This window comes from Lepidochelys olivacea (assembly GCF_965140295.1).
Source record: "Lepidochelys olivacea isolate rLepOli2 genome assembly, chromosome: 4".
Lineage (NCBI taxonomy): Eukaryota > Metazoa > Chordata > Testudines > Cheloniidae > Lepidochelys > Lepidochelys olivacea.
In genome coordinates this window covers 43,184,297-43,328,475 of record NC_140414.1, presented here as the reverse complement: position 1 = coordinate 43,328,475, position 144,179 = coordinate 43,184,297, and the positions used below count along the sequence as shown (strand labels likewise).

General features: G+C 39.9%; 2 long non-coding RNA genes across 2 annotated transcripts; both read left to right on the top strand.

Moving 5' to 3' along the window:
* Window positions 1-27,141: 27,141 nt before the first annotated feature.
* Window positions 27,142-45,772, top strand: LOC311519196. The gene is made up of 4 exons (XR_014711218.1): window positions 27,142-27,185; window positions 28,702-28,857; window positions 33,986-34,104; window positions 44,841-45,772. It is a non-coding gene; the product is annotated as an uncharacterized lncRNA (long non-coding RNA).
* A 5,411-nt stretch (window positions 45,773-51,183) lies between these two features.
* On the top strand, window positions 51,184-71,516 carry LOC311519197. Its single transcript, XR_014711219.1, has 4 exons — window positions 51,184-51,250; window positions 52,396-52,555; window positions 58,989-59,104; window positions 71,069-71,516. It is a non-coding gene; the product is annotated as an uncharacterized lncRNA (long non-coding RNA).
* Window positions 71,517-144,179: the final 72,663 nt, after the last annotated feature.

Sequence of the window (144,179 nt, the reverse complement as noted above, 5' to 3'; positions counted from 1 at the left end):
ACTTGGCTCTCCATAACGTTTAAGAGCAGCTACATGGCTTCTTTCTGGCGTGCCACGTTCTCCTTTCAGTCCCTCTTCTCACTGTCTCACCACTCCTTCAATTCCTATTTCTCAGCGGCAGAGTGCGTCATAACCTCACAAAGTCCTCCTTAGTTCTTTGTGGCCACTTTCTAATTTTGCACAGCCTTTCCGCCTCTGATAACAAAAGGGGAGGCTGGGCTCCCAAGGTCATCTCTGTGAAGTTTAAATGCAACATTTTACAGAACCAGTATTGTTTGCAACACAGACAACACTGTTTCAGTGCTTTAAAACATAGCCAGTAATCTCACACCTGTCACTAACTGGCTGCCCCCAGGTAAGCACACATGAGCCACAACACCCCCAAAATGGTGAGTAGCCGCAGGGACAGGGTGAATCACTCTTCCTGGACCCTGCTGTACACTGGGCACACGGTTCTTGGGGAGAGCCAGCACTGTAGGGGGGGGCTGATAATTATTCCTGTCCCCCAACTTTCCACAGGAGGTGATCATTATGGAAAATATCTCACTGCTGAGGGTGAGCAGGGAATCAAGGGAGGGTCTTCTCCAAGCCTGCGGCTTCTGCCTCAGCCCCTATGCAGTTCACCTGTGTGCAGCAATGGTCCACCCCAACCCCCCGTGATGGCACAGCGGTGCAGGAAAGTTACCGTTAATTGGGCAAGAAACAAAGCAGCTCTGCTGAGGACCCTGCAGCAGTGGATTGCCCAGTATCTCTATGAGAGTTTCCTGGAGATCTGAGGGAGATTCCCGTGAAGTGAGGGAGTCTATCAAGAGCCTGTTCCGCTGCTCAGATTAGGCATGTGGTGGGAGATAAGCTGGTTTTCTGCAACCCTCCTGCCCCCAACAATCGCTTCAGCAATTCCCCAAATCAGATTCACTACCAAGGGCCTCCTTTTCCTGTTTATGCTTCACCAAGATCCAACGGCTGTGACTGACTAGGCTCCTCTGTGGTAAAAAAGAGCTCTTGATTGTATGCATCTCTGGCCTCCAAGTTATCCTCTCCCTCTTAGTCCAAGATTTCCTCCTCCTGGCTTGGTGCACTCTCGACTGGCACACGAACCAATGAAGTATCCACAGGGGCCTTTGCAGTGGAGGTGGGGTTGCCACTGAGTATTGCAGCCAGCTCCTTGTAGAACCAGCAGTTCATGGGCACAGCACCGGAGCGGTTGTTTGCCTCCCACACCTTGTGGTAGGCATTCCACAGCTCCTTCACTTTTACCCTAAATTGCAATGTGTCCCGGTCATTGGCCCCTTTCTATCATGCATCATGAAAACTGTCTGTAGGTAATAAGTCCTATGGCGTGACGCAGCGGGGACTGGACAGCCTCCTTTCCCCAAATACTGATGAGCTCCAGCAGCTAGGCATTGCTCCAATCAGGGGATCGCCTGGTGCGTGGAGCAGGCATGGACACTTGGAAAGGATGTGCTGAAACCACTGCACGCATCACTGAGCAAACAGGAAGGAGACTTTCAAATTTGAAAAGGAATGTATGGGGTGAGGATTACAGTTGGTCACCTGAGGGCAGGGCAGTAGATTTCAAACCGGTGACCAGAGATGTGAGAACAGGCATTGTGGGACACCTCCTGGAGGCCAATCGCAGCACTGTAATCGCCACGTTGTCTACTCTGGCACCGCAGCGCTGTAGCCTAGGTGCAGAAAGCTCTAGGCTACACCTCTCATCGGGGTGGTTTTTTTACAGCGCTACAACTGTGCAGTTTCTGCGCACTAAGTGGCTTGGCAGTGTGTACATCTCAGAAGTTACAGCACAGAAAACTGCTTTACTGTGCAGAAACTTGCCAGTGTAGACAGGGCCTGAGAGGCAGGGCCAGCTCTAGGCATCAGCAAAACAAGCAGGTGCTTGGGGCAGCACATTTCTAGGGGTGGTATTCTGGTGCCGGCCATGCTGCCCCTAGAAATGTGCCCCCAGCTCGCCTCCGCTCCGCCTGCTCCCCTGAACACACTCCCCCCTCCCTCGCTTGAGAGGGACGGGGGAGAAGCAGAGCGGCGGCGTGTTCAGTGGCTCAGGCGAAGCAAAGGTAAGCTAGGGCGGGAGGTTGCGGGGGGGGGGGGGGATGTGGCATGCCTGGGGGAGGAGGCAGGGCCAGGGTTTTGGGGAAGGGGTGGAGCTGGGGGGGCACAAAAAATGTGAGCGACCAAAAATTGTTTTGCTTGGGGCAGCAAAAGTCCTACAGCTGGCCCTGCTGAGAGGAAAATAATTGAACAATGAAGGGTGTGTCCTTGTACCTCTACTGATCTCTGTACTTAGGTCAAAAACAACTGTAGTCTACAATCAACAAGGCGTGATGAAGGGCCCACCCATGCTGCCATTCTATGGTTGTAGAATTTACTAAGTATCTAACTTTTTCCAGAACAGTGTTCTAGAATCCAAGTTTATGAATAAACTGAGTATAAACCAGTGCAATGATGTCTGTCTTAAAACCTTATATTCTATAATATTATCCTTATATTATATAATACTATCCTTATATTATTCATAGTCCTCTTTAATTTAATGGAAATGTTTAAAAAAATCTGAAACTACTGCAGAAAGTTTAGTCTTGGTGCAAAACTTAGGTCCAGCTTGATGCAGAGTCCATGGGATCCTGATTCTGGTCCAGGGGCAGGAGGAGATCATTGATGAGTGAAACCAGAGCATTCTCAGTGATATTCCCAGGTCTAAAGTTGCTTTGAAGAAATATAATATATATAATCTAGGAGCTACCCCAGTTGTTGCTCTGCCTTCTTTCCTATCTCATTACTTGTCCGGTGTCACCCTCAAGTCTGTATCAGCATTACTGCATTCTGTTATCCTCTCTCCCATTGTATATCTGTGTTTTGGATTGATCCCTTGCCCCTGTAATAGATAAATTTGCGTCTTTCATAAGGTTAATGAATCACACAGTGTTCCCACTAATTTTTTGATATAATACAATGAGCACTTTTCCAGCGTCTAGAGTTTCCTGTGTACCGTCATGCTTGTGGCTAAGGTACTTTTGTTGCCAACTCTTTCTATCATCATCATACTCTCAAGAGCACTCTGCCCCTGTAACAACCACGCAGTATTTACATTTTCGTGAGTAGCACAGAAACTAAGAAAAAGCCTTCATTGTTTGGAAAAGCATTAGATTAATTGCAGGCCCTATCTCATTTAGTTACACATCAATCTTGAATCACTACTTACTCTTTCAGATTGAAGGCTCTCCATTATTCTGGGGACATCTTTAGCTGTCTGTCTTGGTAGCAGCAAGTGACATTTATTGGTCTCTGCTAAGAAGCTGTGTAAATCTGAAAGCAAATGGTGCAACAGCACCACGACAGACCCAGAAGATCTTTGGGAAGTACCTAATCAATCACATGGGTGTGAGAAGAATGCATGATCTCTGAATTTCCTTCCAACAAAACATATTCATATGTAACATGCTCATAGGCCAAATTTTGCTGTCCCTTGCACCACAGATATAACTCAATTCAATTTGATGAAGTTAGTCCAGATTTACACTGGTATAAATGGTATCAGACTATGGCCAGTGTCTCCACATGGTAGTCTCTATTCTGTCATTCCCAGGGCTCAAATAAATAACAAGGAACTACCCTTCTAGTCTGATGGATCTCTCTGTCTAAAGGCTGTGAATAATTATGTATATGTGGGTACATGTGCTAACGTGTACTCTTCATTTTCTTTTAAAAAGGTTGGTCCCGCTGCCTTTTCAGTTGGTGCTTTTCAGCACTTTCAAAAGTTACATGAAATGTGTCTGCCTAAAACAGACATGCTGAGAGAACAGTCTGAAGGAGGGGGAGGGCACTGTATCGAGCAGCTGCTGTAGGGTTTGAGAGCAGAGAAATAGTTTTTTCTCCCCGTCAGTGTGTCCTGGTGTAATTGTTGGGTCAGGGTGAGATGCGTTGCAAATCATATTGAGTAGAAAACTGTGAATGATTCAAGCTGGCTGACTCTAAGTGGGCTCCATGAAGAAAGATTTTTATGCTAGGAAGGGTGAAGTTACCATAGCTGCTGCATGCAAAAGTCTCTCTTGCTCTCTTTTTTTTTTTTTTTTTTTTCCTGGTACAAAAATTAGGGAGACTGCAGAGGGGAGCAGTTCCTGTCCAGCTGGTGACATGAAGCCTTGCCTAGAGTTTTTTGCTTTCTGTCGAAGGATTATTATTTTCTTTTCGTTTCACTGTCTAAGAAATAGTTTGCCTCGGAGATTCATACTCCACTCTAGCACTTTTGGGGGCCCACGTTACTTTTCTGAAGTGTAAGATTGGCGGTGAATGGGGAGATGAAGTCGAGGACATGATGCTGCAGTGTAGGACTAATGCTGCGGAGGAGGGCGAGATGCCTGTGGTATACCGTGGTGTGAACTGAGGGATGCGAGGGCTGCTACGTTTCACAGTGGCAGGGAAGCAGCAGTAAAATCTGCAGATCATGGAAACTTTTGAAAAGCAACTAGACTCTCGAACAGTAAGAGTTGTTGTAAATTTTCCACGGGGTCTCTCCCCACCATGCCCAGGGTTTTTGAGCTCTGTACCTGCTGGAGGAGGAAGAGGCTAAGCAGAGTTAAGGGTAACATTGGAGTAGTGTTTAAATTGCATCTGTGTGCTATCCCTTTTCATGCAGGTCCCATCACTCCCAGGCCGAAGGCTGAAGGAGGGTTGGGGGCTTGGGTTCAGTCACGCCTGCATCTCGCTTTCTGAACTCCTCGGTGTTGGGAAGTTTGCTATTGTAACACGGGTGCCTGTGGCTGTTGGACTGTGCAGAGAGCAATGACCAGGCGCTTGTACAACTGATTATATCCAGATGCACCTGGAGGGGCATGGGCATGAGCATGAAGGGTGATGGACTGTGTGAAGACCCACAAACTCTAAGGCTTTAGCTTAATTCAGAAAACTTTAGGGAATCTTCACGCAGACGAAAATAGATTTGAGAAGAAAAGTCCTAGCATCGTCCCTGCTTGTTCCAGCCAACAGATTGCTTCTTTTGAAGGAGTTTAAGGATGTGCATGTGTTAACTTTGAGCTTCATTAGATGCATTCAATATCCTTATTCATTTACAAAGCAGTCCCAAAGATACACCTTGTATATTTTAGTGGGATTGTATTAACAAATTATTATTAACTACTTTATTATTTTTACTGGGGTAGCCCCTGTATAAGAAAGGAAAAGAGGATCCCAGCTCCAAACAGAAGTCCTTGGATCTTTGAGCTGATTAGCGTAGAGCTGGTCAACATGGTTTGAATTTTTCAAATGTTAACCATTTTTTTGATGGTTTTGGGGTAGGGAGTAGTTAAAATTTCTTCCATTTTTTGACCTGCGTACAGAGCTGGCCACTTTTATTTTAAATTCAAATGTTTCATAATTTTTTCACCATTTTTAAACCTGCTGTAGGTTAGTGTAAATGTGTATGCACCACTCCTTTCTACTGGATGGATTCAAAACTACTAAACTTTTAGTCATAGGTTTCTAATGCCAACAGCTTATGGAGATTTCCCCTGTATCACAAGTTCTATGTTTCTGGAGCAGAGGAACTAGGGTTTTATCACTGCTACTGCCATGAAAGTTCCAAATGCCGTAGGGCCTGATTGAAGTCAATAGAAAGGGTCATATTGACGTCAGTAGATTTTTGGATCAGGGCTTTAGTGTGCTGAATGGTGACATCCATTAAGAATTAGGTGGCCGCAGATTTGCTACAGTGTCTTTTGTATATTCCTATTCAGTAACAAAACTTCAAACTGCTTGTAATTTGTTTTGTCTCATTATAGCTGACTATTTTGTACCTTAGCAATTACTCTTAATTTTCAGTATGTGAGCAGACTTTACATTTTTATTGGTTATTTTAATCTGTTTGCAATATGAATACAGTTTGTGCTTTTCTTTTCAGATATTGCCATTGGAAATCTGGATTCTTCTTCTAAGTTACCTGTTTAATTTCTACCTGATAGGTAATGGAGAGACTGATCACAATATCATATAGCAAGTTTAGAGATTGTACTATGCCATGCATAGTTAGCATATAGGTAACTGAAAATGGGGACTTATATATTATGGATAATATATCAAATTCACTTGAACAAAAATCAGTTACTTACTGTAATAGTTACATGAGCTGTTAAGGATTGGTTTCAAAACATGTCCTTCCTCCCTCAAAACACAGTTAATTATCAAGACGGGCAGGGTGAAAGTCCTAAACCATGAACTCTGTGGTCAGATTTCCTAAACCAGTGGTTTTCAAACTTTTTTCATTTACGGACCCCTAAAAAATTTTTGAATGGAGGTGCGGACCCCTTTGGCAATATTAGGCATAGTCTGCAGACTGTAGGGGTCCACGTACTGCAGGTTGGAAATCACTGTTCTAGACATGTTTGAAGACTGAATGGTCTTTTGACCTTATTTTGTAGGGCAAGCATTGTTGTTTCTGTTTAGTATTTGTGCAATGGATACAAGCAAGAAATAGAAGTTTCTAAGACTGTCCCAAAAACGGAATGTGGAAACATCAAGACTTTTATTGTACCATCGACCTGAAATGAAAAGAGATCAACCCATTGGTGGATCTAGAACTGATCCTGTGGTCCTGGTGTTGGACAACCAGTATTCACAGCTAGGACAGGACATTATTGCAATCCTAGAATCCAGTAGATTTCAGTATAACATGGTGTCATAAATATAAAGGGAAGGGTAAACCCCTTTGAAATCCCTCCTGGCCAGGGAAAAGCTCCTCTCACCTGTAAAGGGTTAAGAAGCTAAAGGTAACCTCGCTGGCACCTGACCAAAATGACCAATGAGGAGACAAGATACTTTCAAAAGCTGGGAGGAGGGAGAGAAACAAAGGGTCTGTGTCTGTCTGTAGTCGTCTTGGCCAGGGACAGAACAGGAATGGAGTCTTAGAACTTTTAGTAAGTAATCTAGCTAGGTATGTGTTAGATTATGATTTCTTTAAATGGCTGAGAAAAGAATTGTGCTGAATAGAATAACTATTTGTCTGTGTATCTTTTGTGTAACTTAAGGTTTTGCCTAGAGGGGTTCTCTATGACTTTGAATCTAATTACCCTGTAAGATATCTACCATCCTGATTTTACAGGGGGGATTTCTTTATTTCTATTTACTTCTATTTTTTTTAATTAAAAATCTTCTTGTAAAAAACTGAATGCTTTTTCATTGTTCTCAGATCCAAGGGTTTGGGTCTGTGGTCACCTATGCAAATTGGTGAGGCTTTTTATCCAACACTTCCCAGGAAAGGGGGGGTGCAAGTGTTGGGAGGATTGTTCATTGTTCTTAAGATCCAAGGGTCTGGGTCTGTAGTCACCTAGGCAAATTGGTGAGGCTTTTTACCAAACCTTGTCCAGGAAGTGGGGTGCAAGGTTTTGGGAAGTATTTTGGGGGGAAGGACGCGTCCAAACAGCTCTTCCCCAGTAACCAGTATTAGTTTGGTGGTGGTAGCGGCCAGTCCAAGGACAACGGGTGGAATATTTTTTACCTTGGGGAATTTTTGACCTAAGCTGGTAAAGATAAGCTTAGGAGGTTTTTCATGCAGGTCCCCACATCTGTACCCTAGAGTTCAGAGTGGGGGAGGAACCTTGACACATGGAGACTGCAACTGGCAAAGGTGACGTTCCAAGCCTTATCAGTAAAGGAAGGGGGAAATATGCACTATTTATGGAAAATATTTTAAAATATGTAAATATGGATCTATGGCACTGAGACATTTTGGACAGATAGTGTGTGGATTACTGTGTTGGCGTGCCTGGTTTTTATAAAGCCAATGAGGACAGTTTGCTTAGTGCCCAAGTAAAAGGCTTTCCATTGCACCTGTATAACAGCTTAAGCCTTAAGGACTATTGTGTAAACCACCATTCCCCTTTACTTCACATTACCAAAGCTTCAGAAATTGTAATGGGTCCACTGGCTGGAAAAGACTGGACAATTTTCCAGATTGATTAATGTGAAATGGTTAATCTTATTAGCTCAAAAAAAAAATCACTGGGACAAGTCCCACAAGGCATTTCTGGAGTTATTTTACATGCTACTGTTTGAGATTTGGGACTTCATGATGGGATTCAGTGAATTGTATTTGGCAACAACTTGAACTCTTGCCTGCACAAACTGATCTTTATAGATGCCATATCTTTCCTGTCATGGAAAAAGCTCACATTGTCCTTGGATAGGTGCATTCTTGTGAACATAGATAACATTGTTTTTGGGAAGGAGAATGTATGTCAATGATGTGATGGTAGGAGAGAACTTATTAAAGAGTTATAACCTTAATTGCCATGGCTTAAAGCGTCATTCCATTTTACTGCAAAAATTATAGTGCCAAGCAAAAATATAAATTGTGTTAATGATTGTGAACTATGAACTATACACACAATGCCTACCTGTATCAGTAATGCTGAAGGCACAGATCCTCGGCTGCATGTTTGTCTATTAAGGTCAGCTGAGGATCTGGCCCTTGCTTACCTAGCTGTACCTAGAATTTAAGTAGCCATACATCTTTGCTTACTTTCTCTTTATGTACATACAGTTAAGTTGCTGATAAATTGTAATGTTCAATATTCTGCATACTTACTATCATCAGAATAAATTAATCTATGCAATTTAAGTCCCATTGGAATAAATGGTTATTTTTTTCCTCTGACTTCAATAAAAGCAAGATTGGAACCATCCATATTAATGTGACATACATTTAACAAATTACATAAACTAAAAATGTTGAGCATAAATAGATAAACATTGTACTCAGGTTGATATTCATTCAAGATAAAGATTGCATAGAGCCTAGAGGTAATATAATTGAAGCATGGCTATTAGGTTTAAAAAAAATTGCAGTGAAAATATAAGAACATTTGTTGTGCCGAGTTCTCATAAGCTAATGACAGCTTCACTTATGTAAAAAGATGTTCACATTTTACAGTAGTTTGAAAATGTTACCTCAGTTATTTTTAACAATTTTATTCAGATTAAGTTCATATATATATATATATGCATGCACCCTCAAATTTTCACATTAATGTTAACCTTGTTAAAATTAACTACTCAGGAACCAGCCCTTCAGCCTTTGCCCATGTAAGTAATCCTTACTCACACAATAAACCCCATAGATTTAATGGGACTTTTCAAGGACTAATCATGTGACAATGAGACTTCTTACATGGGTAAGAATTACTTGTGAAAAATATCAACTTCATTCTTCTTTCTTAATTTGTTTTCTGACAACCATTCCATTAACACAGCTAGTTTGTGCAGTGCTCAACAGTGGGGGATTCCTTCCTAGGCGATCAGTTTATTCCCTGAAACTGAATATGAATCAAACCATGTGACTAGGGACAGGAAGACATGAGCTGGAAAAGAGCAGAGTGGCAGTTATTTTTCCACCTTGGGAAGTAGACTCAGTCCTTGTGTTAGCATGTGTCAGGCACATTTTTCAAACCCTGGCTATTAGGACAGGCCTTTCTGAAGAGATTTTCTTATCTGTCTTTCCTCTTTTTGGTCCTTTGGAGATAACGATCAATGTTTTTGGCAGTTATTTTTAAGATTATAAAGCAGCTCAAACACTGACTATTTCAACAGAACCAATTCCTGGGAGTAGAAGTATTTTCAGCAAATGAGTTTTCTCTCTGCCAGGCAAAAATAAGAAGCCTGCTGATATTGAGTACCTCATTGCTGCATGTGGGTTTGGGGACCAAGGACCTTATCTTGAATGGGTAGGACCCTGCACCATTTCAGAGCCTCTTTGACTCTATTAAGGCTGCATGTACGGGTAAGGTCTGACTTGCAGTCTTGGGGCCTTAGAACGTGAGAACTCCAGCTGGAGTGCAGGATGTCAACTTTCATATTCAGTAAAGATATTCTTTGCATTGGATGTCTCCTCAAACAGTATTATTTTAAAGTAGTGGTGTTGCTATACCACATAGAGATATGTACAGCAATCTAATCAATCTAATATTGGAGCTATGGAAATGAATTTAATGATGAGAACAAAACCATTCTTAAGGCTGTCTGTATCAATACTTTTATTATCTGTTTTGTGAGCACAAGTTCCTCTAATTAGCCTTCCATGTTCGGCCTTGTCTGCATTGTGCAATTTTAGAAAAACATTCTCCCCAGCAATAGCACCGGTTACGCTATAGCACTGATGGCTAGGTTGTCTAAATGCTGAACTTGCTAGGGCTTCCAAACTGATGATCTTGTCCTTAAAAACTCAATGTATACATAAGCTCTGCATTCATATGAGCTGCAAACATTACAGATAACAGACAAAATGTTTAAGAATAGGAGCCTAAAATTAGGGGCCTAAGTCCATATTCAGGCATCTAAAGACTGGATTGTCCAAAATGCTTAAGTGATTTACAAGCACACATTGACTTCAGTAGGACTTGTTCTACTAAATAATATAGGCACCTTTAAAATGTAATTTTTAGCTGCTTAAATATGGATTAAGGTGCCTAGCTTAAGGCTCCGGCTTTTGAAAAGTGAGACCCTTTTCTTCAAACTTGTGAGTCATGCCCTAATATCTTGACTGTACTGTAGTTTCTCATTACTAGTTACTAGATGCATATGTTTGTCAGAGAGAGCCACTCAAGAATGGAAAAATCATTTTGGGTTTCCATAGATCTCTTGTTAAAAATCTGCCACCATGCTGAAGAGAAGTTTGGGATGTTTTTCTTGTCTGTGATGGAGTTGACCCTATTCTGTGAACTGTTAAATTATCCTGGAAATTATAAATATACAGAGAGAAAAATATCTCCTCCCCCCCCCCCAAAAAAGGGGGGGGGCAGTTTTGTTGCCTTTATAGTGGACCAGATTGTGCCAGATGGTAGAAAGTTTAAAAAACATTGCTGGAGGAGAAAAGCCCCAGATCACCCTAAAAAGTCTTTTCCTTCTCTTTAAGTTACATATGTTGAACACTCTGTCATATTGTCAGTGTTTTCAGCATGTTTTTCAGCAAAAAACTCTCAGTAAAAAGAGCAGCTTCATATGTTTGCCCAGTAATATTGCCTTCTTCCTTGGTTATGAGAAAAAAATCTGATTCCCTACACTGTCTCCTCTTCTCTACAAGTACGTGCATCAGATTACATTGGTTTGTAACAAGCTAAGGAGGAAAAAAATTGTTAAAATACTCGCAGCATATATTTATGATCTTTCCCTACTCCCACTTGTGGAGCTAGAAGTTTAGTTCCAGAGCCTTCTGTGGTGAATATTTTCCAAGATGGTTTGCTAGCTTTCCTGGTGTATTCAGGTGCCAAAACACCATGTTAGTTTTCCAAAATGAAAATAACCAGTAGTTGGTTGAAGTTCCTGCTTCTTGTTCAAGAGCAATAAGATTGCTTGATCAGAGATTTATTTATTACAGTGTTGATGTTGAATTCTATAAGGTTCTCTGCACCTGTTCAGCAGCTAGCTAAGCAGCCTCCTGTGGGAGGAGTTCCATAGGATGTCCTTTAAAACTTCATCCTTTGGAGCCAGGTAGTGAGAAATAGATGGTCTTATAATAAAGAAGTTGGTACTATTGGTCTACGTAAAGAAATAGAGAAGTCATAACAGACAGCCTTATAAAGAGGCTAACACATTTTATTAACATGTAGAAATTAAAAAAAAAACAGGATGGAATCTGACAAGATATGTGAAATTACTTTTTGTCATCTTAATTAATTTGCACCCATGTCTGGTAGATAACTTCATGCCACAAATAATTGATCAGGGACTGAAATAGAAATGAACAATTCAGGCTGTGGTTTAAAGGGAATTAATTCTTAATTAAGTTGGCTTACTTTGGATTTTCATCTTTAGGGGAAATCGGCTGCTAAGCATTGGAGATATCTTCACTTAATTTAATATTAGGAAAAGCTTTCATGAGAGATTTAAGGCACTTTGCACATTAAGTAGATCAGGATGAAGTACCTGAATCAAAGGTCAGGAACAGAATTCATGTTGACATTTAGGGGTGTAGTATATTACATTTTTCAATATTACAGAATCACCACTGGATTGGGTTGATCTCAATTTCTGCCAAGAAGTGAGGTAAAGCTGTGAAGTCCAGAAGTCTGTGTTTGTAAAGGAAGATGTGAATTAGTCCAAAAGAGATTCTTGTGTGTGAAGAACTGCTCTTTGGTGTTTTCCTTATATATTTCTATTAAGAATTTCCAGAAAGTGTAAATAAATTTTCATCTTTAAAATACAACATGCAATGTCTATTTTTTTTTTTTTTGTACTGGCACTTTAGACATTGCTTCTGTCTGATGTGCCCTTACTTCCTTAAATTCTGTAGTCAGACTTATACTTATTCACTGTCACTTGTTGACAAATGGATTTTTGTGCTAATTTTCAGAGCTACTTTACAACACCAGTGACATTCCTTTGGCCAGATTGGAGTCTTGCAGGTTGTTTCTGTTAGGGAAGTTGATGATGGAGTTGGGTATCTCTGATGCAATCCTGTTTATTTACAAAAAACGTACAAGATGCTGTTTCCCTGAACACAAGAGGAATCAAACAGCAGTTTATTTCCTCACAGCCCCAAGCCCTTTTTAAGCAGCACTTAGGCTTCTCTAGGCTTTTCTCAGGGCCATGCTCCCGCACATAGGCGCTGACTCTGAGAAAAATTAGCAAGTGGCTAGCACCCACTGGCAGCCAAGCTCCCCTCTCTCCCGCACTCCTGCCCGCCGGCAGCCTCTGCTGATCAACTCCTCCCTCACCCTCCCAGTGCATCCTGAATGCTGCAGAACAGCTGTTCAGCAAGGTGCAGGAGGTGCTGGGAGGGAAGGGGAGAGCAGGGATGGGGCACGCTCAGGGGAGGAGGCAAAAAGAGGTGGGTCGAGGGTGGAGTGGGACCAGGAAGAGGCAGGGCAGAGGTGAGGCCTTGGGGGAAGGGGTAGAGTGGGGACGGGGCCTGGGGCTGAGTGGGGGTTGAGTACCCCTGGGGAAATTTAGAAGCCAGCGCCTGTGTTCCAGCACTTATTCAGGCTGTGTCTGGTGCTTCCATGCTGCCTTCTGTCTCAGCTTCTCTGGTCTTCCTGACACTTCTCTCAGACACACAAACCTTCACGGGACAATAACCAGCAAAACCCCTTCACCCACATGTGTCTTGCATGGGTCATTGTTTTGGGAGGTGAGGTGCCCATGTTTTGGGGTGCAGGTTCCTATTGTTTCAGCTATCTAGTTATGTATAGGAGCTTAATGGCTTCTCACAACTATTTTAAATGAAAGGCGGTGGCTCTATCCCTGTTTCAAAGAGGTTTAACCCAACCATAAACATGGAAAAAGACTATCTAAAAATGAATATGAAGGGAGATTTAGATATGTATTTCAAGTGATTTGCAGCATTTTATAATGATACATTTCTGATTTATTTTTTTTAAGCCATAAATTTACATAGAACTCTAAAAATCTAGTAGCATCAGCCAAGGTGAAAAAGAGAAGTACATTGACTGATTTACACAGGTTTTAATGTGTTACGGGCCAAAATTTTAAATAGACTCGCTAAATCGACCCCCACTGCATCAATCACAGCAGCGTTGATCCCCGGCAAGCGTAGACATGGGGCCAAGTTTCCATGGTGCTTACCTTCCACCACTACAAACAACTTTGAGTCCAGGTCCCCCTGAGGAATCCCCCTGCAGGAGTCCCATCTATTCAGCTGAAATGGCATAGGTATATTAACATTGTTGCATGCACGGAGGTTGGTATTGTCCCTTGTTGTTTTTGCTGTCCTGACAGCCTGATTCTGATACTCTCTCCAGCACAAGGAGAGTCATGATGTCATTACTTGTGTCTGATGTGTCCTCCCCCTCTTGTACAAGTCTGATTGAATCTTTCTGGGACCTTCCTCTGCTCTCGTACAAACTGCTAAAATGGTTCACCTTGCTACATTCCTTGCTGTGCCATCCTAATGTGCACCTGTTCATTGCTGTCTCCTACAGTTAGTGCATCTCACTAAAAGAATGGATCTATATCCCCTGCCCCACAGGGATGTTTGGGATCTTACATTTATTACTTGTAAAATAGTTTCCATTCACCTTTAAAATAAACCTGTCTGAAGGGGGATAAAAATTCAAGAGGAGCAGTTGGATACAACACAGTCGTGTAGCAGTCGCTGTGCATAAGGCAGTAACATACAAATCCATTTCCTCCCCTTCAGATTGGGCTAGAGTGAAAAACCAGTGTTGCTCCACAGTTTGATTCTGCTTTGAGAAACAATAGGACCCCACAGCTCCTAGGAATATTGTGAGGCTTCAAGCAGTAGTGAGTGTCAGTGTGGTGCAGATCTGTCTGTCTTGTTCCACAATAAGGTAAAATAATAGTTTTACCTTCCTGCTGTGCTCATCTTCCTGCATGGCCAGGCCTGTGCATAGCTGGAATTCCTCCTTCCATTGGCTCCATGGTCTGTAGAGTTCAGGGCTCCAGGTGGCTTAGAGTTCTGTGGCTCACTGAGCCAGCTGCTGCACTGCAGAGAACTCACCTGCTCAGATGCTGTCACCATGTTTCATTTCAGAAGAGTGAAGCTGAATGCAGATTAAGGTGCACAAATGGATTAAAAATTAGGTCCCCAAATGTAATTGTAAATGGGAATCATAATCAGTTAGGGGTGGTTCTACTGGGGTCCTGCAGGGATCAGTTCTTGGCTCTATGCTATTTAACATAAAATCATCACTGATCTTGGTTTTTAGATGACACAAACTGTGGAAGTGGTAAATAATGAAGAGGACAGCTCACTAATACAGAGAAATCTGGATTACTTGTTAAACAGGGCTCAGCAAACAATGTATTTTAATATGGCTAACGTGTAAATGTGTACAACTAGAATCATAAAAGGTTAGGGTTGGAAGGGATCTGAGAAGGTCATCTAGTCCAACCCCCTGCTTGAAGCAGGACCAATCCCCAATTTTTTGCCCCAGATCCCTAAATGGCCTCCTCATGGATTGAACTCACAACCCTGGGTTTAGCAGGCCAATGCTCAAACCACTGAGCTATCCCTCCCCCAAAGTGTGTAGGAGATGCTTACATGGTGGGAGACTATTCTAGGAAGCAGTGACTCTGAAAAAGATTTGGGGGCTGGGGTGAATAATCAGTTGACGATGAGCTCCCAGTGGAACACTGTGGACAGGAAGGCTACTGCAATCCTGGGATGCATAAATAGGTAATATTGACTAGGAGTAGAGAGAATATCTTTACCTCTGTTTTTTGGCCTTGGTGTAACAGTTGTTGGAAAATGGTGTCCAGTTCTGGTGTCCACAATTCAAGAAGATTCAGAGAAGACCCACAAGAATGATTAAAGGATTAGAACATTAACCTTATGGTTAAACTCAATCTATTTAGATTAACAAAGAGAAGGAGAAGGTGACTTGATTAAAATCTACATGTACCTATATGGGAAACAAATATTTAATAATGGACTCTTCAGGATAACAGAAAGATATAACATGATCTGATGGCTGGAAGTTGAAGTTAGACAAATTCAGACAGGAAGTAAGTGCACATTTTGAATTGTGATGGTGATTTAATCATTGGAACAATTTATCAAGGGTCATGGTGGATTCTCAATCACTGGCAATTTTTAAAATCAAGATTGGATTTTTTTTTCTAAAAGATCTGCTCTAGGACTTGTTTTGGAGCACGTTTTATGGTCTGTGTGATACAGGAGGTCAGATTAAATGATCATAATGATTCCTTCTGGCCTTGGAGTCTATGAAACTATAAAAATGGAACTTCATTAAACCCTGTGGACTTCTCTGTCCATGTGGTTGTATTACTTCCAGCCTAAATTCCTGTTCCACTAACATTCCCTCAGTAACAGTCCCTCCAGGGAACTTGGGCCATCTGATTCCAGTTCCACTGATCATGATACATCCTCATCAATCATTAGGCAAAAGAAATGGGCCATGGAGAGTGTCCTGAAAGTAAAAGACGTGGGTCATTTTGGAAAAAGGTAAGCAAAATCTAGGAAGACTTACAAAAGAGCATCCTACCACCATCTTCTTTTCTTTTAAACTATGTGGGGGAGGAGTCTCGCTTGGGTGCTGTGCTGATCACAGCTGCTACAGCATAGAAAGAGGGAGAAAGAGAGCTGATCTCTCAAAAGGACAGGTCCCAAATCATGTTAGTAGGGGCTGAAGCAAAGTAAGTGCTACACGGTGTGGCAATGTACATTGTGGGGGTGCAACTTCTAAAGTGCAAAGTAGTGTGTGTTAATAGGTCAGTTTAGACTCTGCTGGTGTGCACTAAAGGTTCCCTCGTGTTTTAATGTACTGTAAACTACATTAAAGAGCAGTAGGGATCCTGTAGCATGCAACAGCAAGATCTACATGGACCAGTTAGTGTATAACACATCAGTGTGCTAGAAATCACATGCCTGTAGACTGCATTAGTGGGGTTACTATGTAGACAAGCCCTAAACAAACAGATTCTTTCACTTATGAAAAGCACATTTGGTATTTAAATAATATTTATTGTTATGTTTTGTTTGATTGTTTAAATGCATTATTTATTTTGGCTTCATGGTCAGTTTATCACTTCCTATTATGAGACTTAGTTTTAAAGTCAGTCAACCAAAGTAATCATTTTTTTCCCCCACAGGAAAACAATGCAAAAAATTATTCTTTATCTTTTTCATGTAAAACTAAGGTGGAAGTCTTTTTCTTCTTGAGGTATGTTTTTGCAAAACAGCTTGCTCTCTCATCTCTCTTTAGATCACAAATTTATAAAATTAAGTGTGTAACATGATTAATTTCTTAAAGAGTTTGCGGAGATCAGGAACTGGGGCAGTCCTGCCAACTTACAATTTTATTGCATGTGTCTTGAAGTGATGTATTAAAAAAAAAAAAAACAACCAAAAACCTGTGAATCATCTAAAGGATGCTTCTAGCCCTCTTGGTTGTGAAGAAAGGCTGGGAAATGTGAATTGTAAAAACACAAATAAAAAGACCCAAACTCTATTATTTTTAGAAATCTTATGATTTTAAGCTAATCTGATGATTTTTTGCGGGCATCACCCAATTTCTTAACTCTTGGGGTTGTCAGCACTGCTGAGGACACAAAGAGAAGTTTAAGGAGTCTGAAGTTGGAGATGTTTCTTTGGCACTTCCTGGATAAAAGGACATTTTCTCATTGCCACCAAATTTGTTCTTCTCAGCGGAAGACATTGAATGAAATTATTTCAATAGGTACAAAAACAATTTTAAAAACTTCTTAGAAAAAACACTCTTTTCATGGTTGTTCCTTTCCAGGCAATTACAAAATAAATTTAAGAAGGAAAAGCAAACGAGAATAATATGCCATCCTTTCTTTTACCATATGAGAGTGGGCCATTTTAGTTTTCATGTTTTCCCCTTGACTGACAAAAGTTCTTGTATTTTCCTTGGAGCTTATCAGCCTATTTAATGACTCCATCTAGAGGTAGTTTAGCCTTTAATTAAAATACAATTTTCAGTTATTTTACCGTGTTAATGAGACAGCAAAAAATGAATTAATTGAGAGAGGAATGGATATCTAGACCTTACAGCAGTGAAAGTTAGAGCCTCATTAGCAGCTAATTATGCAAATCACAGTAGATAAATAAAGCTGTTATGGTGTAAAAAAGCTTCATTGCATTACCTAATGACATAAAATGTTTACAGTCTGTATTGGGTAAGATATAATGTCTTACTGAAATTATTAATGACATATTTAACAGTAACACAGCTTGAATCACAATTGCTTTACAGGTACAAGCTTGAAAGCAAGGAAACATAAATACAAACTATAGTTAATGATTCTGTGGTCAATATGACAATCTCAGAAATCTTAGGAGGAACATGTATGTTCTATGGATACCTGCAAAAGATGAAATACAGTCAATTTCTGAATAGGGCAGAGTTTAACTTTTGGTGTTATTGCCAAGATTTTCAAAAGCAACTAGTGATTTGGGGGCTAGATCTACAGAGGGAATTAGGTGCGTTTTGCCACTTTAGGCATATAAATTTAAATCTTCAAAAGCCCCACTCGTGAATTGCCTAACCTTCCACAGCCTCCTAAGGATTTCATCAGTGGAAACTTAGTTACCTAAAAATCTACCACTGGACATGCGCATGGTTCTCACAGCTAGGCCTAAAACTAAGGCCAGGCAGCATCCTTAAACTAGGTGTCGCCTTGCCCATTTTGCCTGTAGGGGCCAATCCAGTAGCCAATCTACTGAGGACACCTAACAGATTGGGCCCCATACAAAATGCCACCAGTGCTGGAGGAGGAAGTGGTGGTGGTACCCATTCCACCTTATAACTTTTAGCCCCATGGTTAGAGCACTCACTCAGGATGTGGGAGACTCAGTGTCTGTTCCCCCCCCTCTGGCTGATGGGAAGCAGGGATTTGAACTCCTCTCCCACCGGACTAAAGAATCATTCTCACTCTGTCTCTGCTTTAATGCATATTTAATTATTTATTTAATCAAAGTGGAAGGGCCTCAACAGAACAGATTGAGAGAGCCCCACATTAAAACATCCCGTAGCCCATTGGTTAGGGCACTCACCTGGGAGGTGGGGAAACCCCAGTTCAAATCTTTTTCTCCTTAATAGGCAGAGGAGGATTTTACACCAGGGTCTCCTATAACCTGAGCGAATGTTCTAACCACTGGGCTAAAGGTTGTAAAAGAGGAGTTGTCATTGTCATCGTCCTCAGCCATTTTGTGTAGAATTAGGCAGGTGCTTGCATTGTTCTTCAAAGCAACAGTAAGGTATCTCCATACCCGGAGAGGACACCTAATTCTCCCCATGCATTGTATCATGAGCCTAGTGACCTAACTCAGGGCTGTGGATTCCACAAGGTGGTACAGTGCCTAGAAATTAGGTGTTGCAATGCTGGGTGGATCTAACCCACAATGCTATTTTGGGGTCTAAGTTGATATATCTTAAAAGGTCCTGATTGTCTGAAAGTGCTGAGCATCCACCTCCTGAAAACCAAGCCCAGATGTCTCCAGTTTGGCATCCAAAATCACCAGTCACTTTTGAAAATCTTGCCCGCATGTGACTTTAGGAAAAAAAAAAAAGTGGTTCAGTAGATATAAATGCCCATAGGAGTATACACAACCAAGCCTGAAATGTACACAAAGTTGTTAAAGGTAATTGTTAAATTACAAAGGCACACAGATGCTTGAGGAAGATATAGTTGAAACAATGGTTTCATAGCAGGTTCAACAACATCCATGGTACAACAAAAACTAAACATTTTTTGTTTTCACTGCCAAGCAGATGAGTACTGCATATGCAGTAGGAGACCAAATAATAATAATAATTATGAGGAAACAAGATTATGGAAGTCCCACTAAGATTAAGGATATAAACTAAAATATTAAAATATGAGGACCTAGATGTAGTACAATGAAAAACAGTCTCAGTAGTAGTGGAGGTATGGCTGAAGGAAGATTATTAGTGAAACAAATAATATACTGAATGTGGAGTTTGTCTAGCACATCACAGTTACTTTGGATATAAGTAGGGAAAATATTGGGGGGGGGGAGAATGAGAAGGGAGATGAGAGGTTTATGCAAATAGGAAAGGCCTGTAAAATGACCTGACCATTAGTCATGATGATTCCAATTACCGCTATATTGACTAGGAACCACAGAATCAATTAGATGGTTAAAAATACAAAAAAAGCTATTTCCTTACTTAATTTGTTCAGAGTCAACAAGCTCAGAGCCTGTTTCAGAAAATTGTTTCTGATGTGAGTACCAAGAGTGACAGGGTTGGGCCAGATGGCTACAGGAGAGTGATAGAAGGCAGATATATTAGCCCCAGGTTAAGCAAGTCCCTTTTCTCTGGGTAAGGTAACAGGGGCAGTTCCACAACAATCGGGAACTTGCTGGAAACAATTAAGGCAGACAGGCTAATTAGGACACCTGGAGCCCATTAAGAATCTGCTAGAATCAATTAAGGCAGGCTAATCCAGGCATCTGGCATAAAAAGCACCTCCCTTCAGTCAATGAGGGGTGTTCAAGGAGCTGAGAGTGAGATGGCGTGCTGCTGGAGGATTGGGGAGTACAAACACTATCTGGCATCAGGAGGAGGTCCTATGGTGAGGATACAGAAGGTGTTGGAAGGAGGCCATGGGGAAGTAGCCCAGGGAGTTGTAGCTGTCACACAGGTGTTACGCAAAACACTGTAGACAGCCATGATCCACAGGGTCCTGGGCTGGAACCCAGAGTAGAGGGTGGGCCTGGGTTCTCCCCATTCCCTCCAACTCCCCATTGGATACAGGAGGAGTTGACCTGCACTGTGGGTCCCACCAGAGGGGAAGGTCCCTGGCCTGTCCCCTGACCCACTAGGTGGACCAGCAGAGACTGTGGGGATTGTTCTCCTTCCTTTTCCCCATGCTGGCCAGTGATGAGGTTAGCTGAGTGAACGGCAGGTTTGAGCTACTAGCAAAAGTGGTCAAACTGAGGGCTGCCGTGAATCTCTGAGGCAAGCAAATCCACCAATAAGGGCAGGACCCACCAAGGCAGAGGAGGAACTTTGTCACACAGGATAGAAGCGAATGAGTGTCTTGTTATGGGTACATAAATGAACTGCTTTTTAGCTGTTCTGTTTTATTTTTCACCTGTAACATTTGGTTGTCTTGGCTACAGACATTTTTTTGTGCCACAGCGTAAGTCCACCATTCTTTATTGAGTGCATTTATTTTTCTCAGAAGCACTGCATGCTGGATAAATTTTAAAAAAGGAGACCAGGACAGACTCAGTTGCAGGCTACAGCTAGGGAATAGTAGAAGTTTTGTTACCTTGTTTCTGTACATAAGATAAATGCTTTATTAGGAACTTAAGATCACTCTTGCTGATCAGTAACATATCATATTTTTATGCTATATCCTATAGCATCCTCCAGCAGAATTGATATTAAATTCTGTGGGATGGTGTGAAGGGACATACCCTCACTCTGGTGGAGAAGAGACTAACAAGCTCTTCTGGGCCTGTTAACAAGGTACACCTGCAAGGCTTGTTCTGGCTAGAGGTGGAGGAGCTTAAAAAGGGAAAATCTGCCATGTGCAGGGAAGTGGTAAGTAAGCAAGTTAAAAAAAAAAAAAAAAAAAAAGGGCTGCTCCACCTCAGAGTCTGCTGACAACAGAGATAGGTCAGCTGAGAAGAAGACAGTATGTCCCCAGAGGGGGGACTGGAAGTAGAACCCACTAAGGGGCAATAGACCCTAATAGAACAAGCTCACACAGCTGAATCCAGAAAGACTGCCTGGGAGACAGGCCACCTTTTCCTTTCTTTGTTGCCTTCAGATTCCCCTCTCTCATAAGGGAAAGAGAGGGGAGAGGATCTTTTTTGTGTCTGTTTATTTGACTCAAGGAACCCCCCTGTGCTATGAACTAGCACATAAATATACTGACAGTGGGGTTAGCAGAGGGTGTGAGGGATCCCCAACCCCACACAAATGGTCCAAAATATTATCTATAGGCTATTTCTAGAAGGGATTTTTTGTGATATGAACACTGTTAGATATGTGCTCTGCACAATATTGTAATCTACCCCCAAAGGGCTATGTCTGAGTCTGTTGCAGATGAGTTAGTTTAAACATCATTTGTGCTTTGTATTCCTGTTGTCTAAAATGGACAAAATATGTACATTTTTGCCCATAATATTCTTCTCTGCCTCTGTCAAAATCTGGAGATGTTGCTGAACAAAGAGCTTGTTAGACTGCTGCTTTCTATCTCTTAAAATCCTCAGTTTCTGTGCTTGTTTTTTTGTTTTGTTTTTAATAAAAGTTACGGAATTTCTAAGGAATTCAAGGTTAGTGCTTTGTGATTCTTCAGTACACAACAGCCAATTTAGGGCTGACCTACCCAAGGAATTTAGTGCGAGTTTGCTAGAGTGTAGATTTAAAGCATGCTCGCTACTTTGCACTAACACCCTGTGTGGACGCTCTGACTGTGTACTAAGAATGCCATCAGGCTGTTTAGCTTAATACACTTGAAAAGTATATTAAGCTAATATGCATAGAGGCGTCACCTGTCTCATTAACCATATCTTGAGCTTACCACTTCCCTTAGTTTTCAAATATTTTGTTTTAAAATGTTTTATTTGTAAATGTTAAGTTTACACACTTGTCTAGTTAATGTGTTGGGATCTTACACTTACTTCTTGTAAAGCAGAATTTCTATTCACCTTCAAAATAAATCTGTCCCAAGGGGTATAAAAATACCAGAGGAGCAGTTGGATGCAACATAGTCCTATACATTTCTAGCGTTCAGAAAGCAACAGAGTCCAATGTTGTTCAAATAAGTTATAATGAACAGTTTTAAAAACCTAAATCTCATAGCATTCCTTGATTATGAGTACCTGCATTACTAATTACTGTAGTTTGTTTCTATTTTAGTAGCACCTATGTACAGAGGTCTGAAAGTGGGGATCCTCATCTAGTGCCTGGGATTCTCACTCTAAGACACCCCTTTCCTGGATGCAACCAGACATTAGCCAGCAGCTCTTTGTCCATAACCAGCAGTGTTGTTCAGGCCCACCAATACAGCCCCCACTATTACGGGACACTGCAGGCTGTCCACCAGTTGTAGCTACCACTGGCCCCCTTTGCCAGCAACCAGCTGCTCCCCAGCCTGGCTATCAGCCCTTCAGTCCTACTTCCAAGCTGCTTGGGCTTCTCTCCACAGCCAGATTCCAGGCTTCTGCCTCCACATCCTACTCAACTGCAGTATTTGTCTCCCTCCTGAACCAGATCCCCTGACCTTCGCTGGAGGGATTATGGTCTTCAGCCCTCTGGTAGCTGGATGTTGCAGTGGGAGTTAACACAATGCCCACTAACGCGACAACAGGTTCATTAATGTATTGATGCTAACTATGTAAAAGTAAAAGGCATAAAGTGAGAATCAGGAAGAGGTAGAGAACAAAAGGCAACCAGATAACTAGAAAACTTTCTAAATGGGAAAAATACACTGACTATGGTATTATAAGGATTAATGTTAGAATACTAATTTTTTTATGGTTTATGGCTGACACAAAAGATGATGCTAGAAGGCAAGATATTTCAGTTTGAAGACAACAGTAAATGAGGAATAGCAAACCAGAAGAAGGCGGCATACAGAAAGATTTAGATTATTTAAGTATTTGGATTAATAGAGTGAAAATGGCTAACTATTGGATAAACAAAGATAAATGTTGAATAATGAGGCCTCTTGGATAAAGGAATTAAAGAAATGCTGTCTGCTAAAGAGAAATGTGCTGTAGTATCCTGGCCAGGAAGAAGATTTAGCAATTATAAAGTCCCTCAAATCTAAGGAAGTATAAGCATCAAACCAGACTGACATATACCAGAATGTACAGTTTATTTTTTTAAATTCAGTCCAGTGACATTAGAATATTTACACTCATTTGTAATGTGCAAGCCACAGATACAACTGATTGATAAATTTCTGCCAGGCTTTTCAGAGTTGTCGCTACTAATTGGCTGCCTCGTAAAATAGAGGGAGGGGGAACAATCCCAACCTTCTTAGTTTGTGGAGAAAACAGATTAAGATATAAACCATTTAAAGTTCTTAAAACATTCAATATGGAAGGAAAATGTGGAGAATCTTGCAATAAAGCAAAAACAATGCTGTGTGGCTAAGTCAAATAGAAATCAGGAAACTAAGAAGAGTGGGTACAATCTTCACATTAGATCTCAGAGAGACATGTACAAACAGATGTTCTTTAGTTAAATTAATCCACTAGCATTCTAATTAGCTCATAGTTCTTTTAAGAAGTATTTTATCTTGTTTCTTTTATGTTGAAAGTTTTTCCCTGAATGAATCCACTGTGTTTTCCTTCTACATTTTTGCTTTGCATCCACTAATTACTGTCAGTCATCATCTAGCCCCCGCTCCCTGGGGCAGACTGCAGTATACTTGCCACTCATCATCAGCAAGGAGGGTTTGGACCTGCTGCTTCTGCCTACCCTTGGGCTGCCTTCTGCAACCCCAGTACCCTTTTCCCAGGCCTTCATCAAGGCCTGCAGCCTGGGGGTTTCCCAGGCCGGAGCTCCGCAGCTCCTCTGGCCTTTCCCCAGCCCCGCTGCACTGATAAGTACCCTGCTCAGCTCCCAGCAGTCAGCCCCTCCCTCTCAAAATTGAGAGAGAGAGAGAGACTGTGTCTTTTTGGCCTACTGCCCTCTTATAAAGGCCAGCTGGGCCCTGACTGGGGTGTGGCCGCAGCTGCCGCTGTTTCCCCAATAGCTGAGGCTTGCTGCTTTCCCTAGCAGCCACTGTCTCACAGCCTTAGCCCCGGGCAGAAGCGGGTGACTACCCTGCTGCAGGGAGTATCGCTATTGGTTTAAATATTCCTGCTTAGGAAAGGGCTTCAAGATCATATATTAAGGGCTAGATTGACTTTGGTCCGTGGGTGAGTGAGCAGAGGGAAGAAGCAAGGAATTATTTCCCCACATATTCTTTCCATCCTCTGTATAAGGAACATGAACTATTTCAGTGTCTGTGGGACTGACCCTCCAAACTCCCTTAGGGCTGGAAAACATTCAGAAGGGATTTGGGAAGAAAGAGAGAGCCAATGTTGCTGCATCTATCTCCATATCTTCTCCTGGTGGTGATGCATTATACACATTCTCCCTGTGTGCTGGGGAGAGAGCATGTTCCATTACTAAGGGCTGGTGCCTCTCTGCCCTGCCGCAGACCTGGGTCAGAGTGTAAACTCGGTCCAGCCCTTAATCTATGACATGATCTTCTGGTAATTGTGATGTTTTGATTGTATCCAATTTTTTAGTTCAACAGTTTAAGTCACTGAAATATTGTCTGTGCAGTTCACGTCAGAACAAGCATTAGGGGCTGAATTTAGGTGTTATCTATATAGTAGAAACTCATATTTTGGACACTTATGTTAATACCAAATAAAGATTGCATATTCAGCTTCTAACAATACTGAACAAATTGCATTGTATGCTCCATCTGTTTTTTCTGGATTTAAAGGAGAGTTAAGGTACAAGTAGGATGGGGAATGATTGGAAGTATTATGGAATATTTTGTTTTATTCAAGGACTGTGGGTCTATAAAGACATGTGATTTTTGATGATATGAGAGACTTTCTATTTGAAATGTTGTAATGTTGATCAGACTTTTGTCTTCAGATAAAGCCTTCCTGGAAGATACACTTTTTAGTTAAACACAGAATTTTTGAATCCAATAATTTATGTCCAGTGCTATACAGGTCAGCCTAGATGATCTAATGCAATGGTTCACAACCTCTCCGGACTACTGTACTCCTTTCAAGAGTCTGATTTGTCTTGCGTACCCCAAGTTTCACCTCACTTAAAAACTCAGTCTTTGGCTTCAGCCCTGCACAGTGGGGCTTGGGCTTTGGCTTTCTGCCCTCGGGCCCAACGACTCTAACTCTGGCCCTTGTGACCCCATTAAAATGAACTAGCCCACAATTTGAGAACTGCTGATATATTATATAGAACAGTATAAACCAGTCATTGTCTGCATGAAATTTTAGTTTGTACTGACTTTGCTAGTGTTTTTTATGTGGACTGTTGTAAAACTGGACAAATATCTCGATGATCCATCGATATCCACCTGGAAGACCTCTGCATACCCCCAGGGGTACACGTACCCCTCATTGAGAACCACTGATCTAATGGTCCCTTTTGGCCTTCAATTTTTTTCATCGAATCTACATAAGAGTGTATTCTTTTGGAATCCCTGTTCTAGATTACTGTATCGATGCTGAGCACTAACTTGTGGCAGTGTGAAAGGGAAGCACAACCATAACTTCTGGGGAATACAAGGAGGGGCAGTCTGAGGGTCTCCTACCATGCTTTGGTCCTTATGTGCTCTCCATTCCCACTCCTTCATTGGGGCCACAAACAATCTGGTTCCAAGGCAGTGCCTCAAGATACAAATGATGTAGCAGCCAAAATTGCAAAGTGATTAAATATACCCTTAGTTGTCTTGTACCACAAATTCAAAGAATTCTCCATACAATTCCCAGTTGTGTGGCTTGGGGAATGATTTTTTATTATTATTATTTTTGCAATCCCCTTAGCTTTGTTGTAGAATACCATGGAACCAATCAAATCAGTAAGGTAGCTTGCACATTTCGAAACCTTTGCAGTTAAGTTATTTTTACAGCTTTTTAAATTGGATGTCTTGGAAACAGTTTGATCATTTCTGCTGAAGTTTTGAACAGAAAGTCAACACTTGATATTTTCCTGCTTTCATTGCTGAGTAGAAAGTCTGTTTAATTGTCTGGTTGTGGTTTATTAATGTAAATTACTTTGCATATTCTATTTTGAGACCAGTGATGGAACTGGCTGGTGAAAAAGCTCTGTAGATTAATCTTGATGAAAACAGTTATGGATAAAAATGCTCTAGGTGATTGTAATATGATGGTGCAAATCTTATCATCATAGAAAATCTTAGTCAGGATGAAGCTCAAAGTCTTTTCTTTGTGATTTCTTCATTGTTATTTATTAAGAAAATATGCTTCCGTTTTATTGTCATGAAATGGAATGAGTAGAATAAGGTCTCTCTCAGCAGTGTAAGACCCATAGCGGCTGCAGCTGCACACAAGTTATACATAGGGTAAAGCCAGGCAGGCACTGGGGTGGTGGTATAGTCCCTTGTCCAAGATGATAACAGTGACTTGGAAAACTGGAACTCTTGACTTCTGCCCACTCAGAGCAGTTCATTTAAATTGGAAGTTTGGTCATATGACCTCAGAACATTCCAGTTATTCTCTGTGAAGCAAATACAGGTACTGGTAGATTTTCAGCAGTGAATATTAAGTATCTCTTATCTGTTTCTTTAATTTTCTGTTTTCAGTGTTGATGTAATGAAAAGCTAAAATAAAACTATATTGATCAAGATTTTTTTTTATGCTTTGAAATTTGTCAAAGTATGCTACTAATCTGGGCCTTATGCAACCTTTATTCACTGTGCAGCTTATTTGTAGTTAATAGAACAATTCACATGAGAAGGGGCTCAGATGGATAAAATTTACACTATATCGCCTCTCTTTTTTTTAATAAATAAAGTTATGAATGTAGCTACCTTAAGAATTAAATTTAAAATATTATTACAGGGAGATTTTTACATGAACAGTATAAAATTTTGACTTGGATTCTGTTGTAAACTTTATTTCTTATGTTATAGGCATTGCTTGAAACTCAACTTCACTTTCAATCTGGGATTTTAAGGTAAATTCTATCACACAGGTAAAATATCATTAAATTATGTATACCCTTATTTACCTTTCAGCCAAGATTTTACATCCACCATATTTGCTTTCTATATTTAGCATATGAATACTATGACAAAAAGCAAGAGTGATCACACAGTTTTATATGGTCTTCAAGTAATGCTTTCTTTTTCTGAGGAGTTAATACTTTTTCATTGATTGCTTCATCTAAGAATTTTCTCTTAAAGTTAGGATACAATAATCAGTTGTGAAACTGAATTCCAGCACATTAACAGACAAACAAAAGCACCCCTCCCCCAAACCAACCAACCAAAACTAAACAAATAAAAACCACACACAACAGCCAACGACTCCTGAAAGTTGTGCGACATTTTAGGAGGACATTCTCAATTGTTCACATCACCCATGCCAAGGGAATCCACAAGGAGCTGGTTAAAATGACTTTACATCTGCTTTGTATTTCAAGAGTGTCACAAAGCAGCCAGGGTTTAGCCTATATATGGTAGTTGGCTAATAATGATAAAGCATCATAACAAATATTACACAAGAAAAATACATTTAAAAACACTTACCAAAGCAATGAAATGTACAGATGTCACTCTGTAAATTATGGAAACTATTTTAATGGAACTACAGTTTTTTGGGTTTTTTTTTGCCATGTACTAAATGTTTGACCCTTAGCTCAAGTAATGCCTCCTGATGCCCTTAATTCTATGTTCATCTACTCTGACATTAAGGCCAGATTCTGACTGGAAATTGCGTGACTGTGCCAGTCAAGGAGTGGGGAAGGATTCCCCAATGAAAAAATGCCAATCATAACTACAGTCACTTTATTCAGAAGAGTGGTATAATTCCTAGTAAATAGTTATTGTAAGCCCCATTTTACAGATGGAGAAGACTAAAGATTATGGAGGATAAGTACTTTTCAGTGCTTCATTCTTCTAGTTGATTAGGCATAGGTCTGGGAGTCAGGAGACCCAGATTCTGATCCTAGGTCTTTTACTGACTTGCTCTGGAATTCTAACCATGACACTTATCCCTTCTCATACTTGATTGCCTTATCTGTAAAATGGGGGTAAATATCATAATATTAAATCTAATAGACTTTGTAAGATCAGGCAAATGGGGGAGGTTTGCCTGATCTTGCAAAGTCTATTAGATTTAATATTATGATATTTGCCCCCATTTTACAGATAAGGCAAATGGTTTGAGCATTGGCCTGCTAAACCCAGAGTTGAGTTCAGTCCTTGACGGGGCCATTTAGGGATCTGGGGCAAAAATTGGGGATTGGTCCTGCTTTGAGCAGGGGGTTGGACTAGATGACCTCCTGAGGTCCCTTCCAACCCTGATATTCTATGAAATGGGTTCTAGAGGGGACCTGAGGCTGGTGTGTGGTTTTGGTCCAACTATAGCTGGAGAAGACACCATCAAATTATAGCAGCTTGATAGAGCTGGATGAATTTGTTTGTATCATTTTTTTCAACCAACTCTGTTTGCAAACTCCTTTCACACAGCTTTCCTCACTTGGTCTGGGAGACCTTGTACCACTACGCCCGGCTCATGAGACCGCTCATGATGTCTGACACCATCAGGTGGTCCAGAGACATCTACACAGAACACATCACAGGACACTGCCAGTACCAGGTTGAGTAACCAAGAACGCTGACCAGGTAAATAATCCACTTCCTTCCCTGACGAACCGAGGGACGCACCCCACCCATGTACTTATTCTCTACACCAATACTGACTTGGACTCTTAATATATTCCATGGGGTGGCGTACTCGAGCCCATCTATCCACTGAGCCTTTAAAAACTCCCATACCCCAGTCTGTATCTATGCTGGTTATGTGAGGTGTATATATGTACCTCGTGAACCTTGTAACCAATACTTGCAATCCCCCATAACCCAAGCCCGACTCCAGATGTACAGTACCTTCCCTCTTAACTTGTGTAAATTTGTTTTTAAACATTAACTTAAAAAATATTCTATCGGTCTCATTTCTTCCAAATCTATAACAAAATATTCAAATCAGCTTCACTTGTGAGTTATATAGAATGTCGAGCTGCAAAATTAAAAAATAAATTCACTGGAGTCTCGGCCTCTACTTTTCTGAACTGGAGAAAAGATTTCAAAATACAAAAGGCGAATGGGGAGTTTTAGGTCTGAAAATAGTCATGCCGTAACTGATACTTTGAGAGGGAGACATGTCACTTATCTTTAGATAAACAACTTTCTGACTTGCCCAGTGAAGCAACAATTGTAGGTTCTTATAAATGTCTCATCCTTTTAAAAGTGGTGTTCAAGTATTTGCCTAAATAATTTCCCAAGTAAATGAATTCCACAGGTTGATTGGACACTGTGTAAAATACATATTCCATTATAATCATATTATTTTCCCCATTTGTTCTTGCTTTGGGACAGGGTGAGTATGGGACTCAGTTGCCTTTCCCTATGCCATTTATCATTTTGTATATCCTTTTCATGTTCCTTCTTTCTCTTTGCAGCAGGGTAACTCATGGGAGCATTTTTCATCTCTCCTTATATATGTCTCCACTAACCCATGCCTCTATTCATTTTATTTTTCCATCTCTGGAACTTTTCTATTTCAGCTACTGTTTGCCCATATCCCATTATAGACATATAAATAGAAAAAGCTAAGAGATGGAAAAATAAAATGATCTTTCAGGTGTGATGACCAAAATTGAATGCTGTTTCAAAGGTGAGCAGGCACCATTGATTTATACTATCTCACCCTTTATTGACCCATAGAAACACACTATTAGCCTGCTTCCCTAAGATGAAGCAGGTGACTTCACTGAATTTTCAGCAGTGACTCCTAGATCTGTTACCTAGAAGTTTCACCTAATATGTGTGAAATGTTCATTGTTTTTCCAATATGAATTAATTTGCTCTTATTGTCACTGGGCAAAATTACAGCAGATTTAATACAGACCACCCTTTTTATGAAATCCTTTTAAGAGTCCTCATAATCCTGAAATTTTCACTAACCCGAATAAAGTATTGTCACCAGCACATTTAAGCACCTAACTACCAAGTTTATCCTTCAGGTTATTAATAAATATATTGAATAACATTGACCTCAGTGCTAATCTCTGAAGTAAGCCACATGTGATGTTGTTATTAAAGATGTAAAGACATTTATTTCTACTCTTGGATTCCTGTCTCCCCACTGATTTATCTGTGACTATAACATTAGAAAAAGATTAATGAAATATATGAAATTATTTTAAGGGAAGACTCTGACTAGCTAACTACCTGGTTGAAGACCTTTTTTGTGTGGTGAAACGGAATTTAAAAAGAAGAGATAAAGGGGACAGAGCAGTTTCATGAACTGAAATATTTTCTTTACCTGGATGTAATAATATGATGGCAATATCCACATTTTATTGTGAACACTAATATATCCATGTTAGTATTAAATATATCAAAGAATAAAGAATCCATAGTCTATATGTTCAGCTTCACAGTGATCATTCCCGTTGTCAGAAGCTCCCTAACTGGACAAGACTGGATTGATTTGTTGGGATATATAAGGGTTAAGTAGAGACCTGAAAAACCGCTGGTGTGCTGACATGATATTAGGGAGTAGAAACACGGGCAGGCACTGTTTCTGCTCTTGATAGATAAAGTGCTATGCCTCTCCCTTCCCTTCTGCTTGTTAAGGATTGATAAGTGTTGCCGCTGCATAAGGAATGTGGGTGTCTAAAGGATACCCTTTGTGTAAAGAAGTGTTATCTCCTCCCTCACTTCCTTTCCCAGCTACATAAACGATCTCCGGGTCATAGCCCCTTCCTCCCTTTGCTGAGAACTGCTGATCAAGGGAATTTGTGGCTGCAATTACTGCAAAGAAATGTATCTTCAAGGTAAAAATGTCTGTAGAATATGCTTAATGCTGTAAATGGGGCGGGGATAATTTTAGTAAAATATTTCTAGGTTTTGAAGATGAATCAGAGCAAAAATCAATTAGAACTGTGTAACTGTTCTTCCACAAAAGTGACAAACTAGGTAGTTTTCTAGGTAGCTTCAGAAACTGAAGTTTTCGTAAAAAGAAAAGGAGTACTTGTGGCACCTTAGAGACTAACCAATTTATTTGAGCATGAGCTTTCGTGAGCTACAGCTCACTTCATCGGATGCATACCGTGGAAAATGCAGCAGACTTTATATACACACAGAGAATATGAAACAATACCTCCTCCCACCCCACTGTCCTGCTGGTAATAGCTTATCTAAAGTGATCATCAGGTTGGGCCATTTCCAGCACAAATCCAGGTTTTCTCACCCTCCACCCCCCGACACAAATTCACTCTCCTGCTGGTGATAGCCCATCCAAAGTGACAACTCTTTACACAATGTGCATGATAATCAAGTTGGGCCATTTCCTACACAAATCCAGGTTCTCTCACCCCCCTCCCAAAAACCACACACACAAACTCACTATCCTGCTGGTAATAGCTCATCCAAAGTGACCATTCTCCCTACAATATGCATGATAATCAAGGTGGGCCATTTCCAGCACAAATCCAGGTTTTCTCACCCCCCCCACCCCCATACACACACAAACTCACTCTCCTGCTGGTAATAGCTCATCCAAACTGACCACTCTCCAAGTTTAAATCCAAGTTAAACCAGAACATCTGGGGGGGGGTAGGAAAAAACAAGAGGAAATAGGCTACCTTGCATAATGACTTAGCCACTCCCAGTCTCTATTTAAGCCTAAATTAATAGTATCCAATTTGCAAATGAATTCCAATTCAGCAGTTTCTCGCTACAGTCTGGATTTGAAGTTTTTTTGTTTTAAGATAGCGACCTTCATGTCTGTGATTGCGTGACCAGAGAGATTGAAGTGTTCTCCGACTGGTTTATGAATGTTATAATTCTTGACATCTGATTTGTGTCCATTTATTCTTTTACGTAGAGACTGTCCAGTTTGCCCAATGTACATGGCAGAGGGGCATTGCTGGCACATGATGGCATATATCACATTGGTGGATGTGCAGGTGAATGAGCCTCTGATAGCGTGGCTGATGTTATTAGGCCCTGTGATGGTGTCCCCTGAATAGATATGTGGGCACAATTGGCAACGGGCTTTGTTGCAAGGATAAGTTCCTGGGTTAGTGGTTCTGTTGTGTGGTCTGTGGTGGTTGGTGAGTATTTGCTTCAGGTTGCGGGGCTGTCTGTAGGCAAGGACTGGCCTGTCTCCCAAGATTTGTGAGTGTGTTGGGTCATCCTATAGGATAGGTTGTAGATCCTTAATAATGCGTTGGAGGGGTTTTAGTTGGGGGCTGAAGGTGACGGCTAGTGGCGTTCTGTTATTTTCTTTGTTAGGCCTGTCCTGTAGTAGGTAACTTCTGGGAACTCTTCTGGCTCTATCAATCTGTTTCTTTACTTCTGCAGGTGGGTATTGTAGTTGTAAGAAAGCTTGACAGAGATCTTGTAGGTGTTTGTCTCTGTCTGAGGGGTTGGAGCAAATGCGGTTGTATCGCAGAGCTTGGCTGTAGACGATGGATCGTGTGGTGTGGTCAGGGTGAAAGCTGGAGGCATGTAGGTAGGAATAGCGGTCAGTAGGTTTCCGGTATAGGGTGGTGTTTGTGACCATTGTTTATTAGCACTGTAGTGTCCAGGAAGTGGATCTTTTGTGTGGACTGGACCAGGCTGAGGTTGGTGGTGGGATGGAAATTGTTGAAATCATGGTGGAATTCCTCAACGGCTTCTTTTCCATGGGTCCAGATGATGAAGATGTCCTCAATATAGCGCAAGTAGAGTAGGGGCTTTAGGGGACAAGAGCTGAGGAAGCGTTGTTCTAAATCAGCCATAACAATGTTGGCATACTGTGGGGCCATGCAGGTACCCATAGCAGTGCCGCTGATTTTCGTGGTATTATTCAGTAGTTCACAAGTAGTCATTAAATAAGTTTTATTTAAAAAGAAATTTGAGTTTTACTTGTGTTATCCTTTCTAGCACAGATGTGCCATACACACCTAAGCTGCTCTATACGTAATCATGATACCATGATTGTAGGTGTTCCTTCATAGAACTGCCTTGGAGGTAAAAGAATTGCCTTTAACTAATTATTGGGTGTATGTGTCCACCAACTGCAGATTGGAGTCCCACTACATCCAGTCCCTCTCTTTCAATCTGTGCAGTGGGGACATGGAGCTATTCTCACCACTCTTCAGCATTTTCCTGAATCATTAATATTATGGGATGGTTGTGCAGTTCTTCTCCCTTTGCTCTATCTTTGCCATGAATTCTGTTCACATACATTATGGGAAATAGCCATTTTTAAAAATAAGTTTGGTATATACAAATGGACATGACTCATTCCACTGAAGGAAACTAAGTCTGTCTTCCATTGACCGTTCGTACAAGCTACCTGGCAAGGTATGTAGATGGGTATGCACTTGTGACAATGATTTAGTACACACTCTAGGTAGCCTCATGTGGTGGCTGATCTAAATTAAAAATGCTGCATCCCAGTTGGACCCCCATGAAGTTGGCAGTACTGTAACCTGTTCTCCACATTCAGGAGTCCCCACAGGTGCAGCTGCCCTTGTGGGTTCAGGAAGTTGCAGTTTATCCCCCTTTTGTACCTCAAAAGGTGAATCCAGTCCAAATGTGCTTAACTATTGAACTACCCATAATGGCTTTTAAATCCCGATTATCCATTTTGTTAACACTCCAGGGAAGACTCCTGCGGAAATTAGGGGTACTGTTTGTAGACTGATTCTATCCTAAATGTACATGCATTTATAGATTTTCATTGTTATCTCCTCAGGTACTTCCCTAACAAACTTGTGGTCTGTTCACACATACAAAGAATTCCTTGGTGGTTCAGAAGAACTAGACAGAAGCATTCAGGGAGGGGAACTCTTCTTTCCAATTGTTCTTAACCCAGTAAGTATTTCAAATTTATTTATCTCCGTAATAAATATTAATGGCAGTTAAAAATACAACATATGGTGTAGCATACCAGTGAATGATATCAAAGTTAAGTCATCTGTGCACCTGTCCCAGGCATCTCTCAGAATGTGAGAATGGTACAATGGCAAGCAAATCGCTTTTCAAGGGCAGTGAATCAAGAATATTTAGGGGTGTTGTTTAAACTGGGAGCTGAGGGAAACCCAATATTTACTTAGGAACACTCAGGTGAGATGATGAAATCTGCTAGCCACTGCAGAAATATAAGTGGAACTGTGTACATTCAGTAATAAGGGATAAACCAGCAATTAAGGTTGCACAGGGGAAAGAAGAGGAGGAATTCAATAGTTTCAGCAAAGAGTACAAACTTTACAAATATTAGTTTGTATTTATATTCACCTTAGAGGTTCCTAAAGTGCTTTATAAACTTCCATAACACACCCATTTCCTGCCAGAGAAGGGACTTAAAGACAAAATGCAAGATCTCCTGAATGACAATACTGCTAAGCCATTATGACAGCCAGGCTTGTGTTAACAAGGAATGAAGGAAACGGAGTTGCAACAGTTTTCATTTTTTCCGAAGGTGATTAATCATGCCACCTGAAATATCAGAGATTAAAGCAGTAACTTAAAGGATTTATACAGTGCTCGTCAAGTGTAATAATCTAAACCAAATGAGCTAATCCATTATGGCAATATGCTGGCCTTCCTACTAGAAGCTGCATACAGGGAAAAAGCCTGCCACACAGTGAGTTTTGTAGTCATTTTGCCAGTTCAGGGCACAATAGTTTAAGAAGGCCATGGGGGACTGGGAGGAGGAAAGGGGAGTCTCATTCTGGAGCACACTTTACTAATGATCCAAACCAGAGTTTCCATCTATTGTATGGGCACCATAGCGTATACACAGAAAGGACATCTCCCCTTAAATGTGCTGCACAGATGTTTTATTAGGTATGGGGTCTACTAGAGAGGACCATTATCAAGATTCCAATTTAGGAATAATGGGATTAAGCACAAAGAAAAGGAGTACTTGTGGCACCTTAGAGACTAACCAATTTATTAGAGCAATTTATTAGAGCATAGGATTAAGCACAAGGCCACATGATAGTGTATTAAATCAGAATTCAAAGTAACAGGCAGTGAGTCGCTGTGCTGCCCGAGGAGCAGCCTAGAAAACAAATTGTGACTCAGAGTCCCAGTTCCTCCCTGGTTTCTTATTGTCCTGCAAGAACAGTAAATTCCATCAGCCCTTTTAGTTGCTTAGTTTATTCCTCTGCTTCCTCTTTGCAGCTGTCCACTTCTCTGTGCACCCAGCCAGGGCAGTTCTCCTTCTACACCCCTGTTCCCCTCTCTCCCTGCCCACTTGCTCACATTTGGGGAATATCGGATGAGTGGTAACTGCTCTCCTCTCCAAAGCCAGCTACAATTTGGACAGGACTAAGCAGAGGAGAAAAGGGATACATTTCGCTCTCTTACTTTCCTGTGCAGCTGAGTAAGGGTTGTGAACGCACCTTCAGCTTTGTTCATGTACGCACATGCATTCAATAATGTATTGTTTAAAGGTTAGATAGATCATGTTTTAATCCACTGGCAGTCTGAAAGTGTTAAAGTATGAATTACATTTTTTCAAAGGTTTATTAAATTGGTCAGTTCTAGTTCAGTTGGTTCAAGCATTTACAAATAACTCCAGACTGCCTTGCTTTCTGCTGAAGTAATTTAGTTTGCATATGTGACATTGAAAAGGGGATAATTTCAGACATTTTAGGTCAGATTCCCCACTTTCTTAAGCAGATACAGTAACAACAAAACCCCAAATAAAACCAGCATGTGAAACGTACAAAGCTTGGGGGCAGAAGACAACCCCCATGTGCTGCTATACTTGTATCATATCATATCATAGCACCTAGGACCTGCAGTCATGGACCACTGTGCTAGGAGCTACACAAACACAGAACAACAACAAAAAATTCACCTGGACATTTTTATGTGAGGTGACCTAGCAATACCATACAGGAGACACTGATGTATAGAAGGGTAAGAGAGACATATTACATATAGTCTGATTTCTGTTTTCATTTACACCAGCACCGATCAGGGGAGACTTGACTGAAGTCACAGGGGACTCAGGCCCAGAGAGTTTAAGAACAAAATCTAGATCCTATAGATTAAAGAGGTTCTTCTGACATAGTAGGACAGGCATGTAAAGGTCACTGCACCAGTCGGAAAAGAATTGCATTTTGCAGGAGGTACAGTACCATTATAATGAATGTTCCCTGTTGGAGTACTAAGCAGCTGTGGACTTTTCTCAGTATATTTCTGGAATGAAATGCATTATGATATAAACTAGTATCCTATTTCCTGCAGTGCAGTTTGCCATGGTGCAATGACTAATGGTCTTCAGTGTAAATGCATTTTATATCCTTGTTTTAGATTAGGAAATCTCTCATATCCCCACCCTTCCTTTTTTGTTTGTCTTGGAAATGATAAATTTTCAGATTAAATTATTAGCTAATGCCATTACTAACTACCTTTTATTTCTTGGGGTAATGAAAGTCAATGTTGTTGGTTTGACCAAAATAGCAAGATATACCCAAATTTCTCTATGTTTAGTATAAGCAAGCAACTAAAAATGCACAGATATTTAGCCTATACCCTTTATCCATAAGAAAAATTAATATGTGACAGTTTGGGGTAAGAGAAATATTGAAACTCAACAATATTACCCCACCTCTTTAGGCTTTTTATCATGTCAGTCTCATTTGAGTGGTTTAAGTTAATTTAAAACTCTGCATAATAGTCTCCTCCCTCCAGTGTTTGTGTTTACATTAAATACATTGCTTCTTGCAACTTTTACTTACTGTCATATTATATTTTAAGTGTCAATAAAACAGAGTGTGAATTATAATGTAGTCTCTCCTTTTTATATTGTAGCACATTAAATTCTTTGAGATATGTATGAAATATGTCAATGCAATACATTGGCATTGATCTAATTTTGCACAATATTAATACACTTTCATTGGAAGAGTATGGGTCAAGATGTCCTTAATCTTCATTATGGCTTGGATATTTGTGTGTGTGTGTGTGTAGGGTAGACATGACTAATTTATGTCACTAAACCATACACACGCAAATCCACATTGACAGAAAATGTTCAAGTCCTCTAGTTCAGTGAAGCAGCAATCAGTGAAGTGCTATATCAGATATTTAGGCCAGGACCAGGCAAAGCCAGTTCCTTGACTTCAGGCTCCCTGTGGGCAAATGGGAGAGTAGTATATAACTGGTCTTTCCCTGACAGTGACTTAAACTGGTGACAGAATTATTTGTCGTGATCGTGCCAACATCTACCTAATGCTGCTGTTACAGAGGCACTATGCTCGCTCCTCTGGTGGCAGGCCCACTGTGAGAGGGAAAGAGATCCCAATGGCCTGTTTTAGGAGAAAAAACAATGGAGAGGTCTGTAAGAGAGGCCCCCAATAGCTCTCTTATCAATGGTGACTAGGACTCATTCTAGCCTCTCTCTACTCATGGTGGTAATACAATTGCTGCAGGCAAAATCATGCCCCCAGTTACACACTACACACAGGTTTCAGAGTAGCAGCCATGTTAGTCTGTATACACACACACACACACACACACACACACCATTTTCAAATTCTGCTCTCAGTTTCACGTGTGCTGCCCAATGGGTTTGAAGAACTTGAAGGCAATGAGATTACATTGTAGTAACTGAGACACGCATACAAAAACTTCAAGTAACTCAATTCCTATGCTGAACAATGAATAAGGAGGAAAATATTTTTCTGGCTTGTTAGCAGAATGAGAATTGACCCCCATGTAATGCATATACTTGGCCATATTAATCTTTAAGGGAAAGTTGTACCTATGTACATAAGAGCAGAATTTGTCTTATTGTCTTAATGTATGGAACAAGATGTGCGTTTAGGGTAGGTATCTAAAATGGGGATATTTGTCTGCATCATACCAGGAAAAAGTTCATACAAAGCAAATTGTTTGTGCATAGAGAAGTTGTTATATTGGCGGGTAGTACTGTATGCAAGGAAAAATGTAAATGTTGATCTTCTATTCAGAGCAATGTGTTAAATTGGTTACATTGTTTTCAGCCATAAATCACATGTGCTGCAATATTCAAGAAGTGGTTAAGGAGGGAGGGGAAAGAATAATTCTTTGTCAGTGAAGTACTGCTATTAGAAGAGGTTGCTAAAGCATATAACAATATAACCATAGGGATCCATTTTTAGCATGTGCAGAATACCCAAGATATTCAATAAGTCATTAGAAAGATTGATTAATTTAATAAAAATGCAAGCTCCTGTGCCATATTTTATTCAACTCATTGTAGCTTAAAATTGCATTATGATTTTTATTAGCTATATTAATTATCCTCAAAATTGCTCATTTTGTTTAAATTAAAAATTTTTTCCAGAGAAATATAATAGGAGTGTCTTTTTTTAAAAGCAACACCCACTTATAAAGGCATTTTGAAGTTTGCTATCTTACCATGTACAGGTGCCAAATCAATGGGCCTGATTCTGCTCTGTTACACTGGTTTACATCTTTGCCACCAGCTCTGAGCAAGGCACAGTGGGAAGCTACGCTGCCCCAGAAACAAGTGGAGAACCAGATGCTAACTCACAGGGGTTCCAGCCCTTGCTCTTGGGTTTGGGGAAGAGGGAAGGTGGTCTTCCCTAACCTATAGTACCAATACAAATTATTTCTCCTGGGTTCCAGCTCCTCGGTGGCTGATATATTGGAGCTGGGAGGAGTGAAATCAAGGTTCTTCCATTTCTCCACCTACCCACCCATGCAGGAGGTGGAGTAGCATACCTGAGGAAGCTACTTTCCTCTGCCATGATGCAGAGGAGCAAGAGAATGCCGAATGTCTGCTTACTCCCTTGGGTGAGCATGCAGGATGTGTCATACCTGGCCCTAAATCAGGAGTAATCTAATGAAGTCAGTTAAGTTACCCCAGTGTAAAATTTTTATAAGTGAACACAGAACCATGCTCACTGTTTTTTGTACTTCCTCCTAGTATTTTTGTATATACTCATTGCAGCATATGAACATAAAAAGATTTTCAGAAATAAAGTGAAGTAAAATCACGCATGAAGAGCCCCAGATCCTCCGTGGTATAAACCGGCATATCTTTATTACTTCACTACAGCAGCTGAGGTTCTCACCCATATCCCTAATGCTGTGGGGAAAAATATCTGCAATTGATATAATCAGTGATTTTTGAATTTAAGGCAAAATAACTTTAAAAATCAAGCCAGTATATAGGAGAGATTAGGGCTAGAAGACACTTCATAGATGATTAAAACAATCCCTCTACATCTCACTTAAATTTTTCCTTGCCTTATTACTTTGCACGTGTTTATCCAATCCTTTATTAACGCTTCAGTTGGTGTAAACAGGAGATTCTCTATACACCAACTGAGGATCTTGCCCTTCTTTTATTCTTGATGCCTTTCCACTCAATGCTCTTCTACTGTGAAATACCTGTTATGGATTATTACAATTATAAAGCTTCATATCCTTATGATGTTGTGACTGGGGTCCCAGGAGCCACACTAAGGTTACTCAATTAGGGTGAAAGGATGGAGTAGGCAATCTCCATAGCTGGTAGATATTCCAATACTTAGATTTACCAAGACAGCACAAAACAGCTTCTATAATACCTTATTGGTTACCCAGAAACCAACAACACAATTCCCTTAAAGTTACCCAGTCGTAGGCCTCCACTCAGACACCCAAGGCAAACATGATGAGGATTACTGAAAATCTTATTCGTCATATAAGAAAGTTCTACCAATCCCAAAGGATCGGAGACATTATCTCCCAGGTTAATGAATATTCCAGATCTTACCCGAATACACACTTACAGCCAATTCTTATTAATTAAACTAAACTTTATTAAGAAAAGAGAGTATTGGCTAAAAGATCAATATACATACAGACATGAATACAGTTCTGAGATTAGATTCACAGTAGAGATGGTGAGCTTTGTAGTTGCAAAGAGTTGTTTCAGAATTAGTACACAAGTTATAGTCCAATGTCCATATTCACGGTGTTCCGGGTGGGACTGGAGATCTCAGTCTTCAGACTTAAGCTTCCTCTACATAAAGCATCAAGAAGATCTGAGATAAAAAATCAGGACCCAGGTGTTTTTTGTACAGTTCCAGGCCTTCTCTTGGCAGCTTGGAGTCCTTAGGTGATTGTGGAGACTTTGAAGTAGACCTATTTCCTTAGTATCACCAGTAATTAGCTACAGAGATTAACATAAGGCAATTGCCTGTTTTTTCCATCATTCACAGGTGATTTGCTATACATTTCAATGAGAGATGAATACAGTAATATTACTATGTTTACAGTTCATTTAATAAGATTTCCTTTTGATCTCTGAATTAACAAAATACAGCATAGACAGGGACTGTTTGATTACACTGTTAACCTCTAACAACATATATGTAAACAGAAAAAAAAATACAAATGTTATCTACCTAAAGATTGAACCTGGGTCAATTATCCTGCAGGATGCTTAACCCTTTCTGTCCATGTGGCACATACTTCATACAGTAACTGGTGCCTCTTTTTAAAATGTATGCCAGGATAAGGGTCATTGTACACAGTAGCCACTTCTTTCAATCTCAGATTACAATTTTTGGTTAATCACTACTTTAGAAATTTGTAACTGACTTTTGGTTGATGTGTTTTTTGAAGTTCTGCTGTGATTGTTTGTAGCAAATTTACCCCAGGGAGAGTGACTGATGTCAAACACATTCAGTTACCACTAGGTCCTTTGGTGACAGTTTTACATAATCAATGAATTGCTTTAATCTTTTTTATAAAGTCTTTGATTTTGTTTGTTTTCCAGAGACTGGTTGTTATGGCATAGAGTATTTTCATGACTTGATGGTTCATTTAAGAGCCAGAAAGGGTAGGACTGGGTACAAAAACCAGGGATACTTTTGATTCACATGTGCCTTTGTTCATAGATTAGTTAATAAAACTTCTTAATCATGTAAAGTGAATGTATTTTTATTTCTGCAGGCTGAGTAGGATGGAGAGTAAGAGGCTTCAGACTCAGTTACTTGAGAGCCACAATTTAGCTAATCAGTTTAGGCAGTATTTATCATACAATTGTTATACACCTACAAGTTTTTTTTTTTTTTTTTTAAAAAGGTGCTCTATTGTACCTACAGAAGTGCATATATAGAGGAGGGAGATTGAGTTTCTCAAATAAGCTGTTGTGTGGGGAAGACAAGCATTCATGAAAAATCAAAATGGCAAACAATTATGTACAGCCACCGCCACTGTTTTTGCCTGCAAATTTTGTGGGCCTAAGGCCCTAATTCAGGTAAGCATCCCCATTGAGGAAAGATGTTTAAGTGAATGCTTCAATGATTTTCTAAATTATGACCTAGCTTTAGGGGTTTATTTCTCCATAATAAACTGTTATCCAAAACGTTATTTTACTTACACACACACACAATCTTCCCCAATGCCATTCTAAGTTACTTCGCTCTACCTAGGATAGGGAGATAACTGATATTTCAAATAATTCTTTGGTGGCCTTGGGCAATTGTTGACTTTCATTAAACGCTGATTACTATATTCTTCATTTAGTAACCGTCCCCTCCCAGTACACTGTTTTCTGAGAAGGGTTTGGGGAGATTAGAGAAGCAAGGGAAGACTTTCTCAAAAAAAATCACCTCCCCCCCAAAGAAAAACACACCTAAAGGGTCTCATTCACTTCTAGTAGGATTCTGAAAAAGTTTTGGGGGTTGTTGTGGATAACCACCTGAACATGAGCTCCTAGTGTGATGCATTGGGCAAAATAGCTAATGCAATCCTGGAATGCATAAACAGGGGGATCTCATATAGGGGTAGAGAGGCTATTTTACTTCCATATTTGGCACTGCTGCAACCAATGCTAGAATATTGTGTCCAGTTCTGATGCCCTCAATTCAAGAAGGACGTTGATAAACTGGAGAGGTTTCAGATAAGAGCCTTAAGAATGATTAAAGGATTAGAAAACATGCCTTATAGTGATAAACATGAAAAGCTCAATCTATTTATCTTAACAAAAAGAAGGATAAGGGGTGATGTGATTAGAGTCTCTAAGTACTTACATGGGGAACAAATATTTGATAATGGGCTCTTCAATCTAGGTGAAAAAGGTATAGCATGATCCAGGGACTGAAGCTAGACAAATTCAGACTGGAAATAAGGTGTACTGGATACTCCTATTTAGCTGAGTATCCCCGATGAGCTTCAAATGTTTTTCAGAGTCACTGCTACCCAGGACAGTCCCCCATCCTGAGAGTAGCACGATATGCTTTGTTTCTAGATACATACATTTACCCATATTAAACCCATGTGTTTTTTGTGCTCAAGCAATTGAGATCTTACTGTATTAGTGATCTGTCCTCATCATTATTTACCACTCTACCAATTTTTGTGCCATCTGCATACTTTATCAGTGATTGTTTTCTTCCAGGTTATTGATAAGCACGTTAAGTAGCATAGAGCCAAGAACTTATCCCTGCCGGATCTCACTAGAACCATGATTCCCTGTTTACAGTTATATTTTAAGAGCTATTAGTTAGCCAGCTTTTAATCCATTTAATGTGTGCCATGTTAATTTTATATTTTTCTAGTCAGAGGCAGATTAAGCTTCTGTGGGGCCCTGGACCACATCAAATGGGAGTCCCGCCCCACACCTTCCATCTTCAGTCCCTCTGCCCCCACTGTGCTCCTGCCAAGGAAATGAGCGTTGGGTAGGTGGAGCAGGGGCAAGCCACCGCACCCTGATCCCGCTCCCTGGCCTGAGCTCCAGGCAGGTGAAGCTGGTTGGTGTGTGGCGGCACCCATTTTTTCAGAGCCCCCCCAATTGGCCAGGGCCCCTGGGCATGGGCACCGTTGGCACAGTGGCTAATCCACTTGTTCTAGATTTTATCTAAATTTGTTTAATACCAAATGAAATTTACAGCAGTCTAAGTATATTAAATCAACAATATTACCTTTATCAACCAAATTTTACCTTACATCAAAAAAAATATCAAGTCAGTTTCATAGGCTCTATTTTCCATAACTTGTGTTGCTTGTCATTAATTATCCTCCTTTAATTCTATATTAGGATGAATCTCTTCCCATATCAACTGTTCCATTCTCATGCTTGGAATAAATGTCAGACTGACAGTCCTGAAAGAAAAAGGTGCCACAAGTACTCCTTAGAGACTAACCAATTTATTTGAGCATAAGCTTTCGTGAGCTACAGCTCACTTCATCGGATGCATACTGTGGAAAGTACAGAAGATCTTTTTATACACACACACACCGTGAAAAAATGGGTGTTTACCACTACAAAAGGTTTTCTCTCCCCCCACCCCACTCTCCTGCTGGTAATAGCTTATCTAAAGTGATCACTGTCCTTACAATGTGTATGATGATCAAGTTGGGCCATTTCCAGCACAAATCCAGGAAATGATTATCATATGCATTGCAAGGAGAGTGCACTTTAGATAAGTTATTACCGGCAGGAGAGTGGGGTAGGGGGAGAGAAAACCTTTTGTAGTGGTAAACACCCATTTTTCCACAGTTTGTGTGTATAAAAAGATCTTCTGTACTTTCCACAGTATGAATCCGGTGAAGTGAGCTGCAGCTCCTGAAAGCTTATGCTCAAATAAATTGGTTAGTCTCTAAGGTGCCACAAGTACTCCTTTTCTTTTTGCGAATACAGACTAACACGGCTGTTACTCTGAAACCTGACAGGCCTGAGTCATTCCTTTTACACTTTTTTAAATATTGGCACAAAACTAGCTTTTTTCCAGTCTTCTAGAAGTTCCCTCATGTTCCAAGACTTACTGAAAAATCAACATTAATGGTCCGGAGAGCTCAACAGCCAGCTCTTTTAAAATTCTTGGATGCAAGTTATCTGGACTTACCGATTTAAAAATGTCCAGTGACTTCCATTTAACTTGAGATACTAGTTGAATCAAAAGACTGTTATATGATGAGACTACATCATCTGTTCTCCCATGACCCAATATAGAACATATATGGAAATATATATTGAATACTTCTGCCTTTCCTGCATCTTGATTTATAATACTACCATTTCCATCTAGTAATGGGCCAATATTATTGTCAGGATTCTTTTTGTTCCTAACGTACTTAAAAATGGCTGCCTTACTGTCCTTAATTTTGCTGATCACAGATTTCTCCTTGTGTCCCTTAGCTCCCTTATAAGTTTACTACAATTCTTAGATTCTGATTATATTCATTACTATCAACTTCCCCTTTCTTTCATTTGGTTATATATTATTTTTATAGCTGCCTTCACTTCCACTCTAAACCAGGTTGGTTTTTAATATGGCTTTTTCTCTCAATTGTTTCAGAGTAGCAGATGAAGTGAGCTGTAGCTCACGAAAGCTTATGCTCAAATAAATTTGTAAGTCTCTAAAGTGCCACAAGTACTCCTTTTCTTTTTATCTAGACAAGTGTTCTTAAGCAATTCCCAATTATGATTAATATTTTTTGTTTAATCAGCCCAATTTGGCTCATAATTGTTTTCAGCATTATGAAGTTGGTCCCTTTTAAAGCACCAAGTATATGTATGACTGGACTGGACTGTATTCTGCTTGCACATTATAAATGTGATCAAATCATGTACCTACTTACCATTATAGACACTGTATCAAGAAACCAGAGAGAGCCACAGGAGAATTCAGAGAGAAGAACTTCTATTGCAATGGCTGGGAGGAAAAAAGACAGAAAAAAGATGATCATTCTTCATGTTGAGGAAAAGCCGCTTGAGATCTGGTGCTTTGGGGAACACTTTTTAGGAATAGTTCATCTCTATGAAAATATGACTGGTAATGCTGCCGAAAAAAAATCGGTGAGAAGTAGAGTTCTCTCCTGTAAATGGTAAATGCTGATGGAAACCAATACAGTCAATTTCCTACCTGACCTCTGACCCCAAGATTACAAACGTTTTTTGAGAAGAAATCTGTGTGGAGTTAAGGCATTTTCCTGTCTCTCTCTTCCCTCTCCCCATTTTGTACATTCTCAATAACTCCACTTTTGCAAGTTTTTTTTTTTTAAATGGTCAGTAGGAGGAAGATTAGCTTTACTTAAAAGGGGGTTGAATAATGTTGCCTTTTCATTTACATGGTGCACACAGAAAAAATACACCGGGGCCGAGAGCAATGACTGGAAAAATGCCTCAGGAGACTGGATTTTTGGCAAGAGGTTTGTTTGTAATGTATTCATCATAAAAGGTCAACTGAGACAGCAACTTTTTTTCCACTGTGATCCTGATTTTGCAAGTAATTTTGCATACTGCTCAAGTCTTCAGTGGAAGACAAAATTATCTGTGTCAGAGGGCTTAGAAAAAAATACGAATACTGTTACAATTATGAAATCATATTGAAAATATGTGGGGTGAGATTCAGCTTGGTTTTGCACAGGCAGAAACACAAAGAAATATCTTGTGATAGAAGAGTTGATGTTGGAGCTGGGGTCGTGGTTATGCTGTTAAAGAGGGGAAAGCACATATCAAAGGGAAAAGTGGGACTATCCGATTCTATATCATCCAATAGGATGGAGTCTTTTTTTATTAAATGCGTTAAGCCTGTAAATGGATATATAAATGCTATGTATCTTAGTATGTGTTAGTAAGCTTTAATAAAATGAAAAATTACACATACACAAAATAAGTCTACTTTGAGATAGATGGAGGAAGGTTGTTTTTACTTTTCCATTTGACATATAAAATATTACATTAGGTACTCTGACATAAATAAAACTTGTATTTCCTTCAGTTCTAACTCACTAAATGCAGCTGTTCTCAGTTATTAATGCTAAGGCCTCAGTGCTGCAAATATCTTTGCAGAATCAGGGCCTAATGAGGGTCAGAAGAGTAAGGACTTTAATAGATATATTGGTGGTGGGGGAAGAGAGGAAGGAAAAAACACCAAAGCAAGCAGTCTCATTAATAAATAAGGAGGAAGACATAAAGTAAGTATTTTAAAAGAACATAAGTGACTAAGCAGCCAGAATTCCATTTTCAGAAGAGATTTCGGCAATCTGAAGCATGCATCCCAGTGAAATTCAATGGCTCCTAAGTGTGTAAATCACTTTCAAATATGAGTTGACTTCTAAGTCACTCAGGCATTTTTGAAAACGTTACTGCAAATCAACAAATATCCTAAAAGCTACAAGCTCCTAAATTGTTCCTTTATATGTCATTAAGTGGAAAAAGAAAGAAAAGGAGAATAGAAAATGAATAAGTAGAGCTGGTCATAAAATTGGGGGTTGTTTCCACAGAACATTTTGACAAAAAATTTTTTGGTTGTTTCATTGAATTTTTCCATGGAAAGTTCTGACTTAATTAAAAACTGAAATACTGTGGCCGGCCGAAAAACTTCAGAATTTGTCCAGGAGTATGTGTGTAAATACAGTAAGTTTCACTTAAAATATACCCAGACTCTGCATCACTGATTTCTCTTTTGCTGGGAAGCTGACCTCTCTCAACATTTGCTACCAAGTGACAAAGGGGTGGTTTGTATTAATTTGGACTATATGGACTTAGAGTCAAAAGTATTAATATGACCCTGCAACTGTCCGACCTTAAATAAGGTTCAGGGCTTGGTATACAGAGCCCGCAGCCTGCTTAGTATCATAGCAAACATATAATTAAAAATCCTTTTAAGATACCAGGGGAAAAAAGGAAAAACAGTTAACTCCTTGTAAAAAGAGAAGAAGTTAGTTGCAATGGAGTGGTTGTTGTCAAAGTTCAATCCCATTTCCTTAAAGACAAGACAAAACAAACCCCCCAAAAGGGGAAAGAAAAGAACAGCAAAGATAGAAAATGCAGCTTCTGTCTCTGGCATTGACTTTCACTTGCAATCTTGCTACTAGAAAAAAAACCAGTCACAATATGTGGTCTTACCACCTCTCCAAGACTTGGCAAACCTTTACCACCATTGGATTGTTTAGGGCATTGTTTTCAGTTGCCTCTCTGGTCACAGGCTTAAAGGAGTGTTGCAAAATATGCAGTGGTGGCCAGCTAAGCCAGACTCTTATTAGACAGAGAGAAAAAAAGAGAAGAATAGGAAACAGAAGAAATAAGGTGGGGAAGGAAAAGGACACATGGGCAAGGGGAGACAAAATGTCATGTCCCAGGTGGTTGTCAGGATTTTATCAGAGCCAGTGGAGGAAGTAGTGTCATCTAACTCCCTCTCTCTGGCCTGGTCTGGTCAGGACATCTTTCAGGACTAGGCTGAAGAAAGTCTGGGGTCCCAGGAGATGGTGGTGTGGCAGCAGCCATGATGGTGAAGCTAACTCCTTCCCTTTCTTTTGTCTTTCAGTCTACCAGTGTCATGGTTGTCAGCTTTTCCCCCCAAAGACTTTTCTTAAGAACCCCCAAAAGGAGTGATAGGTGGAATATCCCATCCCCTCATTTTTTCCATCAATTAGGCCTAATTTCTGACACATCAGTTTTGGTTAACTGACTTTCTGGTTTACCAGGCATGATCTTAGTACTGTCCTTGAATGATATAAATAGGACTTTTGGTTTGGACTAATTCAATCCATCTCTTTTTTGCAAATTTTCCCATCAACATTTGTTATAAGTTGTTGTAACATTTTATGAATGTGAGCTCAACTATGGACAGTGATTAAACAATTAGGGTAAACTTGTAAGCCCAATTATTACAACAGGTGAGACCAGTGTCAGAAGAAGGATGCTATTGTTGGAAACAAAGGATAATAATACTCATGAATTATATATAGATTTTGTAATAAAGTCAAAATATTTACAATCTCTTTTCTTCATTGTCTCCTAAGTTCTAAGGAGGCTGGGAAATAGGAGAAATGAACATCTACATGCACTCTTCAGATCAAGTGCATCAGTTAAATTTTATTTATCCATCTATCTAGCTCTGTGTTTATATCAGGCTCATAACTGAGGTATCTGAGTACCTCAGTTTATGATGCACCTTAAGTAATTGTCACACTGAGTGCTGTCAACATCCTCAGGCTGGCCCTATGCATAGTGGTGTGACCACAGTGGATATTAGTTGGTTATGTTTGGGTGGTGATAAAACCAAAATTGTTCTGCTTCTCACCCAAAAATGCAAAGGGGGATCTAGGAAGCTTTTTTTTTTCCTGGTCAGAGTAATAACTTGCAGTGTATGGATAAGGAATGTTAAATAGTTTTGCAGAGAGAACTTTATGAAAGAAAACTCAGTATCAAAACCTATTCATACAGTACCTCTGCTGCCTCCAGATTCATGTGTTAGAAAATAAAAGCTCTTTCAGGTCATTTCATTAGCTGTTTCAATGACATGATTTCATATTGTAATTAGGGGCGTGAAACACACTGCCAGCGAAAGGCAGGAATGTTAGCTAAATCATAAGTACAAGACTTTGAGTGATGTCTCACTGATGAGATCAATGCAATATTCTAAAATTTATTTTACAGCAATGTACTTGAATTATATTTGTATTAAGACTCTAATTCATTTTTTCCAGAAAGTTGATGTTAAAAAATGCAGAAATGGAGACAAAAAAAATCTAGTTCAAATTTGTATTTGTTATGAAAATTAGCATCTTCACGACCCATTTGTCCAACTATGGGAATGAGCACCTGGGTTTGTACACCTTTGTGAATCTGGTCAATATTCTTTGGAGCTGACCAACCTAAAACTGCAAACTTTGCCTCAAGTTCAGCTGGCTCACAAATACTTTGAGCTCTTCCCGGAACAGAAGGACCCTTCCTGACAGGTGTTGCAAGACTATTTCTTTCTAGCTGGAACTGTACTTTTAAACAAATATAGAATTCTAAACAGAGGGGTGACAGCTTCAAAAACCTCTCCTAACAAACAAGGCTACAGAAAGTCCTTGATATACAGCCCTTATGTATACAATTCGGTATATGATGGGATTTATTTGGTCAACATATCTCAGTTCAGGTTCATATCTAAATTAATCACAGGAGTTCTCAAACTTCCACAGCATGAACCACAACTTAATGAAGACTGTCTTGTTGACCACCGGCCCTCCCATAATGGCCCTGTAACATGAAGAAAACGTCTGTGTATGTTTAACTGTCTTAATGCAATGTTCACAAAAGTTGTTACTGCCTTCTAATCACCTCCTTCCCATTGTACATTGCATGTGTTTGGAATTACTCTTGCCCAAATATATTAGCTAGAGGTGGTCTAAACATTTTTTAAAAATGTAACAACATTAAAATCTTGAACTTGTTCCTATTTTGTAGGGTCAAAGTCGACCAATTTTTCTCCGCCCCCCAATTTGTTGTGAGTTTATCAATTATAATTGAAATTGTTATCAAAAGTAGTTATTACAGTTTGTCTATGAAAATCCAAATTTTCATTAAACAAACTAACTATCAACCTAATTAGAATTTTGCTTTGGAAAGAAGGTTATTTTCCCCCTGCCATTATTGAATTCCTCCTTCATGGACTCTCCCCAGACTCCCTGTTTTTGTGTGCAATTATCTTCTGATTGCATGATCATATATGAACATAAGAATTGTCATAATAGATGAGACCAGTAATCAATCTAGCAAAGTATACCATCAACAGCCAGTACTGGGTGTTTCAGATGAAGCTGTAAGTAATAACCTGCCCTCAAGAAAAGTGTCTTCCTAACTGCTAGTAATTAGGTATCAGCATATGCCCTGTAGTATTGGAGTTTGTATCCTCTCCAATACTCTTCTTACTTTAAAAAAAAATATTTTTGGAACTCTGGATAGTCTTATTGTCCATATAAATATCTAGTCCTTTCGTGAATTCTGCACTTCTTGCTCCCAGGGATATCCTGTTCCATGTGGCTCCCTTCTGTTTGGCCCTGCCTCACTTCCAGGTCACGCATCCTGAGTGTTCTTTTCCTCCCCAAGACTCAGATTTTCCATGAACCAGCAACCATGCTAGTGACTATTTCCTGTTAGTTCAGCACATTTCATAGCAATCATGAAGTGTGTTAAATATATTAAACAAATCACTAATGATTCATACATGTGGATTCACTACTTATACCAAAACTATCATGTAAAAAACCAACCAAACAAAAAAACCCAAGAGCTGTATCCTGAAAGGTGTGGAGTGCTTTCAATTCTCCTTGGAGGTATCAGAAATTGTAGAGAATAAAACAATATAGTAAAGCCTTTCATTTATTAGTGGAACAGGACCTCAGAATTACTTAAGGTAATGAAGGGGAATAGGGGAGGAGAACAAGAACTGTTTCTATGTTTTTAAATCAGAACATTATTATTATTATAAGAAAGATAAACTGTACTATATTGTATTGTACACTAATGAAGTTGTGGGTACAAATGTCCCAGTTGCAGCTATAATTATTCCAGAAATTAAAGGAGAGCAAAAAGTGCTGGAGAGGGAATGCTTATCAGGCACTTTACACAAGATTAGGTGCTACTTTTACAGCAAGATCTTTTCAGCAGTGCAATCCATGAGTAATAATATTTCTGAACAATCTGATTCTTTTGATATGTGCATACACTGCATTTTTAATGTTTTGTGTAAACACTCAATTTACTGGTTAGTTAATAATGATAAAACAGGTGATTAAATAAAGGTGCTGGCTTGATATGACTGTCACAGCTGTTCATGGCTCGGCTTCAGTTACCAATAATGTTTATTACATGACAAACATATAAGACATAATGAAGCTGTTGGGATTAGTCTGAAGAGTCTAATAAACAGATACAACCCGATGAGCTGTTTCATGTGGAATGGAAGCCATGGGTACTAAATAGCAAGGAACTGACGGCCCCTGCACACACATTAACAGAGTGGCAACAACATTTGAACCTGACTGTCAACACATGATTTTTGCAGGCAAAGAAGAATGAAGAGTCACTCCAATGTCATCTTTTGAAAACCAAAAACATTATTTCGAAGCAACATCCCTAGAGAAATTTTTTGATTGTCCATAGTAAGGAGACTTGATGCCACTGGTCCAGCCATTTTGCTCCAGTGCTTCAGGAAAGAAAGTAGGAGCTGGGGAGAAGTCACCTGAACCTATCCAACCCTGAGGATATTGAACAAGAAAGGTAGGGAGCAGGCCAACCAGCCACTACCTGATGGCCCATCCTCCAGAAGACAACTCAAAGTAACAAGCAGAGCCCGTGGCCCATTTGTCATTTGAATCTTCAGCTTGAGTTTTCTGGTTTGACAAAATGAAGCACAGGAACTCCAGTAGCATGCAAACTGACCAGATTTGGCAACCCTTGCTTAAAATGCTTCACAAGCAGTCTCACTGATGTAAATATGGAATAAGCAGTACGGTACTACTGAGCACAGATCTGGCTCTAAATTATGCTGATAAGGTTTTGCTGAAACTTGTGCAAATCAAAGCTGCTAAGTTTCATACAGTCCTACATGAAACCACTACTGTCTCAAAACAGGGTATGTCCTTTGGTGCTGTCACAGTTCAGGGCAACTGCACCTTTACTGTCTTTCTGTGGTCCAACAAGCGCACCCACTCTCAGGCTTCTGGCTCCCCAGCCAGCACCTCCTTTGGGCAGAGACACGTGTCTTGATTCCTCCTGACTAGGAAATTTCCAGACTGCATAGTTCCCTGCCTATTCTGTGAGTTCCCCATTAAAATCAGACTGCTACAGCAGGCCTGCTTTGCTTTTCTCCTCAGAGGCTAGAAACAGTGTAATTACCACAGTTATAAGTTACCATACAGCTTTTTCCAAGCAACTACATATATTCTTAAGGTAAAACATTACAAATAACACATTAAAACAATAAAATAACCTACCCATGTGCTAATAAACTTGCTAGAGATCTGTCCGACTCCAGCAAAGGCTCTGGCCAGTAACAGCCCTTCTGATTCCACTGTTATGGGGCCAGTGATCCTTTAGAAAAATTGGGACCTAATTGGCCCATGCCAACTCCATGGGCTACCTCTGGAAATGATTAGGTGTTCCAGGTGGTGCCCCTTTTAGCTAATTAGAATTGAAGCAGCTGAGTTAGGAGGAGAATAGTATAAAGAGGAAGTTGCTCTAAGAAAGGAGAGCTCTATCTGGTCAAGGTCTGTGGTTGCTGTAGATATGCATAGGTGGGGAAATAGAGCTCTGGGTGGGAAACAAGCTGTGAAGTAGGGTTGATGGAAGCTAAGTAAAAATATGTATGTATGTGTAAAATTAATAATTGGAGTGTATTTTTAATATATATTTTTCTTTTCTAGGTACATGGATTTCTTTCCTATCCTCATCAATGCACCTAGTCACTTTGTTTGATAACACAACACTTTCATTCAGAGGATGCTCCTAAATGATGTGCTTTCCTGGTCCTGAAGGCCAAGATCATCACCATTCCCATTGGATCAGGCATACTCCTGGTATCAGGTATAACAGAGCATCCCCTTGTTGTTCACATGGTGGCTTTTTCATTAATGAACCATAGAAGTGTAATGTAACTGTAGTAAAATACACTAATTTAACTCCTTACTATGTCTAATCTGAAGCAAATCAATTTTATTAATGAGATATATTTAACACTGGCAATGTCATACTATCATGTTTGTAAACCAATGCATTAAGTCTTAAAATTCAAATTTTCTTATAGCATCAGTGTATGCTTAAGGAGCCAGCTGCACTGAAGTTCAGTTTCTATGAAATGATCACAGCTGGATCCCAAGTCCTTCTCGAGTTAAGGATTCTGTAGAAAAGATATCTTGAACTTCGGTGGTACAGTACACATACAGAAAGTTGGTTAACTTACTTTCTCACCCCCTTGAGGTGAGAAATACAGGTGTAGATGATGAAAGTAGACTGTAGGCTAACTTTTTCAAACTTGGTGGCTAAGTTACGGTACCCAATTCCATTTTCATGTTCAAATACCTCTTATACCTACATGCCCAAGTCCAGAAATGGTGCCTCATATGCATGTGCAAATTGCAGATTATGCTTCCCCCCCTCTGTAGTGTTATCTGAAATTTAGCGGTCCTGAATATCTCTATTGTAGCGGCCCAAAGAGGAAGCTGTATACTTCCATAAATGGATATGCTCTCACCTTCATACTCAGACTTATATTTGCAAGTTCTGTGAACATTAACTGAAAATCTGTGTATTAATCTTCAGGCATTAAGAAGAGGTTATACACTTATGATTAAGGATATGTATGGGAATTTTTTTTTCCTGTCTCCAGACAGTTTAGTTATCTTTTATGATATGTTGTGGAATAGCAGTAGTGCCTACTCACTTCAGAAAATTAGGGCATCAAAATATATAAATCACTGGATCCATAATAAAAGTTATTCCCTTTGCCTAAAAATGTCTAATGAGAAGCAAAATACAATAGATTTACAGGTTATTCTGTGTTGAAAGGGTAGATACAGTATAGAGATATGACAGTAATGTAATTTCCCAGCTTTTGTCATTTTAATTTCCACTCAGGAAAATTAGAGTTGTAAATCTTGTTCTAATGCCTAGTGATTCATATTAAAAGTTACCTTTTAGGGCAAAAGCTATTACACGCCTAACTGCCATTACACACATAGTTAGTGCTGAAAGGTGAAATCTTAGCCAGGTGTTCTCCCAGCCAACAAACACCAGTGCACTTGCTGCATCATTCTTGAACATCCTACATGGTAACTTTTAGTCACGCACCCAGCTCACTTTCAGTCACTTATCAGTTCCAAGGATGACCGGAAGAATCAAGGGCTGTTCTCCCCATTGGGATACTGACTAGCCTCCAGCCTTGCACACCATGTAGACTCTGGCCTGGAGGAAGTGAGGTTGAAATACAAGAATTACTATATTGTATTTTATTTACTCATCTACTAATATAGTACTGTAATTATGTCATAACCACAACTTAATGCTCAAAGAAATTGGCATGTTAGAACATACATGTTGAAAGGAATACAAATTCAGATCTTTTCGGGGCATCTGACCTCTAGTCCTAAGAAGCCTAACTAGAGCCTTGTCTACAACAGGGGATTTTTTATAAGCCTCCACTGCAGATAACTCTGATTACAACATTGGGAACAAGAAGTCTCCCATTTTTCAGCTGTGCTATGGCTAGTAACAATGGGAACTCTAGTAGCAATCAAGCCTTTCTGGGTTCAGCAGCCAGTTCAAGGACTGATGGTAAAACCTGTACATAGCTCGTCCAATTGACACCAACTTTAGGCCAGCTGTGTAACATTTTTAAGTGTTTCAGATTGAATTTTTTTGTTACACATGTGGCTGTCAATTTCAGTTCCAGCTGGCAACATGAAAACCCGCCTGGAGAAGCAGTTACCTTTATCATAAGTTTAACCTGACAGCTACTCTGCAGCACTTTCAATTAGAATCCAAATGTGTTGGGGAAATGATATTTTGTAGTGAACCTGTATGTATGCTATCCTGCTCCAAGTCAGGATCAGGATTCTACTGTGCTAGGCTCTTCAACACGGAGATAAATATTATACTGTAATGGCACACCATTACCTGCACATTCCAGTGCTACAGTTAGGTAACAGGATAGGGCTCAGTTGGCCATTTCAGCAGACCTAGGCATTGGAAGCCACCCTTCACCAAAGAGAGCACTGGCTGTAATTATGGAACTCCCTGCTGCATGCATTGCATATATGTGAGGGATGACAACTCAAGGCTGCAGACTGTAGCATGCAGCAGCAAAGCCAGTCAAATCAGATTTCTCCCATTTGAACTTTGCTCATTCCACAGAGGTTTCCTGCTTCCTGTGCTGCTGAATGCATTTATTATGAAGCAGCAGGAACCTAGCATTTGAAAAGCTTTGACTCGCAGGAAGTGAAAGTTTGAGCATCAGTAAAAGCTTTTTCTGCTTGGAGTGTAAAGCTTTAAACTATACATATTTGATAGATTCATTAGCTCCTCGTTTTCCTACTTCTTGGCCAGGTCTGCTCCTGAGGCCTGACCCAGTCTCCATTCCTTGTTTTAAGTCACAGGCTTTGTCACCTTTTGATGCCATGTCAGGAAGATCATCCGTGCATCATTTCAACATCAACTATATTTCTCTCCAAAGCTTCAGATTCTGTTTCATTGAAAACAAAATTAGCTCTCTAGCCTGCCTAGTCATAAAGAGAACCTGTAAACATGAATTAAGTGTAATCTAATGCAGTGATATCTGCCTGAATCTACAGAAAGCGTTAAACAATTGACCCAATAGGAATGAACTAGGGTACACATGCTGTAGGGACTTGCTGGTTCAGCATCTAATTTTTGAAAGCCACAGACACCCTGTATCCAGGAAAACCAGTGAAGATTCACAAGTGGTGAATCTGCAAGTGAGTTATGCAGGCCATCTCAAACAAATGCCAATAAAACAAGATCGATCTAGGTATAATGGAGGGAGCTATGATATACATTTAACAATTAATAGCTAAACCAGATGCATGTAAAACATATTCCTTTCTTCTGGTTACTAATGATAGATAGAAAGCAGCTGAGAAATGATCCACTTACAGAAAGGAACCAAGTTCAAAAGTTTATTTGGGTCTCACCACATTATAATTCTGATTCTTTAATGTAAGTTTTTTATACATTTGTTTTTCAGTTAGACTTATGTAAGAAATGTATACAACTACAGGCAGTGAGGGCAAAGTGCTGAAGCTGATGGCAGTTGAGCCCTCCCAACCTTGTAAGGGGTGCTCAGTACCTCACAATGTTAGGTCCCCTACAATTATTTTTCCTAATTAAGAAATTCTGAACCTTTGGTCTGTTCTTGAGCCTTAACTAACAATTGGTACTGAAATTCCTTGCTGCACGAGGCTACCAGTAAGAGTAGATAAATATTATAAATAAACAGCAGATGGCTTATCATGGTTACCAAATACTTTCAAGATACTGGGCTTGATGGAGCTCCCTTTGAGGTAAATAGCAAAATTCCCTTTGACTCCAGTAGGAAGAAGATTGGGCCAATAAGCCCGACTATATTTGTCTTGTGTGTGTTGTACCTATATGGGACTGACAGATAATATCTGAGGACTGAATAACGTAGAGCAACCCTTCAGAATCTGAGCAAATGAATGGTCTAGTCTTTAAAGGGACATACTGCTGAATATGTACCTCGCTGGGCAATTTCCATGTGAAGGTACTTCATTGTTTCCAGAAGGACGTGGAGCACCATCATAGGTGGCAATTATGAGCTTTAGTGGTTGGTGGAAGGACTTGGATTGAAGAGAAATCTGTTAAAATAGATTGTCTAGAGTTCTGAGGGGCCACAAGATTCTTTTTCCTGAAGAGCTTAAGATCTCAGGGTAAAATCTGTTTTCCCTTGAAACTGATGGCAAAACTTCTATAGATTTTTCTAGGACCAAGATTTCACCCAAAATAATCAAGACAAATTAAAGATGGGGGTGGGGTAGGAGATGAACAGACAAGTGAAGGGTTGGATTTTTAAAGTGAAGTGCCCCGTGGGGTTTTTTAAAGCAGCTAGGCATGTAGCTTCCAGCCATCCATAAAGTCCTCCAGACTACATAAACCTGGATATTTTTTTTTGTTCCCTTCTCAAACAACCTTGATGGAATTTCTCTATTGACTTATCTCCCAGACAAAGGAATGAAAGAAATAAGAAATGGGAGGGGGGCAGCAGTATAGCATGGACAAAAAGGGGAAAATGTGGTGGCAGACTGAGACCTTGGTATGACTAAAAGCTATTAGCAATTAATTTTTTTTTTTTGTTCTCCATGCTGTGAACCACTTAACAGCTGTGTGATGGATGCTCAGTCAGCAGGGGTAGCTAGAAGGAAAGAGTAGAGGTCCTTTCTTTTTTTTTTCCCCCCAAACCCTGCTCCTTGCTTTGGCGGGAGATGGGGGGACAGGGGGAGAATGAAGACACTAGCTACCTTCCCATACCTTCCAATCTGGAGGGAAAGAAAGAAGAGATGCACACAGAGCTCCTGGCATGGGGGTGGGAGGAAGAATGGGGGACCCTGATATGGGGCCAGTGGGAGCATGGAGAAAAGGGGTCCAACCAGGCCCCTCGCAGAGATGGTGGGAATGGAGTATGTTCACAAAACCCCTGGCATGAGGAAGAAGGGACATAGAGACCCTGACATGGAATGAATAATACAGAGATCCTAGTATGAGAGGGGGAGTGGGAGATTATGGGGAGTCACTGAAATAGAGGGGGATAGGAGGGTGGCCGTCTTGCTCATAGTCTTCCATCCTGGTTTGATGAGGCTTTGTTTCGTAGGGCTGACTTAAAAGCTCCCTTGAGCTCTTATCTGAAACAGACAAAGCTGATTAGAAATTCTGTAACATTTTTGACATCTTCATATTAAGTTAGCACATGTCTAAAGGTAGAATGAGGAAATCACACTCTCTAAGCATTTAACACTGTTCTCTAGTGAGTGTCTCATTTCAGGTCAATGCATCCATTCCATTAGTAGTATGTCAGCAGTAGTAGCTGTGCCTGGGTTGTGTTTGACTCACACAATCTGTAACTCAGCAAAATGGAGCACATTTCATATTTTTATAAAATGTTTCCAGTACTTAATTTGAACCCTTTCACATATCTTTCCTTAGGTGCTATATTATCTTCCATTCTGAAAAAATCAGTCCCAATAGGAATAAATAAACATTTTTCAAATAGGTTGTATTATCTCACTGATCTATGTTCTGCTTCTCTCATTCTGAGGATCTAAAGAATGGAACTGATTTATGAAAAGGACTTTACTGATGAAGAAAGATTAAAAGAGCTAAATAGATAGTGCTTTGCTAAGCCAAGATTAGGGAGAATATAGACCGCTATTGTGCCATATTTAAAGAGTGGAAATGAGAGAGCGGAATTATTTAGCATAAAGGAATATAACTAGGAGCAAAGATATTAAATTTAATAAGGGTTCAGGGTAAGGTGGTATTTACCTTACTCATGTTGAACAGCACCTGACACCATGAGTAGTCTCACTGAAGTCAGTGGGATTTCTTGCAGAATAAGATACATGTCAGACCTGGGCTCAGATATGAACTTTTCGTCAAGGATTATGTTATAATGATACAATCTTCCCTGAGTACATGCTGACCCCGGGGCAGACGAGTGGCTTAAACTATGACTGAGTCAAGTCTCCACCCATTCCTCACCATGTGCCCTGGAGAGGAAACCGCAACAAGTTACAGTCCTCTTCTGAAAATAAGCAAAACAGTTGACCGCACAGATTATGTTCTTACCTTTTTGTATACGTACATCTTTTGATGTTTAGGTAACAGAAGATAGTGGAGTTGAGATGGTGTACATTATGAGTTACAGTATGGAACATATGGCTTTGAAAAATGTTATGGTGGACTGGATCAAAGCTCATGGGATTAAATGGCTATTTAAAGTCAACTAAATGGCAGGGGAATGTCCTGCCAGTAAGATTTATAAGACTAGGAAATAACCATAAATATGTGTTGAACCATATATTGATTTCAGATTTGATCATAAGAAGGGGTTTTGGTGCCTTCCCTTAAAAGAAGGAAAAATAAAATGTGTAGAAGAGGCCAAAGAGCAAAAATATCCATCCATCAACTTGAAGGTAACTTTAAAAAAACCCTGTATGAGTTTTAAACTTTAGAACTCAAAATACTGAAATAAACGTTTATGTTCCAATTAAATACAGCTATATGGCTTAGGGGTAAGGAGAATTTTGAACACACTAGCGTAGCCTGACAATAATAATGATTGATAAATACCTAGCTCTTTATAAAACACTTTTAATCAGTAGATCTTTCTGTGCTAGATTTTAATCACAGCTTTACTCATTTTAATGAACGGTTTCAAGAAGTGTCTAGAAAGATGAATATTTTCCTCATTATTCCTTTATTTCATCAGTGCAGGTCTTTTCTCTCAAGATACTACAGAGATCACAAAGTAGAACTGCCCAATCTGCTGTACAGACCGGGATAATCTCCATCTTCATGGCTGAGGCAGGAGGCACAAAAAGTGAGGTAACATTACAGATGGAACGGGGGCAAAATGCTTGCATCAGATGGAAATTCCTAAATATCCCTCCACGTGCAAGTACAGGAAAATATATTTGTATTTCCATGTTTACTTAGAATGTGTGAAACTAGCATGCTGTCTGTAAACATCTCTCAAGGAAGCAAAAAAATCATAACAAATATCCCGTGCCCCTTCACAAATATTGTAATTAGAAATGTGAAGCAATATTTCAAAAAAACCCACAAAAAACATGGCTACAATTCTGTATCTGGCTGCATGCAGTCAGGCCTGTACATCCACACAAAGCAGCACTGAAGTCAATAAAGTGCTGCAAGCATTTAGGGAGCCAATCACAGAGCTATAAGCCCATACGAGTATTTAACTTTACACAAGTACAGTGAATGAACAAAAACACTGAGGAAGGGATTTGGCAGTTCTTTAATCCTGTTTTATTAAAATGTGTGTTCAGCATAAAAAGTGAGGAATAAATTTATGCATTAATTTATTTGTCTTTCATTTGTTTGTTTTTAAAATCTAGAATAACTTGGGAAATCAAATCTTTAACAGCAACAATCGTATCCATCTTAATATTGGTCTTTCCTAAGCTTATTCTGCTTTAGTACACAAAATCCCTATGACACCAACACCTTGCTCCAGTGCTCTTGTAATTCTGTGAACTAAATACTGGAGGACAAAATTGAGTCAGTCTGTCACACACAGCTCAGGGTACTGAATTGCTGTAGCACATTGAATGTTGACCATTTGGAATTCCAGGGTTGCACCAATATATAATCTTGAAGATAATTGACCGGGATTTCTCCAGTGCTATAATATATTCTTCTGTTAGGCAGGCCTACAGTTACTGACGGGAGGTGTTCAACTCTTCCCCTCCATGTATTTGATCAAGTGTAGTCATAAACAATAAGGCTCATAAACTCTGCTCTAACTTCCATTATGGAGATGAAGGACTAAAAACCCTCATTTTTTAACTGAAAGTTTAGATCCTGGAGAATGTGTACAGAAAATTCTCTGGCTGGCAACTGTGAATCGAAATATGCAAAATGTGCTTTAATAGGTGAGGCATAGCAAAACAATATTATGGCCCCAATTCAAGAAAGTATTTAAGCGTGTGCTTATGTCCCAGTGATGTCAGGGAGACTGAAGCATGTGATTAAAGGAACATACGTGCTTTAATGTATTTCTAAATCGGGGTCTATGTAACTAAATGAGTGCAAGGCCAACAATAGCATCCAACTTTTTGTGGGGGCTCTGCAACACTCTGTCCTTTGTCCCCTTCTCTTGTTCCACTATACTTTTATCTCTGGGCAATGTTGTTCACAAATACAACTTCTACTACCACCTATCTCAACTCCACACCCATCTCCATCTGCCCAAACTAAAATCTCATTCTGTGTCTCTGATATCTCGTGGATTTCTAGCCATCAGCTCACACTCAACATAGCTACAACAGGACTCTTAATCTTTCTCCCCAAACCCTCCCAGCTACCTCCTATCTCAATCACTGTGGACAATATCACTATTATGCCTGTTACTGAGGCCCATAACTTCAGTGTCATCTTCAACTCTGAACTCTTTCTAGGTTGTCGCATGCGGGTTATGTCTGAAACTTACAGATTTTCTTCATAGCACTTTAAAATATGACCTTTCCTTTCTATCTGCACAGCTAAAACTCATACAGGCTGTCGTCATCTCATGTTGGTTATTACATCATGGCCTACACAAAGGCAATCTTGGCCCGCTCATATACGTTCAGAATGCTGCTGCAAAGATCATTTTTCTTTTCCTGTCACTTTGACCATGTCACCCCTCTCTTTGCATCCCTCCACTGGCTCCTACTTCTCTCTAGGATCAAATATAAGCTCTTTATATTCAGCTTCAAGGCCCTTCACAGCCTTTTCCCACACTACCTATCATCTCTCATTCAATATTAAAAAGTCCAATCCCACCTCCAACCAGTCCATGATGTCAGCCTCCGTTGCGCACTTGTTAAAATTGCAAACCAACACTTCAGTGCTTTCTCCCATTCTGCCCCTCGGACGTGGTACGAGCTGCCTGAAAAATCCTCCTTTAAAACTCTGCTTAAGACTCTCCTTTTCTGTGATGCCTAAAAAATCTTGACAACAGTTAGGTCATTTTTCAGCGTAACAGCCGTATTAGTCTGTATTCGCAAAAAGAAAAGGAGTACTTGTGGCACATTAGAGACTAACCAATTTATTTGAGCATAAGCTTTCGTGAGCTACAGCTCACTTCATCGGCTGCATACTGTGGAAAGTGTAGAAGATCTTTTTATACACAAAGCATGAAAAAATACTCCCCTCTGCCATGTACATTGGGCAAACTGGACAGTCTCTACGTAAAAGAATAAATGGACACAAATCAGATGTCAAGAATCATAACATTCGTAAACCAGTCGGAGAACACTTAAATCTCTCTGGTCACGTGATTACAGACATGAAAGTTGCAATATTACAACCAAAAAACTTCAAATCCAGACTCCAGTGAGAGACTGTCAAATTGGAATTCATTTGCAAATTGGATACAATTAACTTAGGTTACCTTGCATAATGACTTAGCCACTCCCAGTCTCTATTCAAGCCTATTTCCCCTTGTTTTTTCCTACCCCCCCCCCCAGACATTCTTGTTAAACCCTGGATTTGTGCTGGAAATGGCCCACCTTGATTATCATACACATTGTAAGGAGAGTGATCCCTTTTGATAAGCTATTACCAGCAGGAGAGTGGGGTGGGGGGAGGTATTTTTTCAGGGTTTGTGTGTATAAAAAGATCTTCTGTACTTTTCACAGTATGCATCTGATGAAGTGAGCTGTAGCTCACGAAAGCTTATACTCAAATAAATTGATTAGTCTCTACGGTGCCACAAGTACTCCTTTTCTTTTAGTTAGGTCATTGGTATGCTGAAGCATGCCAGTCCCTCACAGTTTGAATCTGACCCTGCCATTTCTTATGTACATAGTACTCATTATGGTATATCATGAAAAATCATAGTTTGCAGTATAATAAATGGAAACACTGAACTGTACATGTGGAATGGGACTACTTATGTGCTCAAAATTAAGCAAAATACTTAACTGCTTTGCTGGATGGGGACTCTAATGCATAAAATAGTAACAGATTAGGTTGTGTTCAGTGGCCTGGCCTTTCTTTTAATGCACACTGTGCCTGAGGTATTACATTGGGCAAAGCCAATTCCTGACTTCAGGGTGAACAGTGGCTATCAGACACATCGAACAAACCCGAAGAGCCGGTGATGCTTTAGGCTGAGAAAGAAGACTTATTTTCAGAAGATTGCATTTCACGTTTGATTAAGAATTTAATGTGTAGTTAGTAATACCTCATGTTTTGGGGGTGGAGAGGTAGTGAGCAATGTTCTTTGTGGACTGTCAATTACAGTTGGGACTGCTTCTTTGAATATAGGTGTTCTGGAGCTGCTGAAAAAATTGAGGAGTGGGGACATCAAGGGTAGAGCAAGATGTCAAGTAGCAAAAGCTTCTATGCTGAAGAGAAAGTGGAGTTAACGGATACAAATGAGCATCATGAGACAAACAGCTTTCTGAAACCAGAGAATATTTCTTTGTTGGGAGATTTGCAGTCATGTTAAAAATGGGGTTAGAAGCATGAGTGCAAGATAGTTTCTTCAAAGGCTACTTCATGAAACGTGCTGTAAAGGAAAGCAAGGCTATATTTTGAAGACACAACAATAAATAGAAGTTGAAGAGAAGCAGAAGCAGTGGGGTGCAGTGAGGGAAAAGTTTGGGACCCCAAGTCCTAAAACTGTGTCTCTGAAGTCACATAAATAAGATTGGCTTTTTAAAAATGGGATATTGTTTGTGAGAGTTCCTCCACAGTTCATGTTTATTTCAGTTAAATAGTAACACTGTGAGAGATAGGTGAGAGCTGAGCAAAAGGATTAGCAACACCGAGGCAAACAGAAACTAGAGAGAGCACCAATTGGCAAGCCTCTACTGGTGAGGAGTCATCAGAATAAGACTGACTGAATGAGACCACTGAGTTTCTGTGTGTATGTGTGGCCTATCTTTGAGGACAGGAGAAAGAGGACAAAATGAACCAAGATAAGTCTGAGTCCCTGAGCCATGAAGAGCAAACCCCCTATAAAATAGTAGGATTAAGGAAAACGGATGTCTGAGTTAAAATTAATAGGTCTATAACTTCATCCATTTAATTCATTCTTGCAGGCTTATTAAAGATATTTTAAACTCTGTATTGCCAATTTATTATTAATTCTGGAACTTTATTTAAGGGCAAAGTATGTAGTACCTTTCAGGGTTTACCTAAGTATAAAATGGCCAACATTCACTGACTATGAACAAGACAATTACAGTATAATTAATTATTCATAATTTATAGTGATAGCCTTATCACTAGTTAATGGTTATATTTAGTTTCTCTAGCCCCATACTGAGAAGGATTAGAATCCATTATAGTAAACTAAGTAGTTCATTTTACTTATGTTACATTGGCATGAATCTACTGGCTACATCTACTATTGAAAATTGGTGAAATTATCAGGAATTGATTTTCAGAAGACTAGTAAATGCACAATAAAGAGGGACCCAAAAAAAGGGGGACATGAACCTTTAGGTCAGCAACAGAAGTAAAGTGTGGTGGGAACATGAAACAGAATGTGACTAAGTAGGAACATAGGTATTGCCATGATGGATTAGACCAACAATCCATCTACTCCTGTGTCCAACAGATGCTTCAGAGGAATATACAAGAAACCTGCAGCTGGCAGTTATGGATTAAACTGTCTAAATGGCATATTTCTCTTAATCCTCATTTAGTTAGATGTTGGGTTTTGCCCTGAAGCATGAGGGTTTATATCCCTACCTAAACCATTTTTTAAACACTTGGTGATGTAATTATGGGTACTCTTATTAGCCATAGAAATATCCTAGCCATGTTTGACTCCTGCTAAGCTCTTGGTTTCAGTTGTGTCTTATGGCAATGAGTTGGCCTAAAACTGCTGAAAGAATGGATGCAAAAAGGAGATATTTTGGGCCAGATTTTTAAGGCATTGAGGCAGCTAAAGATGGGAGTTAGGCATCTAAGCACTTCTGAAAATCTACTAGGTACCAAGTGCATCTTTATGTGCCTATCTCCCTTTAAAAATCTGCCCCCAAATTTGACTGTCATATTTATCTTATCTATTCTAATCCTTCCGCCCTCTCACTGCTACAATAATGTAAATGTGAGCCATTATAGCATGCATTGATCGATGGATGTTTTGCAACAAATAACTTGTATTCATTTAGTCTATTTAGCCTCAGCTACTTTTCCTTTTCACATTGTCCCACTTGTATACAGGGGGCAACCACAACCAATTTGTTTGACTTAATATAGACACATTAAGATGAGGAATGATGTGGGAGCTGTCACATGGTGCTATCATAGAAACAGGGCTAAACAATTACACCAACACATTAAGAAGACCACTTTGAAATATTTGCATTTGTTTCTGTTAGTGTAATGACTATGTATTATTTCAAGAGATAAAACTGGATTTCTTTGGGACCTCAAAGAATCACAAGAGTAAAATCATTTGAAGGGTAAAACAAATTCTGATAAATTTGTACCGGTATCATTGAAACGTAATAGTGCTGGTGACTTTTCTACTCAACATCATTATTATCAACTTGTTCACACACTCTTGACAGAGATCATAACAATGGATTATGACCATCTTCATTGCCTTGGCATGTACACCGTTCTGTGCAGGGCCGGTTGTTCTGAGTACAAGCACAGTTGATTGTGCAGCAACCTCTACTGGTACAGGCACAAATATGGTCTTGTAGCAGCTCAGATGCCATTGGGCCCTTGAAGAATACAGGAAGTAGTTCATCATTCACACTTTTGCAGCCACGTTGCAATAGTGATCCAATATCTGGTATACCTGTGTGTTCAGACATCCAAATGTTTGTTTACCATGATGCGTTTTTGACACACTCTTCAAAACTGTCCTCAAGTGTTAAGGAGTTTGGCCAGTGATTGTTCTTTTTGATGGCTAGTTTGAGATGCAAGCAATTCAGGTCTCTTTGGGTATACTTGTCTTTGACTGGTCATTCAGCACTGTTACCAACTTCCTTGCTGCAGAAATTATGGCTTGCCCAGAACTGGCATTTTTTTTTTTTTTTTGCATCCAACATTAGATCTGGTCTACTGTTACCTTTCTGCCATTTTCACAGTTACTGTTGTCATATCTGTCAAACAATTTGATTACAGAATTAACTTTGTCAAATACCTTTAGGATCTACCTCATTCAATTAATCCAATGTGTGGAATTTGTCTTCAGCCATCATTTGTATGACAGACATGGTATCTCTGATGAACACTGTGGTTTCTTTGTTTCATGCTGTTAGCTCATGAATTCTTTCAGTTTGAGCTTCCAATTGATGCCCTAATGTAGCTGTCTGTTTTTCTGCTTGTTTCAGCAGCATGGAAGAGGGACTTGTGCATAGGTCTTATTGGGTGACTAAGAATAATTGTCATTTAAATATGATCTCCACATCTTGCTAAGGAGAGGACTCTGCAGAAAACAATTTCTGGACTGATAGCTGCTGTGATTGTCCTTTCCTTGCTAGACTTAAATTTAGTCATCTTGGCCATGTCAGCATATGTTTGATGCAATATCTATTGACTGGGCTGAAGAAGCTGCGTGTACCATCAGAATCAAGTTCTGCACCTCTCTCAAATCTCTCATTTGTTGTTCACCAACATCTTCTATTTTCACTTGAGATTCTTGTAAATTTGATGTTACATGCAGTCTTGTAGATAAGTTTGATAAACGCCTCTGGATGTGATTCAGGGTCAAATCTGTTAATCAGGCTCACTCGCCAGAAAACCACCCACAAAGCATTTGGATGACTTAAATTCCTGCTTCAGATTACTAGCTGGTTGGATAGCATCAGCTAATGTTGTTGCACTGTGTAAAATAATGGTAACTTGCCTTGTCCTTGCTGTGCACAGAATTAAATTGAAGAACCATCATGTTTTTCTAATCTTGCCTGTAATTTACTACTGCAATAGCTTCCAGTTTCTACATCTGAGGAAAATAGGGCTTTATATCTTTGTAGCAGCTTGGAGTGGATCAGATATAAGATAATTGTCTATCTTTTCAATCAGTTGATAAAATGCAGTGTCATAAGGTGACACTACTGATGCAATGTAAACCAGATGGTTTTGCTTTAAGATTCATTTTATTCAAGTAGGAAGAAAGGTGTGTGGAGTGATAAACTGCATCCTTAGCCATCAAGTCTTCTACAAATATTCAGCACAACATGTTATCTCCTCTTTGAAGTGCTGCCTCCCCTTAGATTGGTTGCTCATGAAATAGAAACATTTGAGAGAAGTTTTTTGTCTGTCTTGTTTTTCTCAAGTAAATAATGTGACAGGACCAAACACTGAAGGATGTGCTTGCTCTGGTGTCTATAGAAGCAGGTGAACATGATGCTTTCTAATCAGATTCAGAGTTAGTTTTCTTTTCTGTATTCAATTCAGCTCTGACATGCACCAAATTCAACTAGTTCATGTATTTCTGAAAACAACTATTGTGATAGAGTATTGGTGGCACATCATCTAAACTAGAAAACTCATCCAGTAGCTGCCAGTACAATTCATCTCTCTTGGCTTCTGCTGTCAGCAGCACAGAATTCTGTCCAGCACTGGTGGCTTTTGACAGTTTTGTAATCCATTGATTTTCTTGACAAATAACACATTTTTTTCAAAGTTTGTGGAGAGTCCTTTTCTCTTTGATGTAAGCTTTAAGGGGCTTTTATCCTTCATGTCCAGATACTGTAATTTACCTGTGGAGGTAAAATTACTAAAAAAATATTGTTAGCATTACCACCTACACTACCACCATTTTTCCTTTTGTACATGTCTACAGACTGATGCTAAATTAGATATAAATTAGGTCTATTTTTAGTATCAAAATTGCCATTTTTATTTAGTGAGCACTTTGATTGAAGTCCAATATGAAACTGTGTATCTAACACTAATCCTTACATGTGTATGAGAGTCACTGAAATTTAAAAGCTAGTTTCTGGAATATCTCAAAGGCTAGTGCTGCATGCATAGGCATTTACAAATTAAAACCTTCTACCAGGCAGAGAAAGTGCTACATTGTATGGACAAAAGCTTACAAATAGAGAAGCATTACATTATGAATTCACATAAATTTACACCTACCCACAATGCACTACAAACTAGGGGCATGCAATCTACTGCTACTGGTGTAAAACCTTCAGTGTGAGACTGATCTGGTCAGCAAATTTCAACTGAAAATGTAGAAAACTATTATAATCACGTATTAGGTATTTTGACAATTAAGAATATTTGATGTGAAAACATTTCATGTTAGTATACTGCAAAATGTTGATTTTTGACATTTTGGGCACATATTTAACAGTTTTATCATTTCTGAAAATTATTTGTGCATGCAAACCAATAAACATATTTTAATACATTGTTGTTTGGAAGCTCTGGCTAATGAATACCACATTAAGGTGCTAAAATTAATTTTAAAAGTAAAAACTGTGATCAGTCATGTTGCAGTGTTTCTGGAACTGTGCCAAAAAAGAAGATCCTTCTCAATTTTAGGTACTATTGTTTCACTATGCCTACAGGCTTACAGCCCCACTTGACAGCTTCAGATCATGCCTCATCTAAATTTACATGACATTGGGTGTGTGTAGGGTGGTTACATTAAACTCCAAAAATATGGCTCTTTTTGCCACATGCCTTTCCTAATAGTAATTCTTTCTTTTAAATTTCTTATGCTTTATATCTGTAAGAAGCGTAGCAGTCTTGTAAAGCATACAAAGCCAAAATGACCGTCCACAAATTGATCATATTTTTATACAGTGAAACCAGCCTTAAATGACATGTCAAGGGATTGATAAAAATCAATTGCTTAGAGGTCTTGTAATAAGTTGGAGCAGAATTGTACTCAGTGGGTCATACACTCATTTGGTTTAAATTGGTATACTCCATTGACTTTAATGAAACTATGCCTATTTACACCATGTGAGGGTTTATCCCAGTATAGATGGTGAAACTTTGGAAAGGTTTCTTAAGACAGCTTTCCTAACAAGGATGATCTCTTACAGAGATTATATGGTATAGTTTTAATTTTTATTGGTTAAAAATTTAAAAGCATGGTTATTGTTAATAGGAGTAGTGTTTATTATTATATGTTGTTTGTATTGCCATAGTGCCCCAAGACCCTGATGAAGTGGGTTTTGCATTGGGCGTTAAAACTGTTCAGGCTTAAATTGGTTCTGCTCTCCTCCAGTAGAGTACTTTGCTGTCTAGGACCCTCTGATGAGAGTGCCCTGTATTCCATTCCCAAATTTTTGTCCTGGGCTGTTGTCACTTGTCAGTGGATAATAAATGGAGCAGCAATGTTGGGAATAGCCTAGGCTCAGTCTGTTGAGAGCCTTTAAATATTCACAGATTACAAAGTCGGAAGGGACCGTTGTAATTGTCTAGTCTGACCTCCTGAATAACACAAACCAGAGGATTTCCCTGAATTAATTCCTGTTTGAACTACAGCATGTGTTTTAGAAAAATATCTAATCTTGATTTTAAAATTTCCAGTGATGGAGACTCCACCACAACTCTTGATAAATTGTTCCAATGGTTAATTACCCTCACTGTTAAAACGTGTGCCTTATGTTGAGTCTGAATTTGTCTAGCTTTCGCTTCCAGGCTTTGGGTCTCATACCTTTGTTGGCTAGATTGAAGAGCCCACTGTTACCAAACGTCTGTTCCACACGTAGCTATTTATAGGGTGTGATCCAATCATCCCTTAATCTTTTCTTTGATAAGTACATAGATTTAGCTCCTTAAATCTTTCACTATAGGCATGTTTTCCAAGCCGTTAATTATTCTTATGGCTCCTCACTGAACCCTCTTAAAATTTGCAACTTCTTCCTTCAATTGTTGACACTAGAATTGGGCACAGTATTCCAGCAGGGTCAGATCAGTGCCAAATATAGAGCTAATATAACCTCTCTACTCCTACTTGATATTCCTTTGTTTGTACGTCTAAGTATCAGTTAGCTTTTTTGGCCACAGCTCTGTACTGAGAGTTCTGCTATGTATCCACTGTGACTCCCCAGTCTTTTTCAGAGTCACTGATTCCCAGGATAGAGTTCCCCTTCCTGTAAGTGTGGCCTCAGTTCTTTATTCCTAGATGTATGACTTTACATTTGATCCTATTGAAACATGGTTTTTTTTTCCAAGTGCCCCGCTTACTATGAGATCCAGATTACACTGTTTCAGTGACCTGTCCTCTTCATTATTTATGACTCCCCTAATAGTTGTCATCTGCAAACTTTATCTGTAACAATTTTGGTTTTCTTGCAGGTCATTGTTAAAATGTTAAATAGCATGTGGCCGATGGTAGATTCCCACGGGACCACTCTGGAAATATACATGATTGATGATGATTCCCCATTTACAATGACATTTTGAGATCTATCATTTAGCTAGTTCAGGACCTTGAAATAAACAGAGGAGTCAGTGAGCACAATGTGTTCTTGGCATATTTTCTGGCTCAGTAGGGAGGCCATCAAATGTTTCACAAATTAGGTTTACTGAATAACCTTGATGTTTAGCCATATGTAGGTCAAATTACAGTAGTCCAGTCTTTAAGTGATGAACTAATAGCTCATCATCTGAGATAAAAGGCATTTTTTTTTGTCAAGCTGGACGTGGAAGAAGGTGTTTCTAGCAAATGACATCCTTACCTGAATGTTAAGGAGCTGTGATTAACAGGAACCTAAGGCTTCCCACTATTTTGATTTTAGGAGTGTGGGTGCAAGTGCCTTTACTGTACCATCCGTTAAGTGCTTGAGTTAGCACATCAAAACAGTCCCCTCTTCTTATTACCATCATTTCAACTTGCCTGAGTTAAGCTTGACCTGGATGTTTTTCATCCAAGTGCTTATTTCTCACAAACATTGTGACATTTGTGTGATAGTGGTGTTCATATCTTTGAGATGGAAGTATGAACCTGGATATTATCACACTGGAGAAGGTATTAGAGTCCAGAGAATTTTACTGTCCCTCTTGCATGTCTCAAACATGTGTTTCTTTGGAGAGGAGAGTGAATTGATTTATGAGAAGTTGAGATCAAGCAGGAAACAAAATCTTCAGCAATGTATTAATTGATGTTTCTGCTTATGATTTTTATTTTATAAAGGGCACTCGTTAATATTAATGATTAATTATAAAATAAATAATATATAACAGCCTTAGTTTTTTTTTCCTTTTAAAAGCTATTACTGTGCATGCAATATGCTGTTCTTCTTGACATAAATAGCAACAGACAGATATAAAGTAGAGGGAATATCTTCCATGTAACAGTTGCTTAAAATACTTCCCGCGCTCAGTTTTTTCAGTCTGTATACACATGTAACCTTCAATGAAATCAATGGGAATTCTGACTTTGTAAAAAGACAGGTTTTTTTAAAAAAATGTATATAAGGTAAGGACATAAGCAACCAGTCCTTATATGGTCTGTATGATGTCCAAACCAATTAGATTCAAGAAGTATAGTATAGTAATTTGCCATTGAAATGCTGTACTATGCATGCAGTGTGCCTTTCTCTTTACCTTTTCATGATATCTGGAAGATGTAAGGAAGAAATGTTACATTGACATCATGTCATGTCTGGTATGGAACACTGTGGCATGGAAGAGCCACAAATATTATACGAATGCGTGAATAGGAACAGTTATATTAACAAATGCTTCCTCTGGGATCATTGTAAAGGATGATGCAGAATGCATTGTTGGCATGCAGTGATGAAGCACATGGATATATATATATATTTAAATGTGGTATCCTGGTTTTGTTTCTCTTTGAAAGTCATGTATGTATTTATGCATTTTTGTTGTTCACAGAGCAACAGGAACTGGATACAAAGATGTGTGTAATATTAAAGGATATACTTTCACAGAAGTTCATGAGGACCAAGCCATGCAACTCCCATTAGCATCCATATCAGCTATGCCCCAGTAAGTGTAAATTAAATAAAAAGTCAAGGAAATTCAGAGTTAAGGCTATCTTAATTAACCATGATGGCTGTGTTTAGCTGTTTTGGCACATACATAATGCACAAGATACACTAATATGAGTTCCTTAGTATGGAATACCTGAGCACAACAGGAAAAAAAATAAAAAAGAATTAAACTCGGAATTTACTTTCACTGTATACATTTGTTATCACGTTGCTCAGAGGCACACAGTCCCTGCATGGTGTGAGATAATTGCACATATTTCCACAGTCCACAAATACCATATAAACTGTAGAGAACTGAGTGGAATGTTGAATATTTATTGGAAACCAAATAAAACTGTCTGTCTTGTCTGCCATGCAAGAAATCAATTGTGTGTATGTGAGTAATTTATGTGCATCTATATAAATATAGAGATATAATTATGACATTGCAGAGAGACAGAGTGCATGGGAATTAGGGGAGAGAGTGGGTTAAATCCTACTATATTAGACTGCTCACTGTAAAGTGGTGTACCTTATCAATGAATGTTTATAATTTAGTTCAGTAGAGCAGGGAGCTAGTATGCTTACAATAGTGGAAGCCGTTACATATAAAGAAAAACCTAAAAGTGCATAATCTATTTTATTTGAAAATATCTGACTGCTTATATTTTGTTAAATAAGATCAATGTGTGATTGATGGGCCACAAATCCAAATGTATGTTTCCAGATTATCCAGTAGCATCTACAACCTTGTCATGAGACCTCCTTGACACCAAATGCTACATCATTTCAAAACTGCTTACATGCTGATTGCCTGAATAGAGTTCTAGAAGCTATTCATAATCATAATTAAATGTCTTCATCACTGTTATAACCAATATCACTCAAAGTGTAAGAGAGAGAGAATTAGGCTAATGTTTCAGCTTGTACTCAGCAGGAGCCCTTGACATTATTCTGAATACTCTTACTTGGATTTTTTTAATCAGAAATTTGTTTTTAAGTTAGAATGTCCTGGTCTGAAAAATCTGACTTAGATTAAAATATTTCTTTTTGGGTGGTGTGGTTCGGAGTTATTTTTCAATGCACTCAGTAAAGAAGTCAGTCACCGAAAATAATATAAAGATAGATGGCTGGATAAATGTAGAATATTAATGTCTGTGTTTGTTGCTGAGCATCTGACAACTGCCAGATTTGCCTATATGTATTTATCTACTATCCTGTACTATTTATTCATCTGAAACACACTTTAAAATGAAGTATATGAAAGATAATATGTAAATTAGGCCTGTTTTAGGCAATCAGAACCTTGAATCATTCAAGACAGTTAACATTAAAACTTTTTTTTAAAAAAAACCTTATTTTATTCTTTTGTAATATATGCATGTTTTATTTTTAAAGCTGAAGTTCTCTAAATACAGCAGCTGAGGCAGGGGTGGGGGAAGGCTAAAATCAGAGAGTAAAGGAGAATAAAAAGAACTGTGAGAGATGGGAATTTATGTGGTGAATATGGAGAGGTGGGAAGTACAATGCAGTCAGATCCTGGGGTTCACAGTGCAGCACTACATACAGATGAAGGGAATGAGGGGAAAGTGTGATCTTGAATGGCAGGAGTAAATTCAAAGTTCCTTGGTGTGACAGGGTCCTGATTAGAAAGGCTGCAGAATCAGTCCCCTGCCACGCCAGTCCTATTCAGGTGAATAAAGTGGATCTGGTTGGAAGAAACTTGCTCTAATTGGGGAATGAGAGCCAGCTGCCAGCCCAATTAGCCCAGGGCTCTATAAGAGGCTGGGATGAAGGAAGCCAAGGTGGTGAGATGGAGGAGAGTGAGTGCAGGGAGAAAGTCCTTTCTCACCTCTCTTTCTCCCCCCTCCTCCCCCCCCTGGATCAGACACAAGAACCTAGAGCTGTGCCACACTGTATGGTGAGAAGGTGGTGGGAACGCAGACTTGTAAATAAAAGCGCCAGTGGTTTTAGAACCAGAGGGTCTCTGAGTGACTTTATCTGAACCAAGCAGAGACAGGAGCCAAGAGGGCCAACTGCGCTTGGCTACACTTGGGTTAAACAGCTGTGCCAAGATGTGGCATGGGACCCTGATATCCCTTGAGGTTATCTATCAACAGTTCTTCTGTAGTAATTGTAATGTCCTCCTTAATAGTGAATCTGATCTCAAAGAAAATACTTCTAAATGTTCTCATTCACTCCTTTCCAGATTAAATTTAGTCTAATGAAGCTGACCTAATGACAATGGAAGTTTCTAGCCTAATCGATATTTTTCACATATTACAGAGATCTGACTGACACGATGTGTCTATGTCCATATTTTACATTACATCTTATAAGGAGACAATGGGCTGGCATCTATTTGTATATGCACAACATTGCATATGCAAGGACTTGAGTGAGGGTTTTTCTTATAAAGAGCTCAGCTCAATTGTGTTTCCATAAATAAAATTGTAGGAAACAAAAATGCAGGCTGTTTAGAAAAGTTCCTCAGATAAGGTTCCTTTTCCAATTACTAGTACAGTTTTTGTGCTATCAGATTTCTAGTGTTACTGGGTCTGTTGCTTAAGGGAGGGATTCCTCCAAGACTTTTTCTGCTCGGCTTATCCAGAACACTTCATCCAGTTCTTTGGAATCTGAAAACTCAGTTTGAATCCAGCTTTACTGGATCAGACTACTTTATTAATCACATAGCTCTCTGCCCCCGCTGGCCAGGTCCAGATGCAGGGTTTAGGCACAGAGTGATACCATAATTCAAAATCCATGTGTCACACTACATGGTTTATATACATTTTTCTTAGCTACAAACATATATACTACTTAAAAAGAAAAGGAGTACTTGTGGCACCTTAGAGACTAACCAATTTATTTGAGCATAAGCTTTCGTGAGCTACAGCTCACTTCATCAGATGCATGTAGCTCATGAAAGCTTATGCTCAAATAAATTGGTTAGTCTCTAAGGTGCCACTAGTACTCCTTTTCTTTTTGCGAATATAGACTAACAGGGCTGCTACTCTGAAACCTGATATATACTACTTGAATCTAATTGGTATGGACGTCCTACAGATCATGTAAGGAACAGTAGCTAGTATAAGGACCAATAGCTTATCAGTTAAGGGTGTTCCCACTTATCTCAATAAGCCTAAAACCACCCTCTCCAGCACACAGCCTGCCACAGCCTTATTTACAGTTTAACCTTGCACTCAAATCAAGTTATCTGTAGTTTACTCATGCCCAGCAAGATCTATGCCTACAAGCAGGATTTTGGGAAGGCCATGCAGGAGGTGCAAAGTGCTCATGCAGGTTGAATTGGTGCTTGGGACTATGCAGATCTTCCCCTCCTCATCACCCCCTGAAGGTAGCATGTGGAGATGCTTTGAAGCTAGGGGGCAGTTTGCCCTCTACACATTTCCTCATCACTTAGTATCAGCTACTCTAGTTGGTGCTGGGGAGGGGGTTTGTCCCATAATAATTAGTTAAACTGGAGTTGTAATTTGAAACACCAGTTTCATTGAAAAAGGAAGGATAGAAAGAGTTTAAGCAGGGCTGCCAAGTGCTGTCATGTGTCCTACATTCCTGCATCTCTGTTGCATTCCTATGCATCCAGATGAGCAGTGGGAAGCCTAGCATGTCTCTGCAATGGCACCTACTGAGTTAGCAGCTAGGTGCTTCTCCTGTCAAGGCTTCCCATACTCCATCTCAAGGAAAGAGCAGCCAAGAAGAGGAGGAAAAGGAAGTAGCAGGATGATTGAGGGTCCCAGTAGTGACTCCAGGCTCCCCCCAGTCACAGATTAGCACAAACCACCCCACAGCAACTTCAACAGCCCCAGCAACCCTCCCATTCTCCTTCCAGTATACCCAGGCAAGCAACACATACCTCACAACCAACCATTTCTGCCTACCCAAGCAAACAACAAGCACCTCCAGCTGTCACAGTACCTCCTAGTTGCCCCTCATCTCCCATCCTGCAGCCCTCAATAATCTCTAGCATCCACTCATATACCCCATACATGGCTACCAAACTGTGTGTGCAGCTCTGTGTCTTCACCCCACCGCTGCTTGGGCAGGATGAGTTGACCATGAACAAAAGGTTTTGGTTATATGCAGGTTATATGAAGCCAAGCTTATTTACCAATTTGCACAAAGTGTCACACATAGCTGCAGGGAACTTGGCAGCCAAGATTGAGTCATGATGTGCCTCCTCTCAGTAGGTTACCACTAGGTGACACTACTACTTCTTAAATATAAAGTAGGAAGCCACAGGGAGCTGTCTGAGCAATGTTGTAGACAGCCGGCTTTCTTCTGCTCCAGACCTTGCCTTTCTGTGAACCCTAGACTCTGGCTCCTGTCCATGGCTTGATTCTAACTCAGCTATTTGCCTCCTGTCTGCGACTTGGCACCTGACCCAGCTCAATCCTGACTCTGCTACTCATTTCCTGACCATGGCTTGGTAAGTGACCTGTGCACAAAGTCTGCCCATGGCCCAGCCCTGACATCAGCCCTAACAGTTTACTCAGACCTGCTTCAGCTGTCTCACCTATCCGACTCCTCCACAGAAGATGGAAGTGGTTCTCCAAGGGCCTGGGACCTGCAAGACCAAGTTACCTCTCTGAAAGTGGAGAACCTTGTGCTACAGATCCAAGCTAATGGAAGCACAGTCCCTACACAAGCAGTTAGCCCGCTCTCAGGCCCATGTGATGCAGCTCTCTGCCAAAGCACAGACTGTATGCAAGCAGCTGGTATGCTCACAGGGAGGAGCAGCTATACTATGTGCCCAAGCAGACTACCCACTGAACAGTTTGACACAGACAGTCGGAAATTCCAGGGGTTCCTGAATCAGTGCAGGCTGCTCTTCCTGCTCTGCTGCAGAACATATTCCACAGACCAGATACAGGTAGAGCTATTAGTCATCCTTCTCACTGGCGAAGCACTCGACTGGGCTTCCTCCTTTTGGGGCTTGAGTAGCCACCCTCTGCAGCCTACTAGTTGGTTCATTCTGGTATATAAACCACAAAGCCATCACAGGGAGCTGTCTGAGCAATGATGCAGACCACTTGCTTGCTTCCATTCCAGACCTTGCCGCATTGTGAACCCCAGACTTTGGCTCCTGACCCAGCTCAACTCTGATTGTTTACCCTGACTTCCTAACCCAGAATCCACTACTGGTCTTTTGTATTGGTTGCAGCTATGTGTCAGAAGCAGAAAGTGACAAGAAAGCCAAGAGAAACCCATACAACAGCAAGAGAAAACAGTGCTGAGTGTGATCGTGAGAGGAAGCAGAGAAACGGAGCTTCTTGATGCATAAGACTGTCTGGAAAAACAGACTTGGAAATTGTGAGCAAGGAAACTGACTGCTGTTGTTTGTTCCTATTGTGTTAAGGGAAACAGGATTTTGTGTACATTCTTTCAAATGAAATTTTGAAATAGAAATACCTGACTAATATCAACACTTTCTCTTACTAATGGAAGTTGGTAAGACCCCAAATACTGGCTAATTGTTTAGTTCAAGGAGCAACTATGGTTGTGGAGGTGTTCGTGAAAACATGAACCAAACACAGGCTTAGAACAATTTGATTAATGTTCACTTTTGCTCACTATTCTCTGGTTGTGAAGACTACAGTAGGCAAGAAAGCGATATTCATCCCGTGATGCAAGTCCTGATTGAATGTCATGGTTCAAAGATGACTTTTTTCAGCCATTTTGTGGTTAAAAAATGTTGAGAAATGCTTGTCTAGAAGGATATGGACTTGATGAAAAATTCTCTCAGAGAGGAATGCTTTCTCATCTGTTCCCACAATGCTGCCTCTTGGGACCAACTGGTCCCTTTCTGAAGGAGTTCAGGGTGTATTCCCTTTTACCCCCCAAAAAACCTTAGTGGGCCATATAGGTGCATCCTATACTCTGAGACCAAAAGGAGGACCAGGAAGCAACTTGATGTAGCAGGGAGACCACCTACATTGAAGGGACATTAAGTACAACAAACCTTGCCCAAGAGTTAATACCCCCAAAATGAGACAGAATCATGCATTTATAATGCACGCATGGCTATTGCTGGAAAATACACCATTTTTCCAAGCAATGCTTCCTTACTGAATATTTTCATGACATTAAGGGACTAAATAAGGATGTCCTTTACTATAGAGGGACAGATTGTCACCCTATTAGGACCGTACAGGGGGAGCAGAAAAGTAAAACACACTTTCTACACTGCTAGTCATCAGAACAAATTTGAAATCAGGAGTAGATAGCACACTTATAACTTATACTGCAGGACATTCCTGACAAAAACACTCTTGGGGTTAGGAGGCTTCACTTCCTTAGTGTGTGGTTACTAAAAACTCGAATGCATTTCTAGTGACAATGTAAAGAATTGCAGGATAGTACTTGACTCTGTTCTTATTCTAGCCAGTGTTACAGTAAGACAGAGACTGCTTTTGTGGGGAGATAAAGGATGGAGAAGTCAGCCAGCTTCATTGCCTCCCAAAGATAGATTATGAAAAAAGTGCTATCAACTATATTTTCCCCTATGGTACAAGATTAAAGAAGCAGCCAAGAGTCATCATGGAAGACAGCAGCCTATGGTAAGGTGTCGTTGTGGCAGCAGGATATAGACTATATGAGCTACATCAGCCCGGGTCTGCCAACTATTCATGGACCTTGGTTGATGTTCATAGTGCTACTAGAACCTCAGCCTTGCTTTGATTTCTAGTAAGTTTGAGTTCTGGTACAACTAAAGCTGGATCTTCAAGCTATCTTCCCAAAATATACATCCCTGAAAGATGTAGTTACTTGGTGCAGAATGATGAATGCAACTGGAGAAGGACGGTCATGTTTCAGGAGGAACCTAGTTGTCTCTGATACAAGGGACTCAGGAATACACGGTGGAGTCAGCAACGACAGAGTTAAAGAGCTTTAGTATGTAACACTAGGCTATTTGTATACTTAATGAAGATCATTTTCCTGTAACTCTGCTTTCCTATTCCATTACTTGTTGCAAATGAAACACTTGGGACTCAGTAATAATAGGTATATTTGCCTATCATTTTCTTGGTTTTAAGGCTCCTTGGTCAGATACCTATTGTGAGGTGATTGCTTTACAATGTTTCATTAATTAGGCTGTTCTCAGCCCTCTTCCTAGACTGAATTGTTACCGCTGTTCAATCTTCAGGAAGGTGGAAATCTGCAAGCAATTTCATAAAGAAGAAAATTACTTGCCATTAACTGGAGTTCTCCAGCTTATTTTGCTTGTACAGATCCACAGATTTGTACAGATTCTATTTATCTCCTTGTCAAGGTTCCTCCCCCACTCTGAACTCTAGGGTACAGATATGGGGACCTGCATGAAAACCACCTAAGCTTACTTTTACCAGCTTAGGTTAAAACTTCCCCAAGGTACAAATTAATTTTATCCATTGTCCTTGGAATATCCACTGCCACCACCAAACTCTAACTGGATTTACTGAGAAACATAGTTTGGACACATCTTTCCGCCCAAAATCCTCCCAACCCTTGCACCCCACTTCTTGGGAAAGGTTTGGTAAAAATCCTCACCAATTTGCATAGGTAACCACAGACCCAAACCCTTGGATTTGAGAACAATGAAAAAGCATTCAGTTTTCTTACAAGAAGACTTTTAATAGAAATAGAAGTAAAGAAATCACCTCTGTAAGATCAGGATGGTAGATACCTTACAGGGTAATTAGATTCAAAACATAGAGAGTCCCTCTAGGCAAAACCTTAAGTTACAAAAAAGACACACAGACAGAAATAGTCATTCTATTCAGCACAATTCTTTTCTCAGCCATTTAAAGAAATCATAATCTAACACATACCTAGCTAGATTGCTTACTAAAAGTTCTAAGACTCCATTCCTGGTCTATCCCCGGAAAAAGCAGCATATAGACAGACCCAGACCCTTTGTTTCTCTCCCTCCTCCCAGCTTTTGAAAGTATCTTGTCTCCTCATTGGTCCTTTTGGTCAGGTGCCAGCGAGGTTACCTTTAGCTTCTTAACCCTTTACAGGTGAGAGGATTTTTCCTCTGGCCAGGAGGGATTTTAAAGGGGTTTACCCTTCCCTTTATATTTATGACACTCCTTTTTTTGAAATATGTGCTGTGGAAGGAGGATAGAAGCTCAGGAAGTTGAGGCATGATGGAGATACTATTAGGTGGTTGCAAAACTGGTTGGAAAACTATTCCCAGAGAGTAGTTATCAGTGGTTCACAGTCATGCTGGAAGGGCATAACGAGTGGGGTCCCACAAGGAACAGTTCTGGGTCCGGTTCTGTTCCATATCTTCATCAATCATTTAGATAATGGCATAGAGAGTACACACATAAAGTTTGCAGACGATACCAAGCTGGGAGGGGTTGCAAGTGCTTTGGAGGATAGCATTAAAATTCAAAATGTTCCAGACAAACTGGAGAAATGGGCTGAAATAAATAGAATGAAATTCAATAAGGACAAATGCAATGTACTCCATTTAGGAACGAACAATCAGTTTCACACACACAAAATGGGAAATGACTGCCTAGGAAGGAGTACTGCAGAAAGGGATAGTGGACCATAAGCTAAATATGAGTCAACAGTGTGACACTGTTGCAAAAAAAGCAAACATCATTCTGGGATGTGTGATCAGGAGTATTGTCAGTAAGACACGAGAAGTAATTCTTCTGCTTTACTCCGGGCTGATTAGGCCTCAGCTGGAGTATTGTATCCAGTTCTGGGTGCCACATTTCAGGAAAGATGTGGACAAATTTGAGAAAGTCCAGAGAAGAGCAACAAAAATGATTAAAGGTCTAGAAAACATGACTTATGAGGGAAGATTGAAAAAAAATGGGTTTGTTTAGTCTGGAAAAGAGAAGACTGAGAGGGGACATAACAGTTTTCAAGTACATAAAAGGTTGTTACAAGGAGGAGGGAGAAGAATTGTTCTTCTTAACCTCTGAGGATAGGACAAGAAGCAATGGACTTAAATTGCAGCAAGCGAGGTTTAGGTTGGACATTAGGAAACACTTCCTAACTCTCAGAGTGGTTAAGCACTGGAATAAATTGCCTAGGGAGGCTGTGAAATCTCCATCATTGGAGATTTTTAAGAGCAGGTTAGTCATGAGTACAGGGGACTGGACTAGATGACCTTTTGAGGTCCCTTCGAGTCCTATGATTCTATGCTCTCTTATTATTATAATTATGTATTATTTATTTTATTGCTATCTCAGGCTTGATGCCAGTCTGTGGGTTCATTAAGGCTTATGGTTCCTACTTAGCTAATTCTTTTAATAAAGTTGGAGTTTTCAGATCTCCCTGAGTGTGGCTGTGTGGAATCTAGGAAGAGGAGTGTGTGAGGTTTTTTTTTTTAATAACTTCTAATTTTATCATGTTTGATAATAGACTTATCAAACTTGTTAGATTTGGGAATTAAATTATTTCCGTGTCTTTAATTTGAGTGCTAATTCAAATTAAGATTTACCACAATACACTGGAAGTATCTATGCCACTATTTCATTAATGTAAAAAGGCCTCTTCCAACTTCTCACCTTAACATTATAATTCTAACCCGTGTCTGATAATACCATTGTGATATCTTTTGGTTCTTGTTTGCCACAAAAGTTTGTACTAGAGAATTCAAAAGACTCAAAATGCTATAGCTAAATGCAGGAATAATTTATGGTCTGTGATGAGGAATCTGTAACTGTAAATCTCTTTCTGATTTGGGCAAATTTTCAAATAATGTCTGGCTTGGTTAGTCAAATCTTTATTCCACAATTTGATCAAATACATCTAGCAAGCACATCCTGTTTTTACTCATTGATTCTTTGTACGATTTAAAGCTCTTTCTTCATCTGCTTTCTATGTACACCAATGTAAAAGGCAGCAAACAATGATTACATATATTTGGCAAAAAATACAAAGTAAGGAAAAGCTGGTATAAAAGTGCACGTTTGGGGCAGATTTTCTTTCTAAATATCGTTGAGATGTTCAGAATGCATGTCTCAATAAGGCTTCCATGCATACTGCAATCTCATTAGTACAAAATTAAATTACAAGAGCTATTGATGTGTCAGAAAATCAAGCAAGGTTTTCAAAGATGTGTAGACACCTAGAGATCCAAAACCCAGAATTCTGCACTCTGAAGGCACGGATTCCTGCATAAAACACTCTTAATTTTTCATTCATTAATATGGAATGGACCTCTCCAATCTAACAGATACATTCATGGTTAAATTTCTTTTCCTTTATTTTCCTTTGCTGATCAAACTTCTGCTTTGCATCAGCTTCAGTCTCTGGACTGATGGCAGGTATTCTGTCTGAATTATTGTGTGGGATAAGCAAGTGTTTGTTTGCAGAATTTCAAACAGCACAGCTTGCTGTCTGTCTGAATTATTTTTGAGTACATTAAATATGCCTTTAGTTTACAGCTGTCTCATATTTAATAAGTGTACAGAGTTTAGATGACAGCAAGAAAAAAGACGTGCCAATTTTTGGGTTTGGGTTTTTTATTACAGAAGTCATTTTAAAAAACATCTAACTTCCATTAAGGGTTGATAAAATCTAATGTGCAAGGGGTTTAGTAGGAATTTATTTTTCATTACACAAAATAAATGGATTAGGTATCTGTATGTGGTGAGGTGTTCTAGCATTAGAAATTGAAAAAGTGTCATTAGAAACAAACGAGATATGACAGAGATATAAAAACGTAGCATTTACATGCCACATGACCAAACCTTAACCTTACGTAAATGTACCTCCATTTTCTGCAGGGGAAAAATAATTTAGTTTCCTTGTATTTTTTACCTCAAGGACTCTAATCAATGCTGAATTATGGAATATATATTTTATACAGTGGATTTTTGCCCACTGTGAAACCAGCAGGACCTCACTGGTGACCTGGGACAAATCTTTCAAATAAAAAACAAGGATATTAATCTACTTCACCTTTTAGCTATTGTGGTCTTTTTTTTTTATCAACCTGAACTCATTCTAAAATAAAATAAGATAAAAGTTATAATCTCACAGAATTTTTATTACTTGGATATTATGCTTTTATATGTTGGCAAAATAGATCGTTTACCTTAAACTGTCATAAAAATGTTCAGGACAAGATTCTTGGATTAGATTTTGATGTGTTTATTCATACTGAGCAGTACTGTTGATTTATGACTTTGTGTAAGTAAAGGTGGCAAAATCGAGCCCTCTGTGATTGTTTTTCACAACATACAGAACCATTTCTGGAGTGCACCATACTCAGGCCAAAAAGGGGATTTCTGGAGGTGATAATCATTAACACAATTTTACAAATATCCATATCTCAGGTCCAAAGAGCTAATCCCAATTATGAATTCTAATTCATCAACCCATCAGTATTCAAACTCTGAATTTCCCCCTTCTGTGAAAATATAAGCTTCTGCTACTCTTATATGTGTACAAAAATGGACTACTTTGGCAATACAATTTACAGTCAACTGAGTGTATTTAGTAGAAGAATGATCTCAGAAGTCTAGCACTAGAAAGACATGGGATGAATGCCACAAGAGAGTAATATATGTAAATAATAGTTTTAAGAAAGGGTATGGTTCCCTCCACCCACATGAAATTTCAGCATAAATAGAAAACTGTAGTTTTTTACTATTTTAGTCTAAAGAAAAATATAAAACTCTAATTCAGAGAACTTAGACAAATTGGGCAGAGGGTCTGGTCTGACAGTAAAGAAGCTGTGGATGATGGTATCCAGTCTATTCCCCATGTTTAGCTTAATTATAAAACCCTCTAAGGGCCAGATTGAGTGCTCCCCTTCTCTGATATATACATTAGTTTTTCTGCATACTCTGGGGAATGTAATCTTAGCTGCTTCCCTGGCATCATCTTTCCCACATAATACTAACCTCAGTAGAATCATTTCCATGCTGCGATTGCTATGACGGGTCACCATCTTCCCAGAGTGCAGCTTGGTTTCACTCTTTTGGAAACAATGGGAGGCTGTGTCAGTTTTGACAAAGGGGGCCACCATTTTCCTGTGGGAAGCCTGTAGGCTCAATCCCACTGAGAACAAGAGGAGATGACAGCCATTTGAAAAGAGACTATTTTTCATGGAATTCTCTGTAGCTGAACATTGTCAGCCCTTAAAGAAGAAACTTTCACTCATAAAAGAGTAATGGCAAAAAATACCATTAATACAACAACAAAAAATGCCTGTTACACTATATCTACTCCACAGGGAAGGCAGGAGTGGGAAATTAGGCTGAGTGTGTGTGTCGAGGAATGTGCCAGTCAGGAAAAACATGGATGTGTGTAGCTGGGCAATGTGGGAGACAGGACAAGAGGGAAATTAGGGAGGCGCTGTCTGTAGGAGGATGTGGGGGGTTAAGTCGAAGCCCACAGTACTTAAAACTCCACACTACTACAGTGAGGCATGGCTTAGTCATAGTCATAGAGATCAAGGCCAGAAAGGACCACCAAGTCATCTGATCTGACTTCCTGTATATCACAGAACATGAACGCTACCCATGACCTGCACGCTAAAACCAACAACTGAAATTAGACCAAAGGATAACAGCTCACCAGAGACTAGGCTCTTACGTGCTACAGGGAGGCTTAGGTGAGTAGAGTATAGACCCACTTGACGGGTGTGGGTATGTGACTGATTACATACCCTACATGACTTTTTACTGGCCCAAGCTCTGCCTTCCAATCTACACTGCTATTTTTAGTCATATAGTGTCTTGCTGCCTCCCAGCTGCCTCAGACTTTCCCTACCACAGAAAAATATTCCAACAATGGGGAAAGGTTCTAGCTGGGTGAGGGAGGCAGCGGACCTTCCCTTGCCAGAGCCTTTCACTGATGTGTAGCTACACAGTGCAGTGTGTGGACACAGCTTGCTTTTGACTGAGGTGTGTAGCTACATATATGCTACAAGATGCTGAAAGTAGTGTATAGTGTAGACATAACCCAAATGTGGGCAGGGGAATGTTGGGAGACAGCAATGAGGGGGAAACTGGAGTACATCTGAAGAGGAATGTGGACATCATGAATTGGAAAATCTGGTCAGTTTCCTCTGTCTTCTTTGTGCTGCTCCAGGGTGGGAGAAAGAGCATCTGGCCTTAAAAATTAAAATAAAATATTTACGATTGATACTAAATGTTTTCAAATTATTCGAAATATCACTTGGTGACATTCTGTTTGTTTAGCATTCATGTATGAAATTTTAAACTATTATTTTTTAAAAACTCCCAGATGGAACTGAAGTTGAGTAGATACAGTTTTCCCCAAAGGAAACCCAAACATAGAATCATAGGACTGGAAGGGACCTCGAGAGGTTATCTAGTCCACTCCCCTCCCTCAAGGCAGGACTAAGTGTTATCTAGACCATCCCTGACAGGTGTTTGTCCAACCTGCTCTTAAAAATCCCCAATGATGGAGATTCCACAACCTCCCTAGGCAATTTATTCCAGTGCTTAACCAGTCTGACAGGAAGTTTTTCCTAATGTCTAACCTAAATCGCTCTTGCTGCAATTTAAGCCCATTGCTTCTTGTCCTATCCTCAAAGGTTAAAAAGAACAAATTTTCTCCCTCCTCCTTGTAACAACCTTTTATGTACTTGAAAACTATTACCATGTGCCCTCTCAGTCTTCTCTTTTCCAGACTAAACAAACCCATTTTTTTTCAATCTTCCCTCATAAGTCATGTTTTCTAGACCTTTAATCATTTTTGTTGCTCCACTCTGGACTTTCTCAAATTTGTCCACATCTTTCCTGAAATGTGGTGCCCAGAACTGGACTCAGTACTCTAGTTAAGGCCTAATCAGTGCAGAGTAGAGCAGAAGAATTACTTCTTGTATCTTACTTACAGGTTTCAGAGTAACAGCCGTGTTAGTCTGTATTCGCAAAAAGAAAAGGAGTACTTGTGGCACCTTAGAGACTAACCAATTTATTTGAGCATGAGCTTTCGTGAGCTCACGAAAGCTCATGCTCAAATAAATTGGTTAGTCTCTAAGGTGCCACAAGTACTCCTTATCTTACTTACAACACTCCTGCTCATACATCCCAGAATGATGTTTGCTTTTTTTGCAACAGTGTCACACTGTTGACTCATATTTAGCTTATGATCCACTATGACCCCCAGATCCCTTTACGCAGTACTCCTTCCTAGACAGTCATTTCCCATTTTATATGTGTGCAACGGATTGTTCCTTCCTAAATGGAGTACTTTGCATTTGTCCTTATTTATTTCAGCACATTTCTCCAGTTTGTCCAGAACATTTTGAATTGTAATCCTATCCTCCAAAGCACTTGCAACCCCTCCCAGCTTGGTATTGTCTGCAAACTTTATGTGTGTACTCTCTATGCCATTATCTAAATGATTGATGAAGATATGGAACAGAACCAGACCCAGAACTGTTTCTTGTGGGATCCCACTCGTTATGCCCTTCCAGCATGACTGTGAACCACTAATAACTATTCTCTGGGGACGATTTTCCAACCAGTTATGCACCCACCTTGTAGTAGCTCCATCTAGGTTGTATTTTCCTAGTTTGTTTATGAGAAGGTCATGTGAGACAGTATCAAAAGCCTTACTAAAGTCAAGATATACCACATCTACTGCTTCCCCCCATCCACAAAGCTTGTTACCCTGTCAAAGAAAGCTGTCAGGTTGGTAGACATGATTTGTTCTTGACAAATCCATGCTGACTGTTACTTATCACCTCATTATCTTCTAGGTCTTTGCAAATTGATTTCTTATTTATTTGCTCCATTATCTCTGCGGGTACAAAAGTTAAGATGACTGGTCTGTAATTTCCCTGGGTTGTCCTTATTTTCCTCTTTACAGATGAGCACTATATTTGCCCTTTTCCAGTATTCTGGAATGTCTCCCATCTTCCATGATTTTTCAAAGATAATTGCTAATGGCTCAGTTATCTCCTCAGTCAGCTCCTCGAGTATTCTAGGATACATTTCATTAGGCCCTGGTGATTTTAAGACATCTAACTTGTCTAAGTAATTTTTGACTTGTTCTTTCTCTATTTTAGCCTCTGATCCTACCTCATTTTCACCAACATTCACTATCTTAAACATACTAAGGTATAGACATAGACAGTTAAGGCAACAGGCAACCTTAACTCTATCCTGTACTGGGGTTGTGTCGGGGGGAGGGTGAATGAAAAAAATCTAATGTCTGAAAAACTAGTTTAATCTAATCTTGTACTAAAGCCACTGTTATACACTAATCATTTTAAGATTAACCTTAAATCTTTAAAGTTTGTGGGTTTATTTTATTTTATTTTATTTTATTTATGAAGGGTGATAATGATAACATCCCTGGTATGTATTTTACTCCAAAATACTAATATGCACTCTTAATCTTAGCTTCAACTTAATGTAGTTTTAGTCTGGCAATATGAACTAGAGACAAATATGACAAATGAAAATTCCATGATTTAAAAAAGTAAAAATTCCAAGAATTTCTAAAAATAAGCAGTTGAATGTCAGCATTTTGTACTGTGCTTATGGTTTACTGGTAGGCCTGACCTGAGTCAGGACCCCCATGCAATCCATCTCAAATTTAGGGAGAAGTCTGATTCATGACTCAACTTCACAATTTGGGCCTATCTGCATAATGGGACTGAATCCCAACATCCAAAATTGGAGAAAAGTGAAGATACAGATATGAGTCTAAATCTTGTAGATTGTGCTCATCTCTACTTATAAGGCCAGATTCTGATCTCCTTAGTCACAGTGGACTGCACCATACTGCATGAATATCCCTATTGACTTCAGTTGAACTACTCATGGAGTAAAATGCTATTCAGCATGTGTAAATGTATCAGAATCTATCCTGTTATGTTCAGTAACAATGTCTAGAATAGCTGATCAAACTGTTTCCTGCAGTTTGTATTAGACAATCACTGAAATAGTCCATTTGTGTTTCTACTTTATTTCTGTTCACAAAGCCTATATCCTGTGCTTATTGCAACCAAAACGTATAGTTAATGACTCATACTAAACCCTTTTTAAAACAGGCACCCTAAAACTTCCATTTTTTTTAACTTGTCAGTTCCACTGGGAGATAATGTACTCCAAAATACTGATGATATACCAATTTATTTTATTCAGCATTGGCTGAATTTACCCTTTGCGTCATGGCTAATTATCTCTTGACAGCACCTTTGAGTGGAGATTATTGTTTAAATAATTCCCAGGTCTTCTATTAGTACTTCCATTGCTAATCATAACAGAGTAAATGCAGTGTTTACACTGATATAAGATAGAGAGCATTTTATAATTAAGCCCTGTATAGGTAGAATATAATTACCATGCATTACCTTACTTTGTTTTTACATGCTATCACTGCACTTCAAACAACTTATATTGATATAGAGACAGAATACATGATAACATGTGGTGGGATGTGTGTCTGAGGGAAAACTTTAGTGACACGAGAATGGGATAATTTTATGAGTGACAAAGGTGAACAATCCAAACGTGTTCCACCATTTTGTGGAAGGAAAGTTATTTTAGAAGTATTTTAGAGTTTTGAATTTTTATTGGAATTGCATTTAGTATCCCTCATCCCATAAACTCAAGTTGCCTTATTTGTGTACAACCCTCAGAGTGACAGAAATATCAGAATAATTTTTAAAACCTCTGTTAATGTCTAAAATGCTGTTTCTCAACACAAAGATGACTGTTTTACCATCTGACATCTCATGAACAAAGGCTAAATATGAAAGACTTGTACAATCAGAAACCGAGGTATCCCAGTGGGGAGCAGCAAATGTTTTTTTTTAGCTCTGATGGATTGTGAAGTACTGGAATTTAAACCTGTTGTTGGTCTGGCATGTTGTCGATCCATGTATATTGTCAGTCTTGGAAAATGGACCAGTGTAATTTTGGGAGAAAATGATGTATTTAGGGGAAAAGAGAAAATCACCATTGAAGGAAGGCTTTAGTTTACTTTCTGTTATTATGGAGAAGTGATAGACTGTCCATGATCAAGTCTGCAGCCAGCTTCTATTGCAAAAACCTTTTTATATCCTCCATATACCTCTGACTGAGAGAACCCATGTTGCCTGAAAATTGCTGGATTTATTTTAAAGTTTCTGCAAATTTTGATTTTTTTTTAATTACAAGTCATTAAAAATTAACTTGCTTTCAAATGTTTACTTGTATTTAACATTATTTAATCTCCCTTTAGCTCAAAACTAGTCTGTTACTATACCTCCAAACTATAGTTAAAGCTCATTGAACATCAATGCACCAGCTTATTTGAACAGAATAGGCTAAGCAAATGTATTAACAATTGGGAAAATTCCTTTATTAAGAAATTAAACAAGTTATTAACAATTATTTGTAGGTAGTTTGGAGCTCAATGTTCTTTCCATTGATTTCAGTAGCAATTATGCATCCAATATTGCTCTGATTATTGTCAGTAGGATTTTGTTTTTTCATTCCATCTCAACTATTTAATTTTTTTTAAATTGACTTCATTGATTCAACCAGTTCTAATTTGGATAATTTATTACCTTTTTCATAATTCAAAAACAGTGGGACCCACAATGAAAATAAGGAGCAGTATATTTCAAACTGATAGAAGGAAATATTTTCACACAACACATTTCACCTAGGGAACTCATTACTGGAAGATATTATTGAAGACAAGAGCACAGTGGGATTCAAAATCAGTTATACGGATAATACTAATATCCTCATCTCCACCAGCAAGATTAAAAATGCATAAAGGATATTAAGCCTCATGCATCAGCACATAAACCATCCTATAAATGTATGGGGTTAGGAAGAAAAGCTTGTCTATAGGCATGTTATTAAAAAATTGGAATTTTTTTACACTTGGTTCTGGCCACTGTAAAATAGAATAATAGAATATTAGGGTTGGAAGAGATCTCAGGAGGTCATCTAGTCGAATCCCCTGCTCAAAACAGGAACAACACCAACTAAAAAAAAAGGAGTACTTGTGGCACCTTAGAGACTAACAAATTTATTTGAGCATAAGCTTTCGTGAGCTACAGCTCACTTCATCGGATGCATGAAGTGGAAAATACAGTGGGGAGATTTATATACACAGAGAACATGAAACAATAGGTGTTACCATACACACTGTAACGAGAGTGATCACTTAAGGTGAGCTATTACCAGCAGGAGAGAAAAGAAAAACCTTTTGTAGTGATAATCAAGGTGGGCCATTTCCAGCAGTTAACAAGAACGTCTGAGGAACAGTAGGGGGGGGATAAACATGGAGAAATAGTTTTACTTTGTGTAATGACCCATCCACTCCCAGTCTTTATTCAAGCCAAAGTTAATTGTATCCAGTTTGCAAATTAATTCCAATTCAGCAGTCTCTCGTTGGAGTCTGTTTTTGAAGTTTTTTTGTTGAAGAATTGCCACTTTTAGGTCTGTGATTGAGTGACCAAAGAGATTGAAGTGTTCTCCGACTGGTTTTTGAATGTTATAATTCTTGACGTCTGATTTGCGTCCATTTATTCTTTTACATAGAGACTGTCCAGTTTGGCCAATGTTCATGTCAGAGGGGCATTGCTGGCACATGATGGCATATATCCTGAAGGACGACCCATCACTCTCACAAATCTTGGGAGACAGGCTAGTCCTTGCTTGCAGACAGCCCCCCAACCTGAAGCAAATACTCACCAGCAACCACATACCACAAAACAGAACCACTAACCCAGGAACCTATCCTTGCAACAAAACCCATTGCCAACTGTGTCCACATATCTATTCAGGGGACACCATCACAGGGCTTAATCACATCAACCACACTATCAGAGGCTCGTTCACCTGCCCATCTACCAAAGTGATACATGCCATCATGTGCCAGCAATGCCCCTCTGCCATGTACATTGGCCAAACTGAACAGTCTCTATGTAAAAGAATAAATGGACGCAAATCAGATGTCAAGAATTATAACATTCATAAACCAGTCGGAGAAGACTTCAATCTCTTTGGTCACTCGATTACATACCTAAAAGTGGCAATTCTTCAACAAAAAAAGCTTCAAAAAACAGACTCCAACGAGAGACTGGTAAATTGGAATTAATAATAAACCAGCTCTCCTGGATTCCTTGCCCCCTCATATTAGGCTCCCATGGGATCCTGCCCCTCAGATCCCTAAGGAAGACAAATTCTACTTTTCTGAAGTCCAGGGTCTGTATTTTGCTACTCTTCTTTCTTCCTTTTGTCAGGATCCTGAACTCAACCATCTCATGGTCACTGCTGCCTAGGTTGCCACCCACTTCTACTTCCCCTACCAATTCTTCCCTGTTTGTAAGCAGAAGGTCAAGAGGAGTACGGCCCCTAGTTGTTTCCTCCAGCACTTGTACCAGGAAGTTATCCCCAACACTCTCCAAAAATATCCTGGATTGTTTGTGCATTGCTGTATTGCTCTCCCAGCAGATGTCAGGGTGATTGAAGTCCCCCATTAGAACCAGGGCCTGTGATCTGGAAACTTCAGTTAGTTGTCCGAAGAAAGCTTCATCTACCTCATCCTTCTGATCCTGTGGTCTACAGCACATGCCCACCATGACATCATCGTCGTTGCTCTCACCTCTAGACTTAACTGAAAGACTCTCAACAGGCTTTTCTCCAGTTTCATACTGCCCTTCCTGAACAGTTTATACCCATCCATGACAGTGCTCCAGTCATGTGAACTGCTACACCAAGTTTCTGTTATTCCAGTCACATCATAGTTCCTTGATTATGCCAGGACATCCAATTCTTCCTGCCTGTTTCCCAGGCTTCTTGGGTTTGTGGACATGCACCTAAGATCATAGAATATCAGGGTCAGAAGGGACCTCAGGAGGTCATCTAGTCCAACCCCCTGCTCAAAGCAGGACCAATCCCCAGTTTTTGCCCCAGATCCCTAATTGGCCCCCTCAAGGATTGAACTCACAACCCTGGGTTTAGCAGGCCAATGCTCAAACCACTGAGCTATTCCTCCCCCTTAACTAGCCCATTGCCCTACTTTCTCAGTATGAATCAGGAGGCTTCTCATCTTGTACCCTCCTCCTTGTGTTTCCTCCCAGTATCCCACTTTCCCACTTACCTCTGGGCTTAGGTCACCATCCCCCAGTGAACCTAAGTTTAAAGCCCTCCTCACTAGGTTAGCAAGCCTGCCTGCGAAGGCGCTCTTCCCTCTCTTGTTAGGTGGATCCCATCTCTTCCTAGCAATCCTTCTTCCCGGAACAACATCCCATGGTCAAAGAATTCAAAGCCCTCTCTCCAACACAACCTGTGTAACCAGGCATTCACCTCCACAATTTGACGGTCCCTACATGGGCCTTTTCCTTCAACAGCGAGGATGGAAGAGAACACGACTTGCACCTCAAACTCCTTTATCTTCCTTCCCAGAGCCACATAGTCTGCAGTATCCAATACAATACAATACAATACAATACAAGTATCCCCATTAGCTTTAGTGGGACAATTTGTGTAAGAACTACCATGAAAGTAATGGAGAATCAGGCTGCTAGAAAGTAGCTAGTTTCATAAGTCAGAGATACCAGAAAGTTCTCTAGCAATGTCAATGGGGTCTTTCTTTCACATACTTGAGGAGAATATGATTCCTTCATAACTTTTTTATTTAAAGGGAGCAGGAGATGACAGGACATTTTTGTATGTTGATAAGAAAAATCTTAGCATATATACATATGCATAAATAGGTCCACTGTGGTAGTAGACTATGCTGCACTGAAATAAAGTGCCTTCATTATATGTCTGTGATAAATATCTCCCTCCACAGCTGTGATTATCAAAGGACTTGATTAAGGGATTGATTTGAATGAAACAGCATAATTGACCCAGGAGGAAAGATGAATTAATATGGACAACAAAGCCTTTAAGTAAGCATGATATATTAGGATGTAGCACTGGGAAATGTCAGCAGTCATGATTCATTATTTTGTAGTCATCTTTTGATTGAAAAAAGGATATTTGTTTTTATTACATACAGTACTTACATTTTCCAGCATAATAGTTTCATAGTTTTAAAGTAGTCTTCAAAAGGTCGAACAAGGATGTCTTGCCTCGCTCCTCCATAAGCTCATGCTGTGTATTAATTTGACATAAAAATATGTAATGGACACTTAGCTGGATTCCTTTTTGTGAGCAACAATAAACAAAGTATAAGGTTATTGGAATAATACTACAGTTTTTCACTTTTTATTGAGGGGAAAAATAAGAGAGGCAAAAACTTTATGAAATATTGAAATTCAATTTCTGAACGATTCAAACAGCATTTAAACTTTTCCGTGCTCTATATTTTTAAGTGCAAATTGCCAGGGATATATATCTTTTGTATTTTGCCATTTAATGCCCCTATGAACTAATGTTAATACTTACACTTTGATAGTACTTTTCATCCTGAAATCACTTTACAATATTAACTGAGGAATCTTCACAACATTCCTATAAGGTAGATTAGTTTTATTATCCCTATTTTGTAGATGGGGAAACTCAAAAGTGAGACAAAGAAATCAAGAAGTGAAGTACCGAGTGAGAGTCAGGGTCAGAGCAATTCTTGTTACTAATGTAGTTTTGTTTTGAAAATGCTTTTGCTTCTTTAACAGAAAGCATAAGATATGCACGTGTGGACATAATATAAACATTTTCTGCTTTCATTAATAATGAAAGTGTCAAGGAATGATTTTGGAAAAGGTTATTGAGTTAGAAGTTGTCATAAATATAAAGGGAAGGGTAAACCCCTTTGAAATCCCTCCTGGCCAGGGGAAAGCTCCTCTCACCTGTAAAGGGTTAAGAAGCTAAAGGTAACCTCGCTGGCACCTGACCAAAATGACCAATGAGGAGACAAGATACTTTCAAAAGCTGGGAGGAGGGAGAGAAACAAAGGGTCTGTGTCTGTCTGTAGTCGTCTTGGCCGGGGACAGAACAGGAATGGAGTCTTAGAACTTTTAGTAAGTAATCTAGCTAGGTATGTGTTAGATTATGATTTCTTTAAATGGCTGAGAAAAGAATTGTGCTGAATAGAATAACTATTTCTGTCTGTGTATCTTTTTTGTAACTTAAGGTTTTGCCTAGAGGGGTTCTCTATGTTTTTGAATCTAATTACCCTGTAAGATATCTACCATCCTGATTTTACAGGGGGGATTTATTTATTTCTATTTACTTCTATTTTTATTAAAAGTCTTCTTGTAAGAAAACTGAATGCTTTTTCATTGTTCTCAGATCCAAGGGTTTGGGTCTGTGGTCACCCATGCAAATTGGTGAGGCTTTTTATCCAACATTTCCCAGGAAAGGGGGGGTGCAAGTGTGGGGAGGATTGTTCATTGTTCTTAAGATCCAAGGGTCTGGGTCTGTAGTCACCTAGGCAAATTGGTGAGGCTTTTTACCAAACCTTGTCCAGGAAGTGGGGTGCAAGGTTTTGGGAAGTATTTTGGGGGGAAGGACGCGTCCAAACAGCTCTTCCCCAGTAACCAGTATTAGTTTGGTGGTGGTAGCGGCCAATCCAAGGACGACGGGGGGGGAATATTTTGTACCTTGGGGAAGTTTTGACCTAAGCTGGTAAAGATAAGCTTAGGAGGTTTTTCATGCAGGTCCCCACATCTGTACCCTAGAGTTCAGAGTGGGGGAGGAACCTTGACAGAAGTCAAGATGTGATATCAGGTTTCTGACAGAGTGTTCACGGAATTAGTGAAATAAATAGAGCTAGTAGTGGCTAGCATCACTAGAATCTTTCTCCCTCCCAATGATGCCTGCCCAGTTTTCTCCCTGCTAGACTTTCACATATATAATTTCACATTTCCCCACCATTTCTGTCCCTGATTTGTCATGTGTACTGTCTGTAAGTGACAAGGAAAGGATGCTCAGGTCTATCCAATTCACTGCAGTACTTGGGAAGAGAATGTCAAGAGCATGGAGGATCTTGTCAGATTCCTAAAACAGTAACCCCACATCCCTGCTGATTAAGTTCTGAGAGTGCAAGGATTTTTTTAGTACTGTCCTTGCACATGTCTTTGCTGGGCTCTATGAAATGTTCTGGCTACCTCCAAATTGCTTAACTCAATCACCAGAATAAGTTCCAATAAAACAAGCATTATTCTTTGCAAAACAATATGTCTTGGAATTGAGGAACTGTGTCAATTTCTAGAACCTACTTCTTGCTTCAAGGAATGTCATATCTAAAGTTATCATTTCAGCTACTTAAGGCAAGGAGTGCAAATTAGTTGAATGTTAAATTTAGACATAGATAAATGGAAAAAAAAATCTTGAATTTTATGACCCGGAATAATGAACACTCTAATCTGGTGTCAAATGCTGCAAAAAATATACAGGGCTATCTTAAACAACAAAAATGTTATTTTCACCAAATCCATATTTTTTCTGTCAGGCCTAATTTAGACCTGGTGTGGGCTGGCAAACAAATAGGGCCCAATTCTGCATTACCCCACTAGCTCCTCCAATTTTGCTGAAATCAGTGGGAATGTAGGGTCAGAAGGAATGTAAGAACAAACATATAGAGTTCAGACCAGTTCCCAAGCTTCTTTCATTGACACCTAGAACTACACCCCTTGCAGAATCAGGAACTGAGTGATGCTTCCCTGGGATGATGTTAAAGAATGATGTGGAAGATAGCATCATCCTCCCATCTTTATATTAGAGTTACATAGATTTATTAGTCCTGGAGCCTTCACAATGCTCATGGAATCTGTTAACTTCATCTAAAGACAAGCAAAAAATATAGTATAAAATAGCTTCAAGTCCCTCTTTAAAACTGACCTCTACCAAAACTGCCATCTGATAACTGTTAGGCAGGTCAGAACATAAGAATAGCCATACTGGGTCAGACTAGTGGTCCATCTAGTTCAGTATCCTGTCTGCTGACAGTGACTGATGCCAGTGCTTCAAGGGGAATGAACAGAACAGAGAAGTTATAAAGTGATCCATCCCACTGCCATCCAATCCTGGCTTCTGGAAGTCAGGGGAGTTGTGGTGGCTGCTACTGATTGGCTGTGTGCACAATTATAGACCATCTATGCTAAAAGTACCCTATTATCTGATCATATTAATGAGTAAGTAATGATCCCTTATAAAGAACACCTGTGTTATTATACAGCAATCATCCTAAATATTTAGCAAATTAATGAAATGTATATCTCTATCTCTCTATGTCTACTTTGAAAAGTTCAGACTATATCTTTAAGTAGAATATTGTAGGTTCCTTTGCGCATAAGGAGTCTTTCCTAATTAAAACATTTCATTTGTAGATAATTGCAATTTTTTAAAAAAACTTTGTACTATAACAAGTAGCTCTACTTTGTTGACATATATGGCATATAGGAACAAAAGCTTAAATGAATGTGCCAAAACTGAGCTCACTGATACTAATTCAGAAGAAAGGAACATTGAAACAATTTTTATTTGATGGGTCAGTTCTTTGTGCGTGCTTCTTTGTGCAACTCTGTCTAAAATAAAATTGTATTGAAGTTTTCATATATCACCTAGTATGGGGTCCTTTGAACTGGTACTCAGCCCAGAAATGCTCTGTATCTGCTTCAATTCCAATTTCAGTTTTTATTTCAATTCACTAGGCATCATGTTTTTCTATGTAATCTCTAGGGATCCCAAACAATCTACAAAAAAGTCCATTTTACTGCCCTAGTTATGGTGTTACTTGATGCTTCAGACTAGTTCGGTGCACGAGAAGTAAAATACTCAGCATGAGTTGAAACTTAAAAAAAATAATAGTTACACTTTCAATTGTAAAGAGATGGGTCTCCCTATTTTGTTGTTGAAATTGCTGTGAAACAATAAGGGACTGTCCAGCTCCAATGCAGAATGAGCCCTACATCTCATACAATCTGATTCTGATCCAGCAAAGTACTTAAGTCCATGATTAATTTTAATCATGTAAGTAGCCCAATTGAAGTCAGTCATATGCTTAAATTGAGCACATGCTTACATTCTTTGCTGGGTTGGTGTCTCAATGGAGTATCATTTAAATGCCCGTCAGGATGTATCCAGATAAAAAGCACAATAAAAAGCTTCTTTACTGTAAGTGCTATTTTATAGTTCTATGTGCTCAGTGATAAATTTATTAGTAAATGAAGGTAATGAGGGAAAATGCTGGGAACCAAAACCAGAATAGGGATAGAAAAGCTTCATTTAACTCTTATTTGTTTTCATTGTGTACAAAGTAGACAGAAAAACTGCATATTTATGTGATGACTGAGCCTGCGGGGCAGGAGGGATCCAGAGCTCGGGCTCCAGACTGAGCCGGAAGTCTTCACAGCAATGAAAGGGCCCCGCAGCCTGAGCCCAGCGAGCCTGAGTGAGCTGGCACTGGTCAGTCGCGGGTTTTTCTTTATTATGTAGACATACCCTTATTGAGAATTCAAGTGACCTTAATTCAGTTTCATTTAATTCACTTCCAAGGTAAATTAAGATAAACTGAATTTTAAGGCTACTTGAATTCTGCATAAGAGAGTCCACAAGTGGTTTAGTGTAGTATAACTAATCTACATTTAATGTTAACTTGGATTAATTTTCCTGCATCTCCCAACGTAAACAAGACTAAGTCTGCCAGAATCAATAGAATAATAGAGTTCAGAGGTGCTAACTCCTAGACTCTGGGACTGCTAAACCATAGATGCTAATGCTTTCTGAATATGTGGGCCAAGTTGATCTCTGATGTAACTCACATTGTGTGTGAATCTAGTTCTGTGGATCCAATTGTCTCCTCATATATTCTTATGCAACATCCATAGATGTTAATGGGAATTGTTCTTGCGTATCTAAAGGCAGATTTGGACCCAAAATGACAACAACATCCATTTATAGAAAATAAGAATTACTTTCATTGTAGTAGTGAAGAGTCTTCCAAATGTCAGATTAGAGATATAAACTGGGGAGCAGGACTACAATTTTTGTCCTTTGGAGTATCCATTTCTCAATTTGATGGAGAGGAAAATAAATAGGAGACATAGTTCATTATTTTCTGTTTATGGACAGCTTGTAACTTTTTGTCAATTTACCATGCATGTTTAGTTGTTACATAACTGAGAGAGTGGGAGTGGAAGAATTAGGATTATTTAAAATTATTATAGATTTAATTCAATAGCAATCCTTCTAAAATAACCTTCAAATACTTTACTTCCCCCAGTGAGGAATACTTGTTGTTAAGTAAAAGATATACAAAGCCACAGTGAGTGCTCAAGAAAGCAACCCAAGATGTAGGACATTGCTGACGTGGCTTAAATTAAACGGAGAAGGGCACACACTGTAGTTGTAAATCAACAGGTCTTTAGTTTTATTAGATTCAAAGAAGAGAGCCTTTCCCCACTAGTACAGCATGAGCAAATGAGGAAAGTTCATGTTAAAAGAACAGTAATTCTAGGAAATCTATTTAATCTAAAGATTAAATAAAAATAGGTATGCAAGGAAAGTATGATGACTTTGCTCTTTCCTCTAAAGGTGATGTAGAAGTGTACACAGGCGCTGTGTACTCTGCAATTCTTAATTTGTCACAAAGTCCATTGCTCACCATGGAATTCTCCTTCATAATCTAATTTTCCTTTTATTTAAGTTGCTAGCCTTCATAATCGGTAAGGTAAAGTGTCTTCCTGACTCAGCAGATAGCCTGAAACACTGACTTTGGCAACTGTGAATTGCCACATTGATTTCAATGGGGTGCTGTTTCTGAAAGCTTAAGATGGTAATTTAGATATAGACATTTAATTATTTCACTGCTAAACCTGAGCCAGACTGTGATGCCTTTATGCAAACTGACTAGGACATTTGAAGTTTAAGGGACTACTTGTAGAACAAGGTACTATTCAGCAAGGATATTAGGTATAACTATTTTAGCAGAAACATCCAGTTTATCCAAGACATTCAGCCAATATGCTTATCCCACACTCTGCAATTGTCTCTCATGCCTTCTCATGTGCCTTTAGTCCTAGTTGTCCCCTATCCATTTATCAAATTGTCCAGCTTCCATTTTGACAACACCTATAGTGCAGGGATGTATTGTCAATACAAAAGTCTGTGACACACTAAAAACTGACAATCTGGAGATTGTATGAAACGAATAGAATTTAATATTTTGAAATATTTACTGCTATACTGGGAAGACTATGGTGATAGTTTTACACTTGGTGAGGTTTGAAAATGTTTAGTTAATGTTTTATTGCATTTGGGAAAAAACGGTTTTCAGGAGTCTGAACAAAAGGCAAATATATATGAACTATTTAGGAAAGAGTTTAAAGTGATGCAAATTAATTTAAATCAAGACATTTGAAAACATAATTTTCTTTTCTTTTTGATGCCCCAACCTGGATAAAAGGCCCTTCTAGGATTTCCAGTGCTGTGTTAGCTGCTGCCACAACATTTCATTTCACATCACTGAGCAGCAAATTATGCCAGGCCCAAGTATCAATGGTAACATGCTACTCAGGGAAAGGGATTTCTGTGACCTCCGTCCTCTCCAGCACACCCAGACAGAGAGGAAGTATAATTCAATGCAGAGCCTATGGGTAATCAACACAATTCTGTGCTGTGTGGCTTTTGTCTCTGGCTACATCATTTCACATAAGGTAAATTGAGAATTTTACGTAAGGTAAAGTGGCAGGGTAAATACAGTAGTAGGACTGTTTGTGTTCAGGAGGATTAATAGATATGGGCTTTTGTAGTCTAAGCTCTGAATATACAAGTCTTTTCCTCCTTCAGTAGTACTATAGCCTTCTAATAGGAGTAGTGGAGAGAAAACTACCGAACTAGTTTAAAGACAGGACTTGCTAAATTTATGAGTGGATCATATGATGGGATTGCCTGTGTTAGCAGGGAACTGGACTTGCTGTTCCTATGTACACTCTAACTAGCACTAGCAATATAGCTACCATGACATCCTTGGCCTATTACATCTTTACCAGTGACTCAAGCCACAGTTTTCAGATACAAAAAGAAGCATTTCCATCCTCCTATCATGATCAATCTCAAGATCCCAACTAAGGAACATTGAGTTGAAAGATTATAGTTTTTATCTTTGAAAAATATATATATATATTTTTATATATATAAAAAAACCCAAGGTAGTTTTGTGTCTGAAACTGGTTTTGCAAGTGGAATGAGTCAAAAATGATGAAAAATGTCCCTAGCAAATTTTGCTTTATACTGAAATTGTGGGTTTTGCTTTTGAGCATTTTGATTTTTGCCTAATCTAATTGAAAAAAACTGCTAAGAGTTTTTGGGGTTTTATATTTGTTTTTAACAAGAAGCACATTGCTAACAAATAGAATGGAAAGATCACATGACCTGTGCTTGGGGTTAGTCTGTTGGGTATGAAGAAAGTCACTTCCACTTTGGTGAATACCAGCTTTCAGTCTGTAATTGTCCTCCGTGACTGTATTTAAACTTCTATTTATTAAACCTACACTTCTCAATGAAATAACGGTCAATTTAGAGCTGGTGAAATTTGGCTGATCATCCCACCAGTTTAGTTGTTATATGGTCATGCTTGTTTTCCAAACTGAAAGGGATCACATGCATTCTTTTGCAATTTCCCAATATAATGATTTTTTTTTCTATTGGGCTTAGGCCATTAACAAGCTTTTAACTTAAGAACATAAAAACAGCCCTACTGGGTCAGACCAAACGTCCATCTAGCCCAGTATCCTGTCTTCTGATAGTGGACAGTGCCAGGTGCCCCAGAGGGAATGAACAGAACAGGTAATCATCAAGTGATCTATCTCCTATTGCTCATTCCCAGCTTCTGGCAAACAGAGGCTAGGGACACTATTCCTGCCCATTCTGGCTAATAGCCATGGATGGACCTATCCTCCATGAATTTATCTAGTTCTTTTTTGAACCCTGTTATGATCTTGAACTTAACAATATCCTCTGGCAAGGAGTTCCACAGGTTGACTGTGCGTTGTGTGAAGAAATACTACTTTTATTTGTTTTAAACCTGCTGCCTATTAATTACATTTGTCATTTCATTGTCAAAGGCTTTCTGAAAATCTAAGTACACTATATCCACTGGATCCCGTGGGCCACATGCTTGTTGACCCCCTCAAAGAATTCTAGTAGATTGGTGAGGCATGATTTCCTCTAAAACCATATTGACTCTTCCTCAACAGATTATGTTCATCTATATGTCTGACAATATTGTTCTTTATTATAGTTTCAAGCAGTTTCCCTGGTACTGAAGTCAGACTTACAGGCCTGTAATTGCCCGGATCACCTCTGGAGCCCTTTTTAAAAATTGGCATCACATTAGCTATCCTCCAGTCATCTGGTACAGAAACTAATTTAACTGATAGGTTACAGACTACAGTTCCTTCAGAACTCTTGGGTGAATACCATCTGGTCCTGGTGACTTATTGCTGTTTAATTTATCAATTTGTTCCAAAACCACTTCTAATGATACCTCAGTCTGGGACAGTTCCTCGGATCTGTCACATTTTTGGAATGGAATGGTAAAGCTTTGGCAGCAGGTAAGTAAAATTGTCCTTTATCTGAGGAAGATTTTGTTCTTGTTCCCAATGAAACAAAGTTTCCAGAAATAAAGTGCCAAGTTGCCTTTTCTACACTTCTTTAAATGGGAATACTCCTAAAATGTGGAGCAGTCACTTCAATAAGCAATTAGAATTAGAGGTAACCACAGACCCCAACTATCATGATGCTCATCTTCATTGTTTGAAATCAGCTGGCCCAAAGAGTATCCAAGACACGCAACAAACTGGTCCTCCTGTGACTGAGATGCAAAATTGTAGAGCCTATGTGTTCCTCAGAATTTCAATACATTATGGAGTAGCTGTATTTGAAGTTTCTCCCCTGGTCATTGAAGAGAGTCTGAGTTATCCCATACCCACTGAGAACCTATGAGATAGAGCTTGTGTCACAATCTATGCTCTCCAGTCACTTAATGCTACAAATTCAGGACATTTTTTAAGAAGTTTAGCCTTAGACAACAGTTCTAGGGCTGACCAAAAATGTTATATTTTGTAATTTAAAGATTTATTTTTTTTTCAAAATTCTCTGTGAATTATTTTTGATCAAAAAATCAAAATCAAAAATGATTTTTTAAATTTTTAAATCCATTTTTTCCTTTCTCCCTTCCTCCCTATTTTTCCATGTTTATTCTCCCTTTTCCAAATGACAAAATGAAAAACTGAAAACCAAAAATTTTTCAGTTTTCATTTTTTTTGTTGAAAAACTTAAAACATTCAAATGACACAAATTCTCCTTCAATTTTTTTTTTAAAGCCAGGTTCCCTCAAAGTTTTGACTGGAAAGTGTCTACCTGTTGTGAGAGATTATCTTTACTTTGTAGCTCTCTAAGGGTTTTTTGTTTTGGTTTGGGTTTTTTTGTGACCAGCATAACAGGATAGATGTAACAGCAATGCTTGTAGATCAGTCATCTTTAACAGAAGCAGGATAGGTAACAGGTAAAGGGGTAGGGCATCAGCAGTGAAGTTCATTTTCAATGGGTGGGGTCTAACATAGAACTCTTCTTCTTGCAGAATGATATCCTGCACTTAGCTGCTCTGAACTTTGATATTTCATGACTTTTCAGTGGGTTAGTTTGCAAACTTTTTAATGGCATTTTCCAAGGTTATACTTTAAAAAAGAAAGACAAATTAAAGAGATTGCCTGTTAAATAATTTACAATGGAATACTGTCTTGTGCAAGATGTGTACTGGGAACCTTAGCTTTTGAAATATCCCACACTAACCTTTCAATATACAGAGGGATTTTTTTTCTTCATGTAATAAAATCACAGAATAAAAAAAATCACAGCCATCTGTAATAGAAACATACAAGTCAGAATAATTTAGGGAGATTTGAAGCAGGTGTCTTAACTCAGACCTTCTAAATATTGGATAGTTTTAGATAAACCCTTAATGCCTATGTAGGGAGTTTTGGTCTGTTTGGTTTTTTTACAGAATCTTATAACAATTGAAAAGCTTTGTAAAAGAAGCAAAACATTCATAAACACTTGCTGGTTGGAACCATTTACTGAAATGTGAATAAAAGTCTGGGAGAGGCAGAGCCCAATAACTTTCTATTTTAACATGTTAATCTTTTATAGTGATGTGTCTCAGACCATACATCACATGCTTTCACTGCACCTACTGTGTAACTGTATACAGTACTGTACAAAAATATATTGTTGATGGCAAATAAATTAGAAAGAAACATAAGATTGATAACACTATCTAATAACCTACCCATTTTATAGAGTGATTGTGTTAGAAATCGAATACTAGTAAGTGAAGACAAAGTAACTGTGCAATTTGAAGTGCGTTAACCTCTTTAAGAAACCTCTAAATGCTCTCTCTGTTTGTTCACCACATTCTGTTTAGAACAAATTGTTATTTTAAAGCATATAGCTAATTATTCATCTCACACCCAGAATCAGAATCTCCTTGTGTTTCATGTACTGTATGTGCTCATGCAAAACCATATGTAGGTTATTATTACCAATTTAAAAATAGCATGGTACTCAGCTTCTTTAAAACTGTGATGCATCAGTAAACAGTGTTCTCTATTAGCTCACCTAAATGTATCATTTTTAAATATTAGTGTATTACTTGTTTTGTTTTGTTTTTTTTAATCACTGGTGTCAGCTGTAATTATTTTCTCCCTCTCGTATTGCTGCAATCAGATATTTATAAAGAGTTTTCCATGACTGTCATTTTTTTGTAATTGTGAAGATGAAGGACCGTTCCTGGATCCCACTATGTCTGCACTGCGTGGCTTCCCCAATGGAGGTATTGGAGAACAGAGGTGATGTGCAGGAACGAGTTGCCACATTCTGCACAGTCTGATGCCCCTCTGCACTGCTGGGCTCTCCAGACCCAGACACATTGAGATACAGTCAGATATCCAGTCTGAAGGTGATAAGTGAATGGATCACTGCAGTTAGAACCCTATTTAGGAGGAAGAGACAAAGTTTCTAGCACTCTTGAGAAAGAAAAAGCCATTTTTTTTTGTCTTTCACATTAACTGATCTTCTTGGGAAAATGCCGTGGTAAACAGGACCCTGAAACTTCATATCATTTTGAGATGTAGGAGACAGATGCATTCAGTGGAAGGAGATGATTATTGACTTAGCTAGTTCTTCAGAGCATATCCCCTTCTAACCAATGTTATTTCAGTCTTGCCAAGGTTGAACTAGTGTCAGCTTCACTTCATCCAGTTTCTGATCTCTTATTGGGATTGTAACATTCTTATGATGATGTCGATTGCCTTTGTGAGAAAGGAGCTATACAAGAGTGTGTTGTCTGCATGGTGATGGCATCGAAGTCTGTGGTATCTCACTACCCAACAATGTGGTCTTATGTGGTCTTTAGATATTAAAGTGGGAATGTCATTGCAGGAGCAGGATAGATCTCTGTATGACTGTTTATATGAGGATTTGGGGTAAGATGAACGATTCAGTGTTTCTACTCTGAATCTGGACAAGAATCCCTAGAGCCATTGGAGTTTTGTGCTATTCACTGCAGGGATGTCATATGAGTGAACCTGCAATACATTGTGGTTGACTGTGCCAAAAGCTGAAGAGTTAAGCAGTAGTGGCTTTGAGCTGTGGTCTGCATCCATTGTCATGAGGTGCAATTATTTTTTAATATGAATAAGGCTGTCCCCAGATTGGAAACCTGATTGTGAAGCATCCAGGATGTAGGCAGATGTCTCGTGGTGGTGGAGCTTGGCTGTGTCTACTTTCATGATTTTGGATACAATTTTCAAAAGATCCTAAGTGAGTTAGGAAGTCCCAGTGGGTATGTTTACACAGCATTTTGGAGTGACTTGGAGTGAGCCATTTAGATGGGGTCGACAGACTTGGGTTAGCTGGGCTCATGCTATCACTTTAGAAATGAGCACTTTGAAGTTGCAGCTCAGACTGGAGCCCACACTGTTCCCTAAGCTTCAGAGCCTGAGCTCCAGCTCAAGCTGCAAGTTCAAATGCTGTGTAGACATACCCCTGGACTTCCAATGAGACTGGCTTCTAAGTCGCTTATGAAAATGGGACTTCGGCTCCTAAGCCTCATTGTAGGTCAATTAGACTTTGGCTTCTAAGCCACTTAGGAACTTCTGAAAATTTGACCCTCTGTTGACAGATGCTGCTCAACAATCAGAACAACATTATGTTACCAGGAATGAAAAGAAAACTTGATAGTTTCTCTGAAGCAGTGGTTCTCAACCTATTTACCATTGTGGGCAGCATATGCAGCTCTCTATGTGTTATGTGGGTTGCATCCACGCAATATATAAACTACCTGTATCACCCTGAGGATGTCACTTCGGCCGCAGCTATGTGCTGATTGGGCCGCGAACTGAGAACCACTGCTCTAAAGGAATAATTGTAGAAAACAGCTTCCAAAGACTTTGTGCAGTTTATGCTGAATGGTTTGGACTACAACAGAGACAAGACATGGCACGTCTTGGCATCTTTTTTGCAGACGGTCACAGATCTTTATAGTTAGATAGAACCCAAAAATATCAGGTATAAATAGCATAGGCTCATAAACTGTATCTTTACAATGTACAAGAAGTGGCACTTTTAATTACTTTGTTACGAAAAGAAAATCAATACTTACTCATCAATCTGTGGTTGAGAGTTTGTTACCTTCCTGCAGTTCAGTGAAAATCACTAAATCAATGTCCCTTTTTAGCAATTAAAGTTCTTCTAAGTGTGAAAAATATTCAAATGGACAATATCCAGAATAGCTTAAATACAAAGATTATTCAACTGCAGTCCAAGCGAAATCATTTTACTTTATGCAGTTTTTAAACTCTTTTCTTGTATCAAGGTTATTACATGGCACAATTTTATAAAATGACAACCCTTCAGAGTCAGGAGTGATAAATTCCCTCTGACTTCACCAAAATGAATGTGGGGAAGCTGGAAAAAAAGATTCAGAGAAAGAAAGAATAAATATGATAACTTTAAGAAAATCTAGTGAGAAAGCTATAGGAAGTCTAACATTAATTCCTGAATTTCATGCAATCACTTTAAAACCATAACATAGCCATATTTTGCTTAATTATATTCCTACTCAATGGCCTCTACACAATGTATCCTACTAAAAATTCAGTACTCACATTTGTATTAATACACAATGGATCTTAACATTTTGATATTTAATGTACTCTGGTCTTTACCTGTATCTTGGTACTAACTATGAGAATTAGAATGTACAATATCACAAATACTGAAGTAAATTTAACTACTAGGAATAATTAACATCAAGTTTTTAATGGTTTGTATATGACATGTTGGCTAGCATTTGGGGAAAGTGAAGTCAGAAATAATATGAAATGCTACTGAAACATTATGGGTGAAATTCTGCCTCATTTAAGCCTGTGCAACTTCTTGAAACTAATGAAGTCACCAGATTGGTGAGGGTAAAACTGTATTGCTCCAGAATATCTTTAACCGAAATCTTCAATGGGAGAAAAACTATGCATGGTACATTACCCATATTTTTCCTGTTTTTGAAAAAAATCTTGAAAAGGGGTGGGGGGGATCACATGGATCCTTAATGTGTACAGTGACAGATACAGACCAGTGGGGTACAGGAGTCTGGTCGAAGGCAAATATATTGGCCACTGGATGAATAGTTTTCTGTTCCCTGAGTGACCAGAACAGGGGCTTCCCTAGAGCAACCTGCTAGAACCAATTAAGACAGGCAAGCTAATGAAGACACCTGGAGTCATTTAAGAAACTTACTAGAATCAATTATGGCAGGCAGGCTAATCAGGACACCTGGTTTAAAAGGGACCTCCCATCAATTAGTGGGGGTGTGCAAGGAGTGAGAAGGTGTGCTGTTGGAGGACTGAGGAGTGCAAGCATGATCAGGCTTCAGGAGGAAGATCCTTCGGTGAGGCTAAAGAAGGTGCTGGGGGGAAGTAGCCCAGGGAGTTGACCTGGTCTGTGAGAAACACCAGAAGGGAAGGTCTAATTTGGAAAGGGATCTGGTCTGTCCCCGACCCACCAGGTGGGACACAGAGACTGGGGGATTGTTCTGTTTCCCCCATGCTGGCCAGTGATAAGGTTAGCTGAGTAATGGCAGGTTTGAACCTCTAGCAGAAGTGGACAAACTGAGGGCGTCTGTGAACCTCTGAGGTGAGCAAATCTGCAAAAAAAGCACAGGACCCACCAAGGCTGAGGAGGAACTTTGTCCCAATACCAAGCTGACCATCCAGCAAAGACTTACTAGCAGTTCTTCCATCTACAGAAAAGGTATTATAATACATGTTAGGATATAGGTATGCAGGCCTGCCTGTAAAGGCCTATACTTTCAGAATTTAGGTATATGTTTATCATTTAGCTAGTTATACAATTATAAAAGAGAGAACCAAAATCACTGTCTGACAGTGTAAGGGCCTTCTCTTACTGTGACGGTCTGCAGCCCTGTTTTTAAACTAAAGTCTTTGGCTAAGCAGCAGAGGCAGCCATAAGCTGGGAAGTGTATGGTCACATCCTCACATTCCAAACTAGTCACATTGAAATAAGGTGCTATTGGGCTGTTAGGAATACAATCGTGTCCTGATACTGCCTATCACCTCCAGAGAAAGGGAAGAGCCTAGAAGATTTAAAGAAAACTTAGTTTAATAGCATCCTGTCTGGCAAGAACTCACATCAATAGCCGGGGTATGAAATTCTCATTTCTTCATTGTTCTATCACTGTAGTCTCCATTTCCCTATTGTTTGTCTGTATAATCTCTGTCTGGTTCTGTGATTGTTTCTGTCTGCTGTATAATTAATTTTGTTGAGTGTAAACTAATTAAGGTGGTGGGATATAATTGGTTAAATAATCATGTTACAATATGTTAGGATTGGTTAAATTTCACTAAAATGATTGGTTAAGGTATAGCTAAGCAGAACTCAAGTTTTACTGTATAGTCTGCAGTCAATCAGGAAATAAGGGGGTGGGTGGGAAATGTGGGTGGGGAAGTTGGAATCATGTTTTGCTAAGGGTGGGAATGGAAACAGGGACACAGGCAAGGCTCTGTGGTGTCAAGCTGGGAAGGGGGACACTAAGGAAGGAAATTGGAATCATTGCTTGCTGGAAATTAACCCCAATAAACATTGAATTGTTTGCACCTTCAGACTTTGGGTATTGTTGCTCTCTGTTCATGAGAGAAAGACCAGGGAAGTAAGTGGGTGAAGGAATAAGCCCCCTAACAATACACTAAAATGGAAGAATCCAACTCCTTTACATGTCATATGTATCTGGTTCCCAATATTAACCAAACTAACTGGCATCTTCTAAATCTAAAGGAAAAACTGTGAAAACTAGAGAACTAAAAGTATATCTTAACATGTAAAGCCAGAAATTCTTGAAAATGAAAACCATCAACTCATGGATAAATCACTTTTTGGTATCATTCTTAGATAGAATTTTAAAATGGAAATTATAAACCTGTGAAAAAATCACATAAGAATGCCTGGGATTAATGTTTTGTATTTTTAGGGCACCACTTAAGAGGACCCTGGTTTCAAATTAACACCAACAGCTCCCCCAAGAATCCATATGCCAAGTTTTTAATCAGCTAAGGATAAAAATATGGATGACTTCAGATTTGTAAAGCCATCCAATCAGAACCCAATGCTTCAGCTGGGTTTCTGGTTCTGTTTAGAAATTGCTAAACTTGTGAAAGAACAGCATTTGCACTTTCAACATCATCTCATATAAACCTCAATCCTAGTGCTGATTTGACTTCAGACCTGAAGTTGAGTCCTCAGTTTTTCTATCTAATCTAGATCCAAACACTGCCTCCTCATCCCTGTCATAATTTAATCATTGATTTACTCCCTTATGGCATTTTTTTCTCATTTGATGCTTCAGTGAAGCCATAATGTAGGATTTGTGCCATAACATCCATTTCCATGGGCTATGAGAGAAATAGTACCCAATGGCCAGTTATCAACTGATGCTCAGCTTTAATGAATATCCCACACTATATTTCACTCCTGATTGACACTTGACAGGTTTTTTTTTTTCTCTCCCCACTGACAATGTGGTAAAGTCACTCAACATGTTGGTTCATCCTGTAGTTTGCTGCATCAGTCAGACTCAGCAACAGACATCAATTGAAGGAAACGTAATTGCCATGCTGTTAAAGATGGATGTGATGATGATCAGTGGGACACATTAAAACTAGGGTACAAAATATATAGGAATGACAGAGTAGGTCACACTGGTGGGGGAGTGGCCCTACATGTGAAAGAAAGCATAAATGTCAAACATAGTAAAAATCTTAAATTAATCGAACTGTACCATAGAATCTTTATGGATAGAAATTCCATGCTTGAATAATAAGAGTATAGTAATAGGACTATTCTACCAACCACCTGACCAGGATCATGACAGTGACTGTGAAATTCCCAGGGAGATTAGAGACACTATGAAAACACAAAAAAAAATAATAATGGAGAATTTCAAATGTCCCCATACTGACTGGGTATATGTCACCTAAGGACAGGATGCAGAGACAAAATTTCTATACTTAATTAATGACTGCTCCTTGGAACCCACAAGGGAAGAGGCAGTTCTTGATTTAGTCCTAAGTGGCACACAGGATCTGGTCCAAGAGGTAAATATAGCTGAGCTTGGTAATAGTGACCAACATGTAATTAAATCAGACATCCCTGTAGGGGGCACAAAACCAAAGAAACCTACCACAGTAACATTTAACTTCAAAAACAGGAACTAAACAAAAACGAGGAAGCTAATTAAATGGATATTAAAAGGAAGTTACAAGAGTGGAATGCCAGCAAGCTGCCTGGAAACTATTTAAAAATACCAGAATAGAGACTAAAAATAAATGTATCTCCCCCCCCCCCAAATAAATAAAGTAAAACAATCAGAGAACCAAAAAAGCCACCATGGCTAAATAATAGAGTAAAAGAGGTGGTGAGAGGCAAAAAGGCATCTTTTTAAAAATTGGAAGTCAAACAGTACTGAGAAAAATAGTAAGGAGCACAAACTCTGACAAGTTCAAGTGTAAAAGTATAATTAAGTAGGCCCCCCAAAAAGAGTTTGAATAGTAACTAGCAAAAGACAAGAAAACTAACAGTATTTTTTCAAGTATATCAGAAGCTGGAAGCCTGCGAAACAATCAGTGGGGCCACTATATGATCAAGGTGCTAAAGGAGCACTCAAGGAAGACAAGGCCATTGCCAAGAAGCTTAATCAATTCTTTTCATAAGGTCACCAAAAAAACAGGATGTTTTCTTCTACCTAACACAAGGGATGGCGGTAATGCTGATCCCAGGGTGAGTGTAATCTAAACCACACAGAGGTTGGGGAAATGGGTGGCAGAGGTGGTATCCAGCCTTCCAGCCTGGCAAAGGGTGGCAGTTGTAAGGCCCACAGCCAGGTGCAGGGACTGTGCTCAACCAGTCATTCAGTGAGTTCACCTAAGGGGAACAGGAGTCAACCTGCTGGGGTATTAAATACTCTGGGCCCAGGAGTGGAATGTCAAGAAGCCTGGGCAGACCCACCTAGGAGTGGTGGCGCCTTCAGTGGGGGGCACTGACGGTATTACACAGCTGCTGCAAGTTAATTTGCATTTACCACAGTAGCTTCAGGGAACTAGATGTGAGGGGTCTGCACAGGGTGACAAGGTAGGCCCAGCATGGGCTCAAGTTTCAGCAGCAGGACGGGGAAGGGCACACGGCAACTCTTTGGCCATCAGGGCATGTAACCGCATGGGACAGAGTAGACACTCCGGGGCAGGGGGGTCTATGGGGGATCAGGGCTCTGCGGAACTCCCTCCATGCAGTCCTCAGTACAGTTATGCCAGGGTAGCTTACCCGATTGGTGTTCACCTACTCAGTGCAACTCAATATAAAATCCTCATAGGCAAATTTGTGGATATAATATCCCCATGGCATAGGAAGGTGTTCAGAGACAGTAAACTTGGACAAGGCAAGTAAAACAGCCAACTGCCCAAGAGGCCAAGGGTGCCTAGAACATGGAAAAATTGGGAGGCTGCCCTCATCCTCTAGGTGGGTGTTATGGTGCAGGCCTACCCAGACAGCAGCCCTGTCTTTGTTAATTATACGGCTATAATTAGGTGGGCACCCAATATGTTCGGAGGCATGTCATAAGCAGTTTCCTTTAAGGGCAGCAACACAAACTGGAATAAGGTGGCATCACACCCTGTGGTTCAAGGGCATAACACCAAGGGTGCCAGGGGTTTGTTCAGACCGCAACAAGCTCGAAAGGGGTCTGGGCACATAATAGTATTTGCTGGGCATTTAACAATGGTGGTTGTTTTCACAATCCCTGTAAATATAGGTAAGTTTGCAAGACATATTTGCATAATGTTGTTTTCAGGGTGAGCTGGATCAAATAAGTGTTTTCACCTGTTGGGCACATTTCAGGCCCTGGCTAAATAGTTGGGTGAACCCCTAGCAAAAAACAAAACAAAAGTCCATCCCGCTACATTAACCTACTTGGGCTTTGAGCTGAACTTTGCTTGCAGGGTTCTTGCCCTGAGGTGGGCGTTTTGTGCCCAGTTGGCAGCAGCAACGGCTGTCATAGCCAGACCACACAATTGCGTACAAGTCACTACACAGATGTAGTAAGACTTGTGGGTGTGGAAAAGTTTTCTAACTCAATTTAATGGGGTATCATTGTGCAGGTACAAATGGTTATTAATTTGGGGCTATTAAAAGGGTGTGCCTCTGGTGCAACAACAGGGCAGTGGTACAGGTTATCAGTCAAACTTCCAGATTGCACAGGATTGGAAAGTTGGTAAGGGCATTTGTTCTTCAGTGTTTAACCTTCAACATCTGTTTTTTCTTCCAAGCATGTGCCGGGCATGGATAATGGCATAGCAGATGCCTTGTCTTATTTCCAGTTTGCCAAATGACGAGTCCTGTCAATTCAAGGATCCAGAGAATGGGTCACCTATGCAGCCCTCCATTAAGGGCGGTTGTTCCAGTACCAGGTCAAGAACAATGCAACTCCTGGTGCCCCTTGATGATCAGACCTGGGACAATGGATTCTTTCTTCCCAATAGGGCTACTAGCCAAGAGGCCATTTGCAGATGTCTGGGAACCTGGCGGGGTTGTGTGGAGGCAGCCAAGCAAATGGCTGGCACCTCCTTGTGGTGGATGTTCAATGTAGGTACTCCATAGGGAGGGCAGCCAGTAATCAGATAAATGGCCTGGTAAAGGACTTAAAGGGAGGTACTGGATAAAGGAATAGAACGGGGGAGGGAGTTCGGGGACTCCTATGATTGGTACGGCAGGGAGCCAACCCCCTTCACCCCCCCCATTCTCATAACCCTCCTTAACCCTCTTACGAGGCTGGTGGATGGTAAGGCCCAAGCTATGGGTCAGCTAGGGGACCTGGATGGAAACAAAGGGGGGGGGGGGCTGGTGAAAGCCCCGGAAAACTGATTTGAATAAGCATGGATTAAACAAAGGGGTGGGGGATGGGGGAGGGCTGGTGAAAGCCCCGGGGAATTTATTTAAATAAGCATGGATTTGCCTGTGCTGTACACTTTATCTGCCAGGTAGTCCCAGAGATCTATATAATAAAGTTGCGGCCTTATTAAAACCCATAACAAGTCTCCTGTCCTTCTTGCGGTATACCCAGACAACCAATCATTGGGGCCACTATATGATCAAGGTGCTAAAGGAGCACTGAGGGAAAACAAGGCCATTTCAAAGATGCTTAATCAATTCTTTTAATCAATCTTCACTGCAAAGGATGTGAGGGAGATTCCCACACCTGTGTCATTCTTTTTAGGTGACAAACCTGAGGAACTGTTCCATACTAAGTAAATGATTGTATTGCTCTGTGTTATATGGCCCCTTGTTCTGCATAGTGAGGATTAATTGGCATTATGGAAAAGCTTCAGGGACTTTTCAGCCTAGAAGAGCTCGCATAATTTGTCTAATGGGAGGCTCCAGTGTGTCATAAATGCACTGATATTTGAACACAGGAACTGACATAGGTTTGACTAGATCTGAATAGTTTTTTTAATACAATCAAATTAAAAGAGAGTTTCAGTTAACTGTACCTAAAGTCTGGACTCGACATTGCAGTGCAGTATAAAGTATTCTCCATTTAAAAGAGTATTCTTCATTGTGGGCTTGATGTTGAGAGGTTCTGTGAACTCCCAAGTGTCATTGAAGTTAATGGGTCAAGTCCTGAAGTGTAGGTGCAGGACATGGTTTCATTCTCATTTACCTTGGTGTAAATCTCATTTAAAACATTGGTTCAGAAGTCAATGGGACAGATTTTTGGCTGCATACCCCTCACAAAAAGCCCGTTTATCCAGCCAGGGGAGGATTACCCCAGCTCAATTACCCAGTTAAGGTTCACATGGTTAATGGAGCTGTCTGGGTTAGAGCTGATGTAATGGTACTTATGCCATCTCATCTCCCCTCCAATTTACCACCCATACAGACCCTGGCATGCAGCCAGCACTAGGGATTTGGCTAGGAAAAATAGGGTTGGTCCTGGTATCTCTATACCCCATCAATCCCCGACTAATGTAATAGCCCAGTGGAGCATGAAACAAGTGCACTGCTTGCATAGTAAGATACTTCTCAATGGGCATGTAGGTGGCAGCAAAGGGTCCTGAGTGATGAATGCACAAATACTTTCAAATGATTTCCAGCAACGCCAAATTTAAAAGAGAGAGGAGAAAGCAAAAGGATGGTATAGGTGATTTCTCTTGTTGCCATTAGATTAATTAAATAATGAAATGACTGTGTTTTAAGGAATTCAGTCTCATCAGCTGCCCATGGAAACAGAGAAAAGCATGAAAATATCTGCCCTCTCATAGTTAGTCTTATTGAAGGGATTGCCAACAACTTTATTGTCTCTTTTAATTCCTTGTCTTCCAGACTAATAGAGTTAGTTGCCACATTTATACATACTAGCAATTCACAACAGTTTCTATAGGGCATATGGCCAAACATTCAAAATGGTGATCTGTCATCTGCATCTCAGAGAAATCTCATTTACAACATAGCTTGGGGAAACTTTCAAATCTATTTGATAATGTTATATGACACTGGGATGGAGGGCTGTGTGGCAGAGAGATTCCTTACTATGGGTCTTTGCACATATATTTGCATTGACATATGTTTTTGTAGTTCCACCATGCAAGTATCTCTAAATAGAAAGTCCTGTAATCCTTTTTCCTGATATAAGTCAGGGCATTCAGAGTGAACCCCATTGCCTTTCTGAAATGAATAGCTTTAACATACGAGTTTTCCTTTCTCCAAGAGCCAGGCAAAGGGAAATCATTGGTTGTCACCTTTAGTGTGACTGCTCCATGTGGATATATCTCTGGGTTGACTCTCTATATTATAATTTGTATCCCTACTAGATATGCTTTCAGTTTCACTGAGGTCTCAGAAGATATAATATTCCTTGATAAATCACAGTGCAAGACATACAAAGGTTGAGCCTACTTTTTGGCTGCGGAAATTGAAGTCAATAGAAAGTTTGCAGAAACATGCCCATAGCCTTGTCTGTGTGACAGAAAGGTGCGGAGAAATGAAGGGGAAGATGGAACATTAGAATCCTCAGTATTACCATTTAAATTGTTTTATTTAAGTTTTTAAAATATCGTGGGCACACTTAGGAAAATAAAGGGCAAGGGTGATATCCTGGCTCCTTTGAGTTTGTTGGCAAAACAGAAGAAAGGAACTACTTTTGTATCTCATCTAACTGACAACTCCTCTGGCATCAATCCTCCTAATACAACACAGAGGTATTCAGTACTAACTCAGAAGAAAATATGCTTCAGTGGAATCACCAAACCAATTTCCTGGAGGCCTCTCATTCAAATACTGCGGCAACTAAACCCTAGTTAGCTTATGAAAACTAAGAAAATCCCAAAACAAAATGGCATGGCTGCCATTGGAAGAAACCAAACATTTTGAGTTGTATCGAAATGTAGTTAAATGTGTACTCACAAGCCCAATTTACAACCAGAAAAATCCACTATGTGCTTTATTTCTTTGGAGCAACAGTGACATCTTGTGGATTATTTTTAAGTGTGCTCCATGTGCAAGTCTTAGCTACTATCTCCGCTCCCTGCTCCTTCTGTTTAAAGCTGGCAGTCTGAATACAAATGGCATCCATGACCATCTGTTCAGCACAACAGTAGACATGACAGCAAAAGAAGTGATGGGTAGCAGAACTGCTCATAAAGTATTATGCCATGGGCTTGCAAGGAAATTCAGTTAGCAGGGTTATATTACTTGGAAATAGTATTTTAATTGGAAACTGACTTGTTAGTAGATATTACACATACTATATTATGAACACCGAGTAAAGCTTAGTTTGTACTTGGGCAATAAGGAATTGACATATCTGAACCTCTTCAGGTTATTAAAACTTCTCTTTTTTTTTGTCAGCAGCATTGATCATGACTTTTTTGTACTATGTTTATGAATGTATTAGTCTACTTGTAGCTTTTTTATTTTGCTCCAATCTTCTTATTTTTACCCAGCATATTGAATTTGTTGCTCCAGACGATTTTTCATTCCAGCTGGGCTTCAGTTATTCCTAGGATTCCCCTAGGGCTCTATTTTGAGTCTTTCTGTGATTTGCATTTGTAGTCTTTCAGTGGATAAACATTATTGCCTCTCAAGTTCTGTACTATTGAATGTGTTCAGATGGCATTCAGCTCCTGCTGATCTTGTAAAAAAGCATGATGTTTTGTTAATATTCTGCATGACATTCAGTTACTTAAATCTTCACTTTTTAAAAATTTAATTGAGAGAAGACATCTGCTATTAATTAGCTCTCCAATGCTAAAGAATCATATTGATGTTAATGGTTTCCTTTGGTTATAGTTTTATTCATACGTAACAAAACATACTATACCATTGTAGAGTATGAAACTTATGTTAAAGGGACAGTGTCATCTTGAATATTTGTAGATTGATTCATTTTAAAATTAGTCTATAGAGTATTCTTAAAATAACAAGTTCTGAACGTTTTAGATATTCATTTTAAATATACATATTTATAATTACATTTGAGATAATATACCTCCGTGTGTGTTTGTATATACTCACACTGCTCTAAATATATATATGCACACACAAAATGCACATTTTTGTTTCTCTGTTGATATTTAGAAGAATCTTTTGGGCCTGGTTGTCCTCCCCATACCCAGGGCTGGAGCACCCATGGAAAAAAATTAGTGGGTGCTTATCATCCACGGGCAGCCAGCTCCCACCATCCCCTTGCAGTGCCTCCCATCCATTGGAGCCCTGCCAATCAATTCCTCCCCCTCCATCCCAGCGCCTCCTTTCTGCGGTGATCAGCTGTTTCACAACATGTAGGAGGCACTGGGGAAGGAGGAGCGAGGGTTGGAGAGGGGGAAGAACTGGGCAGGAAGAGATGAGGCAGGGCAGGAGTGGGGTTTGGGGGAAGGGGTTGGGTGAGGGCAGGGTCTGGGGCGGAGTGGGGGTTTGAGCAGCCCCAGGGGCCAGAGGAAGCCAGTGCCTTTGTTAACAGGAGTATTGTAAGCAAGACACGAGAGGTAATTCTTTCACTCTACTCAACACCGATAAGGCCTCAGCTGGAGCACTGTGTCCAGTTTTGGGATCCACACTCTGGGAAAGAGGTGGACAAATTGGAGAAAGTCCAGAGAAGAGCAACACAAATTATTAAAGGTCTAGAAAACATGACCTATGGGGAAAGGTTGAAAAAATTGGGTTTGCTTAGTCTGGAAAAGAGAGGACTGAGTGGGGACATGATAACCGTATGTAAAAGGTTGTTATAAGGAGAAGGTTGATAAGTTGTTCTTATCTACCGAGGACAGGAAAAGAAGTAATGGGCTTAAATTGCAGCAAGGGAAATTTAGGTTAGATATTATGAAAAACTTCCTAACTGTAAGGGTTGCTAGTGGAATCTATGTCCCTGAAGATTTTTAAGAACAGACTGGGCAAACACCTGTTAGTTATGGTCTAGATCATTTGGTCCTGTTTCAGGGCAGGGGACTGGACTAGATTAGCTATCGAGGTACCTCCAGTCCTATGCTTCTATGATTTTTTTTGTTCTGGTGCATGGGAGATCTCCCATTTTTCTGTTTTATCACACACATGGACAATATTAGTTCTGCACCCACAAATAATACAAAGTGCTTTAGTGCCAATAGCTAGGGTATTTGGGACCAGTATAGCAATTCAAATTTGGATTCCCTGCCTGGCAGTGCATAAATGCATGTGTCATTAATCAACTTTCTGGTAAAAATAGCGGCATCTACAAGGATTTACTTGTTGGAATCAGAGCTTTAAAAGTGAATAAATGTGAGAGATGGCCACAACTCAATAATCTACTAATCCTCTAAAGTGGTAATTCATCATATTTAGAAAAATGATAAATTAAGGGGGTTCCCTGCACCTCTAACAGTGCGTATAGCTGGTTTGTGGTTTTAATCTATTAAAAAGAAATTGAGAGAGAGAACAATCCACCAACGTATCAGTTCCAGAAGTGGATTGTGTTGGACTCTAAATATCAATTAATTAAATAATATTATAGGTGCAGTTTGTAAGTACTGTCATCATTTTTATTACAATCAGTAGTCCTTTTTATATTTCTAAGCATTATGATTTCTTTTATTCTCTTGATGTTCACACATTAATGTGACAGGGAGGTGTGTCTCAGAACAGAACATACTCCTACATCATCACTCACGATTTAGTGTATGTCTTTTGGCAAGAAAATGTCTTTTTAGAGATTAAATTTGCAGTTCAATTCGACCTGTCACTTTTTTTCAGCTTAACCTACCCTCATTATTTTGTACTGATCAGTTTTTGCTCCTAAATATTTACACACCTCAGTGAATCATGAGCACAAATATATTATTTTTGTTAATTATTGAAGAACACACATTTATGTGATATGTTTTCCATCCACTTTATAGGAGGATAGAGTTCTTGCCCTAATGCAGTCGTTCCCAAACTTGTTCCACCAGTTGTGCAGGGAAAGCCCCTGCCGGGCCGGGCTGGTTTGTTTACCTGCCACGTCCGCAGGTTCGGCCGATTGTGGCTCCCAGTGGCCGTGGTTCACTGCTCCAGGCCAATGGGAGCTGCTGGAAGCAGCGCGGGCCGAGGGACGTACTGGTCGCCACTCCAGCAGCTCCCATTGGCCTGGAGCAGCGAACCGCGGCCACTGGGAGCCGCAATCGGCCTAACCTGCGGACGGGGCAGGTAAACAAACTGGCCCAGCCCGCCAGGGGCTTTCCCTGCGCAACTGGTGGAACAAGTCTGGGAACCACTGCCCTGATGGATGGATATCCAACAGTCACTGATATGCAGACAAAAATGTAGATATATCACTACTAATATTTGTGGTCTCTATGAGTTATATGTGCAAATATAGAGGCCACAGGTCTATCTACAGGGAGATCCTCTTAGGGTATGTCTACACTATGAAATTAGGTCGAATTTATACAAGTCTTTTTTTTTAGAAATCGTTTTTATATAGCCGATTGTGTGTGTCCCCACACAAAATGCTCTAAGTGCATTAAGTGCATTAACTCGGCAGACTGCTTCCACAGTACCGAGGCTAGCGTTGACTTCCAGAGTGTTGCACTGTGGGTAGCTATCGCACAGTTCCTGCAGTCTCTGCTGCCCATTGGAATTCTGGGTTGAGATCCCCATGCCTAATGGGGCAAAAACATTGTCACAAGTGGTTCTGTGTACATGCTGTCAGGCCCACCCTCCCCCCATGAAAGCTATGGCAGAAAATCGTTTTGTACCTTTTTTCCTGGGTTACCTGTGCAGACGCCAAACCACGGCAAGCATGGAGCCTGCTCAGCTCATTGTCACTGTACGTCTCCTGGGTGCTGGCAGATGCTCTACTGCATTGCTACGCCACAGCAGCAGCTCATTGCCTTGTGGCAGCAGATGGTGCATTAGGTCTGATAACATTCATCATCATGTCCTAGGTGCTCTTGGCTGCCTTGGTAAGGTCGGTCAGGAGCATCTGGGCAGACATGGAAGCAGGGACTAAAATAGGAGTGATTCGACCAGGTCATTCTCTTTAGTTCTGCCGGCAGTCGTATTGCACTGTCTTCTGGTGAGCAGCCAGGAGATGAGGATGGCTAGTAGTCCTATTGCACCATCTGCTGCCAGCCAAAGATGTAAAAGATAGATGGAGTGGATCAAAACAAGAAATAGACCAGATTTGTTTTGTATTCATTTGCTTCCCCCTCCCTCCGTGAAATCAACAGCCGACAATCATTTTGGTGAGGTCTGTCAGGGGCACCTTGAAAAGTTTAATGGAGATTCAGTCCTGCCTGGAATACTGGGGGAAGGGATAGCTTAGTGGGTTGAGCACGCCAATACTCAACCCAGAGTTTTGAGTTCAATCCTTGAGGGGGCCACGCTGTGTGACAGTTGTTTTTGTTTCTCCTTGATGTAAAGCCACCCCCTTTGTTGATTTTAATTCCCTGTAAGCCAACCCTGTAAGCCATGTCATCAGTTGCCCTTCCGTCCGTCAGAGCAATGGCAGACAATCGTTCTGCACCTTTTTTCCATGCAGACGCCATACCACGGCAAGCAAGGAGCCCGCTCAGATCACTTTGGCAATTAGGAGCACATTAAACACCACATGCATTATCCAGCAGTATATGCAGCACCAGAACCTGGCAAAGCGATACCGGGCAAGGAGGCAATGTCAGCACGGTGATAAGAGTGATGAGGACATGGACACAGACTTCTCTCAAAGCACGGGCCCTGGCAACGTGGGCATCATGGTGCTAATGGGGAAGGTTCATGCTGTGGAACGCCGATTCTGGGCCTGGGAAACAAGCACAGACTGGTGGGACTGCATAATGTTGCAGGTCTGGGACGATTCCCAGTGGCTGCGAAACTTTCGCATGCGTAAGGGCACTTTCATGGAACTTTGTGACTTACTTTCCCCTGCCCTGAAGCACCAGAATACCAAGATGAGAGCAGCCCTCACAGTTGAGAAGCGAGTCGCAATAGCCCTGTGGAAGCTTGCAATGCCAGACAGCTACCGGTCAATTGGGAATCAATTTGGAGTGGGCAAGTCTACTGTGGGGGCTGCTGTGATGCAAGTAGCCAACGCAATCAAAGATCTGCTGATATAAAAAGTAGTAAATCTGGGAAATGTGCATAGTTGAACAAATACTGCATAGTGCAAATGTCATAGTGGATGGCTTTGCTGCAATGGGATTCCCTAACTGTGGTGGGGCCATAGACAGAACCCATATCCCTACCTTGGCACCAGAGCACCAAGCTGGCGAGTACATAAACCGCAAAGGGTACTTTTCAATAGTGCTGCAAGTACTGGTGGATCACAAGGGACGTTTCACCAACATCAGCGTGGGATGGCCGGGAAAGGTGCATGATGCTCGCATCTTCAGGAACTCTGGTCTGTTTCAAAAGCTTCAGGAAGGGACTTTCTTCTCAGACCAGAAAATAACCACTGGGATGTTGAAATGCCTATAGTTATCCTTGGGGACCCAGCCTACCCCTTAATGCCGTGGATCATGAAGCCATACACAGGCAGCCTGGACAGGAGTCAGGAGCTGTTCAACTACAGGCTGAGCAAGTGCAGAATGGTGGTAGAATGTGCATTTGGATGTTTAAAAGCGCGCTGGCGCAGTTTACTGACTCGGTTAGACCTCAGCGAAACCAATATTCTCATTGTTATTACTGCTTGCTGTGCACTCCACAATATCTGTGAGAGTAAGGGGAAGACATTTATGGCAGGGTGGGAGGTTGAGGCAAATTTCCTGGCCACTGGTTACACGCAGCCAGACAACAGGGCAGTTAGAAGAGTACAGGAGGGTGCGGTGCGCATCAGAGAAACTTTGAAAACCAGTTTCATGACTGGCCAGGCTATGGTGTGAAAGTTATGTTTGTTTCTCCTTGATGAAACACACACACACCCCACCCCCGGTTCACTCTACTTCCCTGTAAGCTAACCACCCTCCCCTCCCCCCTTCAATCACCGCTTGCAGAGGCAATACAGTCATTGTTGCTTCACATTCATGCATTCTTTATCAATTCATCACACAAATAGGGGGGATAACTGCCAAGGTAGCCCGGGAGGGGTGGTGGAGAAGGGAAGCACCGGGTGGGGTGATGGAGGAGGGAAGGACATGGTCCACAGCACTTTAAAACTTACTGAATGCCAGCCTTCTGTTGCTTGGACAATCCTCTGGGTTGGAGTGGCTGGAGGCCTCCCCACCATGTTCTTGGGTGTATGGAACTTGGGAAGGAGGGTGGTTGGTTACACGGGCTGTAGCGGCGCTCTGTGCTCCAGCTGCCTTTCCTGCAGCTCAACCATACGCTGGAGCATATTAATTTGATCCTCCAGAAGCCTCAGCATTGAATCCTGCCTCCTCTCATCATGCTGCCACCACCTATCATCTTCAGCCCGCCACTTACTCTCTTCATCCCTCCACCTCTCCTCACGTTCATTTTGTTCTTTCCTGCACTCTGACATTGTCTGCCTCCACGCATTCGTCTGAGCTCTGTCAGTGTGGGAGAACAGCATGAGGTCAGAGAACATTTCATCGCGAGTGTGGTTTTTTCGCCTTCTAATCTTTGCTAGCCTCTGGGAAGGAGAAGATCCTGTGATCCTTGAAACACATGCAGCTGGTGGAGAAAAAAAAAAGGGACAGTGGTATTTAAAAAGACACATTTTATAGAACAATGGGTACACTCTCTTTCACGGTAAACCTTGCTGTTAACATTACATACATAGCACATGTGCTTTCATTACAAGGTCACATTTTGCTTCCCCCCACTGCGTGGCTAACCCCTCCCCCCTTCCCCATACCGCATGGCTAACAGCAGGGAACATTTCTGTTCAGCCACAGGCAAACTGCCCAGCAGGAACGGGCATCTCTGAATGTCCCCTTAAGAAAAGCATCCTATTTCAACCAGGTGACCATGAATGATATCACTCTCCTGAGGATAACACAGAGAGATAAAGAATGGATGTTGTTTGAATGCCAGCAAACATACCCTGCAATGCTTTGTTCTGCAATGATTCCCGGCTACGTGCTACTGGCCTGGTGTGGTAAAGTGTCCTACCATGGTGGACTGAATAAGGCTGCCCTCCCCAGAAACCTTTTGCAAAGGCTTTGGGAGTACATCCAGGAGAGCCGTGAATGCCAGGGCAACTTAATCATTAAACACGCTTGCTTTTAAACCAGCTATACTATTTAAAAAGGTACACTCACCAGAGGTCCCTTCTCTGCCTGGCGGGTCTTGGAGGCAGCCTTGGGTGGGTTCGGAGGGTACTGGCTCCAGGTCCAGGGTGAGAAACAGTTCCTGGCTGTCGGGAAAATCGGTTTCTCCGCTTGCTTGCTGTGAACTATCTACAACCTCATCATCATCATCTTCCTCGTCCCCAAAACCTGCTTCCGTGTTGCCTCCCTCTCCATTGATGGAGTCAAAGCACACGGTTGGGGTAGTGGTGGCTGAACCCCCTAAAATGGCATGCAGCTCATCATAGAAGTGGCATGTTTGGGGCTCTGACCCGGAGCGGTCGTTTGCCTCTCTGGTTTTCTGGTAGGCTTGCCTCAGCTCCTTAAGTTTCACATGGCACTGCTTCGGGTCCCTGTTATGGCGTCTGTCCTTCATGCCCTGGGAGATTTTGCCAAATGTTTTGTCATTTTGAAAACTGGTACAGAGTTCTGATAGCACGGATTCCTCTCCACATACAACGATCAGATCCTGTACCTCCTGTTCGGTCCATGCTGGAGCTCTTTTGTGATTCTGGGACTCCATCATGGTCATCTCTGCTGATGAGCTTTGCACTCACCTGCAGCTTGCCATGCTGGCCAAACAGGAAAATGAGATTCAAAAGTTTGTGAGCCTTTTCCTGTCTATCTGGCCAGTGCATCTGAGTTGAGAGTGCTGTCCAGAGCGGTCACAATGGAGCATTCTGGGATAGCTCCCGGAGGCCAATACCGTCAAATTGCGTCCACAGTATCCCAAATTCGACCCGACAAGGCCGATTTCAGAGCTAATCCCCTTGTTGGGGGTGGAGTAAAGAAATCGATTTTAAGAGCCCTTTAAGTAAAAAAAAAGGGCTTTGTCATGTGGATGGGTGAAGGGTTAAATAGATTTAATGCTAATAAATTTGACCTCAGCTCCTAGTGTAGAACCCCATGCTGCAGGGGGACAACCCTGCTGCTGAATGACTACTTCCTAGTAACAGTCTCCACACTTCTGGTGAATGAGTGAGCAGGGCTGTGACAGTGAGTGCACAGGGCTCCCTGTGCTGCTGTGGGGTTCAGATATGGGATCCCTGCAGGTGCAAGATGTCGGGGAAGCTGCAGTTGCCAAATCATATTGATGGATATTTTCTCATCTATTTTCAGTGTCAGGGGAAACCAGCATTGGCCAATGACTAACACTTTAAATCTAATCCCACCAAGTTTAATTATAGGTATAGGATTATAAATATAGGATCACCATAAGAAGAATGGCAAATTGCACATTCGAGGGCTCTGAAACAATTCCTTTGGACTTTCCTTCATCTTTGTTCTGATAAGGGTAGGGGACCAGCTGTCCTGATTTTATAGGGACAGTCCCGATATTCGGGGCTTTTTCTTATATAGGTGCCTATTACCCCCCATTTCCTTGTCCTGAATTTTTACACTTGCTATCCGGTCACCCTAGATAAGGGGTTTTCACTCTATCCAAGTTCACTAAAAGCAGGTCCAACTGTACTATAATAATAATAATAATTAATATATATATATATATATATATATATTGCATCTTTCAGATTCAAAAAGACATTTTACAAAACAATGATGCAAAGCAATAGAAAGCTACTGAATGACCGAAAAGTACCTAACAATTGCTTCTAACTATCTGATCTGGGGAATCAGAGAGAGTCACAATTACATAAATTACATAATTTCTCTGATCTAAATGTGATGCTGCTTTAAAATTTGGATAAAACATAGTGATAATTCTGTTTTATCACAGCTTTAAAGATGTTCTTTGATTAAAAAGAGCAAGAATATTAGACTGATTTTATGCCAAAATACCTATTCTATCCAAAGGGCAACAGCAGCCGCAATATCTACTTTGTTTTGTATTTCTTGACTTGAGGCAGTAGGATACTTTTGGATCTAAGGCACATAGAGATGGGTTTTTTATAAAGTGCAAAATGGAAAATATAAATTTTCACCCTAATGTGCCTATGTCCATTTCTCAGAAGAAAATGCATATAATTTTACTGTGTTCAAAAGGAAAGGAGAATCTATACTCCTGCTGCTGTTTCCTTTTAGTTTGCAAATAGAAATGTGCCATTTAAGTAATGGAAACTATGAGGCATCACGGTACTTTTCCATCTGTGCCAGCTGGTATCTGTTTCTGGGGGCTGGGGAAAATGTTTCTTTAGTCTAGCATTGCATGCAGCGTTATAAATTGGGAGAAATACAGCCTCATTACAGCAGTGAATGAAAGCATTTACTGTACCTGTGAATGGTGGGTGTTCTCTCACCAACAGAAACAAGAGGCACATATTTCACAGTTGTCTCATCTTCCTTTTCTGAAAGCACTTTCCTGGGAAATTAAAAGTGAAAAGTGATCTACATCAATGCATCTTGTGTATTTAAAATGCAGTATACTCTTGCTGGGACAAATCCTGCATGCCTTACTCATGAGTCATCTGACTTAAATCCATGGACCTGCTTATGTATGCAAATATTGCAAGATTTATCCTGTTAAATGCTTGTCCACTTACTGTACCATTTTTCTTCTCTAAGAGTTATAAGTGAAGTATCCTGGCTTACAAAATATACACAAGCCCCTTGTTAACAGAGTTGTCCTTTGGGTTCCCTACCTCAGAATGAAAAGGAGTACTTGTGGCACCTTAGAGACTAACCAATTTACTTGAGCATGAGCTTTCATGAGCTACAGCTCACTTCATCACTTCACTACCTCATCTTTCATTTAAAGTGGGGAGAGGTGAGGGAAGCAAGTCTGTAGCCCAGTGATTCTCTCACAGTCATCTGTAGATCACTGAAGTTTCACAGAGCAGTTGCTGTGATCCGTGAAGTGCTGGTTGGCCACAGTGTGTTGGCTCCTCCTCCTCATCTCTAGTTGATAAACTATATTTAAATACTCCCTTAATATTATCTTCCATGTGAACAATTGCTGTGGTTGCCACAGGATGGTATGTGGTTGTACATGGGAGGAGAGGTGGTCTGCACAATGACAAATGGGAGGAGAGAGGTCTGCAAGACAGTATCTCTTTTTCTGGTTATGGCATGTATACTCGCTGGTGGGGATGACAAAAATGTTTTGCAGATCTGCCTCAAAAACTATGCTTTCCTCTGTTTGAAAATGTTCATACCTCTGCAGCTGAGCCTTAGCTGACAGCTGCTCACTCTGGGGCTGATTTTACTACCTTTAGTCATGCTGAGGAGTACTTTACACTGATGTAATCCTGTTGCTTTAAATGGTGCAATTTGTGGAGTAAGGTGCAATTCAATGTAAATGTGACAAAATAGGGACCTTGGGCAGCTGTCAAGGTACAAGTGCACCTTTCACTGCCATGCCAGCTGCTGCAAGAAGTACCTTCCACCAGTTTATGAGTAATATATGGAGGGAGCTCATTATGTGTGGGAGACTGGTGGATTTTTGTGTGGGGAAGAGTAAGGGACATACAGATTTGGGAGGGGGAGGAGGGAGGAATTTGGAACTGATCGATTTTCTGACAGAGGAAGCTGAGTATAGAATTGGTGGATCTTGAGGGAGCCAAGATGAAAAGCACTATATCCAGCTAAGGTACGAAACTTTTAAAGTAGTTTCTTTTTTAAATTTTGACAGTACATTACAGTTTTAAAGATGATCCACTTTACCTCAGATTTCAAGAGTTAAAATGTCAACAGCAATATGGACTGATGAGACCATTGGCATGCAATTATCAGATGGTAATGGCCTTACTTATCTGTGTTTTAATGGAGAGCAGGCCATATTCCTTGCACCTGTGATATCTTATATGTGGAGGCATTTCCCACAGACACGTCATTTGTTCTTTGCCTATAATAATTCCAACTTTTTGGCATATCTTGCATTAGGTACTGTTTTAACAAGTTGTGTCACCACTGCAACTCCATCAAGACATTTTTGTGTCATGAATGTACATTTAAGTTCCATTCTCAATATATTTTTAGCACCATTTCCTATAATGCTAGACGTTTTTGTGACAATCAATTTTTGAAGTTTTTATTCTAGTACTTAAGAAATACTACAAAGAACATAGTGTTGCAGATGGCACCCTCAAGAAAAGATGGACAAACTTTAAACTGTGAATTTTTAGATATAACCATAAACTGCATGAACTGCTTTCTGGTTATTATGGTGAATTTATTATTAATGTGAAAAGTTAGTTAAATGTGTTAAGTTCTCAAGTGTGCTGCCTTCCTGTTCAGTATAATTTATGAAAGCTTGTGCAGTGTTCCGATAGTTAGCAAATGAATCTCTTCTTGAGTTAGTAATTTTCCTTTAAAAGGACCTCTGCAAGTTTCTGCAATTGATCCAAATTGTAATATTATGCTAGGGTTAGAATTACACTAATACTGTAATATCTGCTATAATCTTAAAAATTAAAATGTCCATGGCCAAATTCATCCCAGTGTAATTCCATTAACTTCAATAGCATTTCACTCAGAAGGAATTTGGACTTAAATCTTCAAACTACTATTCTTTTAGGAGAAGAAAATTGATTTTTTTTTTGTGGCTGGTTTATTTGATGATGATGATGATGATTTAACGGTAATCCTTATTTATCTGAGTTATAATCAGGTTTCACTTTTTCTCATTTTCATTTTTCAATTGATCATTAGTTTTATCTTCTTTAGAATTGTTTTAGATATGTTATAATTAATTAGGTATAAACTTTGTTCGTGTTGAAATTAGCTTACAATTATACGGCTGATTTTTACACACATACACCATCTTAGCCAAAATACAAGTAGTCCATTTGAAATTGAATGTTTCTTGAAATCTTGAGGCAAGAAGGAGAAGATATTTGGGAATCCAAAAAATCTAGGTGATTTCACTTCTTGGAAATTTCTTTATCCTTTGGTAAATAAAACCTCAAATTTGGTTTAATCTGTTGATCTTGGTGAGGAGTGGTGTGTTTGTATTTGTAGTGTGAGATAATTATTATAACGGACCCTGAATATATGAAATCACTTCATGAATCTCATGAGAGCTTCTTTGTGAACAATGCATTAGTGTGACAAGGTGGGTGAGGTAATATCCATTATTGGACCAACTCCTGTTGGTAAGAGAGACAAGCTTCCAAATCACATAGTGCTCTTCTTCAGATGTGAAGATCCCTGTGTGGCTCCAAAACTTGTCTCCCTCAGCAACAGAAGCAACAGAATTAGGTCCAATAAAAGACATTACCCCAAACACCTTGTGTCTTTAGTATCCTGGGACTGCATGGCTACAACTACATTGCATAAAACACAGTGTCATGTTTACGTGAGGTTTCAGAGTAGCAGCCGTGTTAGCCTGTATCCACAAAAAGAAAAGGAGGACTTGTGGCACCTTAGAGACTAACAAATTTATTTGAGCATAAGCTTTTGTGAGCTACAGCTCACTTCATCGGATGCAACTACCTGAGGATCTGCTGTATCAAAATCCTTTTCCACTGTCTGTCTCTGCTCTAGATCAAACAGTTTCCAAGCACCTTGTGAGTCTCTGGGCATCCTGTAGTTCCACAAGGTGTCCTGTCACTGAGCAATTCTCAAAGATTACATTAATAATTCCAATTCAAGAAGTTACCTAATTGGCCTACTTTCCCCCTTGTTGACACACTGATTATACAGCAGCACTGATATACCATAGCCTGAATCCAGTGTGTTCTTCTGCAAACATTGTACTGTATCTGAAGTTCTGTGAAGTGACTTGTCTTCCCTCTCAAATTCCACAGTAGTCCCAAATAGGTTGTAGGGTATGTCACATGTGCAGAGAGGCATCACAGAAACCAGGGTGCCTTTGAGGAAAAGTACATATAAAAATGACAATAAACAAAGTTAAGAGATAAACTCTGAATGATAAAGCTGTAAGAAACACATTTTAAAATTGTAAAGTGGTCATGATCACCGTGCCTACCCAAAGAGATGTATCCATTCCTGACTCCTTTTCTTAACAGCAGGTACAGATGAAGTGATGCTGAACACAGTTTCACTTTAAGTCTAGACCAGGGCAATCTTCTGCACCATTTCACAAGCCACAGTCCATCTCTGCTCCACGTACACACTTCCGGATGATTTTTGCATGCGGGTTGTCGAATGCAATAGGCCTTTATTATAATTTCACTCCAAGGACTGCTATGAGTACATTGAGTTGTCTGACATGTCTTAGTGCATAATTATATACCAAAAACTATTCTGTGAATTGTAAAGGGCTATATTTATATCAGCAAAAACATCAACTCTGGCTTTTCTTTTAAGGGGAAAAACCCTTGAAAACAGTACTCACTTTAAGGCTGTTCTTTTTTAATTCAGTGGCAAAATATCTTTTGACTTCAATGAGAAGATGATCAAGCCCATTGTTCTACAAGTGTATATGTTTTATTATGCCAAAACTGCATACAGTATCTTTATATTTAATTGTATTTTAGAGAGCTACGCTTTCTAGTATCTAGAGCATCATAACACTCTATTTGAGAAGTTGACTAATGTTTGATTTAGAATGAACATCCCAATTAAGCACTCATAACAGTGCTAAAATTCTACATCATTTTGCATGTCTGTTATTTTGTGTTGTGTGTTTCTTCACGTTGCCACTTAGAATTTGTAATGCATTGTATATATCTTGAGGTACGACGTCTATGGATTATTTATATGCATACAGGTATATGAGAGAGTCACCCTGAGCACAATGCAATCTGCAAGTAGATGATAAATGGCATTAATGCCTATGACTACCCCGCACCCATTGCCACAGATATCCTGATACACAATATCTACACTTAATGTACAAATGTATGGATGCAGTAAACTCACTCATCACTGAGTTCCCTAATGGAGCCAATAGTAAATATAACAAGTGAAGGGGAAGAAAAGTGGAATATAGGACTGCATCTGCAGGACAGACTGTCAGCCTTCGGCAGTGATAAGTCTGCCAAGAGCTATAGCACAGCTGCTGAGCCACCTGCAATCCCCTCACATTAGCGGGGGAGGGTCAGGAACTAGACATCACTGTGGTGGGGGCCAGCTGAGAGAGATGTACCAATTTGGCACATCTCCCAGAGAGCTTACACTTGTGGGACTCCCTGTAGAGCCCTGGCCATGTATTAAAGCTGACCTGCTCTAGCAAAATCTCTGAGGGAAGGAGCAGTGCTAACTCCTTCCCTCACCCTGGGTGAATGCTTCCATGAGGGCAGCTGCCCTCATTCTCATGGGAGAATGTAATTGGCATCCCCTGCAGTGGGCTAGGGGTGAGGAATGAATTCTTCCCTAAGTTTTGGAATTGAGCCTTAAGGGAAAAAAATGCTGGATCTTAATCATCTATTACTTGTTTCAGCTAGTGACTAAGTAAAGGGCTTGAGTTCACTGAGGAATTGATATAGGCAGAACGTATTTTACTTGGTTTTACTTTCTGCTACAGCCCCATAGACATCTTATTGTAATGGGGGCCAGAATTCATGCAATGTTGTTCAAGAATATTTCAGAGCAAGGCAAACATTGCAATGCAGGTCACTCACTTCCTACACCTTGGCACTGTACTCTGATAACCCTTTTTAAAATAAGGGTTTAAATATGTATTTGGAATTTGGGCAAGATACTGGGTTAACATCCCTGCTTTTGCCATGGGAGCATTCGTGACCACAAGTGTTCAAGACCTCTGTTCTATTTCTCATCCAAAAGATGCCTGCAGCAATAAAGTGTGCCAAAGTACTAAACCACATGGTGGTTTATTGATTCAGAACTGACTCAGAATGGAGAGTGCAATCTCCATAAATACTTCCATCACTGTAGCTGCTGGGTGTCTCTGGGAAGTCTCCCATCCAAATAATGAAGACATCCAACCTTGCTGAGCTTATGAGAACTGACAATATCATGGTGTGAGTCAAGTCTGGCTTCCGGCTCAGTCTTGCTATCTCATCTTCTTCATTATTGTTATATATATGTGTGTGTGTGTGTGTGTGCTATTTAACTTTCAACCACATTATTCTTGAGGTAGGATCAATAATGGTTTGATTCCATTGAGCAGAACAAAGGTCAACACTTTTGATGTGACTGAGAGAACAGTTATATAGCTTTTTTTATTTAGAAGGAAAAAAACGTTTCCTTTCTAAGGTTTTGTTTTGGTTTTTTTTTTTTTTTTGGTATTTATAGAAACCTCATGTCCAAGAGATACTGGGATTTTTATTGTGCAAACTTGAGGGAGTTTTGCTTCCCATTCAGTAATACAGAAGTAAAGAAGTGTTTCTTTTTAGGTAACATGGCCAGCAACCTGTGAGTATTAGATCTACAGCTGGCTGGGAAATTTTCAACAAAAATGCCAATTTGTTGAACCCCAAACCTTTCACAGGAAAGAGTTGGTTACAAAAAAGATTTTTCAGGTTCAGGAGAAGGAGAAAAATAGCCCAGAAAAGCCATTAGCCGGTTAGGATACATACCTTGAATATAAGAGAACCAGGTTCAGGTCCTTTCTCTGAATCAGGCAGAGGGTTTACATTTAGATCATGCAAGTTTTTTACTAACAAGGAGTTATAGCAATTCAGTAGCTATCAGTTCAAGCCTGGAAGCATTTCTTTCATAGTAGTTTCTGCTTCTTTATGAGCTCCAGCACTCTGTATTATTAGCCTTAACTGGTGTAGAATCAGATGCATAATTGTGCCCATGATGGTGGGTAGAATGAGACTATAGTCAGCTTTCTTTACAGAGTTGTTAATCCACAATCATTGTCATAGGATTGTTGACAAACTGAAATGTGGATACAATGGCCAATTTTGCTGGTAAGATTCCAACAAAATGAACTAGCATTTAATAAAAACTCAATTATTGCTGGAAAGTTATAACAAATAAGAGAGCTACATAACATTATAAGAGTGCTCCATGAAACATTCTCAACACTTGAGTTTCCTGAGATAGCTCTCTTTCACCATTTTTATGGTAATAAGACTTCACTAAATATTTGTATGTCACACTTGTGTAATGGAGTGCTGGATCAGGCTCCAGGTTTGAAATTCTGGCTGATTGAAATAAATGGGAATCTTGCCACTGATTTCTGTAGGGCCAGGATTTCAACCCAGCTGTTTATTACTTGAAATCATTGTGCTCAGTATTCTTTTCCCTTCATCCCTCCTCTCCTTTCTTCCTCTTCTTCCCTTTACAGCAGCAACAAAGGGCTCCATTTTTTTTTTAGTTTAATTGTTTTCCTATCGATTGTGTCCATCTCTTTCTGTAATGTATATACTTATACCAGCCCCAAAGGGTGGAATCCCTACAATCAGTGCAGTTTCCTGAAGTGTTCAAAGTGCAAGGATGAAAGCAGTGTGGTTGTCAGCTTCCCTTGAGATGTAGAATGAGCCACGTGATTCTACTAGCATGGGGATTGACAGCCTTACCTTACTCCCAGTGCACCACCAATCTAGTGTGTTTGGGAAAGTTGTCAGGCAAACTTGGTTAGGTTTTTTGCAGCTCTGATTTCCCTATCACCAAGAGTGCTTTTGCTAAGAGAAAGCATTGAATGTTTTCATCCAGTGTACACACCTATGAATATGATTCATTCTGCTCTATTCCTCAGAATAAGTTCTGAAAGTTGTTATCCTTGCTAAAACAATCTTTTTTATTATTATTATTATTATTATTATTATTATTTTGCAGCCATGTATTTTCACCCAGCACACACACAGCAAAATTACTTAAAGTGAAATAAACACTTTTTGAAGTGGGAAAAATGTATTTAGTTGTACAGGATGGTTTCTGAGATAAGTTAATTTTATAATTATATTTATGCATTTAAACCAGTAATATTATCTATTTGGTTCAAATATGTGATATACTAAAAACCAGCACATTATTCAAAATAAGCATACACAGTTTGAAAATAATTTCTTTTTCATCAAGTTGTGTCCAATTACTGTTAAGTGAACAATTAAAGCCATGTTCTGTCATCCTGACTTGTTGAGTAATACTTTGCTTGAGAGTGGGAATGGGATTTGTTGTGTGAGTGAAAACATTCTTGAGAGAGGAGGATTTTTCACAGATTAGAATTCAAAATGTTAAACATAAGCATGAGAAACTAACAGGAACATTACAGATACAAGAAAAGCCTAGGAGAGGGAGTAAAAGAAAAGTGTTCATAAGCTGCTTTAGCTGGTGTTTTTACTAGTCAAGGATGAATCATGTTTCATTTTTGTGTAGAGGAGCTGTAAACCTAGTTTAACAATAAAGTCTTTACATGTAGAGGGAGTATGCTAAGTGTGTTTTGGAGACACAGTCAGGGACAAAGCTAGAAGAAGTTCTATGGATTCCTTCCAGATCTAACAACTCTGTAATTCTAATATTGGTCATATTGAGTAAATATATTCTAACCTCAAATTGCCAGGCACTCCTCTTGCACTCCACTGTCCAGTAAAGCTGGCCTCTTGGTATAGTTTTAGAGCAGCAAACCAAATTGTTAACACTTTGGTTCACTCATTTGTTCTTCTTTGGCTCTCGTTTTTGTGAGGAAGCAGGGGATGCTGTAGAAGCACTTCTGCTAGAGCTCCTGACCTTCGCTTGCTGAACTTCCTCTCCATTGCCTGTGATTGGTACAGCAATCTGTCTGTAACATATGGGCAGAGCAGGCAGCAAAGCTTGTATCAGAGGCACTGGAGAACTGGACTTTGGGAAGAGAGGAGAAGTATCCCAGAGATGCTTCTTGTTTCAATCAGGAGGAGAGGGGAAGAAGCCAGACGACACTTCTAATTCTGGGCAAGGAATGGGAAGAGGACGAAGGAGCCCTTTCAGCAGCCAGAGGACGGGAGAGTAGAACAACAAGATTTAGAGGAGAGGGAGCTTACAGAGGGAAATGCCTCACCTCCTGCAGCTTGGAGAGGCAATAGTGCCAACTCAGGATCCATTTCTCCATTGCCATCAATGCAATGAGAGGACTAAAACTGTTTTTCCATTGGTTCAGGGGAGATTGTCACAATATTTAAAAGCAATGATCTGGAAAAGTGTCATAAGCAGAGAAAGTAACAGTTCCCAGAGGAAAAGTCAACATTATGTCCTAGAAAGAAACAAGCTTCAGAAGGGATGTGGTTTCTGCTTACTGTAGATTCAGCAAAGTAAGGAGGGCAGCAGCCATAGAGGAGCAATTTGGATAACAAATGTATGTAGAGTTGCTGTGTGTAGCTGTAACGAAGAGGAAGATAATGTTGGACTGAGAAGGGCCTCAAGTTGGTGGTCAGTGATTAAAAAGACTGGACTATAGTGCAGAAAGCAATGAGCTTGAACTGTTGGTCAAGAGAGCTGAAACCTTTGTGAAAGCTAGTAAGTCTTACTACTTATATCAACTTATATTAGACTGTTATGGAAACTATCAGAATCTGGCTAAGGCTGAGAGAAAGGGTGCTGTCTTGTGTGTGTGTTGGTTGGGGGTAGAGGATGTGGAGAGAGAAAGTTTAGGATCAGTTAACACAATTTATTGTTTGTGTAAGGTTGGAATGTGACTGGCTGGTGGCAGATCTAATAAAATATGTTGACTGAAAACGTATTTTGAAAGCTGTGCAATCAAGCGACTTTCAATCTCTTTAAGTGAATGGCAAACAGATGCAACAGGAAGAAGTAAGTAACTTTAAATCCTTTAAATAGGTGGGAGCAGAATATGAATATAAGGAAAATACAAGTTACTGTACTGTGAGGTTTCAGGTGGTATGAGAACTATTCTCTATAGATTGAAGAGCTGTATGTAGGCAGTATAAAGGTAGGAATAGGCATGGGATATAGAGGTATTGGTCTCATAATGCCCAGGGAGCTCAGTGTAAATATTGACTGGTGCATAATCTGGGCACTGAAAAAGGACATAGCACTGCTGTTTTGCAATCTGCCAGCTGGAAGCACCAGAATTTATGGAGTGTGATGACAGCTGGGTGTACTAGGAGGGAGCTGGGCATGCAGACAGCATATACAGCAATTCTTAGATATATAAATATTTTTTATCATAGATGGTGAATTAGTGTAAATAACAATTCCTGTATTACATTCTGAAATATAAACCTGACATCTTATGATCCTAAATCTCCATGCATAATTTTTAATCTATTTTACACTGACATTTCTGTGGCAGAATGCCTTCAAACACTGGCTGCATGCTCATCTGGTTACAGGAGACTTGCACCATGAGAGCCAGAGGAACAGCAGCTATGCCCTCAAAGAGAAATGTGCAAAGCATATGGCCTGGCAGAATTCCTTTACCTTGAACAGGCAGGGAGTCCATTTGGGGAGGGGAAAGAGTATGTGTGTGTGTGTGTGGTGCTGGTGGTAGTGGGGTGGGGGGGAGGGTATCAGCATCTGGGGTCTTGTAAATGAATGGCAGTACATCTTTCAGCTTAACATTTCCAGCAGCCATTAGGAAGACTCGCTCGAATAAAGGTGATCATTCTAGTTAGCAGAACTATTATAAATAAGATCAAGCTCTGTGATAGATGAGGCTTAGAGGCATTTAAAGGGCCTGATCCAAAACCTACTGATGTCAATGGTTTTTTTCCATTGATGTCAGTGGGCTTTGGATCAGACTCAAAATCAACCAGATCCAGATTTTCATTTGGTTTTTCTCCTTGCTGCAAAAGAGGATTGTTTTCTTGCTAAAATTTTGGAAGAAAAATTCATTCTACATTCCAAAATAAAAAAGGACAGCAATTGTTACATCAAAAAATGAGGGAGTTTAGACCTATGGAAATACAGTAAAGGTTTTTCGTTCGGTAAAAAATAAGCAGACGCTGATGCCTCGATAAATGTAATGCACAGAAGAAAGGGTTGCAGGTATGTAGTAGGTAAAAGAGGTGTTATTCTTGGATTGCACAGTGCCTAGCACAACAAAGTCCTGATCTGTGACTGGGGCTTCTAGGAACTATGAAAATACAAATAGTAATAATTATAATAAATAATAAAAAGTATTAGCTCTGATGGCAGATTTTCATTCTAAATAGATAGCATGAGGTCATTGAAGCAATTTGCAAGAATTTCTGTGAATCAGCATAGACTGCAGTTCCTTGACTATATGTAGCACTCCCACACAAATGAGCTTCATCCAAGAAATACAATAGATTTGAGGGTGATTTTCTAGGATTTAAGAATTCTAAGTGCAGCTGGTCAGTAGAGACTTCCTCTGTTGGAAAGGAATACCCAGCTGATATCAGTATACCAGATCTACATCCTACATCTCCTCCCCTGCTTGGCATAGAGGCTATATCAGAGTTAGGCAAGAGACTGGGACTGGATGTAGTAGAGCTCCATCATACAACGGTAATGCTTCCCTGACATCAAGTCCACTAAGGTACTTGCACCACTGAGACAAATTGGAGTTACTGGGAAGCAATTCTAGCTCCCAGCAGTGCTGGGACTGGCCCTGGGAATAAGGGAGAAAGAACTGTGCTGTGCTGAGTGGAACTGAGATAGGACAGAATCATACTGTATATCTGACATTTTAATGCATCATTGAATGATTACATTATAATTTTATGGTCAGTACTGATCCCTACCATGAATGGGACTAAGGTTTTATTTCTGGACTAGGTCTTTGACAGTCTGGGAGTACTAGTTAAAATGATAGTCTTGTAGTTAAGGCACTGGACTAGGACTCAAGGCAGCTAGGTTCAATTTCTGTCTCTGCTACTGATTTCCTGTATGAAAGTAGGCAAATCACTTGCATGCTTCATCAACCACATAACTGATTTTTCAGGTTGGAGACAGTAAGTAATCTTTCAGAACGCAGATTTAATTCTTAAAACAGGCAATTTCATTAATAAATTATTACATTCAGTGATAGTAGGTAGGGAGGCAAAAAGGACCAGTGCATCATTTATAACTCAGTATCTTATTGTGGCTATTGTCATGGAAATGTATTGTAAGATGGGTTAAAATAGATGTTTAATTAATACTAGATAAATGATTACAAGTTGCATAAGAGAGAGAAATTAATTCTAATTGATCTGTCTGGACAAACTCTTGGGGAAGTTGTTTATATGCCCAATAACCTGAGCAATATCTCATCTGAGTTTATAGCCACAACTGTCTGACCACTTGTTCTGTTGTGAAGTACCCATTTATAACAAGTGGGATTTTCAGAAGTCCCTACAGCAAGTAGCCACCCAGCTCTCACTGACTTTCAATAAGAATTGGGTACCTAGCATCCTTAATCACTTTTGAAAATCCCACCCAGGCAACCCAACACTTTTCATGGTTACCAAATTGTTGATTTTAATTGTTTGTTTTGTTCCTGGAGAGAACGGTGAGGCAGTACAAATGTTCTTGGAATTGCATAACATTCTCTGAAAGAAAACAAACAAGAAATATTTAAGAGGGGCAGGGCGTGGGAAGGCAAAGCTACGTTTACCATGCTCCAGGACACATACATCAAATCAGTAAAAGAGAGTTCTAAGAACATGGAGCCAGATCTTCAGATATACCTGAGCTCTGCCTGGTACAGTTGAACAGGGGCGAGAAGGTGGCTGTATGTCAACCTTTGTGCTCCTCTGATACCTGAATGTACCTCAGGGCTCTACATTACACCATCTTGTAACATTTCATTCCCTCACAACAGAGAGTTCGCTGGTCACATGCTGCTGGCTCTCCTCATTGGTTCCAGCTGCATTAAATGACAGCATTAAACAATATTACTTTTTGATGTAGTTTCCCCAGGGTGGGATATAATGTATTCACAAATGGAATGAGAGGTGCTCCAGGAGGCAATCTCTGTATTAAGATTACACACCCTATATATATAACTTGAGAATTTATTGTTTATATCCATATATTAGTTGTTAATCTATTTTATGTTACACGAGCAAAATTTAATTTAGCCCTCCACTCTGAAGTAGTCCAAGATTATCTGATTTCCTCATTTGCCACAAATCATTCTGAATTCAGAGGCAGTAGCTGCTGTACCATATTTACACCAGGATAGAATCTGTTGCTGTGCCAGTCAGCAGCTCACAACAGGTTTGTGTGTACATAGACAGCAACCTCAGAAAGAAGCTGATTGACTTCCTTTATCCCTGAAATTATCCAATAGTAATACAATCTGGGAACTTCAAATTATTTAGCTGTTTCACAAAGGTAATGAATAATCTTTGCAAAGGATTCTCAATGCAGGAGAGGCTCAGGGCTGGGATAACAGGAATGTAGAAGGTCAGGACTGGTGTGTGTTGGTAGTTAGCTCTGTGTTCTGTGCACCTTGCCCTGTGTGCACTATTCATAGCTCTAGTGTCAGTCCTTTGCTTCTATATTTGCTAAAATTCAGCAATAAATGTATTTAAGTGAAGCAGATCTTTGACCCCGACAGCCAGTGCTGCTTCTAGGACAGAAGTTCTTTTGTGGGACAGCCAAGTATTAGTGCACTCCCACTCAGATAAGAGATTTGACAATGCTATATTTTGTCTATTTTATTTGAGCTCCTGATCCACTCTGACAAGATATTCTATATTTCTGTCTTAAAGATCTAAGCGGTTTCACACCAGTGATAACTGACAAATGACAATATTGTTTTTTAGAAAAATAACATCCATAACAGGTTAATCTAATCTTTATCAACTGAACTTGATAGAATGCTCTTGGGGATGCTCAATGGGGATATCCACTGTAAGCACCACTGAGTCAGTGAAAAGCTCGGTTTAAGCTCCCCTTATAACAGATCAGTGTGATACCTGAAAAATATTGGTGGATCAAAGTGAATGGCAAGTTTTTATAGTCAGACTCTTCTTTCAGATTATTGTATCAATATACTTGATTGTATCACAGGATCTTCAAAGATCCCCTCCAGAACAGAAAACAGGCGGTTTTAAAGTTCTTTGCTGCCCCTCCCCCCAATAGACTTGCAGATGTTTAGTGAGTCCATATTTTAAAGTTCCTGTGATATGTGAGAATTTCTCCTGCCAAATCCCTGATTCTTCACCCAGTTCTAGAACTGAACTGGAATCATTTTTTTTTATTTTAAGGGTTTGTAATGTTCTGATTTTGTGTTTTCCATTTTCATACGCTTTTGCACTTTTGTCTTGGACAAGGGCCTGAAGTGAAGTTATAGAAGTACCTCAAGAGAGAGTCTGTTGCCATGGCTAGGCTCAGTAGTGGAAATCACATCAGAGACAGTCTTTCAGGCTTTCATCCCCATTTTGTAGATTCTAGAAGTCTGAATATTTCTATATTGCTGTATAGATTCTATTGCCACTCAACCAAGTTAAGCATTTGCTTTAAATGTATCACCTGGTTAAATCCTGAAATACTCAGGTAACTATCTAAGTACTACATCAGTGATACATTTTATTATTAAGTGTATTGAAACAGATATAAATGACACTGCTGTAGATTTATTTTACAAGATAAGAAAGAACATGCTCTTTATAGTAACACCCCCACCTACCAAACCCCAGGGGTCAGTTTAAAAATTATGTGAAGAAAATATTAAGAGTGCCGTTTCATAAATAATATTCAAGAACATGTACAGTAAGAGGCTTGAAATTAATTTTTTTGAATGCAGTGGACCAGAGACTGTTTGAAGAGCTGTATCTTTCTTTTATAACAACACTCATATAATAAATGCTACGAAAGACAAAATGCAATGTATGGATTCATTTTTAGAATTTTAAGGTGCCACTAACAGTGATTATTAATAACAATGAAAAAAAGGAAAGCTGTAACTTGACTTATCTCTATTTAGAAATAAGAAATGTTGGAAGCTGCAGCAATATTGAGTGAACCTCATTCTACATTCTCATTCTTTCTACAAGCCATTACCCTCTGATCCCACTGAGGGTTACCAAAAGAAACTACACCATTTGCTCAAGAAACTCCCTGAAAAAGCACAAGAACAAATCAGCACAGACACACCCCTGGAACCCTGACCAGGGGTATTCTATCTGCTACCCAAGATCCATAAACCTGGAAATCCTGGATGCCCCATCATCTCAGGCATTGGCACCCTGACAGCAGGATTGCCTGGCTATGTAGACTCCCTCCTCAGGCCCTACACTACCAGCACTCCCAGCTATCTTCGAGACACCACTGACTTCCTGAGGAAACTACAATCCATCGGTGATCTTCCTGAAAATGCCATCCTGGCCACTATGGATGTAGAAGCCCTCTACACCAACAGTCCACACAAAGATGGACTACAAGCCATCAGGAACAGTATCCCTGATAATGTTACGGCAAACCTGGTGGCTGAACTTTGTGACTTTGTCCTCACCCATAAATATTTCACATTTGGGGACAATGTATACCTTCAAATCAGCGGCACTGCTATGGGTACCTGCGTGGCCCCACAGTATGCCAACATTTGTATGGCTGACTTAGAACAACGCTTCCTCAGCTCTCGTCCGCTAACGCCCCTACTCTACTTGCCCTACATTGATGACATCTTCATCATCTGGACCCATGGAAAAGAAGGCCTTGAGGAATTCCACCATGATTTCAACAATTTCCATCCCACCATCAACCTCAGCCTGGACCATTCCACACAAGAGATCCACTTCCTGGACACTACGGTGCTAATAAGCGATGGTCACATAAACACCACCCTATACCGGAAACCTACTGACTGCTGTGCCTACCTACATGCCTCCAGCTTTCATCCACACCACACCACACGATCCATTGTCGACTGCCAAGCTCTACGATACAACCGCATATGCTCCAACCCCTCAGACAGAGACAAACACCTACATGATCTCTATCAAGCGTTCTTACAACTACAATACCCACCTGCGGAAGTGAAGAAACAGATTGACAGAGCCAGAAGAGTACCCAGAAGTTACCTACTACAGGACAGGCCCAAGAAAGAAAGTAACAGAACGCCTCAGAACGTCACCTTCAGCCCCCAACTAAAACCTCTCCAACGCATCATCAAGGATCTACAACTTATCTTGAAGGACGACCCATCACTCTCACAGATCGTGGGAGACAGGCCAGTCCTTGCTTACAGACAGCCCCCTAACCTGAAGCAAATACTCACCAGCAGCCACACGCCACACAACAAAACCACTAACCCAGGAACCTATCCTTGCAACAAAGCCCGTTGCCAACTGTGTCCACATATCTATTCAGGGGACACCATCATAGGGCCTAATCACATCAGCCACGCTATCAGAGGCTCGTTTACCTGCACCTCTACCAATGTGATATATGCCATCATGTGCCAGCAATGCCCCTCTGTCATGTACATTGGCCAAACTGTACTGTAAACAGTTACAGTTATAAACTGTAAACTGTTTATAATTTTATAATTATAAAACCAGTCAGAGAACACTTCAATCTCTTTGGTCACTCAATTACAAACCTAAAAGTGGCAATTCTTCAACAAAAAACTTCAGAAACAGACTCCAACGACAGACTGCTGAATTGGAATTAATTTGCAAACTGGACATAATTAACTTAGGCTTGAATAAAGACTGGGAGTGGATGGGTCATTACACAAGTAAAACTATTTTCCCATGTTTATTCCCCTCCCCCCCACCACCACTGTTCCTCAGACGCTCTTGTCAACTGCTGGAAATGGCCCACCTTGATTATCACTACAAAAGGTTTTTTTTTCTCTCCTGTTGGTAATAGCTCACCTTAAGTGATCACTCTCATTACAGTGTGTATGGTAACACCCATTGTTTCATGTTCTCTGTGTATATAAATCTCCCCACTGTAATTTCCACTGCATGCATCCGATGCAGTGAGCTGTAACTCACGAAAGCTTATGCTCAAATAAATTTGTTAGTCTCTAAGGTGCCACAAGTACTCCTTTTCTATTTACCATTGTGTTATTCCAGTATTGCATTGATTTAAATTGAATTATAGAAGCATAAACATGGAGTAAAGTACAGGGGAATCAGCCCTTGGATATGCGTTACTCCAGAACAATAAGCACATGACATATGGGTAGTAGGTGTATGTTCTGTAGAAGAAATGGTAAAATTTAAAATAAGAAGCAGCATCTTTGAAATAGTTCCACTAAGTTTAACTTAAAAGATGGGATCCTACAGCAAATGAGCAGATGTCCAGTGAACATAAGAAAGTCAAATGGAGAAAAAAGGTGGCACTCATGAATTTCTCTCCATTAAGATACTAGGATAAAGATACTAAGATACAGCATTAAGATACTAGGATAAAATCTTAGCCCCACCGCAGTCAATGGCAAAACTCTGATTTCAGTGGAGCCAGGATTTAACCTCTATAGCACTATTCACTGGATTCTACTGAAAACATATACGGTGCAGAAAAATGTCTATAATACCTAGAGATGGAACAAAATTAAAATATTTGGAGCAGATCTTCAACTGACAATTTAAACTATCTGATAATCTGCCTCTTAATCTCCCTTAATTTTGGATGTTTGGAGATACTGGATCCTAACAAACCCTGTTTTTTACAGAACCAAGACCCATCCAAGATAGATGGATTTTGCAAATCCAAAGCATTATCTCTTCAGTCCATTTCTACTAATAGAGGGTAAAATATTCCAGTGAGCTTTTGTTCTCTTACTGGCAGCCGGGGATCTGAAGGCAGTGAGAGGCATTGTGGGTGGATCTCAAAGGCCAATTCCAAAACACTCCTTTTGTAACTATGGAATTCGTGGGACAGCATGCTGTCACTAGTCAAAGGATCGGGGACGGAGCTGATGCAGGGGCCATGTAAGGTGTGTGGAAGATGCAGAGGTATAGGCCAGCCAAGCAAGGTGTGATGATAGGTCTGGAAGATTTATGATATGCTGGTCCTTCCCTCACCATTCATCTGCCAAAGCACTCAGGACAGGCACAGAGTTATGGATTTGGCCACATTTTCCTAGTCTCTCTAGCCCTCTCTCATGGCTGAGCACTACCCATCCCATGTGCTGTCCATAAGGATTGCATCGGTTGTAGCAGAATGTTCCTTTTTTTTTCTGTTCAGTGATGCTCCAAATCTCATTTTTGGTCAGAACAGTTTTAATGAAAAATAGTATGTAGAATAAACATCATGAGTCAGGTTTTTTAAAAATGCAGCTTTCCCTTTGAAACTGTAATGTGCACCCACAATGGAATTGGGGGGGGGTGCATCCCTAAATATATAACTGCATATGGAGATCACATAGTAAGAGGTGCAAGCACTCAGATCAACATCCAAAATTCATTTTGTGGCCTTCTACAGGAAGTCTGGGCCTCAGTCCTTCTGAAATGTCACCCCCATATTAATATTTACATAACAATACAGCTATGAAATGGTTTAGATTAAACCAACCCCACCTCTTCTTTTTCTCCCCAGCCTGCACAATAGTATGAGGCATAGAACAGGTCTCATTTCAGCAAGAAAATATGATTTTCTCCCATCACTGGTTTCCCCAGCTGTGAGAAGAATTAAGCAATGAGGTGAAATAATTGTTTAAAATTACTGAAAATGAATCTTGATCACAACCTCAAAGCCGAGAATCCTGATCACTGTATTTGCATTCTCATGAATGTTCATTAACTTATTGTTGTGTACCAGAGTAGGTATTTGTGTATTAACTTTATCAAATTTAAGTGTTTGTGATATCTCAGTGAGCATGAAATGTAGTTACTTGGTTGCACCTGTTCATAATAATTGGATTCAATATTCATGAAAGATTTTTCCAGCAGCCATGTGCATGAGCAGCAATCATTAAGACAGGCTTGCAGGCTCCCAAATGTTGTACTGCAAGTGATCCATAAGCTCCATGAATGCAAGTGTTTATTAAAAACCAGCAGAGACTTTGAAATATATGCACAGGTGATTCTGTTTCACTTGGCCATGGTAATGAATCCCTACTTGTTTAGAGATGGGGATTCACCTGTGTGTAACAATTAGGGATGATGTCAGATGGAATGGAACACTATTTAAAGTAAAAAAAGTTCACATCAAATGCAACAACTGTTACCTGATTTTGAACCAGAAGCAGACTGGGGAGTATAGATTATAAATATTTATTGAAAGGTAAATGTGAAAAAATCCTGCCAAAGATAAAGAATATGACTTGATGCACCCTAAAGTAATGAAAGCAAATATTCTGTCTTTTAAGGAAGCATTTATGTGCTCTGAAGATTGTGCTTTTGAAAATGAAAATTACACAAATCCACCAAATGCTTTGTTAGATGGAAAACCATGGGGCCAAACCCAGTACTGTTTGTTTTATTAAAAAAAACATTTCAGTGGTGGGAAATCTGCTAGAAAAGAGGATTTGGCTGTGAAAAGTGGTCCCAACTTATTTATTCTGAGGAGCCATAGCAGCCTTATGTGCAGGTGGTGCTGACCAGAAATGGGGCCAAGGTAGCTAGGGATATAGTGACTCAGTGTGTCTTCTCAAAATGAACCAAGATGATTTAATCTCAGAATATTATAGGTGGGTGCACAGTGAGATTAGGTCCATATAATATTCATGCTTCCAGTTTGTTCATGTTGATCCTGATAATTATAGAGATGGAAAATAGATGTTGCATTAGTCAATACACCACCGGCCCAGCTTAAAGTCTCTACTCCCAGTTCGCAGTCTCATCAGTTGATGTGTAAAATAGGCTACCTGAAGTATTAGTGCATCAATGGAGTGGCGGTGCTTGACTTCCAGAACACATAAGACACACAGCTATTGTATGGAGGGATCATTCTTCAGTGTGAGACAGCAGTTGTTATACAGCTGTGCAAGGATAGTGTCACTTAACGCCTGATCCAACGCCCGTCCGAGTCAATTGGAGTCTTCCATTGACTTCAGTGGGCGTTGGGTCAAACACTTAGTGGGCTGATTATGCAAGCAAAGGGAAATCATTAAACTGAAAGATACATGCTGGTGCTGCTGGGGTTACCACAGTGGGCAGCTGGCACCCTGAAGTCACAGCTATACTTTATGAGGGGGTCATCTAGGATGTTGCCAGCTGCCTCTAAGAAAAAACTTATGACACTATATAATAGTTCTGTAATTGACCTGTGTAAAATATGGAACATACAGTTACCTCAGAGTTCAGAGTGAGCATGTAGATTAGGCAATGAGGTGAGTCAGCCACCTTAAACCATTGCTGCATGAACACAAGCACAAGAAATCATCCTTTTGCTGCCTCCATTCTCTTTCCGTCTCACCCCCAACTAACCCAGATCTACACTAACAATGAATTGCTCCAGCATGCAAATTGCTCCTAATAACTACTTGTAACTAAATAACTCAATGTGCTAAGCCAATTCTTAATGAAGTGAATGTTCTGAAGAATTGTATGAACAAATGGGATTTGGATCACCTCTGTTTTAATCCAGTTTAATCTAGTGTCATTCTGCTGAAATCAGTGAAGTTACATCAGCATAAACTGGAGTAATATTGGTGAATCAAGCCCTATGGAATCCAAGAATCGTTAGGCTAGATACTGCACTGCTAAATCCTGTTCTGTCATTTCCAGTTGTACCTAGAGAGTGAAAGTCAGTGTGAGTGGAGGTTTCTCATTTGATCGCATGTTATACCCACATTCACTTTTCACATATGGAAACGGAGTAAGCGGGAAAGAAAAATGGGGCCCATATTTGTTAAAAAATACCCCCAAAGCCACTTGCAGACTCTTAGAATATAAACTTTGCAGGGAGGGACTGTGTCCTAGGGATGTTCGCCATCCTTCCATCTTTCTGGAATGGAATGGAGGAGGGTCATCACACCAGTGGTACCATGCAGAGCACCTATGATAGTGGCACTCTGGTCCTGATTGGGGATTTTGGACACTAAAAACCAACACATATGTAGCTTTTACTTGATAGTGGCACAGAGGTTTGTTCGTTTTGTTTTTGTTGTTTTGTTTTGTTTTTTTACTATTTCCCTGTTTTAATCAATTTGTTCTTGTCAAAAACAAAC